General features: G+C 49.6%; 3 protein-coding genes across 5 annotated transcripts; 2 read left to right on the top strand and 1 right to left on the bottom strand.

The window, feature by feature from the left end:
• Positions 1-5232: 5232 nt before the first annotated feature.
• SIK3 (SIK family kinase 3) lies at positions 5233-109197 on the top strand. 3 transcript variants are annotated; one of them, XM_061593423.1, is made up of 25 exons: positions 5233-5565; positions 65884-66000; positions 68682-68745; positions 82271-82432; positions 82709-82833; positions 83033-83156; positions 86696-86814; positions 88185-88295; positions 88389-88532; positions 89491-89568; positions 89667-89776; positions 90067-90220; positions 90546-90701; positions 91966-92036; positions 95187-95324; positions 98082-98232; positions 98833-98958; positions 99810-99895; positions 100586-100695; positions 100966-101290; positions 101762-102645; positions 105548-105711; positions 105864-105996; positions 106506-106670; positions 107360-109197. In XM_061593423.1, the coding sequence occupies exons 1-24, from the start codon at positions 5353-5355 to the stop codon at positions 106661-106663; spliced, it is 4023 nt and encodes a 1340-aa protein (XP_061449407.1). In that variant the 5' UTR covers positions 5233-5352; the 3' UTR covers positions 106664-106670; positions 107360-109197. The 3 variants fall into 3 exon arrangements, with proteins under 3 accessions (XP_061449407.1, XP_061449408.1, XP_061449406.1); XM_061593422.1 differs by having other exon boundaries at positions 5234-5565; positions 106506-106680; XM_061593424.1 differs by lacking the exon at positions 95187-95324 and having other exon boundaries at positions 106506-106680.
• A 4156-nt stretch (positions 109198-113353) lies between these two features.
• Positions 113354-116790, top strand: APOA1 (apolipoprotein A1). Its single transcript, XM_061593425.1, has 4 exons — positions 113354-113461; positions 114265-114325; positions 114648-114804; positions 115860-116790. The coding sequence occupies exons 2-4, from the start codon at positions 114283-114285 to the stop codon at positions 116473-116475; spliced, it is 816 nt and encodes a 271-aa protein (XP_061449409.1). The 5' UTR covers positions 113354-113461; positions 114265-114282; the 3' UTR covers positions 116476-116790.
• A 1324-nt stretch (positions 116791-118114) lies between these two features.
• On the bottom strand, positions 118115-121168 carry APOC3 (apolipoprotein C3). Its single transcript, XM_061592576.1, has 4 exons — positions 121088-121168; positions 119351-119426; positions 118745-118868; positions 118115-118363 (listed from the first exon to the last, which is right to left on the bottom strand). Exons 1-4 carry the CDS (start codon positions 121142-121144, stop codon positions 118264-118266), a joined length of 357 nt encoding a protein of 118 aa, XP_061448560.1. The 5' UTR covers positions 121145-121168; the 3' UTR covers positions 118115-118263.
• Between the last annotated feature and the right edge of the window lie 2819 nt (positions 121169-123987).

Genomic DNA, 123987 nt, shown 5'->3' with positions numbered 1-123987 from the left:
GTCTGGGGGACCTCAACAATATATCCGAGACCACTTCCGCCAGCTCAGTTAGGGAAGCCATTGGGCAGCAAGGTGGGCGGTACACCAAAAGGATTCCCAGCCTGTCCCTCTGGCCCAACACAAGGTGCAAACACTCCAGGCCAGTAACTGAATGAACATGGTGCTTGGTGAGTGAGATGGAACTCTTATAGACGACAGCAACCCCACCTCCCCGACCCTCAGATCTACCATGATGCTGAACCAAGTACCCCGGTGGGCAGAGCTGAGAGAGACCAACTCCTCCCTGCTCACCCACCCAGGTCTCGGTTATACATGCCAGATCGGCTGCCTCATCCACAATCAAATCGTGGACGAGGGAGGTTTTATTATATACCGATCTGGCATTTAATAACAGCAACTGGAGATCTGAGAGTTGGCTGATAGGACTACCAACGACCTTGCGGGTGTGGGAAGGACCGGAACAAGGCACAGCCACAACATGTCTGGACCGCGTTCCCCTTACCTGGCACGTCCTTCTCACAGCGCCATACCTTCCTTTGCCCGTCACTACGGCAATTGGGGCCCCCTCAAGTCTCCCCGCCTGATGGATAAAACTCTCTCCGAAGCACATAATACAACTAAAATATACAACAATTAAACGTATAAAAACAGCTATATATACAGCCATATATACAGCATATAAACATACACACTCACTCAGACATACATTCATATAATCAGGCAGCCATTCATCTCAAATTGCATCAACACACCAACAAAAAAGTAAAAAAAAAATAAAATAAAAAAAAATTAAAAAAATAAAATAAAATCTACCCCTTTTCTTCATGCAATGCCTGATTTTATACAGCTTTGTAACATCCTCAAATATTTACCTGTTTCTAGCTAAAAAACCCAAATTTTCTCATATGGGACTTGCTTCAGCTCCCTAATAATTTAGATTGCTATTTTCCACATCTTTTTAAACTCTATAATATCCTTTTTGAGATGTAGCAACCAGAACTGTAGATCGCCTATTATTATTTATTTATCTTAATAATTTATACAGCACCTAATACCATAGTTTCTAAGCAGTGTACAACAGGGGTACAGCATACATCATATAATCTGTTAAAATTAAGCATAAGAGCAGAGAAACTAATTTAGAATGCCAGGGGAGAAGTAGCTCCACAGAATAATACTAAGTGTGGCTGCATCATAAATGTATACAAAGTCATTGTGATATTGGCAGTGTTGATTCCTTTCCTGACAATCACTGGCATGGAATTTCCCTTTTCATAGTTGCTGTACATTGTGTTAATGTTTTCACTGAGTTATCTATTATCATGTCAAGCTCATCAGCGACCACCAGGTCAAATGCTGTTGGCATATATGTGAAGGCAGGGGTGGGATTTTTTTTGCTCCAGTATGTATCACTTTACACTTATTTACAATGAACTGCATTAATCACTTTTATTACCCATTCACCCAGTTTTGAAACTCTTTGTTATCCATTTTGTTTTTAACAACTTAAATAATTTGGTGTCAACTGCAAACTTGGGCACTTCACTGGTCACTCCTAATGCTAGATCATTTCTGAACAAGTCAGAAAGCATAGACCCCAATACACATGCTTGGGAAATCCCTACTTCTTACATCCCTCTGTTGTGGGAACTATCCCATTTATTCTTATGCTACTTTAAGTCATGGCTTCTCCCAAATAATCCTGGGAACTGTAGTTTACCCCTTCCAGAGCTACAATGCTCAGCACTCTTAACAAACTAGTATATTTTATCCCATGACTGCTACATTTCCCTGAGAGAAATGGGAATCTTCTGTTGTTTAGTGAGGGGGAAAATGTCCTTTGCAATTGCTTACTCTCAGAGGTTCTCCATTCATTTTATTTTCTATATTCCAGAGCTTAGCTTTGGAATAGATTCTGGAAAGACCACAGCTTGCATTTTATTTATTGCTTTTATATTCCACCGTAATGCCTAGTAATGGCATCATAGTATTCAGGAAGTATGCCCAGCTACTCTAAAGTGACTAGATGCAAATAAATCCTGTACCTCTAAGGGCTGTGTAGAAGAAAATCAGTGTGCCCTGCAGTAGGGATGAGAAAAGCTGTTTCTGATGCAATTTCCTCATCTGCACAGACATAAAACTCTGCTGTCCATGTTTGCAGGTGGACACTCCTGTCACCTGCTTTGTCTGAAGCTCCAAGTTGTAGAGTGCCAACTGGCTGGAAAGGTGCGGTCAAGCAGCCTGGGCCTCTCCTGTTCTGCCATCCAGCAGATAGGAAGGATCACACTGAACATAGGAAATTGCCTTATACAGAGTCAGACCATTGCTCCATCTAGCTCAGTATTGCCTACACTGACTGGCAGCAATGGCTCTCCAGGGTTTCAGGCAGGGAATCTCTCCCAGCCCTACCTGGAGATGCCGCTGGGGATTGAATCTGGGACCTTCTGCATGCAAGGCATGTGCTCTGCCACTGAGCAAAGGCCCTTCCCCAATGGCTATAGAGGACCACGTTTGTCCTGCACCTTTAACAGTTCTGCAGAAGAGGGAATTTCAGCAGGTGTACCTTGCAGGCCTACATGGATATTTAAAACACACACACACACACAGAGGAGATGGCTTAGCTTAATCTTTGGGTATGATGAGAACTAGATTGCTTAGTAAGTGAGCTACAAAAGTGAGCAAGATGATGTGTGTGGCAGAAGCTTTGCCTTAACAGCCTTTCAAGGCCAGTTTTTGTCTTTCATTTTTAAGTATTTCCTTGTTTCTGAGAAGGCTGGAGACTGTAGTACTGGTTGGGTTTCCTTTGGATTTAAGAGTACAAGAGACTTGTAGTGTCTTAACATTTGTCTTATTTACACATATATAACTGAAGTTCAGTGGAAATAAGTCAGCTTCTAGAGTGGGGAACAAAACTGCTTGTCCAGCAACAAATCCCAACAGAGCTGCTTTTTAAACAACCCAGTACTGTATCCTAGTCTTGGCTAATAAGTGAAGATAGTATGTATGCATTCATCTGAATCTGAGGAAGGGGAGCCTCTTATTCCCGCATCTGAACTGCATTTCTCCTGTAATATCTTCCTTGTCCCTTTTTTTTTTAATGTTAATTCTGAAGAAGAGTTCTGGAGAACTTGGAAGGCCTGCTACTTTGTGACATGATTTGTTTGTTCTAACAAAAAGTATTAAACTCATGTTGCTATTTTGGATTCTCCTCCCCCTGAGGACAAACATTGGTTGCATCTCTCTTGGTCTGCTCTGGTAAATACCTAATTTAGCTGTGTATGAGAACTGGAGAAAATCCAGAGTAGCAATGTTGCTACTTTGACTATAGAGGGGTATGCCTACTTTAAGTTTTGTTGACTATATCTAATGTGCTACCAGAAATTAATCATCAATGTTGCTAATGTAAGGACTTTATTTCTTATCTTTTCACAAGAAACTCATTTAACTAGAACAATGTTAGAGATCGATCCACATAACTGCTGTTGTATTTTGTAGAGTGTGGCTCCTGCTCCATCCCATCCTGCCTGTTCTTCTGCAACCTGAGAGTTCTCTTGCAAAAGCACGAACTAACCTAATGGAGTCTTCATGATTCTTCTTCTATATTAGTTTCACTGTATTTTCTAAACTATGGGTCTGAGTTTTTCATGGTGTCCTGCGTTACCCTCTTCTTCCCTGCTATGCTTTTTCCTCCTCCCACCTTTGAAGAGTTCTAGTAAACTTGGAAGACATTGTCCACTATTTTAGAGACTTTTTGTTAGTTTTGGTCCTAATGAAGGTATAGCAATAGCGTAATGGTTGCTCTGGTAGAACATCTGCTTTGCATGCAGAAGGTTCTATATTCATTTCCAGGCAGGGCTAGTAGAGATCCCAATCTGAAATCCTGGACAGCAGTGGTTAGTCAGTGTTGGCAATACTGAGTTTGATGGACAATGGTCTGACCTAATGTAAGGTCTTCTGGTGGTTGCAAGGGGCCCTACTGATTAAAAAATGAAGAGTTCTCTGCTTGATTTACTGGTTTCTGAACTGTGTAAGTACTGGTGGTACCAGCAGATAAGAACAGTATTGCCCCCAGACCTCCGGTGTAGGTCCCTTGGCAACTGCATGGTACTCCCCTGCAAAAAGGTGCCTGGGCAAAGGCTATAAAGAAGTGTCAAAACAGTAACTTGCTTTGTACATGGTGAAGGGGGGGAGTACAAGGAACTAGGACCACCCTTAGACTGGGATAGCAAAGTGTTTTGGGGACACAGAACCAGATCTCCAACAGAGCTCTGCTGCAATTCTTCTAGTGCTGGTCTGATGTGTCCCTGAGTTGCGGGGTCAAAAATTTCAAGGCCAGCTGCATGTGGCGGCAGCGCCCTCCTATGCTCCTTTTTAAGAAGGCGATGTTGCCCGCTGCCGGCGCGTGACCAGCTGGCGTCGCTGTTGCTTCTGGACGGGCGACTCTCCAGCAAGGGGGGAGGCTTGTTGTACTCGGGGCAGCTCCATTGGGATGAATGGGCCCAAGTGAGCCATGGCCAATCAGCGGGGCTACGCTGCAGAGCACGCGTGTTGGACGCCACCCAGAAGGCCAAAAGGTGGGCTGCCGCTGTGCAGCAGCAGCCGGTCAAGGGGGCAGAGCCAATGGCCTAGCCGAGAGGGAAGGGTGTGCAGGGCCAGGCCGGCAGGCCCCGAACCCTGTTGGGAACTAGGGGTGCGGGGAGCCGGCGCTTTCCTGCGCGCTGGAACGCGGCCGGCACCTCCGGTCCCACCCCGCGGCAGCGGCAGGAGCAAGAGCCGCGCTAGCCATGGCCAGGCAGAAGGCGCTCGTGCGACGGGCCCCGCGGGACAGCCACCCAGCCGCCGACCGGGCCGAAGGGGCAGCGAGGCCGAACCTGGGCGAAGATGCCCGGCGTTCCCTCTTAGGGGCGAAGGCTGCCGGGCCTGGGGCACCAGTCTGTGCCCCGTGGGGCTCCAGAGTAGGCGCGAGGCGGACAGGGCTGGGATCTCCCCCCTCTCGTTCTCCGTCGGCGCCTCTGGGGCTCCATGACTGGCGGGGGGGACGAGCCGCGGCCCCGATGGCCCGACCCAGCCGCTCTCCGGAGGCACCGCCGGCCACAGTCGGGCGGTTTGTCCCTCCGCGCTCCCCGTACGACGTCCCGCTCTCTCTCCCGCCCCCGGCCAATGGTGGCGCCGCCCGAGCGCGCTGACGTCCTTCTCGCGTCAGAGCCGCCGCTGTTGCGCTCGCGGGCCCCTCCTCCTCCGCCGGTTGCCATGGCGGCGGCGGCGGTCCCGCCCCCGTGCGGATGAGCTCACGCGGTGCCGCAGCCCCGGGAGGGGGAGGAGGGGGAGGGGCGGCTGCTCCCCCACAACAAGATGGCGGCGGCGGCTGCAGCGTCCGGTGGCGGCGGCACGGGGGCTCCGTCCCTCCCGGCGCCCGGCCCCCGCCTGCCTCCCTCGGCCCCGCCGCCCTCCGCGGCCCGGCCTCCGGGCCCCGCGCGCATCGGCTACTACGAGATCGAGCGCACCATCGGCAAGGGCAACTTCGCCGTCGTCAAGCTGGCCACGCACCTCGTCACGCGCGTCAAGGTGAGGGGGGGAAGAGGGGGAGGAGGGGCGCCCCCTCCCGCGCCCGACCGGCCAGCGAGCGAGCGAGAGCGAGCAAGCGGCCGCCTGACAGCTCCGTCCGTTCTCCCAGGCTGGAGCGCGCCGGCGCCTCACCTCCTGCTGCTGCTCCGGGCCCGGCGGCGGCGCAGCGGTAGCAGCAGCAGTAGCGGGCGAGAGGCAAGGTCTCCTCCTGCCCGCCGAGTCCTGCCCGCTCCTGGCAGCCAGTCCTCCCGCCCCGCTCCGTGCCCGCCGTGGGCGGCTGCTGGTCCTTTTTGTCGCGGGGCTCGCCTCCCTCCCGGCCGGCCCGCGGGTTCCTTGGCTGCGCGGCCCCTCGCCGCGCTCCCGGAGCTCCGGCCTTAGCCTGCGGCTCCTTGTTTTCTGTCTCGCTGACATGGCCCATCCGAAAGGGGCACTTCAGGCCTCCATCTGCGCTCAGGGTGCGCTGGGCGAAGGGAAAACTCTGCCTGTGTCTGCGGGGAGGAGAAGAGGGGCCGAAGGACTCCGGAGCCAGCATCGCTCAGAGGACAGTGGGGGGTGGGGGCGTTGCTAGGGGTGCGTGGAGGGGTTTTTTAGACCTTTCCATCTTATCTTTTGGGCAACTGCTTCATGATCTTGACTTCCAAAATAATTAGAATACTGTTCAGAAGCTTTGTTTAGGCTTTCACTTTATTTAAATTTTAGTATAAAGGACACAGCACAAGAGGGATTGGAGTGCTTCTGTGTTGGGAAGACCAAGGGCTGTGAGCATTGCCACTTCTCTGAGTTCTGGCATCTGTTGGCAGATGTTGATTGGCGCCTTTCTCTGCAGGCCATTTGTTTCATAGGCTTTTGGTCCATTAGCTACCATTCTGTACCTGCCGGGTTTGATGATGACTCTGTCGTGGTGTAATCCCCCTTCTACTGGTTTGAGATTTACTTTGGTGTTTCTGTTCTTTGAGGTGTGATATTCTGAAACTGTGTCTACATTATTCTGTTCATCATGTGACAAGAATCCGAGCCAATGGATACATCTGTTTGTGGCAGGAAAGGTCTAGTTTGGTGGCAGCAGCCCTGGAATCTTACACCTTCCCTTGCAGCATGAAGCCAGACTTCTGGCAGGAGTCACCTCAAGCTTTTTGCCCTGTAAGCACCTTCTGAGTAGTCAGTCACCGTTCAACTTGTGGAAAGGTGTGGTCTGGATTGTGTTAGTTCATCTGTGGTGACTGGTGGGAGGTGGGCAGGGACACTAGCTGATCGGGTGGTGCTTTAAAACTCTGGGTCTGAAGGGAGAAAGGAATATAGTTCTGAGGGAAGAAGGCAAATGGATGAGAACACTATTGGGAGACTACATATTTGGCCCACTATCCATGTAATTTTGGTTCTGTATCACTAAGTATTGTTGCTATGAAGGGTTACTGTGCTCATTTTTTGCATGCATGAAACTTCTAACTGAATTGTCACAGATTGTACTTCTTGAGTTTCATTGCCTTTTAATTCTTACATTTCCCCCCTTTACATCCATATTTGTGTATATATACCTGCCGACTGAGGACTACAGTTCATGCATTTGATGAAGTGGACTCTAGCCCATGAAATCCTAGACCACAACAAATTAGTCATTCTTCAAGGTGCCACCTTGAACTAACCCTACAGAGCAGGTCAGTGGATCCATACACAGGAACTACTTCTATCTCTGAACATGTACCTGAATGTTTTTGGGTAGCTTCTTGGCTGCTGGGCCTCTTGGACAGATGATGTGCATTCTGAACAGCCGTTTGGGCAACAAAGAGTATGTGACAGAAGTAGAAGCAGTCTTGTGTTGATCTAATGTTGCTGATCTGTGGATCTGACTCACTAACCAATGTATGTGTCACAAGGAATTCTTTTAGTATTGGAATATGTCAGGTGAGAATGCCGTTTCTGTTCCCTGCTGTTCTTGTTTTTTTCCTGGTCCTCATCCACTGTTAATCTGGTGCCGGGGCAGCGATGCAGCGCTGTGCAGAAGAGCGTCCAGGTTAGCTCCCTTATTTGTGTTGACATTTTGTTTCTGCCTTGTACAGAAGGCAGGCAGAGCAGTAGCTTTGGGATTGTGAGTTTCTGTCGTACTTAGCATGCTGCACCAGAGGTGGCCCACAGCTGCTGGTGCTACAGTTCAGCTCTTGCAGAGGTTAACTGCTGTTTTCTCCCTAATGAGGATGGGGAACATGTGGCTCTCCAGATGTTGCTGGACTGCAACTCCCATCATCTCTGACCGTTGGCCATGCTGGTTGAGGCTGATGGGAGCATCTGGAGGGTCTTGGGTTCCCATCTCTGCTCTAAGAAGCTCGCTGGATCTATCCATTATTAGCAAATCCGTCTTTTAAAAGGCCAACTCAGGCAGAATTACTGAGCTTGATTGATGTTGAAGGCGGTGAAATATCAGGGCAAGGTGGATGACTGAAGGCTGTGTTAATGAATAACGGGAGCTTCAGACAGGAACTATATTTTTTTCTTCCTACAATTTGAGAGCTTTCCCTGTCACTCTTCTTGTATCCCTTATGATCTGGAACCCATTCCTAAATGTGGAAGCTTGACTGAGGAGCCCCTGGGTTGTGTCCAGACTTGCCACTTTGCAAATGCAAGGGCTCCTTCCATTTGCAGAAAGCACCAGGACCCAGCAGAAGCACCCTCCTAGGAAGTGGGGGGAGGCGGCGGCGGCTTCTGTTTTCCCTTGCCCCCAGCCCTACTTCCTGTGCTGTTCTGGAATCCTCTGGAGCAGGTTTACAGGGGCTGCATGAGAAAGAAAGGATTGAAATTGCCACTCCATCCCCTTACTCCAGCACAATCAGGACTCTGCTTATTACAAGTCTGGATACAGCCCACTGCATCTTACACCAGAAACCTCCAATTAAAGTCTCCCCCCCCAGTTTATTTTATTTATTTACATGTATTTATCTTAAAATATTTCTATCCCGCCCTTCTACCCTATAATAGGGCACTCAGGGCGGCTTACAAAAATAAAATCAAACATGTACATAATAAAATTGTAAACAGTAAAATCACAAAAACATTAAAATACAATTAAATACATAAAATACTATACACACACACATATATACATATATATAGGGAGTGGTAGTAAAGGGACTACAAAGGTAAAATTTAACATAGACGGCATAAAATCAGTGTCAGGCTCTACCCTCAGTCCCTCCCAAAGGCTCTCCGGAACAAGATCGTTTTCAGAAGTCTCTGGAAAACCAACAGGGAGGGAGCAGAGCGGACTTCTTAGGGTAGGGTATTCCAAAGCCTGGAGGCCACCGCTGAAAAAGCTCTCTCCCGCGTGCCTGTCAGTCTAACTTCTTTTATTCCAGGCACACAGAGGAGACCAGAGGCAGATGATCTTAAATCCCGGCAGGTACATATGGACATAAGTGGTCCCTCAGGTATATTGATCCAAGGCCCTTTAGGGCTTTAAAGGTCAGAACCAGCACTTTGAATTGGACCCGGAAACAAATTGGGAGCAACAGAAATGGTTGTCTTCAGAGTGAGTCTTAATTGTACAATGACTCTCTCATGGCTTCTTGGATCAAGGAGGATTTGCGTGAATCCAAAATGCTTCTTGAACCTGTTGATTCACTTCTGCCAGTGGGTGGAGAGGAGCTGTTGCTCCTTGGAAGGAGAGTGTTTGAGCAGCTTGCATTCTGAGAATATTCAGCTTGACCTAAGTTTGCAATTCAGTCAAGAGTTCAAAGTGAATTCCTGAAAGCAGAAAGCATGTGGGGGTGAGGGTTGGGCACAGGTAGAGAAGAATGTAGACTTGGTTGAGGGGGCAGAGGATCTTTGTGCCTCTCAAAACCTTTTCCTCTAAAGGTTCTCTAAGCCTCTCTCTCTTTTTTGTCTCTGGCAAGCAGAGTGCATGACCAGTAGAAGTCTGTTTATGCATGGTCTCTCCAGTCCTTGTGCTTTTCTGTGGTCTCTATTGGACGTGGCCACTGCAGTGATTCAGAGATGGCTGGCTGGCTGCAAACAAGCTTAGAAACAAATGTGCAATTGTTTACAAAGTCCACCAGAAAGCCTGAAGTGTTCAGCAAAGGACTAGTACTGAAGCGGTTAAGTGTGGGGAAATCTCCCCCCTTTGGAAAGCTGGCCAGTATTTTTTAGTTAACAGGCATATCCTATCTGGGGCTTGGCTTCACTTTTAACACGTAGAGACAGATGGAGCCGTGGGGAAATCTCAAAATGTTGCACTTATTTTTTGTGATAGGAATTGTGAAGCAGAGGATCAATGGAGGTTGTCTGTCCCTCCTCTGTCTGCTTTTGGTAAAGCTACAGATACCAGAGTTGTGTTTTTTGTAGATGTAACCCAGTGATATTGGCAAAGCGACTGCCCAAAGCATAGAGGAACGTGCTTCTGTTTTCTGACTCCGCAGGATCATTTTAGAGGAGGAAAGTAAGTGAAAGCAGGCATCATATTGGACCAACAACTTTCAAGCTTCACAGAACTTGTCAGCTGTATTTAAACTCCTGGGAATCTCAGGGACTTGATTCATTCAAAACTTAAGTTCTTGCTAGTTACAGAGATGACTTGTAAGTTTCCAAGGAGCCCTGCTTCAGTCTTCTTGTCTGAGGAACTTATTTGGGCCTCAGACTAGCAAGCTTACTTTTGTGGGCAAGGCCACAAGGTGGTGTTTGTTCGTTAGCTCTTTTGAAGTAGGCTTGAACCCTTCCACTAAAATGTGATGATAGTCCATTTACCTACTGGGTTCTTGCTAACCTAGAAAATTTGTTTGCTGAATCTCACAGTGATGGGGCATTGTGGCATGGGATGTTATTGCTCTGAAAAATGCAGGCTGTGTTTTATTGGATACAATGTGCAAAGGCTACTGTTTGTGAAACAAAAGTGAGGGAGGTGTATGTGTGTATGCAAGGCTGAGTTTTGAGGAACTGATTTTCAATCCTGTTAACATGGCAAGGATGCTGCTGTTAGCCAGACAGGAACCCAACTTGCCTCTCTGGCGGTATTAACAGGACACCTGCAGGATATCTTACTGTGTTCCTCCATTTCTGTTTCCTGTGCCCTTTCACCTTGTTCCTCTAACATTCTGATGTTGCACAAGGAGGAGGAAAAATGCTTTATGACCTCTCTACCAGGCTGTTGTGTAGCGGCCTTGTTGAATTACTGACAGCAGAACTCCCTGCGCTCCCAACCTGGTGGTATGTCTGCAGGCAGAGAGGGGTTTATGAAATTGGCCCATTACTGGGCTGCGTAGTGTATGTGTGGTGTCTGTTGTGAAACTGTGGCAACGCTCAAGCTCTTATCTGTTGATTTATTCTGGCAGAGGTTGCTTGTCAGTGATCTTCTGATTCTCTCCCACAAGATTCTGCTGTACATGCCTTTGCGTATGCAATAGTATTCTGTGCAGCAGTAGCTACTGCATTTTACAGATGTGCAAGTGCCCAATAATGCTGCAGTCCTTCCATCCTGTGTTCTTGGGAAGGCCAGGGAGACTTTGGCTGACGTACATACTCAAACTGTCTCTGTAGTTTAATTCTTGGTTTCCATGGTTTCTCCTTCTAGAAGCTCAACTTGCAAGGGCTAACTACCATGCCATATGCTGTGGGCAACCCTGGCAAGACTAAGGTGAAAGTGTTATTGATTGTGCAGTCTTTTCCTCACACACCATCCAAACTTATGCCTTATAAATCTGAGATGTTGACGGTATGTTATCTGAATCTCTGCCCCCATTTTAATTTAAGCTGTTTTGTAATCGAAAGCTGAAAGCGACTTTAACTTGCCAGGAGCTGCCATCCAGGGGCATTTCCACCAGCCCCAATATTGCACTTCCTCTCCCAGGCTGGTTCACAGGTCACCCATAGGTTAACCAGGAAAGTGAAACTGCTTGTTTTTTTTGTTTTTTTGTTTTGGTGATTTTTCACATTTGGTGGCTACTGACAAATATGGTTTCCTGGCTGATCCAATTTATTTATTTATATTTATATCCCGCCTTTCCTCCCAGCAGGAGCCCAGGGTGGCAAACAAAAACACTAAAAACACTTAAAAACATCATAAAAAGATTTTTAAAAAAGCTTTGAAGACATCTTTAAAAAAAGGTTAAAAAATATTAAAAAGCAATTCCAACACAGATGCAGACTGGGATAAAGTCTCAAAAAGCTTGTTGAAAGAGGAAGGTCTTCTGATGCTTAGGCAAAGGCTGTTGAACAGTAACCACTGTTTTGTCTGTCTGCCGAGTGCTCTGTAGTCATCCCAGGGAAATGTACTGCCATATAAAACTGAGGCATGCTATCTGATGAATTGGGGATAAGCTTCTGTTCTTTAGGGAGTGTGCAGGACGCCTTGTATGGCAGTGGGGAAGAAGGAGCAGTGGTTGGGAACAGTTGCTGTCTATGACTTGCCTGGATGCCAAAAATGAGAAGGTGGGCTTCAGGCAGTTTTTCTTCCCTCAACTGTTCTGCTGCTGCTTGTGCATAGACCTCACTCTGCTGTGCAGGGCATGGCTACTAGGAGGTTTATGCCTCCTGATTGTGTCACAGTGCTAGTTTTTGCCTGTGCTCCCTTTTGGGTTCAGACCTTCACTTGCAGCGCAAAGGGACTATGCCTCCCACTTCCCTATTTGCCCCTCCCCTCTATCAATATTGAGTCTTGTGAAATATGTCTGACATCTGTTGGAAAGACACCTTCTCTAGCAGAGCTCCTGGGGCTTGTGGTTTATCAGAGAAGTCTGATATGTTTGCAGTTGAAAGGATGTGGAAAGAAGGCAGAGCTGTTGCCAGCGTATTCACTCTGTGATTCCCTGAACACTCCTTAGAGGCAGAAGAATGCATTAATAGCCAAAATGTATTTAACTATGCTACTGAGGCTCTAAACAACTCTTAACTTCTAAAAGTATTTTTGTGTAGTCAGCAAAAGAAATGTTCAGCACATCCAGCTCTGCTCTCTCGACAGGTGGTGGTTGCGTGTGTCAAAACAGCTCCATTTGTGAGACCTGAAAAGATGAAAAAGTGTGTATGTGGGGGTAAGCTCCAGTGCTGACCAAATCCGCCTCAAAGAAAAGGCCTCCTTATGGTCAATTCTGAGGGTACAAGAGCAGGACTTTGGGCTTTCCTCAGGCTCCTCTCGGATGGTACTGGAGAGCTGTCCGCAAGGTTGAGATTTAAGGTGGATCAAATCTTGCGTTTGAACTGCTTAGGGTTTCTTTATGTTATCCAGTGTCAAAGACACATAGTGAACCATTTGCTTGGCATGCCAGGCAACTCTGCTTCTGTTAACTTCATAGACAAATAACATTTGCCGATGTCTTTTTCTCTCTCCCTTTTCCTGATGGTTGTGCTACAGCTTCTTTTCCCACAGCAGTGTCAGGATATGGGGATTAAGGTTGGCAGACCAGCTTTGTGAATAGTGTGTCCTGTATCGTATTCCTTTAGGAACAGAAAATGATAATTGGGCAAACGGCATGTACATTCTTATGTGCATGTCTTGATCACACAGGAATTCTTATGTTGGGTGGCAGGCATAGATGAAGCCAGAAGCCTGCATGCAGTGTGGGTAAGCCATCACCAGGAAACTAAATGTCCTGATTTTTAAGTCACTGTTGGAAACCACTGGAAACCAGGTCACTCCTGGGAGGAAATGGCTCTAAGAAACAAATAGAATCAGTGGCTTGTGATCGCATTTCTTGTCAGGTGGGGGCAAGAGAAGCGGCTCCATGCCTTTAATGCCCTTCTCTCTCCCTCCCCCCACTGCACTAGCTGATGACTGGCATGAAAATGACGAAGTTCTCAACATTTGTGTTACCTGTGGTGAAACTTTGGTCAGATCTATATTCTGCGAGTCACTTGGTGTTTTTTTAAGGATCAACCCTGAAGATCTCTGCACATGAATCCACAATATTATAATGTCTCCTTTGCAAATTGGAGCCTTGTTCACTATTTATTTCTCTATATTAAAATATTTATAATCCTCTTTTCTGGAAAAAACCTATCCCAAATGGCTTGCAAACAATGAACTAAGTGTATATAAAAAAATTACCAAACCCAATAATAACACAGATTCACAAAGTTAAAAACAAACTCAGAAACTCCAATGACATAATAAAATTCCAGCCTACATTCATCAAATGGGAGAAGAAAAAGTTGGTTAGCAAAGGCCAATCAAAACAAATGAGTCGTCTGAGGCTTTCCAGAAAGCCTGAAGGGATAGTTGCCTGCTGCAACTCTATGGCAAAGGTCCTTGGAGAAGCCCCAAATATTGGTGGTGCCTGTGATGCGTCCTTCCCTGGCTCTCCCTGTCAGGTTCCTACCTGCTCGTGGTTACTGCCTGTCTCTAGGCACCACCAGGGACTCCACCAGTCCGGACCGCTCTCTCTTATGATTTCTCTCCCCGCTCTAGCACAGATCTCAACAGATCCCCCTGCTAGGCAACCACCAGTAACGTCCCAATACTAGTATTCCCAGAGACTCTGAATACTGGTATTGTTATTCTCTTCACCGCTGCCACCATTTGTTACAGTTCCCCTTCAGCCTTGGTCATTACCTTACCCTCCCTTCTGGTCTGTGAAACCCCAGCCAAGGATCAGGCCTTTGGTAAACCAAATTAAGTATTTATTACAGATAACAAAGCTAACAAGATTAACAAGATTTCTTCTTAAGGCACATAAGCATATGGTTTTACTCAATACTAATCCGAACTCCACCTCCCTCCTGGTAAACAACTCTCTAAACCCCACCAAGCCATCCACTCTTTCTCTTCTCCCCCCAGATTCCACAATTCACCACCTCACATTCCCCCAGATTTACCTGTCATCCTTTCATTTATACTGTCAGCCATTTTAAACATTCAGCCAATCATCAAGCATTCTATTGCCCATTCACTCCCCCTCCTCTTTCACTACTTACCATGTATACTCTAAACAACCAGCACTTACCATATATACACTAATATATAGGAACATCACAGTGCCGCCTTTTCAGTATGCGTTGGGGATTTCTACATGGAGGTTAGTCACCACTTCTAAAGATGATTAAGGACTGAGAGTTATTCTGAAACAATTCTTTTGGTGTGTGTCTTGGGTAACAGAGAGTCTGTTGAGCTACAGAATCTCTCTTTGTGCAACCAAGAATTCTTCATTTACTGGCCACTCTTGTGCCACTCTTAACAGACTGTAGCTCAGCCTTTTTTATTAATGCGCCTGATGTGATGTGAATTGCATCACTGGTGTTCTAACCTTCCTGATATTGCTTGGCCTGGGGGCACTGTATGGCGCACTACCTTTTCCGAATCTACAAAAGTTTCTTTGGTGATTGTCTCTTTAATTGTTTATTCAAATGGTTGTATGTCATCTTACTCCCATGAATGGCATTCAGGATGGCCACTGACAAGGCGCTGCAGCAAAACTGAAACAACTGCAAAGTAAAAACAGTGCTAATGTTACAGATAAAACAAATTGCTACAAATTAAGAAAGTTCCTAAATACTTCCTTGCTTTGACTTTCCTCTCTGCCCTGGTGGGGATGTTGGCCAATGGCTCCTGTGGGAGGTGGGTGGCAGTACCATTTTTTGTGTGTTGTGGCAGAGGGAGCTCATTGTTTCTGGATTGATTACATTTTTTGTCAGTTTCGTCACATGGTTTTATCTTATCCCGAAACTGTTTGAAAGCTGTAAATATTAAATGTTAGTCTTTTTGTGCACCCAAAAGTGGAGTGCCGGCTATGGATACTAACTTTCCCCTTAAACAGTAATGGTATTATGTGACTTTTACTTGGTCCCAGTAAAAGAAAATTCTTGAAGACATTTCCAGCTACTTTCTTGAATACCACAGAACTCTTCCTTTGCTCAATGTTAAATCATAGGAGGCAGGGAGAGGTAAATCTAATAAATATTTTTTTTTTAAAGAGTGCAAGCAAAGCCCCATCTGCAGCATGCCAGGTGTAAGAGGGTGATTCAGGATCCTTCTTGTGCTGGTGCTAAATCTTGAAGACTACATTGAAGCATAGAAGGCCTGGTAGTCTCCCTTTGAGTTGAGTAAATAAAGAATAGCTACTAACCAGATTCCTCCAAGAAAGTGTAGCATTTAACTCTGTTTTTGAGTGACTCTGTCAGATCTGGAGTACCTGTTAATTCCCACAAGTGGGACCTGCAACAAAAGGTTGCAGTGTGTCCTTTCTGTGTAACAGAAGGGAACGTGACTGCTCCCTCTTCCGAATCCAACTGTTGCAGTGCTTTCCTGCCCACCATGCATCAGAATCTCCCTCTTAGAATCTGGGGGCAAACAGGGCTTGTGTTTATGGGAATGAGCCTGCAGTAGCACATTGGATGCAAACCTGACCTAGTGACCTTCCTCTGCTTTGGAAGTTCTCATTTGTCAGTTTTGGTGAACGGTGATGTTCCAGTCTGACATCACAGGAGGGAAGGTGGGGTGTTGTTCACATGCTTGAGCTGGCATGGAGTTCATTGCCAGCCAAGGCAGGCCTGGACATTTACATCTGCCTTGTGTTTTGCTTAGCTGTGTGTTGCTATGAGTAAAGTGTGTGGAGGAGGGACTTATAAACTAGCTTGGGGGGGAATCTCTATTGAGGTTACAAATTCCTTAAAACTGGGCCCCATGATGAGAAAGGGTGGTTTTATAAATGTGGATTGTGACTTCCCCAGCTGTGAGACAACATAGGTGTGCTGGAGATAAGATGAAATCTGCATAACATGAATTTTCTCTGAGCCAGTGAGATGAAGTAGTCATCATAATGACAACAGTGTGCACAGAGGACCACTCCAGCTTTCAAAAATCCTGCCCAGAAGATCTCTATGCTTCAGTCATATAAATCTATAGAGCCAACATAATTATGCTGAGTTTGTAAATAGCCTGCCAGCACTTGAAAACTTACATCTCTGACACTGATAGAGGCAAAGGCAGGCAAGTAGCTTGTTTGCTGCTAATACCTTACTTACCTTGGGACAGGTTGACTAACCTCAGCTTTGCAGGTGAATGGAAGATTTTTAAGAGACAGAATGGAGCTATCAATGATAAGACAGATGCAGGATTCCTAACATCATGCTCATGAAGGGGGTGGTACTTAACATTTCTCCATCAGATCTGCTCTGCAAATTGTCTCCTTTTCCTGTTGTTCCAACTCTTCTGCAGCCAGGCTTCAAGATTTGAATAGTTAAGCTGCTTTTTCCTGCTTGGGCTCTCGCTTCCAAATGGAGTCCCTTTCAACACCCATGAGTTTGGTAACAGGTGTTTTTGACAAGATAACATGTAGTTCTTTTCCCAGAATGACTGCTAAAACCAAGGACTGTCTTTTGGCATGGCATGAGGAAGGACAGTAGCTGCCTTCTGGGTACAGTTGGGTTGGCGATTGACCATTCACACTTCCTTCCAGTGCCACTCTTATTTAGGCTTCCCTCTTGGTGAGACCTCTTTCACTGAGGGTCAGTCATGTTGCAGCTGATTCAGCAGCTTGAGCTGACTCTGCTGTGGAAGTTCACCACGATATGGGTAGATCAGGCTGAGCAACAGTGAATCTCCTTCCATAAGAATGCTTACAGCTTGATCACTAAAATGAAAAATAAATGTCAGAATTGGTAGGGTTAACAGAATAGGATGGATGTGGCGCTGCTTTGTAAGCTCTGGGGAAGGGGTATAGCTCAGTGGTTGAGCATCTGCTTTGCGTGCAGGAGGTCCCAGATTCAGTCTCCAAAATCTCCAGGTGGGGGGTGGAAGAGACCCCTACCTGAGAACCTGGAGAGTTATTGCCATTCAGTATAGATAATGCTGAGCTAGATAGGCCAAGGTAAAGTTGACTTGGTAAAGGGAACTTCCTATGTTCCATTTTAAGAGAAGGGAAGCATTTGTGTGCTACTTCTGGACAGTAAATATTTCCCCACTTGACAGACATCTTCTTCATCTTCTAGTACTCTGACAGTGTATGGCCCACAGTTTGTACTTCTAACCAGTCTACTCAGAATTCTTATTGAATTCAGTGGGGCCTACTCTCAAGTAAGTGAGGTTAGGACTGCAGCCTAGGTATCCCAAGAAACTCCATTTAACTGCAGTAATTTATTGTTTAAATCTCAGTTTAAAACTGGCCCTGATTCACTGATGACATGAGTATCAAGCCAGAACTCTGTAGTCCTGAAACATCTGCTGGCATGCAGGCCACAGAGGTCCTGGTATTTTGCTCCGTGCACTAGCATTTATGGATGCCGTTTCAATGGTGGCTTTTCTTTTCAGTTTGTATCCTTTTGCCTGGCATAGATGCTTTCTTTTTGGAATAATAAAAAAAAATGGCTGCTTAAGGTAATGGTGTTTGGTTGTCCGTGGCTGTGATCACTTTGGTTTGCTCAAGGAAGGTGTGGTTGTGCACACAGTGGGATTTTGAATAAGATTCCTTTGGAGGCTCTGTTTTTCAAAGTGGATTTTGCAGTTCTCTGGATTTCTTCTTTTTTATTTTGGCATAGTGCCAGTCTGCAGAATCATTTGGTCCACCTTCAATATGCCTCTTTGAACCTGGATCTGTTACACCAGACATGAGGAACCTGTGGCCCTCCAGATGTTGTTGGACTGCAACTCTCAATCATCCCTGACCATTAGCTATAGGAATGGTGGAAGTTGTAGTCCAACAACATCTGGAGGGCCACAGGTTCCTCATCCCTGTCCTGCATCATCCATACATTTTGACCTTGTTTTCTGATATCAGTTGTATCCAGTGTTAGTCATACTCAGAGCAGACCCATTGAAATTAATGAACATGGCTAACTTAGGCCCACTAATTTCATTCTGAGTAGAATACAGTTGCTTGAATTTCCCACCTCTGGTAGTATAATTTCCCCCCCCTTTCCAAATCTGAAAGTGGAAGTTAAAAAAATGTTAACATTTTAACAGTGAGCAGTTATTTGTCAACATTGAAACAAACTAAATGGGGTGGCAGCAGAACCTGGGGAATGCTAAACCCTTCTACCTGCACATTCTCCCCCAACTATGTTTCTCCTAGTGGGGGTTACTTACAGCTTTGGAGCCCCATCACAAGAAAAATGGCTGGCAAGTGGCTTTGGGTTGGGGAGAGTGCAGGCAAACGCTTTGAGAACCCTCCTTCCCAATGTACTCTGAATTATCCACTGGGAAGAGTCCCTCCAGACTGTCAGTGTTTTGCAGGAGGGGCTCAGGTGCACACTGAGAAATACAGGCTTTTAAAAGTGGTTTAAAGTCCTCTGTTCAAGTGTAACACATCCACTTTAAAAAAAGACAGGCATTTTGTGGTTCAGAAAGTGATGGGAAAGTGCACTGAAAAGTGTGGAATGAACTAATGATCAATGGGAAGATGCAAGCAAATTAGGATGAAACCAAACTGGAACGAATACGCAGTAAAACAAGATATGATCAAGCCTTTGTGTAAGCACATTGGGATGAATGCTCAATAAATCGGTCCATCTAGAGAAGTCCTTGGTGGCCTCCTTTTTCATGTCAGCCTGGTCTGCTGCCCCGCATTTAGCTTGGCCCGAAGTGATTTTGCCGAAGAGAAACTGTCTCCTTCCACGAAACTCTTCAATGCCTATTAACCAAAGTTTTTTCCAATAGGTATATTTGCAACCTTAAAAAAAAAAAACACAGACCAAAACAACAACACAAAACTCTGACTGGTTTGCAATTCTGATAGCGTCTTCTGAATAAGTTGAGAGTATAGAAAAGTGCTGGAGCAGTGGAGAGTGCCAGCAATCCAGAACAAACGCCAGCAAGGCAGGAAATCTGTGGGGAAAGTAAAGTAAATGTGTTGCAGTTTTTGCCATGGCAACGAGCAATACCCTGTTACTCTTTGAGGGAGAAGAGAGGAAAACAAAGCAGGTCAGGCGCATGGAGGCCAAGGAGAAGGACTTGCCGTCACTTTGAAGCCGCACTGGCAAGCAGGGACCTGTGACCCTCCTGCAAGAAGAGAGTTGCCTCTTCTGGCTTAAGAGCAGTGTGGAAAGATGATGCAGGTCAGGAGGTGGGTTACCAAACATCCAGAGCGACATTGGACCTGTAGGGTGTGGAGGGTTAGGAGGCTGTTGTATCCTAATGAATGACACAAATGCTGCATGAACTTTCCATCACCTCCGAGTGGCACTTGTCTGGGATCCAGAGACTGAAGCTGCTGCAGCGTTTCACATCGTTGTTCATGCGACAGAAATCACAGGACCGAAGAGCCATTGCTAAGCGTTAAGCATTTGAAAACTCCCCTTGGCTTCTGCAGTGCTTCAGATACTTTTGTGTTGTGTCTATTCACATATTTGTATGTTTGCATGGAGCTACAGCTGCTGCAAACATTAGTGGGACTTTCGGCTGTCCTGGTGCTGCCTCTGTGCCGACCCCAAGATCCTTTTCTGCATTTGCCTAGCCTGCAGTTGGTGACAAAAGTACAAAGCTGGAGGCCGTGAGGCAGCTTGTAACTCTCAAAGCATGCCCCAAGCCTTTGCAGAGTGTTGTGTGGCCATCTTTCCTGAAGAGATCTCTTCATCTGCCCAGGTTTGATGCCGATCCCTCACCGTGGGGCTTGATGCTGTATAGAGACATCATTCTTGGCATATGAGCACTCTTGAGGTCCAAACAAGGTGCTCCAGTTGGTTGCAGTTCAGAAAGGGGGCAGCTCTGTAAATGCTTAGGCCAAAGGTGGAATCTGATACAGCAGTGGCTGAGCTGCGGCTACTGCCCAGGCTTCATGGAACAAAAGTGGAGCGTGCTGGAACAGATCCACAGGGAGGCTTCCCGGAAGCTTAGATAGGCTTATGTTCTGAAATGGATACTGTTGTAGTTCAGGAATAACAACCACTCCATGGGATTAAGAGGCCCAGGAGAGCTGCTTGGAGCTGAAGAACAAAGCAAAGCGAGTGTTCATCTCGCCCCTCCTTTTTTTCTTAATAAAGACTCTTCGGCTGCATCTAAAGAGAGACGAACTCTACAGTAGGTTGTAGCTGGTCATCTGTACACACGGCCCCTAGGCTGACCTTGAAAACAAAGCTACAGGGTTTACTAGCCGGCTTGCCCTCACATACGTGTGTGGGCAGCCTTCTTGAAACTAGAACGAATGTTTTTAATTCTTCAGTGATGAGAATTGCTTCTAAGCAAGTCACTACAAGCTTGGCTTGCACCTCAAGCATCCCTGAAAGATGGATCCACAGTTGATTGGAAGAAGCTATTCTAAAAGCCCACCAGTGGTTCCTCATCCTGCTGGAGGGAGTTTTTGAGTGGAATGCCGCAGGCCTCTGTCCTGGGCATGGCACTCTTCCAACATTTTTATTAATGGCTTTGATAGAAAAGTTGAGGAACTCATACTAGTTCTTCAGTTTTGTGGAAAACCCAAAACTAGAAGGCTTAGATATAACTCACACCTTGGTATGATAAGAATAAAATTTAGAATTGCCGTGATAAAATAGAAAACTGGGCTGAAACAGAATGAAACTCAGTAGAGAAGACTGCCAAGTTCTGAATTTAGGCAAATACAAAATAAAATGCACAGGTGTAGAATGGGTTACCTGCCACGTGAAAAGGTCCTTGGGATTGTAGTTTGACTGCAAGTTGAACGTGAGTCGTGTGATATGGCTGCAAGAAAAGCTAATGTGACTTTTAGGTGGTGTTAATAAAACCCTAATTTCCAAGTTGCAGGAAGCAATAGTTCTACTTCTGCCTTACTCCAACCTCATCTAGAGTAGTGTGTCCATTTCTGGGCCACCCTTCAAGAAGAATATAGATGAATCTCCCTTTGTTTGCTGACATTTTATGGATCTTGTATTGAGTATGAACTGAATGGTCAGATAATATCATTTGCCTTTTTGCTTTGTCTAAGTAGCCTTGGGCTTCCTTTTTGCAGGAAAAAGTGGGCATAAATATTTGGGGGTGGGGAAAGGTTTATGGCACTGTGTGTTTAGCCTGAAATTGTGGTGGGACAGACATAATAGCTTTCTGTCATATGAAAGGAAGAGGCCAAAGAGCCATTCTCTGATTCTCCTCCCCCCCCCCTCCTGGGCAGAAGTGGATGTAATGGGCTGAAACTGCAGGGGGGTAGATTTCAGTTAAACATTTGGGGAAACTGCTGGATGGTAAGACCAGTTGGACAGTGGCCCTGAGCATGGAGGGGGGGGACTCTGGCTCACGGAAGGTTTCCAAGCAAAGGCTGCCGGGCTGCCATCTGCTGCTTATGCTCTAGCTTTGGATTTCTTGCACTGAACAGGAAATCCTTGCCCCCTCCCTGTCTGTGACCTGTGGAACGAAGATTTGACAGCTTTGCTTAAAACCTCGAGTCTTACCTCTGCTGCCAGGCTCCTGCTTTGGCTGAAAGTGGTGTGTGTGTGTGTGTGAAAGCAGTTCTGTTTATAATTGGGCGTGTTGTGGCATCCTGGCCTAAGCCGGCATTGCTCATGGTGGGGTCTGTTCCATCGACCCGGTGGCAACCTTCCTTGCCTGCAGTGGCAGCATCCCATAGCTCCTCTAGGGCAGGTGGCTGCTTTTGCCCTCGTGGTGGTGGCTGGCTGCTGTCCTTGTGTCTTTGGGGTTGGTTTGAGCTCTCCCCTTCCTGTGTGATCTAGTCCTCCTTTCTTAGCAATGGTAGCCACTGTTCCATTCAGGGGAACTGGAAACCCAATAAATGAAAAACAGAATAGTCTCTTCAGCTGCCCTAATGGCCTTTTGGGTTCTCTTACGGTGGATGGTCACATAGTGCTGAGTCTGTTTCTTCTTCTCTTCCTCCCCTCACCTGCCCCCAGCCCCATTTGAGCAATTTCTTGCTTCTCTGCAGGAGTGGTCGTCTCCTTTCCACTGAGTTTGTGAATAGCTGAGACAAACATCTCCAGTCCACTGACCACCTCCAGAATGGCTGCTAACTTGTGTCTGGGTGACATATTGGTTGTCTAGAGGGAAAAAGGAAAAATATGGTGGAGGCCTGTAGCAATGGGTGCGAGCCAGTGTGGCATAGTGGTTAGAGTGTTGGACTACAACCTGGGAGACCAGGGTTCAAATCCCCACACAGCCCTGAAGCTCACTGGGTGACCTTGGGCCAGTCACTGCCTCTCAGCCTCAGAGGGAGGCAATGGTAAACCCCCTCTGAATACCCCTTACCATGAAAACCCTATTTGTAGGGTCGCCATAAATTGGAACTGACTTGAAGGCAGTACATTTACATTTTATTTTACCTGTAGCAATGGAGCTGTTGATGTCTGTTCCACCAGTTGAGGGTAAACAGTGTGTGTGTGTGGGGGGGAGAGACTGCTGGCTTGCTTCATTTAGGCTGTTCTGCTTTAGGGTTGCTTTATAGATCACTGGGCAAGTTCAGTTGAGTAACGACTCTTGGGCAGCTCACAGAGAGACAAACCTGTACCACTTCTGTACCTGCTTGTCTCCTCTTAACAGCTGAACTGGATGCAAATGTGTTTCCACAGCAACACACCCAGAAGAGTTTGCTCAGACTTTGTGGGTGTGGTTCTCTTCCCACGCTGTGTGGGCAAGGGCTTTGGAATGCCATGCTCTCCTACAGCCCTTTTCAACCACTAAAATGTGCACTTCTATCCCAGCGAGGCCTCACCATTCCTGTATACTTTCCAGCTCGAGGCTGCAGATGTGCGCAGTTGCACAAACAATAAACAAGAGCATATTTGCACCCCCAGCCCAAAGACAGATTATATTTATTTATTTATTTCAAACAGTTGTCTACTTTGAGCTTCCTAGCTAAACAATAATGAACAATAATTAAACTAGGAAAGGCAACAATAGCCATATACAATGTAGAGCCCTCTTGAGTATCCTACTAATTTTCCCCTTGCTACAAAAAAGACACAATTGTGTTGTCACTAATGAAAAAAACTGATTTTTAAACTGGTTTAGCTTCCGGGCTGGTGGGAAACATCACCATAGTTGTGCTTACCTAGGTGAGTTTTTTTGCAGTGGGGGGCAGAGATCTTAAGCAATAGTGGGGGGCAAAGGGGGTATGTGAGGAAGCCGCCCTGGGCTCCTGCTGGGAGGAAGGGCAGGATATAAATAAACAATAAATAAATAAATAAACAAATAAATAAATAGATTTGTTCACCTATAACATCATTTTTATTTTTTTAGGACTCGTCTTACTTTTGTTGTAAGTTGTTGTAAGCTATTTTTGTATTTTAAAACTGCCCTGGGACCTTAGGATGGAGGGTGGATAATGAATTCGAGCTGGAAATCTGTTTTGAAGTTTGTTTTTAGCCTCCTTTTGTGACTCGAGATCCACTTGTTAACCTTCCCTCATCCTTCTACAATAAGGGTTTCACTTTGGCTGTGTTTCTGGGTTCCTCAGTTTCTCTCCCCCTCCCTGATTTTTCACTTAAAAAGGCGGTTAAATAACATTTGGAAAGGTGCAATGGCAGTGGGGTATGTGGGTTTCCCTGATGTAACCCACTTGTGGGTCCTCCTGCCCCAACAGCTGAAGACATAGAAACATGGAATCGTACGTTAGTAAAGTTGGAAAGGGCGTGTAAGGCCATGTTTGTTTGGAATACAGAAAACGGTGGGTATACTTTCTCTACTAAAGAGAACAACATGAATAGCACAAATGCAACCTCTGGTGGCACCTACACAACTTCCTTAGAAGGTTGTACGTCTTGGCGGGGTTGATCATGCCAATTAAAGCATTAACACCTGATTTAAGCAGCTAGTCAGGGAAAGTTACTGGCCCTGTAGAACAGGCTTTTCTTGTGTTCCAAAAAGTATCCTGTCTTGAGCAAAGAAACATAGAGCTCAAAGAAAACCCTTCCACCCTCCGCTGCCATTGGTGAGAGAGACCTGGATCCATGACTTTGCATGTAGGAGATTCCAAGTTCAGCCCTGACATCTTCAGTTGAAAACACTTCTAAGTAACAGCGCTGCAGAGATTGGCGGAGACCTTGGCGAGTTGATGCCAGTCAAAGTAGACAAAACTGGGCCAATGACCTGGCTTGGTAGAAGGCATCTCTATGTGATCATCTGGGATGTTCAAGGCCTTGTGAAAGAGAGTGCTGATGGCAGTGCTGATACTGTGAGCTGTGTTACCAGCGTGGCTGAAGAACACCAGCTTCCTGATAGAATGAAACTTTTAAACCATAATATCACAGAGCAGCCTGGCAATGACGCTCTCCTGCTTTTGGCTGCCACGGAAACTGCTTTGGTCACCGGGAGAAGAATGGGAGAGTGCAACGCTATTCCTAATTCTGGCACGCTCAGTGATTTTCAGTACCAGTGGCCATCATATACCTCAAGAGGCTCAGTGAGTTGGGGAGTCAAGGGCATGGTGTTTCAGTGGTTCTGCTGCTGTCTGGAGGCCCAATTCCAGAAGTGGTGCTGGGGGACTTCTCATGCCAGACTACATTTTATCCCCTGTGCTTGTCAGCATCTACACGAAACTGCAGGAGGAGTTTTGGGTTCCAGTGTCATCAATATGCAGAAAAGCCCTCATGATGGTTTAACTGACTTTCTAATATTGTATCCAAGTAGAATGTGCTCAGAGTAGACCCACTGACATAAACAAACCTAAATTAGTCATATCCATTGTTCAATGGGTCTACTCTGAGTAGGATTAGCATTATCTACAATCCCTAGTCTAGATCTCCTGTGCATCATGTGCAAAAGCCTCAGCTATACATTGGAGACATTTATAGTTCTTATGGGACAAATATGTGCCTGCCCTGCCCTGCGCCTTAAGGATTGGGTAAATCGAATCTCTGACTACAGAGTCTTGGAGAATTTGTATGTGAAACAGGAATCCATGGATCTTACTTCTCATGAGGAAAAAGCTATTCCATTAAACAGAAACAAGGCATTTTGAACAGACTCCTGCAGTGTATGGCGTGTTCCCAAATGTTTGGACTTGGGTTTAGGATATAGCTTTATGCACCAGGTAAAAGATCACCTAACCTGAACTCTGTGGCATCTTTGTGGGGTGAGGCTGCAAGCTTGGTCTGCACTTCCAACACATTTTCATAAATTGTCTCTTTCCGGGTGGGATATTTTATTCTTAAAGCATGGGATTTTTAAAAAGCAATTTATTTCGTCATAGCTACAGCTACCTAAAGCAAGCAGCTGTGGTAGATTTTGAGCAATTCTTACTGTGTTTTAGGAATAAATATTTTTCTCCCAAGGGAAAAGAGCTCTATAAGTTGGAAATACAGACCAGTCTGTATCTGTTACCTATCTACTTGTGCAAACCCCTTCCAGCCTTCCAATTCCAATCCAGTTAATTGAGCAAAGGGATAATGGTCAGAATTCCTCTGTTACCTTCTTTTGGATGATAAAACTTTGTGGGCAGAAACCTGTCTGTTTTGCAGAAGTAGCTTGGTAAGCTGCCATATACGCTGACTGCTCTCTATAAATACTTCTTTTTGGGGGGGGATATTTGTACCCCGATAAAGCTATACACTTTCTAGATTGGCAGCAACAGCCTAAATTCATAGAGAACAAGGTTATCAGTAGCTACTAGCCCTGAAGGCTGTATACCTCCAGGGCTAGAGGGAGTATGCCTATGAATAATGCCAGTTCCTGGGAATTCCAAGTGGGAAGAGTGCTGTTGTGTTCATGTCTCTGCAGGCATCTGGTTTGCCACTGCAAACAGATGGTCTAGATGGACCTTCGGTGTGATCTAGCAGGGCTCTTGTTCCATTACATTTCCAGTTGACTCAAGCAGCTGGTGGCTCAAGGTTTGCCACTGAAGAGGTCAGACCCATGCAATTTAACTTGCCCTTGCTCTATCACCTGACAACAGTGCCGCCCTTTGGGACGTGCCTGGGTGGAGAAGTATCCCTTGGCTGTCATTGTTAGCTCAGTGATGGGAACATTTATCTGGCCTGCTCTCCTAATCAAGATAGGCTGGAGCTTCTCTCTGTTCACCTGTAAGAATGATCTGCCCTCTTACAGCTCTTAGCCACTTTGATTAGGAGTGTGACGGGAGGCCTAAGGTGTTGAGAGCCATTATTCCTTGTGAAGTCATGTTGCTTCTTTTTGCTGGTGATTGCCCACTGCTGACTTTGTTGTCCATTCAGTTCGCACAGTAATTCAGGTCATTTTATGCTCTCCTAAATAAATTTAAATGAAATGCAGCACATGGATGGGCGGATGGATAGATAGAGGTGGTGGCTGTAGCATCTCTTCTACTTGCTTGTAACCTCTTTTTTAGAATTCCTACCACGAGGCATAGATATGTCTGTCCATTCCTCCCTTGGCAGGTGAATCCGTAGAAGGGACTCTTTGCCTTCTTTCCGTGTGTGTGTGTGTGTGTGTGTGGTTGGTGTGTGTGTGTGTGTGTGTGTGTGTGTGTAGCTGCTGAGTGTGCCCTTGCTAGATGTTCTGTCTGAGTTAGCTCTTGCCACATTAGAGCACGCAGTTGTGGGCGAAAGTGAGCAAGCTGTGCGTACATTACATTGGTGCCGTATGTAACATCAAGCAGGAAAAATGAGCTCTTGACTTCATTGCCCAGAATTCTAGTGAGGGTAACAAAGTTACACCTGGCATTTAATTTCACCTCAGAGGAGGCCATGTGGAAAATGTGGCATTCAGAAAATGCACATTCTCGAAGTGATGGGTTCATCTTCTTCTTCCCTTGGCTGTTAACTGTAGCAGAGGCTGTATGTGGAGCATTATGCCTTGAGACCAAGATTACTCTTGCTACTTCCTGAGGTTGTCACAAAGCACTCGCTCTGTAAATATTGGTCCAATCTTTGAATCCAAGCTCAACTCAACTTGTTTAGAAAGCTGCAGAGGTGGTGGGTTTTGCCTTTGTGTGAAGCCAGTGGAAGAAACACATTTCCAGCTGGAAGGGACCTGTGTGGCAAAGTTCTTGGCATCTATAGCTCCACAGGGTTGCAGCAGGCCAGGCTGATGTGGTGAAGCAACTTGGGTCTGATCTGTCATCCCTCTATCCAGTCATTTTGGTACCTCTAATCAATGAGAGTCAGTAATACTACTCGGCTTAATGTTTCCACCTCTTCAGTGGTGTGTAACTGGAGCAATTATGAGTAATCGGGTTTTTTATGTCTGTTTTTAAGAAATGCTGCTCTAACCTTTTAAAGCTTGGATGGGTAGATTGAGCATTTTAATCTCTAGATTTTTCCATTGCATTGAAGTGACGGAGCATTCCTCTCAAGTGAATCACTGTACGCTTGAGTCCTTTGTCCAAACCCTGTAGGAAAGCGACGTCTTAGTTTGAATCTTTGTGGCTGTTTAGGTTTCTTGGGCTGCCTTTTTGGTGTTGTCAGTTGGCTGAGGTCAAACCTGAGTGTGGTATTTGTTGGGGGTCTGCCCTCTTGCTGCCTCAGTGCCCTTTATCTTCCCATACATTCTGGTGCAGAGATGTGATTCTCTCCTCCCCTCCGTCCCTCCCTTGCTTCCTTTCCTGTAGGCCTGAACAATTCTGCTTGCCATTGGGTGCAGGGAGCCAGGCCTCCCTTAGACAGACAAAGCCAAGGGTTCTTAAGTGAGAGAAGGGGGAAAGAGATGGGCATGCAACCCTGGCTGATGGAGGGTAACTATAGAAACCAGCCACTGCCAATTGTGCTCTGCTGCTGATGGGTGGCTTGCTCCAGTGGCACTTGGAAGGTAATGAGGGAAGAAGGCGCACCCCCTCCCCTTTCAACAGAAGAGAATAGTGCAATCTCTTTTTTGTTTAACCTTGGGGCTCTGTTCAGTTCTCCAGGTGCCTCTGTGTTTGGCAGCTTGGCACTGAGTGGCACTGCCAACAGGTCTCTGATATTCTCTGCCAAGCACAGCACAGGAAGTGCTGCTATGCCTGTGTACAGCAGTCCTGCAAATAAGTGTTCAGTAAACATATGGCTGAAAGAGAGCTCATGGAGCAGAAGAGCTCAGAATGCGGGGATATCCAGTGCTGTCCCTGGACTCCCAGTCTCTGCCAGGGCTGGAAGAAGAGTTTGGGGGGCCAAGGACCCTAGTACCCGGGGAAGCAGATGCTTCCAGTTTTGGCCTTGTGTGTATGTTTGCCAGTAATGCAGCCTACAGCTTGATGCAGAAACTTGCCTTCTCCTTGAGGACCTTTGCCCAGATATCCACCCTTCCTTCCCCAGTGCCTCCTTGAGAACCTGATCTAATTGTTTTCTTGTGAAACCCCTTCATGGTTGGGTTATGTTGAGTGTGCTTAGGCTTCCCTTTGCAGGAGGTGCAGGGCAGAGGAAAACTGTTCAAAGTAGAAGGGAAAGAGCTGCTTTAAAAATAAGCCTTTCCCCCTTCTGCTTATTCATAACTGGTATGAAACAGCCATCTGTGAGTTGTCAACGTATAGCAGAGTTTTCAACATATAGTGGCATGACATATGACGTTGGAAGGCTCAACTTCTCAGGCTTCTATTGGCTCTGTTGCTCTTCTGTCACAAAGGGGCATTGGGGATACTGTAGAATTGGAATTCCCAGATCAAGGAGAAGCTTCTGGTCTAATCATAGAAAACAACACCTTGGTGCAAATTGGCTATTCGTTTTTGGAGGCCTTTGACAACAGAGCTATTAGCCATGGATGGATGCTGCTGCTGCTGCTTATGGATTGTGATATCGTTTGTTTTGCTGATTTTTATAAGAAGCAGATTTCGTGTAAATTCACAAAAAATAAAACACAACTTTTATGAAAGCCAGTGTGTGCTTGCCTCATTCTTCTCCCTGTTCTCTCCTTGAGGCTCTAGCTCAGTGGTAGAGACAACCTGCGTTGCACACAGAACGTTCTAAGTGCAGAATCCCTCCATAATAGGTCTTGCTTAACTGAGCTGGAAAGGATCTTTTTCTAGGCAATGGAGAACTGCTCCCTTTCATAGTGGGCAGTATTTGGCCAGAGCAGGGGTAGGGGAGGATCTGGTCCTCCAGATGGTGCTGCACTGCAACTCCTACCATTCCTGTCTGTTGGCCATGCCGACTGGGGCTGATGGAAGTTGGAGGGCCGTGAGTTCCCTGCTGCTGGGATAGATGGGTCAAAGGATATCCTCTCATGGTTATATGCAGAGCCCCAATAACCCCATTCGCTCCCAGAAACATTCTCCTCTAACACTTCAGATGCCGGGTGTTGGCAGTTGCTAACGCACGTCCCATGCTCCTCTTCAAATCCATGGACCAGCTGTCATGAAAATGCCTAAGGGTCTTCTTATTAAGACTCCTTTCTACTCCAGAGAAATATATTGGTGTTGCCATGTTGGGGGCTTACTATATAACTGAACTTCAGCCACAAGTTACTGGTTCTCTTTTTCCTATGCTTTTTTGGGTGGCTTTTAAATTGCTGCCATTGCGTCTATAAATTCTTAATGCTCAGATAAGGAAATGGCTGGGGACTGTCTGTCTTGACCAGTCACAAAGGGTCAGCCATGTATCTTTGGCACAGGTTTGGTGAACCAGCTTACTTAGAAGTTTGTTAAACATGTCGGAACCCCATGATCTCTAAGCAGCTGTGAATTTGGCTCCCATTACCTGCCTGCTTTCATGCCTCTGCACTGAGAATATGTTTAGAATAAGGAATGGTTGTAAAAAACCTCACTTTAAAACCTCTGATATCCAAGAAACCCACTTGGTTTTCTTACAGGGGGAGAAAATGGCTAAATACTGTGAAGCATGAGATCTATACATGAATTAGGGCTGTCCAATAAATAAACTTGGAAAAGTCTCCATCCTATTTGTGGGTGATGAAATGGGGGTGGGTGGTGGGTGGTGGGTGGGGAAGAACTGACCAAAATCTCCAACAGTTGAGGATGACTGGGAAAAAACACACCCTCAAACCCTCTGATAAATTTTGGCTCTGTTAATGCTGACATGAGACTCTATTGTTTTGTTCATACTAGTGTTGGAAGGAACCAGTAGGCTAAGAAGAGTGCTGGAAAGAGGAGGGATCAAGCTGGTTGTTTCCGTCTATATTAAAACAACAGTAAGCAATAACTAAAATGGGTTCCATACAAACACCACTTTATTCCCCAGGGAGATGCTGGGACAGGACATTTTGCCAAGTATTCTCCATGGGCCCGCAGAAATGTTTTTTTGAAAACTATTCAGCTGAGCCCTAAGAAGGGTTGTACTTTCAAAGGTTGGCCTCCACCTTAGCATAAGGGAGGTTTTTAATTTTTAGGGCTCCTCCTTGGAATCTGCTCAGTCTTACAAAAAACCCCACCTCTGCCCTGCCCCCATAGCTAACTCCTATGCAAATGCTCTTTTTCTTCATCCACCCTCCCCGCCCATGTCAGGCAAACTATCCTTGAAGCTCACAGGCTTGTAACATTTATGGCAATGAATAACGGCAGCCAAAGTCCACAGAGGAGGAGGAGGAGGAGAGTTTTCAGTGGCGTTTTTCTACTCATAAGATATATACAGCTGAACTGCCTGTGTTCAATCCCCCTCCTGCATCAGCTGGTTGTGGCGTGGAAGGGACCTTGTTAGAGGATCAGGCTCTGAGCATCCCGTGCTCGCCATGTGCGTGTGAGAATTGGAGAGAGCTCTGGGCCTGGGCCACGGGAAGGTGACTTGCAGTGACGATGGCAGCATGGGACTTTCTGCTGATGGATGGCCAGGCAGCATCTAGCTCCCACAGATGGGTTGGGCTTCTGGCGTACTGTGAAATGGGATCTCTTGTCAAGTGAGCAGCCAAGAAGCTCCTTCACCTGACTCAACATTCCTTGCAGTCGGAGGAGATGGGTGGGCTTGGCTGAGAGACCCTGGGGACCTCACCCACCCACCAAGAGAGGCGGTGGCGGTGGAGCCTGAAGGAACTCTCTTCAGGTACCCCTGCTTATTAACCTGAGGAAGAGTTCCCTGTTGCAAGTGTCAAAGGAGGAAGCACAAAAGTGCCAAAGCCAACAGGTGAAGGCCTCAGCTACGCTTCAGGTCTTTTAAAATAATAACATCCTGAGTGATAATGCTGTGCTTGGCTTTATTGAAGTGGGATTCGTTAAATGGAGTCTTAAGGATGGTTAAAAACAGAATGCCTGCTGGCCATGTTGACTGCTAGCAACCACCTTGCCTGACCCTGTTACACTAATTTTTTTTCTGACTGGGAGGGGCAAATTTCAGGCCCTCTTTGCAAGACAGCCCTGGTGCTGGTGGGGGCTTCTTAATGTGCAGCTTCAGCTCCTAGAAGCTCTGCCTGACACTGTTATCGTCCTAGTAATGGTTCCTTTTGGAGAGCAAAGTCACAGCAAAGGATTCCAGCAAACTGAGTGGGGAAGAAATGTGGTCTTAAATGCCTTCAGGCTTGGCTTATTCTGCACCCTTGATGTGCAGGGGAGGGACACCTGCGTCACTGTGCCATGCGTAACGATGGGGAGTTGCAGCTGAGCCCCAGCAGATGTGGCAGCCTTGGAAAATGGAAATGGACTGCCTGCAAGTCGATCCTGACTCATGGCTACCCTACAAATAGGGTTTTCATGGTAAGTGGTATTCAGAGGGGGTATACCATGGCCTTCCTCTGAGGCTAGTCCTCCCCAGCTGGCCACGGCCTGTTCCAGTTGCCACAACTACACAAGCCAGCCCCTTCCTTGTCCACATCTGCCAGCTGGGGTGCAACTGGGCTCCTTGGGACTCTGCAGCTGGCCCATGGCTGCACAGGAGGCAGGGCACGTAACCCCTGAGCCACTCACTGTGGGGGTGATCTTTAGCTGGCCCTTTAAACCCAGGAGACACGAGTGTGGATTTGAACTCACAGCCTCTGGACTCCCAGCCAGGCTCTCCTCCCCACTGTGCTATACCAGCTGTCTACAGCCTTGGAAGGCACCTGCTAATTGGCTCTGTGTGTGCCCAAAAAAGAGAGGCACTGCAGTGCTTAAGGCTAGTTTTTCAGAGCTATAGAAAGCTTTTGTGTTTCTGAGCCTGTTATTTTCCTCTGAGAGCTGGAGCTTGATCTGCGAATCTGCCCTTTCTATCAGCTCCAGCATTAGATGTGAAATGCGTCTGCATCTCCTATCAGAGTTGCTAAACTTTTGCTGCCCCAATAGAATTGTATGAAAGTAAAATGTTTTTGCCAAAGCAGAACAAATGTGTTTTGCCTCAGATGTTTAATTCTTCAACCAGCGGCCAGATTTTTCCTCTGTCTAGAGGCAAAATGCTGGTTTTCTATTCTTTCCCTTACATTGCAACAGGATGCAGTTATTTCTGAATCATTTGGGCCTACTCTGGCATCCTGGTTGTGTTTCTTAAATCCAACCAAAACCAGAATAGGCCCAACAGTTTCCCCAGTGGTCCCTCATCCTAAGGGATGGTGACCTGCTACCGCTTTACCTTTCTGTTTTCCCCAACCTGGTGCCTTCCAAATGTTTGGGACTACCTTCCAGCCCTAGCCACGATAGGCTGGAGCTGAAGGGGGGGGGGTGTAGTCCAAAACATCTGGAGGGCACCAGTTTGGGAAAGGCTGTGCTAAAGGCAACTGCCTATGAAACCCTACTGCTGTGTCTTGGCACCCCTTGCCATCTTAGAGTACAAGAGCCTTTTCTTGTCTTAACACTTTCTTCTCCAAAGCTTAAAAAAAATCAAAATACAGTAGGTCTACTGGCAAGGCCACCAGTTTTGGAAATAATTGCAGTCCAGCTCAGAATGTTTATGGTTGGAAAGTTTGGGTTTTTTCCCCCTGAATCAAGGAAGAAAAATCTAACAGTTTAGGCAATAAAACACAAACTTAAAAATAAAGTTTGAAATGGTATTTTACCATTTCCCTGTTGCTGTTAGGACAGGCTAGCTTGATGAGACACCACGCCCTTAGGATCCAGCTGCTGTCATTTCCATCTCACTAGAGCTGTCTTGGGGCCTTGAGTCTGAGCCCCCAAAGGCAGTTACGGGGATGAGAGCAGGAAGTAGGACTTTGAGTTCCTCTTCACATGAGAAAACAATCAGGCAAGCCTGCCTGATTAGTTGGAGGTCTAGGGAGGTTGCATGCACCCTGGGTCACAGGATCAGTCCCAGCTTTACAGGCTGGTGCCAGGTAGCTATTATTCTATGTACTATGTCCGAGGGTTACTCTATACTAGCCCTCAGGACATGGTAGGGTCATCGATGGTCCGCTGCAATGAGTTCGCTAGACACTTCCAGAATAAGATCTTACGCATCCGCCGGGACTTAGACTCCCAGTTTATAGCAGATGATTCGAATGAGGTGTCCAGAGCGCAGTCTTGTCATGTTTTATTGGATGAGTTTCAGTTTGTTCAGCTCGAGGACGTGGACAAGGTGCTTGGACAGGTACGTGCAACCACATCGGTACTAGATCCTTGCCCCTCTTGGCTAATAAAAGCTAGCAGGGATGGAACATCTGGCTGGGCCAGGGAAGTGATAAATGCCTCTTTACGAGAGGGAGTGGTCCCGGGCTGTTTGAAGGAGGCAGCAGTAAGACCACTCCTGAAAAAACCTTCCTTGGACCCGGAAAATTTCAACAGCTACAGACCAGTAGCAAATGTTCCGTTCCTGGGCAAGATCTTGGAACGAGTGGTTGCTGGCCAGCTCCAGGCGCTATTGGATGAAAATGATTATCTAGATCCATTTCAATTGGGTTTCAGGCCTGGTTTCGGCACTGAGACAGCCTTGGTCGCCCTGTACGATGACCTTTGTTGGGAGAGGGACGGAGGGAGTGTAACTCTGTTGATCCTCCTTGATCTCTCGGCGGCTTTTGATACCATCGACCATGGTATCCTTCTGGAGAGGCTTGGGGAGCTGGGAGTTGGGGGTACTGTTTGGCAGTGGTTCCGCTCCTACTTAGCGGGTCGTCTCCAGAGGGTTGTGCTTGGGGAACATTGCTCGACACCGTGGGCTCTGCAATGTGGAGTCCCGCAGGGTTCGGTTCTGTCTCCCATGCTTTTCAACATCTATATGAAGCCGTTGAGTGCGGTCATCAGGAGCTATGGAGTGCCTTGCCACCAGTACGCTGATGACACGCAGCTCTATTTCTCCTTTTCATCCTCTTCAGGTGAGGCTGTCGATGTGCTGAACCGTTGCCTGGCTGCGATAATGGACTGGATGAGAGCTAACAAACTGAGGCTCAATCCAGACAAGACTGAGATGCTGCTGGTGAATGGTTTCCCGGATCGGATGGTGGATATACACCCTGTCCTGGATGGGGTTACACTCCCCCTAAAGGACCGGGTTCGTAGTCTGGGAGTTCTTTTAGATCCTTCCCTGTCACTTGAGGCCCAAGTGGCATCGGTGGCACGGAATGCTTTCTACCAGCTTCGGCTGGTAGCCCAGCTACGTCCCTATCTGAGCAGGGAGGACCTAACATCAGTCGTACATGCTCTGGTAACCTCACGACTGGACTACTGCAATGCGCTCTACATAGGGCTGCCTTTGAAGACAGTTCGGAAACTACAGCTTGTCCAAAATGCGGCGGCCAGATTAATAACGGGGACCAGGCGGTCGGAACACATAACACCTGTTCTGGCTCGCTTGCACTGGCTGCCAATATGCTTCCGGGCTAGATTCAAAGTGCTGGTTTTGACCTATAAAGCCCTATACGGCACGGGACCACAATACCTATCTGAACGCCTCTCCCGATATGAACCTGCTCGTACACTACGCTCCACATCGAAGGCCCTCCTCCGAGTTCCGTCTCATAGGGAGGCTCGGAGGACGGTGACAAGATCTAGGGCCTTCTCAGTAGTGGCCCCCGAACTGTGGAACAGTCTCCCCGAAGAGGTGCGTATGGCGCCGACATTGCTCTCCTTTCGGCGCCAGGTTAAGACTTGCCTCTTTGCTATGGCATTTTAATATGTAACTCGTTTTAGTTTTAAATTTTGTTGTAATTGTTTTTGATTTCTTGTTTTATATATGTTTATGCTGTATTTATTATGAGATCTGAGATGTTTTGTATTTTTATATTCTGTTGTTCACCGCCCAGAGAGCTAATGCTAGTCGGGCGGTATATAAATCTAATAAAATAAATAAATAAATAATAAATACTTATACACATAGATGCTTAGAGGGCAGGAATGTATCTTTGGTTAAGAACAGAGCTTACAAAACTTCTGAGAAGGGGTGGAGAGGAATATATAATGGATAACAGTGGCTGGGGGGGAAGCTATCTGCTTCCAGGAAGCACTGGATCAGCTAAGGCAGACCTAATAGTGATTAGAAATTATTTTTCCACTACGGTTGCAATGTTGTTCGCAGTAATATAGGTGAAAAGAACGAGGGCTTGATTGAACCAAAAATTCAACCCAGATGGTTTTTCTATAGCTAACAGAAACACACTGTGAACATTGTCACAAACATTGTTGTACTGTCATTGAAAAATTCCTGGTCAGTTTCCATGTTAAAGAGCAAATTCTCTCATAAATGCTAGAAACTCAAAAGGCAGCAGCCTGTGCTTAGCTCTGGTGAGTCACTGATTAATGGCATTGGTTCAAATGAGCAGAAAACAGGTAGATACACAATTTTAATGGTAAATGAGGGGTAGGGAACCTCAGCCCCAGGGGCCGACTGTGGCCCTCCAGAAGCCCTTGGCATTCTCCCAGGCCATGCTCCGTACAGGTTCTCTTTGCACCCCGAGGCTTCTTGTCTGCCTGTGCTGTGTCCTTAGCCTGTGATCACGCCTCTTGCTTGTCTTGAATGGAGGATAGAAGATTGTGTGAGGGTTTGCAGAAGCTGTGCAAAAGTAAAATTTACCTTTCTTGTTCCACCCGCTTTTGCCTCTGGCTGGCCCTGCCCACTGCTGACATGTGGCTCTCGGAAGGCTGCCCAGAGGAGAATGCGGCCCTCGGACTGAAAAATGTTCCCATCCCGATGTAAACAAAGGGCCATTTTGCTTGCAATTTCACACTGTGATGTCATGTGTCATGTGTAACTACTATGTGGCCAGGGAGTTATTCACAAGTTCCACTCAGAATATAACAAAGGCTGGACTGTTGAGAACAGAATGCCACGAGAGACCCACATTTAGTAGAACTGCAGGCTCAGGTTTTTTCATGATATTTGTAGCACATACAAAGTCTTTGCCTGCCTGACATTGCCTTGGCTGAGCCGCATCCAGGCACACCAAAGGGACTGCAAGCAGTTAGCTACCCACATTAAGCAGCAATCCATATAAGTATTGGCTGCTGCCTGAGGCCAGGATGTTATGTCAGCAGTAGCCTTGCAAGTCTCTTGCCGGGAAGCAGTCTGTCTTTATTGTTTCTCCTAAACCAGTGTGTGATGTTCACTGGGGATTATAACCGCCTTGCCTCTATAGGTTTTTGCTTATGTGCTCCAGTGGCGTCACTAGGGTTGGTGTCACCCGGTGCGGTAACTCATGGTGTCACCCCCATGACCTCCTCCCGTACCAGACCTAGGGTGCCTAGGGGTGGGGCGGCTCTGGGTTAGGGTTGCCATATTCCAGTTCCACAAATCCAGGCAGGCTAATTTGCATAGTATGCAAAATATTTGCATATTATTTGCATATTAATATTTGGATTGTCCAGTTGTTTTGTTTTTGTGCCTAGGAATTAGCACCAAAAACTGGGGAAAGATGTGAGAAATCTTTTTTTTTTAAAAACGTAACATTTCCAGCCTTAAATGCCTAGACTCTAGTTTCCAACACTATGGAATGTTGATTGATTGATTGATTAAGAGGATTTATATCCTGCCCTTCTGCTGTTAAAAACAGAGCTCAGGACAGCTTACAAATATAATAAAAACAATAAAAATGCACAATCACTATAAAAACATAATAGAAACACAAAATAGCAACAAACATAAAGTAAGTCAGGGCAGCAGTATGGTTAACCATTACATATACGATATATTTCACAGATGTGGTGGGTGGAGAAAAACAAGCCAAAATGTTAGGAAAAGGAGTCTTTCACGCCACATGCTCAGTTCTAAATACTGTTGCAGCAAGTTTTACAAGTTCCTCCATTATTCCACTGGTGCAGGCACTCAGACATTCAAAGTACCTGTATGTTTCTTAGGTTTTATAAAAGCAGAGCTTTGCTTAACTCAAAATTTCTTCTCCCTTTGATCAACCACATCAACACAGGTTCCACCTCCATACTCAAAATGAAACTGAGCCTGGAAGTGTACAACAACCCCACACATACCTTGCTAATTAGATTACCAATGCCAGGATGTCTGTCTTATCGACTACTCTCCTGCTCCCCTTCCCCCCCCCCCCGGCATCATGAAAGACCCAGTCCTGGGCTCAGAAAGAAAATAAATATCTGGTTCTCTTCAAAGTACTCATAAGCCTCTTGTTTTAATTAAAATAATAATTATAAGTTCTTGCTCTTATCACTAATGGGAGTTAATTATCTTGCATATGCTGCTGTTGCTTCTATGGCTGTAATGGAGTGAGGTTAAAGATAAGTGAAATGCAAATAGGAAAAAAAAACACAGAAGGCAGTAACACTTTCCTAAATGTAATACCATACCAGCCACAACAAGATTCCTATGAGTAAGGCAGAAAACTAAGCATCTCACAACCAGTCAGGATTCCTAACCAAAAACCAAAAATATGATAAATGAAGAAATATTTATATAAGCATGACTATCAAATATATTTATTATTTACACAAACTGTAAATATATTTATAGTGCAATCCTAGGTTTATTTATTCATAAGCAAGTCCCAGTGTATTCAGTGGAACTTACTCAAACAGGGACAGAACTGCAACCTCAAGTGATAAGCAACTTCATTCACACAACCCAAAATTCTGAATCATGCCACTTTACGCTGTTTTGCAACTGTTTATACTTGTTTTTATGGTTATTGGATTTTAAATGGCTTTATTTCTTGTTGTGAGCTGCCTTGGTTTCCAACCCTACCTCACAGGGTTGTTGGAAAGACTACACACACACACACACACACACACACACACACACACACACACACACACACACACACACTCTGCAGATGTATAAATACATACAGCCCATATAATAGTTTATTGTCAAACCAGTTGGTCATTGCAGAAAAATCAGTATTAGTTTGTAAAAAATCAGTATTAGTTTCCTACAGAATAAAAACTGTAATACCTAAGTAAGCCCTGCCTACTTGCTTTAAAATAGGACTGGAGGGGGGGATAGAAAGAGTTAGAACACAAACACAATTCTTTTTTACATTCACTCCAAAGTCCCATTGATTTTCAGCACATTCATAACCATGTCTACTCAGAAGTAAATCCTATTGAATTTAATGGAATTTACTCTGGACATATGGGATTAGCGATGCTTTTACCCCCACAAAAGCAAGTATTGGGAAGGTTTTCAAAACACTGCCCAGGATCTGACTCCTACACACAAGAGGGGAAAAAACTGAAATGTATATACTTACCCAATTTATGAGATTTTTAGATAAACGGGGGGAAAACACCATTTTCTGGCCTTGCAATGATGTTTACTAGACACTGCCACAGGTCAACCAAACGCTTCACTGATTGGCTGCAATCCTGAACGGGCGGGGTTAAAGGTACGAAGTGCTATACAGTAGTTTTAAAAAAGATTTAACTGGGGGGCTGACTTTTTATGTATATCTCGAGAACCGGACCACCTAGAAACTTAATTTTTTTTAAATTAAAGCTGAGAATCCGGGCCAGCTAAGGGGCTAAACGGGCGCCGGGTGGCATGCAAAGAATCCGGGTAAAACCCGGCTAACCGGGCAATATGGCAACCCTACTCTGGGTGACACCCCCCTCTCATGGTGTCACCCTGGTGTGGTCCGCACTCCCCACACCCGGCTAGTGACGCCGCTGATGTGCTCAGTGTAAAAATTAAGTGGAGTAAAATCCAAAGGCTGGAAAAATGATGTGCAGCCTTGCTAGAGCTGTGGTGTTTTCCTCCGCTACAATGGCCACATGACAGAAAGCCAAGACAAAGTGAGACTCCCAATTTACAAGAAGAAAGGCAACTGTAGAAGCTACTGTTTCCAAAGAAGGCACCTGCGTCTGAAGAGGAGATCTACCACCTTGGAGGTTTCAGTGGTGATGATATAGGCCAGGTGCCCCTGCTTCACTAGACCATGTGGAACTCTTCTCGTTGCAAATAGCTACAAGATACAGAGCCCCTCTTGCTGCCAGTCTTGCATCTGCAGGACTGATCTCCGCTAGCTTAGCTGTTGTTTCCTAATAAGCTTCCACACACGCTGATTCTCCTGCCCCCCTATTTGTCCTTTGTTCAGACTGACCTTTACTTCTATCCTATGGCAAACAAATCTGGGTCTCTTAACATGGGTGCAAATTAAGAATAGTTTTAAGTTTTCGCTCTCTGTCTCTCTCCCCCACCTTGAATTGCCCAGGAGCTGCAATTGTACATGAACTTCCTGCTCTGATCTTGGCCATGCTTGTGATGTGCCATAGAGAGCCAGAGTGGTACAGTGGTTCCACTGTTGCATTTGAACTGGGCAGACTTGGATTCAAATCCTTGCTCCTTCATGAAGGTTGGAGGAGGGGTTTTGGGGTACAACCTGATCCCTTAGCCTAACTTAACTCATTGGGTTGCTCATAAAAGGAAAAAGGATAACCCCACATACATTGCCTGGGTTCCTAGAGAAAAAGCACATAGAATAATCAGGGCCTAAGAGGATGGTTTTAGCTTTTGTAACTCACAAGATTGCTTGTGTATTGGGGGCCTCTTGGGTGTGAGTTCAGTAAGTCTTGCTAGCTGGTGTCTTTCAACAAATACCTGGACATCTTTTGTATCCAGGTTCCAAGCCTACGTTCATATTTACTCAGCATTATATAATGTGGTTTATGCCAAAGGAGGGTTTTTTAAAACTTATTTTCAATATTAAATAGACGGCTTTTCACCATAAATGGTCACAAAGCGGTTTACAAAATAATTAAAATCATCCATCAGTCCATTAAAACAAAAACTACAGGAAAAAATGTATGTTCAACAAATTGGCATAGTACAACTTACTTGAAACGCCTGCTGGGATAGAAAGGTTTCCTCATGTCTGTGGGGAGGACCTTTTTGCTCCTTATGAAGATCTGCTCTGTGGGCCAAATTTAACAGGTGGGTGGGGTTGCCTGCCTGTCAATCACCTAACATTGCTAACAATGTCAGGTAATTTGGTGCTTTGAAGGCCTGAAGCTGGGACTTCAAAGCACCTTGCAGGCAGCAGGGCACTGCTAAAAGTAAGGGTTCCCCCCCCTTTTAGTAGCATCTTTATACCAACCTTCCTTGTAGGTAGTGCCTTGCTGCCTGCAAGATGCATAGCCAAACTGAGCAGTTTGGGCGTGTGAGAGAGTTCCTTGCAAGGAGCACTCTTGCACACCGGACCAAGCAGGATTGACTTCCTTGCATATCAGCTGATGTACAGGAGTACAGTCCTGCTTTGTGCAGTGTTATGAAGTGTGCAGTTTGCACGCAAGGCAGCAGTTCTCACATGCAACCCTGACATTCAGTTCTAGGGATCTTTTGACACTGAGACCTGGATGCACTCCAGAGTTTTGCACCTCAGGAGTTAACACAGAGAACAGAGATAAAGCGAAAATAAATGTATTTATACCAAGAAGGGAATTAGCTTATTGTCCCAAAAGGGAAATTAGCACATTTACTAAAAATATAAAAGAGACTCAATCAACAGCACACTTGCACTGCAGCTACTGGTATTCTGTTTTTCCTTTCAGTCGTCTCATACACAGTAGTCTCTAGGTGCTTACAAGGCTATGTTTTGAGGGGTTTAAAACCAATAAAAGAGTTATTTGTAAAAACATTCCTGGAACACAAAGGAAAACTAGGATGTGGTCAAGGAAGGGGGGGTGAGAATTGGACAGATGAATGAGGGGAAGAGAATTCGGCTGAAGTAGTGCAGGTGGTACCGGGAGGTAAGAACAGGTGCTGGCAGGAGCTGCTGGTGGCAGAAGGAGAAGGAGCAGTTGTCAGAGGAGTTGGGGAGTCTGGGCAGTGTTTTTGTGGCCATTGGATGAAGTGCTGCCTTACTGGTTCTTGTTACCTGAAGTAGTGTAGGTAGATTTTACGAAGCCCCTGAAATGCTTCCTGGCTGGAAGGTTGACATCCGTTTCTTTGCAGCTTGATCAAAGCCATCATCCTAAGCAAGAGAGCTGTTGCAAGGAAAATGTGGGATGTGGGAGCTTGCTGTGTTTCGTAGCCTTTCTCAGGGTGCCCATCATTACCCAAAATACACGTTCCTCACCACCAGTTCACCTCATTGCTGCCTGCTAAACAGACGTCTCCTGCGTGTATCTGTAAACGGGAGACTGCAAGTCTTCCTGCCCCTTTCCAAATCCCGGCCATTCCCTGTGGAAAGTGTGACCTAAGAGCCGTCTGTCTCGTAGGGCAGGTGTCAGCTTTCTGAGTAGGATCCTTTAGGAAACATAAGTGGCTCTAATGCGAGGCTAGCAGCCCTTGTGATTAAGTAGCAATGTCATGCTAGCACAGATAGGGTGACATTCCATGGCTGCTCAGCACTAATCTAGGAATGGGCCTGTGATGCTAGCATTTCAAGAGTGTTCTGGTCCTCCTTAGAAAAACAAAAGGCTGTCTCTCACACAGGGTCCTAATCCATGAGTGGCAAGACCAGGAGTGTGTAAGACTTTGCTTTGTTATTGTATTTATTTACCTTTAAAATTAACTTCTTGCTTTTGCATTGGCAGACTCGAGGCAACTGACAAAATGGTCACTGCTTTCAGTACACAAGACCTTGGACTGTCATAGTTCAATGGAAGTAGCTACCAAGTAAGCTACTTACTTGGCTGTGGGATTGCAGCCTCAATTTCCTCCATGAAGCTTCCAGGACCTTGTTCTGACCACACCAGAATGGTGCCTGCATGAAGGCCATTGTTTAACAAAGAAAGTTTGCTAGATTCTGTAACCAGGTAGAGAGTTGTACCCTAAATTACTGTTCCTCCCCTGTTCTCTCCCCGCCTTGCATTAAAAGGAAGCTTCAGGAAAGTTGTTTGCTTATTTGTTTGTTTGCTTATTTATTAAATTTATATACCGCCCTTCCTCAACAGTAGGAACTCTGGGCGGCAAACAAAAACACTAAAAACATTCTAAAACATAATAAAAAGACCTTAAAATATATTAAAACAAAACATCTTTAAAAACATGTCAAAACAAAACATATTTTTAAAAAAGCTTTAAAAACATCTTAAAAAGCAATTCGATCACAGACATAGACTGGGATAAAATCTCTGCTTAAAAGGCTTGTTGAAAGAGGAAGGTCTTCAACAGGCGCCAAAAAGACAACAGAGATGGCACCTGTCTAATACTGAAGGAGAGGGAACTCCAGAGTGTCGTCTCCACTACACTAAAGGTCCGCTTCCTATGTTGTGTGGAACGGACCACCTGATAAGATGGTATCTGCAGGATGCCCTCACCTGCAGAGTGCAGTGTTCGACTGGGCATATAAGGGATAATACTATCTTTCAGGTATCCTGGTCCAAGCTGTATAGGACTTTGTACACCAGAAACAACACCTTAAACTTATGTGGCTCTAACTTACCCTTCTCTCTCTGGAAGTGTGTTTCAAACCTCCTGAAAATGTCAGGGTGGAGCAGAGCAGCCATGCTAGGGTGGTGGGAGCTGCAGACCACAAACATCTTGGAGGAAGGTACCAATTTAACTACCTCTGCTTGTTGATGGTATTGGAAGAGGACAGGCTCTGTCTGCGTTTAGTTGAGTGACTTTAACCCAGATTTTGGCCATTTGAGGAAAACGTGTTTCTGTGGCATTCTGATCCAAATTTGTATGAAAGAGGGTTGTCGATGGGAAGCCAGCAGTTGCCAACCTGGCTTTTCCCCTTGCCTTGGAAACTGGCACCGTGCCCCATTGCTTGGTGTTGGGAGGCCAAAGCAGCCTGCGGTTCAGTTCTACATGCTAAAATGGGGATCTACCACAGCTCCCTCCAGTGACAAGCCACGGGGGAACTGAGCTTGGCCTCTGACCCTGCATGCTGTTTCAACCTTGGCTGCTTTGGAGACCTTAGAGATGTTTGGGCCTGAGAGAGGCGGTTGGCCAACTATGGGTGAGGGCTTAGGAACAGAACGGGTGGGGTAGGAGTGTTCTTGTGATAAAGTGGCTGAGTGCTTTCTTTGTTCCACTGCAGTGTGTAGGGCTAGCTCTCAGAAATGTCCCCAAAAGTGGGAAATGTGAAGCCAATGTAAGGGGGTGGAGGGGTTACCCCCCTTGATCAGATAAGTTCCTGAGTTTATGTGAGGGTTCTTCTCTGTGTTACTTCTCGAGTAAAGGGGGACTGTTGGAAGTCTTGTCTAGTGCTCTGGGCCACTGATTTGCAGGCATAGAGCTGAAATGATGGATTCTGCATGCCTGGTGGGCTTTCAGTTCAAGTCACCAAAATTTGCAAGAGTCCTAATGGTTCTTCTGTTTCTCTGTGGTTCCCATAGAAACTGCCTGGTGATGACAGTAAGCAGCATAGAAGATGCTTGGCAGAAAATATTTCAGATTCCCCATAACGCCTCAACCAGTGGCCCTTGAGATGTAGATAGGAGTTGGAATCCAACATCCTCATCTCAGCTATGGCCAGTGCTCAAGGTAGTGGGAGCTGCAGACCTAAAACATCTGGAAGGTCACCAGTTTAACTACCCCTGCTCTAATACTTTCCTGGAAGGGTCATTTCTCAGTGGGTAGAGTTCACACTTTGCATGCAAAAGATCCCAGGCCCTGGTGTCTTCAGACAGGACTGAGAAAGAAACTCTGCCTGAAACCCGGGAGAACAGCTGCCGGCCAGTGTAGGCAGCACTGAGCTAGGTGGACCAGCGACCTCACATGGTATAAGGCAGCTTTTCTCTGTCCCTGTAGTTGGTGTTCCTTTCTGTCTATTAGTTCACTCACAGGTGTTTTATAGGCAAATACATTGCTCCTCTGTATTCGCTCCTTCCTACCTGGCAGTAGGGGGAGGGAGATTTAAACTTGAAGGTGATGATTGACAAAGGCGTATGCACAGTAACAGGAACTGAATGAACAGCTCTGATGGGGCCCAATTATAGTCTTCATAAAAATGTAGGAAGGAAGCCAGGCTGTAAATCACATGGTCTTTGTCTGTATACTAATGCCCAGAGTATGGGAAACAAACATGATGAACTTGAACTCTTAATATAGGAGAGTAAATACAACTTGATAGGTATAACTGAAACTTGGTGGGAGGTGGGATGACTCCCATGACTGGAATACAGCAACTGAAGGATAGAACTTGTTGAAAAAGAACAGAAGGAATAGAAAGGGAGGCAGAGTTGCACTGTATGTTAAAAATATATATATCTCTGCACAGGAGGATGAGCTTGGTAGCGCCACTGAGAGTATCTGGATTAAAATTAATGGGGCAAGGAATAAAATGAAGATAGCACCTGAAGTCTACTACTGACCATCCAATCAAGGAGAAGATGAGGATGAAACTTTTGAAAAGCAACTTGCCAATATTTCGAGGAGGCATGATGTAGTAGTAATGGGGGACTTCAGTTACCCTGATGTCTGTTGGGAGACAAATTCTGCCAAACATGGCACCTCCAAGAAATTCCTGACTTACGTTGGAGATAATTTTCTCCTACAGAAAGTGGAGGAAGGAACTACAGGATCAACTATCCTTCACTCGATTCTAACCAACAGAGATGACTTGATAGATGAAGTGGCAGTTACGGCAACTCTGGGAGAAAGTGACCATGTTATACTTGAGTTCTTGATTTTAAAGGAAGCAAAAGCAGAGAGTAGCCATATGTGTATCCTGGACTTCAGGAAAGCCAATTGTAAAAAAACTCAGAACAATGATAAGTAAGGTTCTGTGGCAAGTGACCGCAATGAGAAAAGAAGTCCAAGGTGGGTGGGAGTTTCTAAAAAAGAAAATTCTAAAGGTGCAATTGCAGACAATTATGTCGAGGATAAAAGGGGGAAGACAGGAGAAGAAGCCAATGTGGCTCCACAAAAAGCCTAGAGATTATCTGAAAACAAAAAAAGGACACATATAGGAAGTGAAAGGAAGGCCAGGCCACAAAGGAAGGGTACAGACAGGTAGCACAGAATTGCAGGGATGCTGTCGGGAAGGCTAAAGCTGAGAATGAGCTGAGGTTAGCAAGAGATGCCAAAAGCAACCAAAAAAAGCTTTCTTCAGGTACATCCCTAGTAAAAGACAGAGAAAAGAAATGGTGGTATAGCTACTGAATGAGGATGGCAAAATGATAACAGATGACAAAGAAAAGGCAGAAGTGCTCAATTCCTACTTTGGTTCAGTCTTCTCCCAAAAGAGGGTCAATGACCTTCCTGGGAAACATGAAGTTGAAGGGGCAGGCTTGCAGCTTGAGATTGATAGATAAATGGTCAAGGAATACCTAATCACTCTGAATGAGTTCAAATCTCCAGGGCCCAATGAACTGCATCCCAGAGTATTGAAGGAACTGTCTGAAGAGCTCCAGGAATCACTGTCTATTATCTTTGCAAAATCGTGGAGGACTAGTGAAGTGCCGGATGACTGGAGGAGAGTTAATGTTGTCCCTATCTTCAAAAAGGGCAAAAAGGAGGAACCTGGGAACTTTAGACGAGTCAGCTTGACAACAATCCCTGGGAAAATCCTGGAGCAGGTTATAAAATGGTCAGTCTGTAGCCACCTTGAAAATAATGCAGTGATTATATTAGAAGTCATCATGGATTTATCAAGAACAAATCGTGCCAGGCTATTTTTATTTATTTATTTAATTATTTAATTTCTATCCCACCCTTCCTCCCAGCAGGAGCCTGGGGCGGCATCATATCATTTTTTTAATGGGTAGCCTCCCTGGTAGACTGGGGGAATGCTGTGGACATAATATATCTCAACTTCAGCAAAGCTTTTGGCAAAGTGACCCTTGATATTTTGATTAGCAAGCTTTCTAAATGTGGGCTGATGGAACAACTATCAGGTGGATCCACAGTTGACTGCAGAATCGTACTCAAAGAGTGCTTATCAAGGGTTCCTTCTCAAACTGGGGGGAGGTAAAGAGTGGGGTACCACAGGGCTCAGTCCTGGGCCCAGTCTCTTCAACATTTTTATTAATGACTTGGATAAGGAGATGAAGGGAATGCTTATCAAATTTGCAGATTACAAAATTGGGAGGGATAGCTAACACCCTGGAAGATAGAAACAAAATTCAAAGGGATCTTGATGGGTTAGCTAGAACATTGGGCTAAAAACAATAGAATGAAATTTAACAGGGATGTGCAAAGTTCTGCACCTAGAAAAAAGAAACCAAATGCACAGTTATAAGATGGGGGATACTTGGCTCAGCAGTACTACATGCAAGAAGGATCTTGGGATTGTTGTTGATCACAAGCTGAATATGAGCCAACAGTGTGATGTGGCTGCAAAAAAGGCTAATGCTATTTTGGGCTGCATTAACAGAAGTATAGTTTCCAGATCATGTGAAATATTAGTTCCCCTCTATTTGACACGGGTTAGGCCTCATCTTGAGTACTGTGTCCAGTTTGTGGGCACTGTACTTTAAGAAGGGTACAGACAAAGGTTCAGAGGAGGGCAACAAGGATGATCATGCGACTGGAAACAAAGCCCTGTGAGGAGAGACTGAAAGAAATGGGCATGTTTAGCCTGGAGAAGAGAAGACTAGCACTCTTCAAGTACATGAAAGGTTGTCACACAGAGGAGGGCTGGGATCTCTTCTCAATCATCCCAGAGTGCAGGACATGGAATAATGGACTCAAATTGCAGGAAGCCAGATTTTGACTGGACATCAGGAAAAACTTCCTAACTGTTGGAGCAGTACAGTTGTGGAACCAGTTCTCTAGGGAGGTGGTGGGCTCTCCAACCCTGGAGGCCTTCAAGAGGCAACCGGACAGCCACCTGTTGGGTATACTTTAATTTGGATTTCTGCGTTGAGTAGGGGGCTGGACTCGAAAGCCTTGTAGGCCCCTTCCAATTCTACTATTCTATGATTAACACATTCTCTTCCTCTGTGAATTCTGTAGGATATCATGCCATCCTGCCTGGGAAAAAAACAGCTAGAAACTGTAGGAAGAAATGCATATAAATCCTGGGTCTATAGAGGGGTGAACTCTTTGATTTTAGCCATGTGGAGAAGCAGTCTCTCAGCACCACCTTCTGGGACTGGCCCTCAAGGAACAATTGGAAACGCCAAAGTACAGTGCCCCAACTCCATTCCAGCAATGTGCTACAGAAGGATGCCTGGTAAATAGTATCAGAAGCTACTGAGAGGCCCAAGAGAATCAATAGTGATAAGACTCCTTGTTCATCTCCCAGCTCAGGTCATCCCCCAGAGCAGGGGTAGCCAATGTAGTGCCCTCCAGATGTTAAGTCCACCTTCCATCATCACTGACCATTAACCAACAACATCGGGAAGGCACTCAGTTGGCTACTCTTGTGTTAAGGTGACAGGCAGTTCAGTCCTGAAATTAGGTCAGAAGCTGCACTGAAACAGATAATCAGCCTCATCTATGAAAATTCAGAGTTGGGCTACCACCACATGCTCAAGAACCTTGACTGAGCATATAGCATGTCCAAAACAGATGTAGTGAAGGTTTTCTTGGAAGGGGATGCTCAATGCCGAGACCACACTTTCTTTAAGTGACACATTATTAACTGCCTTGATATCTGCATAGATGAATGATGTGTTATATGATACTTCTCATGAATCAGTAATGTTGGGCTAGATGGACCATTGAGCTGGCTGGGTTCTTCAAGATTCATCAGAAAACTAAATTAGGTCCATCAGCCTGCAAGGGGCAGCCATTCTAAGAGATTTTCCACCCGAGGCAAGCCCTCTTGCGTCCTCTTGGCTTTGGTGGTTGTGTTTTGCTTTGTACATGTGGTTTCTCTGGCCATGCTTTTTGGTACTGGTATGCTTCCATTCTGAGAGTCCACTTTGTTCCTGGAGAGGAGTCTTGCCCTCATGGTTTGGCCACTGATGCTCTGCTCCTAGATGTCATGTGGGAAAGAAGATATGCCTATACACCCATGTGCACATGCCAGTATTGTAAAGAGACTTGTTGAGGCCCATGTGTGTCTTTTTCCATTGCTGTACCAAAATGGCATCCCCACAATCTAAAGTGAGATGGCAATTTGACAGGGATGTCACTTTGGATCTTTTGCTGACTGTTGCATGACGCTACAAAGAGGGCGAGGTCTTTTTGCCCTGAGCTTGGCTGCTCTGGTGTGTTGTAGCGTGTTACAACCTGCACGTGCTGGTGCACCCTGGCTGCCTCTTTGAACATGGGGAGCGTTCAGTGTAACAGCACAGCAAGAAGCTGCTGCTAGCAATTTATCCAGCTTCTCTGGCTGGAGTTGTATAAAAGGAGCTGTTGGTTGTTATGACAGATTCCTCTGGAAGCTGCTGCCAGTTTGTGCGCAAGCCAAGCCGTTCCACGCGTCATCTCCTCCTGGAGGCTATGTGGTATAACCGATGCTGTGCTTTGGGAGGTGCTGAGCAAGCCCCAGGGCCTGTGGCTCTAGAGCACACCTTGGGCTGTGTGCCAGCTTGCTTGCCTCGATGGCATGAGCTGTGGCTAAAATGCTTGGCTTTGGGCTCGCCTCTGGGGGTGAAGAGGTGCTCAAGAGCTAAAGCTGTTTTCTGTCGGCTGCGTTCCTCAAAAGCTGGGGCTTGGAGAGGCACTTGGTAACCTGATGCTCTCTACAGTGCGGTGCTAGTTCTGTGCATCCTCTGGCCCAGGTGGTGGGAGCACAGGCGACTCATTTGTAGACTCATGTGCATGCCACAGTGGAGGTCTTCCTCACCGAGTCACCTCCTGTCAACTCTCTGAGGCCCTTCCAGGGCCAGGCATAGGTGCTGCTGCTTCTGTCACTTCCAGCATCTCTGTCCAGCTGCCGTGGGTGATTTTGGCCCTCCATGTTCCTCCTGCCTTGACTCTGTTTCAACAAAATGATTTCTTGGGGTTTGTCAGTCAGTGGGCATGGTGGCAGTTCCTGGCACGCAGGTTCTCCAGGAAAAAGCTGCTGCTGCTGTGACAACATGTGACTCTCTTGAGCTGCTAAGCAACTCTGCCTGCTGTTCCAGCTCCTCTCATGCTGTGCCAATGTGCAGCGGCCGTGCTGGGCTCCAGTGCCCCTGGCAACAGTGCAAAGCCTGGTAATCTAAGAACACGTTCGTTATGAGACAGGTTATCCCGTGGCTGGCAGAGGGAATGTCTTGGCCATGGGAAGCAGCAGTCTTTGGCGCAGGGGCTGCTCCTGCTGCTGGCTTCTGGTTCTGGGTGAAGTAGCAGGAGCTCCTCTGTGACTTCATGGGCTGCGTGCCTCCCTTTTAGGAGAGCACATCACTTTTAATGTAGCCTTGTATCACGAAAGGTTTGGCAGCCTGACGCAGTTGGCCATAGCCTGCTGTCAGTTGTAGTCTTCACTGCTTGGCAGTTGTGCAACGAACGCACTTGCTGCCGGTGAAGTACTTTTGCTGCAAGTGGTTCAAAGTGTTTATGTTGCCAGATACCAACTTCCTCTCTTTCTTTCTGTCTGGACAATCCGTGCATGTCATCCTTCCAATACCAAGAGGGGAAGGGCAACCTGTGCCACCCCCAGCGTGCTGGTGGCTGCACATCCCCTTTTTATGTCCCAAAGAGGTTCTTCAGAGGCTCTTCTGCAACTTGCTCCAAAGCCTCCCCAGCTGCCTCCTCCTCCTCACCTTTAACTGGCCCCATTTCATTCCTCTGTGCTTCACTTCCAAGGAACTTGGCTGAAACAAGTGTCCTGTGCAGTTGTGGAGCCTAACTGAGGCCTGGCTAAACAAAAATCAAGCAAGGATTTTAAACAATCAGATGTTTATATTCATGTGAAATTTGCAAAGAGGGGTTGCTCTGTTTTTTTACAGGGCTAGCTTCTGAAAATTGATACTAGTTTTTTGGAACTGGGCATATTGTTTCACCCTTCAATTTGGGCACCCCTTAGTTCCACAAATAAACTACCCCACAGGCAGGAAGTCTAGCCAGCAGAATTTCCTTAGCTGCTAGCTGGTAAGAATCAGCATGTTGTAGATTTGTAATCCTATTTTGGCCAATCTTTTAAAGTTGCATCAATTGTTCTTCCAGAGAACGCACATTCCACCCGGTACAGAGCCACTGCTAGGCTGGTAGTATGGATTTAAATGTTACCAACAAGCCCAGTTGGGCTTCCCTAATCGGCATCCTTTGATCCAAACTCTTGCTTATGAAAGCATTTTTTGTTCCTGAAGAAATGGCTTTTGCCTTTCCTCTTTGGTTTCCAAGCAACCTGGCCTTTTGCAGGATCACAGCACCCCAGTGACGTCTGTGCCGCTCCCCCCGCCCCCTTGATTCTTCCTCTTTCCCCTTGTAGGTTCGGGGCTGAACACATGTGAGCTGTTTTTCATCTTCCCTCCCACATGCCATGAAGTGTGCTTTGGTACATGTGTGGGAAAAGGCAGCTTGGAGGACAGAACAGCCCCACTTGGATCATCTGCGTTCTGCCAGACCATTCTGTGTTTGTGCTGACTAAAACGGTTGCTGCTTCATGCAGAATTTTATGCTATTCTTACTGGAGGACTGAGGATGTGCTGGCAATCTTTTCCCAGAGTGGTTGCCTCCAGTACAGTCACGGTGGCTAGCTAGAGTGGTTTGGGCATAGATAGAAGCAGACTCTGTAAAGAGGTGACATGGAGGAGGTCCCTTGCAGGAACTAGTGAGGCTCTGAGCTGCACAGGGGGCTTGTTGGAAGGTCACAGGGAGGTGAGGGCAGGGATGGAGCAGAAATAAACAGGGCACAGCTCTGGGGGTGATGAACCAGGAACTGGCTTATTATACGAGCCTCTTGCAAAATGTGTGTGGGCTTTGCAAGTAATACAGGCTGCAGGGATGCATTGGGACCACCCCTGGTTGACCCATTTATTGTAACCCTGTTCCACTTGGGCAGGCCAAGGTTAAGTCCGGTCCTCCCAGGCAGAATAGCAGGGAGCTCCTGTCAGCATCTTTCACCTCTTCTCTCTCTTCCCCTCCAATGTGCCGCCCGTGACATAAACTATAAGGGTTGCATTCAGCTAAATCCTACTCAGAGTAGACCCATCGACATTAATAAATCCTAAGTTAGTTGTGCCCATTAATTTCAGTTGGACTACTCTGGGTAGGACTAGCATTGAATACCACCCTAAGGTTTTATTCTTTGGCACGCAATTGATTTCCTGGCATTCAAGGCCAAGGCAAACCTCACAGGCATACGTTCTCCACAACTAGCCTCAAACCACTAGGAGAAAAGTACAGAGCCTTGGTCAGGAGCCAGGTTTGTGATTCTCAAATGTATCATTTTTACCTTCCAGTTTAGAGCTTCCTTTCTTGGAGATGAAAGAACAAATCTTGGACCAAGAGACCAGCTAGAGATTCCACTCCACTTTCTCCAATATTTTATTTATTGTATTTGTTTATTTAAAGCATTCTTACTCCACACTTCCCCACCAAAAGGTTTGCAAACAAAAATCAGTGGCAAGACAGTCCCTGCCTTCAAACTTGCAGTCTAGAAGACATGACACACAAAGAAAAAGAGATTTGGGGTGGGGGGAGGAGGAAAAAAGCAAGCCCAGGCACCAGTTCTTATAGCGACCAGCTGGGATGGACCAGTTCAGGCAGTCTGATGGAAAGGCTGGTTCTGATGGACAAGTGGTGGACAGCCAAGGACACTTCCTCTCTCAGCAGAGGTGGATGGCCTGCTTCTAGATGGCGTAGGGTATGACCTGTTTCTGATAAGGTTCCCACAAATGATCAGACCAATCCAAAGGGCAGTAATAAGAACAGGTAATTTATCATTTTGGAGGAGACAAGTCAGTTAAGGGATTTCTGTGGGGGATGCTTGGCTAAACTGCTCTGAGTTGCTGCTGCCCCACTGCTGCCGGTGGTCCTCTGCCACCATTTCCATGCATGCCATTGGTTCCCAAGGAGAACTGGCTTCATCTGCTATGCTGCAGATTGAAACTAAGACACTGAGGGTTGGCGTGCCAGTCAACTGGCAAATCCTGTCAAGTGACTGCCTGGTATTTGCCTACAGCCAAGTATTGTCAGATATTCTATGAAGCCAAGAATGCCACACTGTCAGTAGTAGCTTATTTGTTAATTTCCTGGTGATGTCATTTGCTAGCCAGGGCAAGAGCGAGGGCTGCTTGGCTCTTGACTCTGCAGCGGTCGTGGCCAAGCCTAGCAGCACAACAGAAAGTTGAATGCAAGCAGTCAGCTATGGCAAGAGTTAATTGCTGTTTCCTTAAAAATTATGACTGTGGGGCAGCCTTCCCCAACCTATTGTTTTTGGACGACAGCTCCCCTCATTCCTGACTATTGGCCATTGTGGTTGGGACTAAGAGCACGAGAACCCTCCTGGATCAGGCCAAAGGGGGGCCATTTAGTCCAGCATCCTGTACTCACAGTGGCCAACCAGCTGCCTCCTGTGGGAAACCTGCAAGTAGGACCTGGTGAAAGAGCACTCTCCCCTTTTACAAGCCCTGGACCGGTGTCTGGACTCAGTGGTGGGCTGGTTGAGGGTCAGTAAACTGAGTCTGAATCCTAGCAAGATGGAGGCGCTGTAGGTTGGTGGTTCCCAAGTTCAGATAATTGGCCAGTTGCCTGCTTTGGATGGGGTTGTACTCCCTTTGAAAGAGCAGACTAGGAGTGCTTTTTACCAGCTTTGGCTGGTAAGACAGCTCCAGCTGTTTCTGGACCGGGATAGCCTGACCACTGTTGTCCATGCACTGGTAACCTCCAAGCTGGATTACTGTAATGCGCTCTATGTGGGCTGCCCTTGAGGTTAGTCTAGAAGCTGCAGCTAGTGTAAAATGCGGTGTTGCGACTGCTCACTGGGGCGGGATATTGCCAACATGTCATCCTGCTGCTGAAAGAATTGCTCTGGCTGCCCATTAGCTTCCAGGCCAAGTTCCTGGTTTTGCTGTACAAACCCCTTCACAGCTTAGGACCAGAATACCTAAAAGATCATCTTGCCCCAGTCAATCACTACGCTCTGCAGGTGGGGGCTGTAGACACCATCTTATTAGGAGGTCTACTCCGCACACAACATAGGAAGCACACCTTTAGTGTAGTGGCACCTACCTTGTGGAATTCCCTCTTCTTAAATGTTAGACAGGAGCCATCCCTGTTATATTTTCAGCGCCTACTGAAGACCTTTCTCTTTCAACAAGCCTTTTAAGGAGAGATCTTATCCCAGACTGCATCTGTGCTGGAATTGCCTTTTAAGATGTTTTTGAAATTGTTTTTAAAAGAAGTTTTGTTTTAATATGTTATAAAGTTGTTTGTTTTTAAGATGCTTTGAAGTGATTTTAATATTTTTGTTTGTCACCCCGGGCTCTTTCTGAGAGGAAGGGTGGGATATAAATTTAATAAATAAATAAATAAAAATAAATTTGTGATTCCCAAGAACTGGTGTTCAGAGGCGTATTGTCTCCAACACTGGAGGCAGAACATAGCCATTCTGGCTAGTGGCCATTGATACCTTTGTCCTCCATGGGAGTTGGTGTTTAACAGCCAGGTTGAAAGACTGTTGAAATGTAATGGTTTTTATTGTGAACCAATGAAATTAACTAATTATTCTTGTGATTACATTGGTATCAAGACTGTTGATTATTAAATTATTCTGCTGGTGTTCTGACAAAGATAATGATTTTAAAATATTTGACCTGTTTATTATCTAACCCTCACCTGCAATGATACTAACAGTCCTAGGGTTGCTAACAGTAGAAAGGAGCAAAAAGAAAGAAAATGAGAGGGCAATTTAATGATAAAATAAGCATACAAACAAATATGCTAAATTAAAACAACAAAACAAAGTAGCAACTGCCCATTGAGATAGACTGGGGAATTAAATTATTCTTAAGTTAAAAAATAGAACAGTATCTGTTCTTAAAAGCTTGGGAAAACATAAATGTTTCCCCCTGGTCCCTAAATGATCATAATGATGGCGTCAGGTGGGTCTCCCTGGAGAGGGCATTCCAAAGGTGAGGAGCCGCCACAAGAAAGGTTCTCTCTATCCAGTTGCTCTGTGAAACTCTTCAGATGACTTTCTCAGTGGATGGGTTGATTGATATGCAGAAGGGTGGTCCAGCAAATATCTGGGTCCTAAGCCGCCATATAAGGTTTTAAACATTAAAGACAAGCACTTTGAATTGGCCTCAGATAGTGCAAGCCAGTAGAGTTGTTCCACCACATGATCTCTTTGCCTGATCCCCGTTAGTCTAGAACACTGTGGCTAGGATGCTCACTGCGGCATCTGAACTGTCTTGAAAGGCAGCTCCACATAAAGCACATTGGAGCAATCCAGCCTTGAAGTTAATAATAATAATAATAAATATTATCATCCGCCTCTCACTGTGGGTCCTGAGGCAGATTACACATGTATATTTTGTATTGTGTAATCCACCTCGGGACCGGCACTCCAGGTGAGAAGCTGCTGCTGCTCCTGCTGTTGCTGCTAATTAACTGTGCCTAGGCTATCTCTGTCCAGGATGTGTTGCAGTCAGAGCTCCATTGATAAAAGGCCCCTTGTGCCAGTGAGGTGCTTCAGCCAGAAGAGTGAGATATTAATTTAATAGCACTTCCAGAGAGTTTTTATTTGTTTTATTTATTAGATTTATATCCCGCCCTTTCTCCCAGTAGGAGCCCAGGGTAAATGGAAATGGGCTGCCTTCAAGTTGATTCAAATCAATCCCACCTTATGGCTACCCTATGAATAGGGTTTTCTTGGAAAGCGGTATTCAGAGGGGGTTTCCCATTGCCTCCCTCTGAGGCTAGTCCTCCCCAGCTGGCTAGGGCCTGCTCAGCTTGCCACAGCAGCACAAGCCAGCCCCTTCCTTGTCTGCAAATGACAGCTGGGGGGCAACTGGGCTCCTTGGGACTCTGCCGCTTGCCCACGGCTGCACAGGTGGCAGGGCACGTAACCCCCGAGCCACTCACTATGGGGGTGATCTTTAGCTGGTCCTTGATGCCCAGGAGACACAAGCGGGGATTTGAACTCACCCACTCTGGACTTCCAGCCAGGCTCTCCTCCTCACTGTGCTATGCCAGCAGCAAAGGGCTGGGTGGGGAGAGCCAAATTGGTTCGTAGCCTCTGTAAAGGCTCCTTGTGGCTGGAGTTGTGAGTGCTTAATGCTCATTTGTGCTTGATGGGAATGCTAGCATCAAAACCTTTTCAGTGGTGGATCCCTGTCTGGAATGTGCTCTCCAGTGTGGTGTGCCTAGTGCCATCATGAGCACCTTTTTGGCACAAGGTAAAAACTTACCTCTTCTAGGAATTTGATGCATTATTATTATTTTGTTGGATGATAAATTTTGCAGCTGTTTTACAGAGACTGTTCTATGGGTTTTTGGATGGTTTTTGTTGTACTGTATTGATCTTTTTTCTGATTTTGTTATGCTTTTAAAAGTTTTATAAGTCACTTAGATTCTTTACGTGGCAAGCAACTAATACATTAAATAAATGATAACTGGCAGAATATCCCTCATTTAGCAAGTGTGTCATGTGGCTGTCTGCTGCTTAGCAAGAGGTGAAAGGCTTTCCCCTGAATTCAGTTACTTCACAACTAGAATAAGCAGAAGTTTGAGGGAAGGGGAGAAGGCTTGTGTTGCCTGGAGGGTCCACCTGCTGTCCTTTTGACCAGAGAAAGGCGAGAAGATGAAACAACTATAATGCCTGATGAACCTCTTTATACTTTAGCTGTAGTGGACTGAGAGGTGACCCCTAAGGACAGCTCTGGGGCTCTTCTCTGGCAATTGATTGCATTGTCACTATTGCCCATCTCTACCACTGATTGCTGTGTATGTGCAGGAAACGGAGCTGATAAAAGATAGAGGCTTTTCTCCACTCCAGTTCTGGCAGTTTTACTAGGCAGCTTTTGCTCTTTGCTAAAGGCAGGCAACGAAACCGGCAGCTTGGGGGTGGCTGGTACAAGATGACAAGTCCACATATGTCCAACCGTTGTCCTTGTTTTGAAATGTATTGTCATTTAAAAGAGTTATTTGGTAGTAAACTCCATGGGATAAAGATGAGGATGTGCAAGGGTCAAATGTAAGCCAAGGGCTTCTACTGAGACTGCCTTGATGCTCTGGACTGCGTTTTCCCCATGCCTGGAAATTGCAGGCTTGCAGGAAATCTGACAGTGTGGGCAGGCACAGGAAATAACAGCTTTGCAGTTGGTACCTTTTTATCCAGAAAGACTATGAGACTGCAGCTTCCACACTGTTTGTCACTGAATGGACCCACCCCCTCAGGGGAGATCACTGCACTTTAGTTAGGACCTTTCAGAAGGGCTCTCTTCTTGGGAAGTCTCTGTTTGCCACTACTGAAATTCAGCCTTGACTGATGCAGACTCATTCCTCTGAAGGACTGAAGGGGACTCCAGTGCTTGTAGAGGCAATGTGCACAGCTGCCACTTCAGGTTGCGAATAGCCCACTGAAGCAGACGCCAAGGTCCTGAGCCATGGCAGGGAGGAGGCCTGGTGGTCAAGAGATCAAGGGCATGGTTGTGATGCCACCTTGCTCAATTTGAATGTGCTCAGGGGCTTTGGCGCTCGGCCTAAGGCAAAGTGCAGTGACAGCATTCTTGGAAACCATGTACACCTGTGGGATCCTGAGGCCGGAGGTGGCAAGAGTTGGCCAGTGCTGGCCCAGAATTTGTTATATAAGGTCACCAACAAAAGCATCTAAGTTCAGAGCCTTGTCTCCAGCTGAGATTTATGTGCATGTGCCAATAAAAATGGGATCCAGATGTGAGTAAATGACACAGGGCTCTTTGAATGGCTGCATTTGGCTTGCTTTCTCTGGATTTAATTTGAGGCGGCTGAGCATGAAAAGTGAAACTTCCAGTAGTAGCTTGATACTATGGCAGAGAGGCAAAAAGCAGCAGCGAGAGGCCAGGGCAGCGGTGGTGGGGGTGAGAAATAAAATAAGCCACAAGGCTCTCCCTTCCCAGTAAGGCTGCTGAAATTATTTGCCCTAAAACTTGCCTCAGCTTCATTAATTCATTCCCTCTCCCCCCCCCACCCCCTGCTGGTATTGCCACCTTCCATCCCAAATGCATGGTAGTTTCATAATAGGAATTTCCACGTTGATGTCCTGATGTGCTTGGCCTGGAGTGAGACTGTTGGCTGTTCTTCAGAGATGACAGTCCTGCTGGCTTTTCAGGCCCGCTCTTCCTCTGTGACAGAAACGACTGAGGCAGGCAAGCCATGGTGATGGGGACACTGTTGTAGGGCACTTTGGGCTTGGGGAGGGGTGCCCTGGGGCCAGAGGACAGGCTTCCCAGGGCAGTCCAGCCTTCCTCAACAATGGGCGATTACTGCAGCGTGGATGTCAGCTAGTGCCACCTATCAGCTGCTTGCACAAATGATGGGATGGATTGCTCTTGCTCAGAACTCTGGAAGGCCATCCTGCCACAGGCTTTCACTGAAGAGGACCAGCTATACCATCCTTCAATTCAAATTCCCAGGGTCGTTTACAATAATGAATAAAATCAGAAATGCAAAATAAAATAACGAAAGGCAACACAAAGGCAGTCACAGCAAAAGGGGGGGATACAGAGGTTCAACACCTGGGAAACAAAAAGGTCTTTGCCTGTTGCCTAAGAGATATTAGAGAAGATATTAGGTGAGGCTGGGAGAGGGGGGAAGAGGAGGCATCCAAAAGCAAGGTGCAACATCCAAAAAGGCCCCTTCCCCATAGCCATGCACCTCATTTCAGGTGAGGGAGGTATCCGGGGGGGGGGCCTCTGAGAAAGGTCTTTGTGGGAGAAGATGTTCCCTCAGGTCCCAAGCCATTCAGGGCTTTAAGGCCAGCAGCAGCACTTTGACTTGTGCTTGGAAACAGACCAGAAGCCAGTGGAACTCTTTAAGCACTGGTGAGAGGCACTCCTTAATTTATTTATTTATTTTATTTATTTATTTATTAAATTTATTAAATTAAATTTAATGTCTCTCCCCTGCTGACAGCCTTTCAGCTGTGTTTGGAACTAACTGCAGTTTCAGGTGTCTTCAAAGGCAGCCCCACGTGCAACACACCGCAGGAGTCTAATGTGGGGGTTACCAGAGCATGCATAATTGGCCATTCTCTCTGGGAAGAGCCACAGCTGGCCCTCTCTGTTCTCCATGTACCTGGGCAGTTAGAAGCCCTGCTGATAGGGGGAGAAAAACCTGGGTCTGGGAGAGTTGCTCTGGGAATAGTCTGTGGTGGGAGATCTGGCAACTTTCTGGGGAGAGAAGGCGGGGGCTTCTGTGGGAAAGACAGACCAAAGAACAAATGGGGCAAGCAGGTGCTTTGCCCCTGCGTAATTCGCCCAAGGATCATCTCCTTGGGAGCTGCCCTTTCAACCTGGGGCCCTTTGTGGAGCTGGCCTGTTTCTGTTTGGACGGTTGTGATGGTGTCTGTGGCAGCAGCAGCAGCAGCAGCTGTTGCTGTCTCTGCTCGTCTGAGGCAGTTGAACCATTGTGTGCAATGTCTCTTCCAGTCCTGCTTGGGTTTCTTGTTGCTTGAGCAGGAAAGGTCACTTTCCACAAGATGTGAAACTGCCTCTGAGCATCATGGATTCATCTGCTGCCCCTCGCTGCCTCCTGGGATGATGGCTTCAGTTTCCCTATTAGGGGGCGCACCGTTATAGAGGCCGTTTGCTTTCTCATTCAGAAACATCTTGAGGGGGAGGGGGAAGACTCTAAATCCTGCTCCCCCCCCCCGGCCTTTGGTATTGGCATGGATTTAGTTTATTTTATGGCCAGCAGGTAAATACCAGTCTTAGGGAATCCTGTCTGGATATTACTCCTACTTAAAATTGATAAACAGGATGTTTGCGTTGATTCCTCCTTGTGCCAAGTGGGCGTTGACTTCCTTGAAAGGAGATGGATGCTGCCTGTGGTGTGCTTTCTGCCCCACTGAGCACTCTCTCCCCTCCCCCACCCTCGCCCCCCACTTAACTCACCTCTGTTCTCTAATCCAGCCTACGGTGAAGTTGATCTATGGTCTTGGCCTGCACTTCTGACACTTCAGCTTGCTAAATAGCAGGAAATCGAGAAGCCAAGCCAGCCAGGTTTTTCCTTCAGCAGTGAAGGCTGTTAATCTAACAAAGATGTTTCTGGGTATAGTTTCTTCCTGGTGTCTATCCGGGAGTGCAGAGCAGTTCCATGGCCTGTGTTGCCCCACAGCATCAAAACACAAGCCTACAAGGATAGCAGGAAGATGTTTGTGGCCATATCTTGTGGCTCAATATAATATGTGCTAGGGCCAGAAGGCTAAGACTCTGGGGGCCAAAGATGGCTTTGGGAAGTGGGGAATGGATGAGCACTGATAATGTTGTGCTGCCTGATCCTCACAGCCACTACATTTACCCTCATGTTCAGAATGAACCAGACAAGAGGCTCCAACTATAAGTGGGTTGCAGAGCTGTCAACAGTACAGTCTCCCCATTTTCTTCCTTAGAGGGACAGTGATATTCAGTTACAGAACCCTGAGCAATTTGAGAGCAAGTAGCACTTTCCACAAATCAGTGAGCCTGTGTCTCTTGCAACGTTTGGTTAGGCTGGAGTTCGTTCTCCCTTTAGTGAGCCCAAATGGCACATGATTGCAGCTGTCTTCTGACTTTTGGATTCTATATGTAATGAACGTGGGGGAGAGAGCTGTGGGGTGAGCTCTGTTCCTGTTGCCATTCTGGTTGCCCTCCATGCATTGGGTACTCTTCTGAAGTGAAGAGGCTGCTGTACCCTTGTAGGTGCCCCACACATTTGAGAACCCTGATTTTTCAGGGTTCTAAAATGCTCAGGGAACCTCCTTAAGCAGGAGTTGGAAGATGAGTGGAATAGTGGTGGGAGGCAGACCTTGCATGCTCAGCCCCACAACTCTCTGTGCATGTTTATTGCATACACTGTCTGCATGCCTGAAGAGTGCTTGAGTTGCGCTTTTGTTGGTGACATGGGACAGCTCTTGTGTATCACTCCGGCAGTCACATTCCTTTCCCAGCACAGTGGGGGAAGGTTTAGTGTGCATGTTTAGCTCCATGGAAGCTACAAGCCCTCCATGGAGGAGCTGTTTCCAGGAATTTGGCACATGTATGTCTCGTTTGGAAGTGAATGTGCTTCCAAGGAGAGAGGATTATTTTCATTAAAACTGTGTGGTGTCAGCTTTGGAGGGAGTGTGTATTCTACCCAGAGCTCTTTGTCCAAGTTGTGCTAGAATGGGGATGGTTGAGGTTTTCTCATTAGGGGGCCTTTCCTAGCAAAGTTTCCAGTGGCTCTAACATGAGGTCTGCAGAGTGCTGGCTGCTGGCCTGAGCTGACGGCATTTGCACCCTGTGGCATAAGCTGGCAGTACTGGGATTAGGCTCCAGTGAGCAATTTTCTATGATGAAGCAACCTAGGGGATCCCTGGCTTGTTTATTTATTTATTTTATTTATTATTTGATTTATATCCCACCCTTCCTCCCAGCAGGAGCCCAGGGTGGCAAATAGAAATGTTAAAAACACTTTAAAACATCATAAAAAGACCTTAAAATACATTAAAACAAAACATTAAAAACATTTTTTTAAAAAGCTTTAAAAACATCTTAGGGAAAAAAAGCAGATGCTTCAGAGTCCCTCTTCGAGCCCTCTGGATGAAATGGCAGAGTGGAAGGCTGTAGCTCCCCCTCCAGGGTGTCTATACTCTGGTGCTCTTGAAGGCCAGCATGCCTAACAGTGACCCACCATCCTGTCCTACTTTGGGAAACTGTTGGTCAAAAGCTGAGGCATTCTAGCTTCTCTGGCTTTTTGCTCCATAACGATAGAGGATCTTCGAAAGATCAGCCAGAGCCAGTAGTCATGCTCTCCACATTCTTGGGTACATTGGAGTGATTGCTTCTGGCTCAGATTAAATCTTGGAAGAGAACAATGCTCTTAAGCACCCTGAATCTCTTTCTAGCACAAGTTTGAGTCGCAATAATTCAAAACCGGAGTGGTATCAGGCACAGGAGACGAAACGGATGGGGCGCCTGGGCAAGTGTGCGAGAAGTTCCACCAGAGCTCCTCCTCACAGCTCTCTGGCTGTTACTCATGCACCATCTTTGGAAGGTGAGCGGTAGAGTTCTTTCTTCCCTATTTGGCGAACTGCAAGGTGAGGAGAGGAACTTGAAAGGTGGTATGCTGGGCAGTTGGTGGGGGGTTAGCCCCTGCTGTAGACCCTGCAGGGTTGGGCTTAGGCCCCTTCTGCCTCTCATCCCTGCAAAGGGAAAAGCAGCACCAGTTAGCGTTGCTGTTCCCTGGAAAGGCCATCAGGGCCATCCAGGCTCCCATAAACTCGTTGCTGAGCGATGCTGAAAGCAGCATAGCTAAGTTCAGCTGCAAGGCAGCATAACCTGTGAGTTTGCATTTCTTGCAGCTCATCCAGCTGGGGGCTTTGGACTCTGTTTCAGAATCATGCCCACAGTTCTTCCCCAGCAGAGTGTTGGGTCGCTCTTCCAGTCTTACTCCTCAAGGAATTTGTTTCTTGGATCCCCAGGCAGAACTTGGGCAGATGCAGGGCAAAAGGCTGCTTGTGTTTTGAAGTGCTTCTAATTGGTGGTAGTGTATGTGCTGGGAGCTGGCTCAGTTCCTGCAGACTCTATGCTTTGTTAGCATCCCATAATGGGATTGCTAATTTCCCCGGGCTTTTGTTCTGGAGTTTCACTACTGAAAGAATTCAGTTTATCTATTAGTTGAGGTCTTAATTGCGGCCTGATTTGTGCTCCAGTGGGTTGAGCAGAATCTGGGGCAACCTGTGCATGAACTTGAGGCATTTTTGGAGTATGTGGGGCTGGCCACCCTGTGCTTCCTGAGCTGCAGTTGCGGGAGACTGTCTTCACTGCTGCTTTCATCAGCAGCCAAAGTCTTGAATTGAGAAGATGACAACTTTGAGGCCTAAGTTGCTAGCTCCTATACCTTCCAATGAAAAGAAATGGGTAATGCCTACTGAGGAGCCTCAGAGGGAGGGTTGCCAATGGGAAGGATAAAATAGTCAGTATACCCAACAACCCAGAGAGACTCACTTGCTTAATGTGCAGATGAGCTCTGGGTTACTTTGAGGCAGATGTTAATTCATCCTCCCATCTCCGAAGGATCTTCCTGTTGAGCCAGCAGCATTCAGCTGATGGGCTCCACTGAATTGATAATGGGAACAGTCAGTTGGGTTGTAGAGTGTCTGAATCCTGCATTTGTCACCTGAAGCCAGCTTCATTTGCTCTCAGAGCGGGGTGGCCGATGCTGAGCAATAAGACCCTTTCCAGAAGCCCCCAATATTGGCCGGTCTGATAGCTGACCTCTGACGTGGTCTCCTTGAAGCATTACCAGTGTCAATTGTATATAGAGAGAGACGAGGACTTTTCAGCCTGTCTGTGATTCTTCTTGCCTTTCTCCCAGTGCTTTTCCATGCCGCATGTTGGAGCACACCAATGACTAACATGTGCTTAGGTCAGGAGCAGACCAGCTGGTTGGGATGTAAGGGACCTTGCTCACCTGAAGAGGGCAGTGAAGGGAGGGATGGGGAAGCGAGGAGAGGGATGCCACCGTGACGTATGAGTCTGCGTTCCAGTGATGGGTGGTGAGGTGGAGGGAAGATTTGAGTGGAAAAACGTCTTGATGGCTGAGCAGCAGCACAGAGGGCTGATGTGCTCAGTCTGCTTCCCTGCCCATGAAAAGGCTTTGCTCTGACATTTGTGCCAGGAAGGCAGCACTGACTTGGGTTTCATGTGGAATTGAACATTTCCATGGGGACGGGTAAACAGGCGGGTAAACAGGTGGCTTCAAACACTGGAAAGCATGCCTCAGTGAGGACACTTGTCAGGGTGGAATGGGACACTTGCTCTCCCAGGAAAAGCACTAGAGAAAGCAGCAATGAATGAGCAGGCAGATGTTGTCACTGCCTGGTACTTTCCACCTGAGAGCAAGCAGCAGCCTCTTGGCTTACCTGCCATGCAGCTCCACATGGAGGAGTGCCACATGTGCTGGCAAAACTGGGGGCTGTACTTAAGAAATTCCACACTTAGGATAAATGTAAGTGCATGTAGCATGAATAGATGGATCCATATCTACATTTATCAAGGGTTAGGCAGGATTCCCTTTGATTATACATGTTGCAGCAATAAAATAAATGGATGCTTACCTTCATTATGTCAAAGGCCAGGGTAAAGAGCTGCGTCTTCAGCATTTGCCTAAAGCTGCACAGTGAGGTTGCCAGATACACTTTGGTGGGGAGGGAGTTCCACAACTTAGGGGGTGCCACCGAGAATGCCCTCACCCAGGCTGCCACCCCGAGAGATTCTGAGGGTGGCGGGACTACCAAAAGGGCCCCCTCTGCTGATCTCAACACCCAAGAGGGGCTGTAGGGAAGGAGGCGGTCTTTCAGATATTTGGGACCTAAGTTGTTTTGGGCTTTAATCACTAGTGTGAGCACCTTGAATTGGGCCCCAAAATGAGCTGGCAGCCAGTGCAGCTATTTTACAACAGGAGTTATACGAGATCTAAAAGCAACCCCAGCCGGAAGTCAGGCTGCTGCATTTTGGACTAGTTGAAGTTTCTGACTCATCTTCAAGGGCAGCCCCAAGTGGAGCACATTGCAATAATCCATTCTGGAAGTTACCAGAGCATGGAGTACTGTGACCAAGTCATCTCTGTCCAAAAAGGGCTGAAGCGAACCAGCCGGAACTGGACAAAAGCACTCCTGACCACGGAGGCCTCTTGAGCCTCCAGTGACAATGCTGGATCCAGGACTGCCTCCAAGCTATGGACCTACTCCTTCCAGGGGAGTGCAGCCCTGTCCAGAACAGGGTGTCTCTCCACCACCTGGGCATGAGAACTCTGGACACAAAACACCTCTGGCTTTTCAGGATTCGGCCTCAATTTATTGGCCCACCTCCAGCCCATCACTGCACCGGTCCAGCACCTCAGCTGCCTCTCCTGATTCAGATGGAACAGAGAGATGTGAGTTGGTGTCATTGCGTAATAACGACACCTCACTCCAAATCTCTTGCTGACAGCTCTCAGTGGCTTCTTATAGATGTTAAAAAGCATGGGGAACAAGATGGAACCCTGTGGTACACCACAGGACAGCTCCCACGGTGCTGAACAGTAGCCCTCATGATTCCTTTTTGGAAGCAGCTCTGGAGGCATGAGTGGAATCACTGGAGCACAGTGCCCCCAGACCCTATCTCCTTGAGACACTCGAAAAGGATACTGTGGTCAACAGTATCAAACACTGCTGAGGCTGTGAGCACACTAGTCACCTACAACAAAACGTTTCCATTGGCCATACCTGCAGGGGCAATGGGTTGATCTGCTGATCAGCTGTGAAATCTGTCTGAAGTGGAATTTTTAAAAGCACTTGAGCTGATCTCACCAGATTTTACAGTTAAAAGGGGTGGGGTTTGACTAGCCTTGTGTGTCCCTGTTTTCAGAAAAGAGAGGTGGAGATGCACTGGAACTGACTGAACAGGGAGTGCCTCTCTGCCCTGAGAGATCGAGGAGAATGTGCAGGGTCGCATTTCCCCCCATCCCTCTCCCAACAGATGTCATCAACCAGAGCAACCAAGGCAGTTTCAGTTCCACGGCCAGGCCTCAAGCCAGACTCGAATGGATCCAAGTAATCAATACTCATTTAGGGCTGCCAGCAATCTTAACTGGATTCTCTAGCTGTTCCATACAGTGATGATCGGTCATGCTTTAATCTTTAACTGGCACACAGTTAAAACAGGGTTTGCATTAAAAAAAACCCGCTTTCAAGAGCTTCTGATGCTTTAGGCTTGCTTGTCAGGATTAAAACAAAAGACTTGCGACTAGGAGACTAGTACATGGTTTGGCTAGGCAAGGATAGCTGGATAATTCCAAGACGCTGCAGCATGGGTGCCAAGTGGCCTATGTTCCTACAGCTGGAGAGTGGCTCCACAAAATGGAACTAGTGGTTTCTAGGACACATCTCTAGTAACTGGAACATTTTTGACTTTTATGGTTGAAAATGATCTTCTCCTCTGGGTGGAGAAAAGCTGTATTGCGATTGCTTGCATTTGTCTGCATGTGTTTTAGTCTGTAAAGCCTGTTCCTCTTCACCTGTTCAGCACGTAAGCAGGGTTGCTTGACGTGGGATGCCATGGTCATCCTAGGAGACGTGTTCCTTGCTCCAATAAATAGGACACCTGTGGGAGAGCCATAGTACAGACTAGAGCATGCGGAAGGTCACAGGTTTAGTTCTTGACATCTGCCTCTTGGGTGTCAAGGCTGGGAAAGACCTTTGCCTGTGACCCTGTACAGCTGGAAATGCTGCCAGTTGGGAATGGAGGGTGATGGGCTGGAATCGACTGACTGCCTGACTTGGTACAAGGCAACTTTGTGTCAATCAATGCCCAGTAATGGCCATGACTTGCCTGGGATGGCACCTTCCTTGTGAATAGTTTGGAAATGGACACTTTTGCTTGAAGGTCTTCTCCTGGCCATACTGAGGTTATTTTTTCCTGATAGCCTTGTCTTGCTGGCCCCTTTCAGGTTGCTATAAAGATAATTGATAAGACTCAACTGGACGAAGAGAACCTCAAGAAGATCTTCAGAGAAGTTCAGATTATGAAGATGCTTTGCCACCCTCATATCATCAGATTGTATCAGGTATGAATGCTATGTGGTGGTGGTGGTGTCCTCCACCAGGCTTCTCACTTTTTATCGTCCTAGAGGTTTAGACAATCATAATTATTTTTGGGACCAGGGAAGCCTTCAAACAGCTGCTCTACAGGTATTAACAGTATTGCAATGTGTGCTGCTGAAGACCTCCTAGCCTCTTGAGAGGAGAAGGTTTTTGCCAACTGCGAGTGCACATTATAATGCCAACGGCAAACCGTTCCAGAATCCACACAGCCCTGTCCCTCCTCCGCCAAGGCCTGTCAACAGGCTATCCATATTCATCGGGTGCTTTTCAAGGAGCAGCACTTTTGCATGCGAACCTCCCATATGGTGGTTAATGGAAAACAGTCTGAAATCAAAGACCTCATGGGCTGCCTGGCATGGGGCGGCTGGTTTCTGGAATGGTAAGAGCAGGGCTCAGGGCTCTCTCCCCCCACCCCCACTGTTCTGAGAAGCTGTGAACAAGCACTGCGTGCATAAGCAACGACCCTTAAGCCTGTGGAAGTGGGGTGAGCTGGAGCACCTGCTGGGCTGGATCCAGAGGCACTTTCCTGTCCTTCAGCAGTTCCTCCAACCCACTCAAAAGCAAAAGGACTGTTCTTAGTCACAATTCAGTGCCCAAATGTTGTTCTCTGCTGGAAATGGCTTTCTTAGTTTATGAATTTCTACACCACCCTCCAACGTCTGCTGGTCTGCAAATAAAAGGCTGAAAGGTAACAGATGCTAGGCTGAAGACTTTCTTTGCCCTGCTAATCAGAGAGAGGGTGGTGAGGAGAGGGATCTCCAGGCTGGCTAATCCTAAGGACATAAGATGAGGCTGCTGGATCAGGCTAATGCATCTCAGCCAGCATCCTGTTCTCACAGTGGCTAACCAGATGCCCATGAAAGCCTGCAAAGACCTGAGCACAAGAGCACTCTCCTCTCTTGCGGTTTCCAGCAACTAGTATTCAGAACCATACTGTTACTGGAGGCAGAGCACAGCCATGATGACTAGTTGCCATGATAGCGTTTCTTCCAGAAATGTATCTAATCTCCTTGTAAAGCCATCCAAGTTGGTGGCCGGCACTGCCTCTTGTGGGAGCCAACTCAGAGTTTAACTGTGCTCTGTGTGAAGGAGGACTTCCTTTTGTCTGTCCCGAACCTTCCAACATGCAGCTCCACTGGATGTCCATGAGTTCTAGTGTTATGAGAGAGGGAGAAAAGCGTTTCTCTCCCCACTTTCTCCACACCATGCATACTTCTATACATGTCTGTCATGTCACCTCTTACGCACCTTTTCTCTAAACTAAAAAGCCGAAATGCTATAACCTTTCCTTTCCTCATAGTGTGACATTTAAAGGGCACATCAGAGAAATAGTCCCTTCTCTTCACACAGCCCCCAAGCCCTGTTCCCTGTTTCCTATTGAATAATGAGAGCATTAACATTTTGCTTGGGGAAGCCTACCTGCTGTCTGGTACTGTAGTGCTCTGTGCTGCCATTGCCACTTGTAGGAGGAATCTCTTTAGCTCCAACTCTGCATCTCTACCCCAGCTACTTTTTTAGGGTTCCCGTACAGATATCATATTTGGGGAACTGCAAGAAAAATCAAGACAGAGAACCGTTCTGTTCTCTTGTCTTGGTGTTTTGGCTTCAGGTCTTCCCCGGTTACTTTCCAGCCCAGTTCTCCCCACATCTCATCTCTTCTCCAGAAATTTCCCTGCTACATCTCTAGCAATCTGATGGTAGATGGTGGCTCTGTCAACCCGGCTACATCGTTTGCCCAAAGAGCCAATGTTGTTTGCTTCAGCAAGAAGCTGTTGGGTGCATTGTTGCCTGGGAACTGCCAAATATCGGGTCTGGTTTAAACAGAATTAGAGGGGCCTCCAGAGCAAACAGCCAAGCTTGTCTGCTTTTGAGTTGCTTGACTTGCTTGAAGTATGTTCCTTGCCTTTGCAAAGAGACACTACTCTCTTGTTGGCAAGTTTGTAGTTACTTGAGTGATTTGAGTTATGTGAAGTCAGTGGTGGAGCTTAACTTCACCTTTTAAAAATGCTTTAGAGCAGGTGAGGGGAACCTTTGGCCCTCTAGATGTTACTGAATTACAACTCCTATCAGTCCCACCAAGCAAGGTCAATGGTCAGGGATGATGAAAGTTGTAGTTCAGCAACATCTGGAGGGCCAAAGATTCCCCACACCTTCTTTAGAGCATCCTATCTGGAAGCCTTTCTGCCAGCTGGTCATTCAGATTAAATGTCCCCATTTAATTTGAATTAAAATGACTGGTCCATTCTTATACGATTTATGTTCCATATTCACAAGTTGTTGTGGTTAAAATGCTTTAGTGACCAAAAGGCATTCTTCGCATGGCTTGTGCAAGCACTTTAACTGTCATGTTGGGGCCGCAGGATGGGAAATGTAGGCCTTCTTAGCTTGGAAAAAAATACCTTTGAAAACTCACCTTCCAACATTTCAGACTGAAGATCAGTGTCTCTTGCTTGTTACATGTTTGGGTCTCAGAAGCTGTCCTCAGCTGATCTTGTGTACTTGAGTGCAGCCACTGGGCGCTTCTGATTTGTTGAAAGTGGCTTTGGGCATTAGAAATGCAAGTCACAAAAGAGAAGTCCAATTAGCGCAACTTCCTTTTGCCCTGGACAGTCTCCTTATCTGTCACTTTTCTGTCCTTGCACAGGTTATGGAGACAGAGCGGATGATTTATCTGGTGACAGAATATGCAAGCGGAGGAGAAATATTTGGTAAGTACGTTTATTGCATTCTTGAATCAGATAATGTACTTGGTCAACTACAGTAAACTTAAAATAGCTGTCCCTCCTCTCTGCTTTCAGTTGGGTGATGCCCTTCAGGTCTTGGAATTTTCCATTGATCAGAGTATTTGGTGGGAAGGACTTGCAAGCTGCCATGAACTTGGCTTATTGCCTTGCAAGGAGGAATCACATTAAGAATTCAAGGGTGCCTGCCAGAACGAAAGATCTGAAATGTGAAGTCCTGGGAATAATTTTGCCGTCTTAAAATTCCTTTTCAAAACTGGTGTCTGCAGGTGCATTTGTGCAGCGCAAAGGCATAAGTTGGCTATGCCATGGGAAACATGGAGCTGATAATCTACAGTAGCTTCCGTGAAAAACCAAAAAGTGGCTTACTTTGGCAAACTGTCACAAGTTTGAAAAGGGCATTTTCCAGTGGATATAATTCAGTAACCTCTTGGGGGTAGGCTGTAACTCCCACCTTGCTAAATCTAAGTCTCTTGTTAATCTCAAGTGCACCTTCTGTGGCTTTCCCCTGTAGATTTGGGCTTGGAACGAGATTTTATCTCATGTGCCAGCATAGGCACATGTATAACACACCCACGTTCTTGTGGCTTTCAATTAAAAAAGCGCAGCTTAGGACTGTTGAGGACCAGAACTGGTCAAAGTGCTCTAGACAATGGATGAGTTTCAGTTGGTGCAGCTTGAGGACGTTGACAAGGTGCTTGGACAGGTTCGTGCAAACACTTCTGTGCTGGATCCTTGCCCTTCTTGGCTAATAAAAGCTAGCAGGGATGGAACAGCCAGCTGGGCCAGGGAAGTGATTAATGCCTCTCTGCGAGAGGGGGTGGTTTTTGGCTGCCTGAAGAGGCGGTAGCGAGACCACTCCTGAAGAGACCCTCCTGTCACGTTCAGAGTGGGATCCACAAGGCTGAGACGCAGGTGTAATTAATTCTTGTTTTATTAGAGTAATGGATACATCAAAAGCAGTACGTTTCATAGACAGCACTAAACTAACTCACTAGAATTCCCTAACTGCACTCTAGACATGCTCTGCAACGTATAAAGAAAGTTGACTCAGCAGCTCCGCCCCTGGAGCCGCAGGTTTAAGTAGGGAAAGTCCTCGATCTTAATCTCTGACTCCTTCTCAAGTCCTGCCTCTGACAGGTCCGTTTCTCGTGACAACGAGTGCGGGGTGATGGGAGGCGGGCGTCCAATGGCTCGTCCGAAAGGGCCTCGGCAACAGGCTCAATGTCAGGGGGAGGTTGCTCTCCTGGCGCTAGGCAGAGGGGGAGGGAGCACGCCCTCCGGAGCAACTTCCAACGGCTCCTCGTCTTGGTCTGGGGGTGGGGCACACCCTTCTTCAGAGAGCGCGCCATCTGTGGGAACTGACCCTGGCTCCAACTCACTCCCACATCCCCTATCCTGCGGAGACTCAACAACTCCTGGATCTACCGCTCCTGCTGACAGCTGGGGACCCTGAAAGTCATGCCTTCCCCCTTCCTGGCCCCCGCGGAGGAGCTGAGGCCCAACATCATCCCCCCCCTCCATGCATTAACCCTTCCCACCCCCGAGGTCGGGGCTTCTCTGGATACACTTCATGGAAGTCTCTCACCAAATCCTAGGCGTGCACGTTTTCTGCTGTTCCCCACGAACGCTCCGATGGATCATAGCCCTTCCAATGGATCAGATACTGGAGGCGGCCATGGCGCTTTCTGGAATCCAAAACCTGTTCTACTTCGTATTCCTCCTCTCCATCCACTAGCAGCAGAGGCACGGGCTCAACCTGTGGCCGATGTGGGTCGGGAGGAGAGTCCTTCATCAGCAGCGACCAGTGGAACAGTGCATCTTGAAAGTGGGGGGCAGGGGGAGTCTGTACGCCACTGGGTTAATCTGCACTTCCACCTCAAAAGGCCCTACTCGTCTGTCCTGTAGCTTGCGACGCTGGCCCGGCATAGGTAAATAGCCTGTGGACACCCACACCTTGTCTCCCACTTGTATGAGGGCCCCTCTTGTCTGTGCTGATCTGCCTCTCACTTGTAATCTGCCTTAGCTCATTCCAGCTGTTCCTGGAGCAGCTGCTGCATAGCGTGAAGTTCTTGCACAAAGTCCTCGGCCGCTGGGACGGAGAGGTTGTTCTGAGGAACAGGGAAAGCACAGGGATGGTAGCCAAGAAAGGGGTCTGTTGCGTGTGCGAGTGCACAGCATTGTTGTAAGCAAATTCTACCAAGGGCAGGTAGGACACCCAATTGTCTTGCTGGTACCCAATGTAACACCGTAAGTACTGTTCCAAAACAGCGTTCACCCTCTCCGTCTGCCCATCTGCCTTCCCCCTTCCTGGCCCCCACGGAGGAGCTGAGGCCCAACACCTCCCTGGACCGAGAAAATCTTAATAACTATAGGCCGGTAGCAAATGTTCCATTCCTGGGCAAGGTCCTGGAACGAGTGGTGGCAGGCCAGCTCCAGACACTCTTGGATGAGACCGATTATCTGGATCCATTTCAGTCAGGTTTCAGGCCTGGTTTTGGCACAGAAACAGTCTTGGTCGCCCTGTATGATGACCTTTGTCGGCAGAGAGACAGGGGGAGTGTGACTCTGCTGATTCTCCTTGATCTCTCAGTGGCTTTTGATACCATTGACCATGGTATCCTTCTGGAGAGGCTCGCGGAGTTGGGAGTTGGAGGCACTGCATTGCAGTGGTTCCGCTCCTACTTGGCAGGTCGCCTCCAGAAGGTGGTGCTTGGGGAACATTGCTCGGCACCCTGGACTCTCCAGTAAGGGGTTCCGCAGGGGTCAGTTCTGTCCCCCATGCTGTTCAACATCTACATGAAACCATTGGGTGCGGTCATCCGGAGCTTTGGAGTGTGTTGCCATCAGTATGCTGATGACACGCAGCTCTATTTCTCCTTTTCAGCCTCTTCAGGTGAGGCTGTCAATGTGCTGAACCGGTGCCTGGCTGCGACAATGGACTGGATGAGGGCTAATAAACTGAGGCTCAATCCAGACAAGACTGAGATGCTGCTAGTGGGTGGTTCTTCTGACCGGATGGTGGATGTCCAACCTGTCCTGGTTGGGGTTGCACTCCCCCTGAAGGAGCAGGTTCGTAGCTTGGGGGTTCTCCTAAAACCATCTCTGTCACTTGAGGCTCAGGTAGCCTCGGTGGCACGGAGTGCCTTCTACCAACTTCGGTTGGTGGCCCAGCTATGCCCCTATCTGGACAGGGATAACCTGGCTTCAGTTGTCCATGCTCTGGTAACCTCCAATCTAGATTACTGCAATGTGCTGTATGTGGGGCTGCCTTTGAAGACGGTTTGGAAACTGCAGCTTGTGCAAAATGCAGTGGCCAGATTGGTAACAGGGACCAGACGGTTCGAACACATAAAACCAATTCTGGCCCGCTTGCATTGGCTGCCTGTATGTTTCCGAGCTCGATTCAAGGTGCTGGTTTTAACCTATAAAGCCTTACACAGCTTAGCACCACAATACCTGATGGACCGCCTCTCCCGACATGAACCCACCCGTACACTACGGTCAACATCTAAGGCCCTCCTCCGGGTGCCTATTCCGAGGAAAGCTGGGAGTCTGGCAACAAGGAAGAGGGCCTTCTCAGTGGTGGCCCCTAAATTACGGAATGATTTCTCTGATGAGGTGTGCCTGGCACCAACACTGTTATCTTTTCAAGACTTTCCTCTTCTCCCAGGCATTTTAGCATGTGTTCTTAAATTTTTTAATTTTTTTTGCATTTTCTTTGAATTTTTTGTGTGTTTTAAAATTTGTATATTTGTTTTTATTGTTTTTAATTGTTGTAAACTGCCCACAGAGCTTCGGCTGTGGGGTGGTATAAATGAATGAATGAATGAATGAATGAATGAATGAATGAATGACAAGCATGCTTGGGCATGAAACTGTCAAACTGAAAGATGCAGGCAGGCCACCTGTCCCAGTGTGCCACTGCAAAATAGGCCGATTCCCTGCCACTCAGACCTTCTCTGCCCCCCCTTTCTACACACACACACACACACACACACACACAGAGAGAGAATTGTAGAGTTGGAAGGGGCCTACAGTATTATTATTCCGTGTCCTGCACTCTGGGATGATTGAGAAGAGATCCCGGCCCTCCTCTTTGTGACAGCCTTTCAGGAACTTGAAGAGAGCTATCATATCTCCCCTCAGTCTTCTCTTCTCAAGGCTAAACATGCCCAGTTCTGACAGACGCACACAGACATGCGCTTCTGAGGAAGACTTTAGTTTTCATTTTTGTTACTTGGTGATATTTTGTTATTTTATGTAAACTGCTTTGGGGGCCCTTGGTAGAGCTGGAAAGTGATAGAAAATGTTTTTATAATAAAATGATGGATGAAACGCTGCTGCATGGGGAGCATTTGCTTTTAGCACTTGCAAAGAGCGAGCAATTTAAAAAGTCACACGGGAAGCTGCCCTATATCTGGCCAGACCGTTGGTCCATCTCGCATAGTTTTGTCAATGAGAACTGGCAGCAGCTCTCCAGGAGGGGATCTGACAAGGAGGAAGTCAGGCAGAGCTCTTCCAATCAATTAATCAGATCATTTTAAAGAGATTCTGCCTTTTGGACTCTCTGAGGAATGCTGCGTGGCCAGTAGTTGCTGTGTGCTTCCTGTTAGTTAGGAGATGAGCTGTCCAGCGGAAGGTGCAGAAGTCCGCATTCTCTGCCAGGGCTCTATGGGGGTGGGAGAGGCCCTGCTGGTCAGAAGCCAAATGCCTTCTGTTATTCTCCTTTCCAGGGAGCCCCAGCCTCTGTCCCTTGTATCCTGCAGCTTTCCAGCAAGCTGCCCTGTGTGAGCTTGATCAGGCTTCTTTCTGATGGTTACCAAAATAACCTTGTTACGTGCAGAGCGGATGGAAATCTTCCCCATGCTTTTGGAAGGCCTTCGTGCTGCAGTAAATTCAGCTTGTTTGGAGCGGCTGATCTGCTGCACGCCATCCAACCCCTGTGGCCTCGCTTGCTAGCTGGAAGCCGGCAAGCCTCGTTGTTCATCCTGTTTCTGTCACCTGGCCTCTGCATCTTGTCCGCTTCCATCACCCCCCAGCTGTCTTCAGCCGCCACTCGAGATCTGCTGTAGTCCTAAACCCCTTGTCTGCTGGGAAGAGTGAAGCCAGAACTTCCCCCACATTTTCTAGTGAAAAGTTTCTCAGGAGCTCCAGAGTGGAGGGGGAGGAGAGATTTGCTGAAGGAAAGAGAAGCCCAACGTTTCTCTCCCTTCCTTGACAACTTCCGCCCAAGAGGAGTCTCCTGTGGCTGTTGGCTTGTTTCTGTGCGGAAATAAGAGAAGCCTGAGCAGCTCCCTGGCTGGTCACGTGGCGTCCATTCCAGGCCTCATCCCTCCCCCGTCTGCATGACTTGTTCCATTGGTCATTGGCTGTACTGTGAGCGGCTCCCAGAGAGGCTTCCCTCACGGCAGCAGCTCTGTGTTAATAACGCCTTGTCCCTTGTTCACACGGCAGCTACTGTCAAAAGGAGCCTGACATCTGGGGGGGGGAGGAGAAAGAGGAGGTTTGATTTATCCTGTGTTTGAAGTGGCTTTTTAATTTCTGTGGGCAGTCTGGCCAACGCTTGGGGGTAAGCAGCCCTGGAAGGAGTCGGCGCACTTGTGGCCCTGATGGGATCTGGAGCGCTGAGCGACCTTTTCTGCCGCCATTCCAGGCAGCTCATTGCCAGTGTTGGCTTTGGAGTGGCGTGCCTTGCCTGGGAAAACAGCCACCACCGCTGCAGCAGCAGTGGCCTGCGCTCTGCTGATAGAGCTGCTTCCAAGCAGTTGAATGGTTCTGAGCTTTTGTGGTGTGACTGCACAGGGGTTTACAGCCCTACCTTCCTTCTCGGTGGGGTCACACATACGGCTTTATAGCAGGCCTTGCAAACATGTATGTCCCTTAGATATCAATCGTAGATGTGAATGCAAGGCTTGTTCTTGAAGGACTGCTTGGGTGGTGATGGATGGTGTTGCTGTGCAGTTTGCTCTGACAATCTGAAGTAATTTCAGAGGCTTTTAATAGGCCTTCAGAAGGAGGGGGTGGGTGGGGATTGAGCATACCTTGCAGCTGTAAATCCCGCATAAAAAGTGTGTGTAGGATGGAGTTATTTTCATTAAATGGGAACAATAGCAGCTGGGGATGGGGGATGGTGTTTAGGGTTCTCGAAGGTACAGCTCCAAAGTGGAGCTTCTTACCAGGCAGACGTGATCCACATCACGCTTCTGTCAATTCTAGCAATATAAGCACATTTCTGGCCCATCAAAGCTTCCTAGATGGAGTTAGGCCAGGGTGGGGAACCTCAGGCCCCGGTGCCCAAATGCAGCCCCCCATGTGTCCCTCCAGACTCTCCCCACACCAAACTCCCTCACCAGCACTTCTCTGTGCCTGGCCCGAATGTGTCTTTGGACTGGAGTAGTGGCTGTTGCTTGCCTGGGTGTGGGATGCAGAGATGTGGGCTGGGGGATGAGATCCCTGGCTGTTGCACAGCTGGAATGCAGCCTCCAGCAGCAGTGGAAGAGTCGCACTCATTGTCCTGCTCACTTTGTGCCTCTGGACCCACCAACCACGGGCATGTTGGCCCCGGGACAGTTGTGGGAATAAGGTTCTTTGAAAAAATTTCCTCATCTCTGAGTCAGGCTGGTGTGCTGCCTGGGGAAAATCCAACTCTGGGATGGTATGAAGTCGGCAGAGGAGATGGCCTAGGTAACCAGAGTGACCCTGTGTGCCTCCAGGCAAGAGGTGAGCCGAGAACCGCTCTGGGTTTCACTTTTGTAGCTGACGCAGGGAGCTTTCCCTCCTGAGAAATATTGTCTCCAAAGGACCTAATACCAAGGGTCAGGACTCACTGGCTGGCAAGGCCCTTTAGCAGTAACTTGGTTATTTGTCATTAACAATGAAAAGCTTTATTTTAGAAAAACCCAACAGAGCACAGGTTCAGGCACAAGAAAATAAAAGCAAAATTTCTCTGCCTTTGTAGGCAAGGTAGAACCCTGGCCATTCTTAGAAAGTTATCACCCATTTGCAAGAAGGCTTTGTTGTAAAATATATGGTTTTGCCCTGGAGCAGGCAAGCTGCTCTTTGTGAAATCATCCATTGTCATCAAAATACTCTGTTCCTCTTGTAAATGAAACAAAACATGTAGCCTTTATCCCAGCTGGTAACCACAAGCATGGCACATGATGGCTGGGATTGAGGGAGAGCCCAGCTCTGCACCCTGATTTCCTCAAGGGATCAGACATCTTGGGTGGGCAGTCAGTGTAGGGGAGTTGGGATGGCAAGAGGGCAGTGGGCTGATCTTACTAGAGAGGAGAAGCCAAGTTGGAGGGTGAGGAATGGTTTGGGATGGGATCTGAGCTGTTTCTGGCTGCATCAAACAAAAACCTTCTGGTTTTACCAAATGTTGGGCAGTATGGGAAGGGGGGGCTTGCTCTCGTGGAAAACCACTTCTACTGTTCACGGCATGGACACCCTTCAGCTGAGAACGGCAAGATATGCCTACTCCATCATTGCTTGGGTGCCTGCCAAGGGCTGAGATCCATCCAGGGACAGTGACCTAGTTCAGTCTCGTGCTTTAGGAATTGTTAAATCACCAAGGAAATGCTGATGTGCAGTATTGGGAACAACAAGGCAGCTGTGGCCAAGGAATGATTTCTGTAGCAAGAGCCTGCTGGTTTGGCCTCAGACAGAAAGGTTGGGCAGTTTCAACCTGCTTCCCTTCATGAACTATTAATTATAGAGCGAAAGATAAAAGTCTTTTTTTAGAGAATCAAAATAAAGCTAACGTTTTCCCATCAGGTGGTTGTCTTGGCCAAAGTGCCTGCTAATTAAAATACCCAGACACAAATCAATTCACGGTAAATACTAATTACACAAAACACATCAAAATCCTCCTGTCTCTCCAGATAAAGGGCAATTTCTTTCTTTTATTTTGCATTTCTAATATATTTTGATAGGGTTTTGAGCAATCAGGCTCAAGATATTTGGTGCAGGCAGTCGTGGTGTGAGGTAAGGTTGCAGAAGGGGCGTGTGCACACCTACCAGGAAATAAGCCCAGTGTGGCTGGTCCATTAGGGCAAGTGGGGCACTGCCCACCAACCCCAGTCTGCCCTCAGTCAGCCCCCACCTGCCTGCCTTCTTACTTGAGTCCAGTCCAGGGCATGGCCCTGCTTGTCACTGTCCTCCTTAGTCTCAGCATTGCCAAGGTAGAACTCAACAGGGAGGTGGATGGGCACCCAGCCATTAGCTGGCTCTGCCTGGCCTGGGCTCTGGCTCCACCTGCTGTGGGGCTCACTGCTTTCTGCCCCACCTGGCCCCCAGTGGGGACCAGCTGCCCTGAGTAAGCCCAGCTCAGTGGGACTTAACTTCTCAGTAGACATGCGTCGGATTGCACTGCCATTCTCCTTAAGGGTCATATGAGTGGGCAGGATCTTGCATTTGGATGCAGGATTGGTTTTTTAAAAAAAATGTTATTTAACAAAATTTATTTATTGCTTGATTGTAATAAAACCTGTAAGCAGCTTATGCACAAAAGTTTAAAGTTATAAATAAAAACTCATTAAAAACAAGTATTTAAAAGATAATTAAATCAACAGTAAGCTAACAAGAGATTTTGACAGTAAGCTGAAAAGAAATTGAAACACATATCAACACCTACATGTCTGGATGGGCTTGCCTCAACAAAAATGTTTTCAGCAGACACCAAAAAGAGTACAGTGAAGGTGCCTGCTTGGTGTCAATAGGCAGGAAGTCCCAATGTGTAGGTGCTGCCACACTAAAAGATCTGTTTCTTACAAGTGCGGAATGAGTATTGTGTGGCACCTGTAGCAGTGGCCGTTCCACAGACCAAAGCAGTCAAGTGGGCATATATGGGGTAAGGTGATCCCACAAGTAAACCAGTCCCAATCTGTTACGGGCTTTATATACTAATAGTAATGCCTTGAACTTGGTCCAGTAACAAATTGGCAACTAGTGCAGATCTCTGAGCAAAGGTGATATATGCTGACAGGGTCTTGCTCCTATCAGCAACCATGCTGCAGCATTCTGCACTAATTGCAGTTTCTGGATCAAGTGCAAGGGAAGCCCCACATAGAGTGCACTGTAGTAATCCAGTCCTGAAGTCAAGTCAAAAAGATGCAAGTTAAAATTCCAGCTTAGCCAGAAGCCTCCCTAGATGTCTCAAGCAAGCCACAGAATCTCTTTCAGCCTCCTTTTGAAAGAACCATAAAGCGTTTTGTTTGTGTATGTGAAGTTATGCTACAGGAATGGTGACATCCAGTGTGGTTGCTCTCTGGTATGGCCCCTCCTTTCCATCGTGCAGACATCATCTTACTTTTAGCAAGGCTCCTTCCTTAAGAGCTGGAGAGGGGAAATTCTGAAGTGGTCTAAAGCAGCAGCTTACAGCCTAGTCTTGGATGCATTTCCTTAGAACCACCTCCCCTCTTCCATTTGGTAAGATAATAAAACTTGAATCTTGCCTTACACATCCTGGTGGGATTTTGTGAAAGTTACTTCTGGTGTGGAGAAAGTGTGTTTTTCTTTCCATTCTCGTAATACTAAGACATGGAGTCATCCGGTGACAATGCCTGATGGGAGATCTAGGACAGACAAAAGGGAAGGCTTCTTCACATGAAGTGCAATCAGTTCATGGAGTTCACTGCCACATGGTGGTGGTCTTAAGAGGAGAACAGATTTTTTTTTGAAAGAGGAGAGGTCTGTCATGGGCTATCACTCTGCTCATGATGGGTGCATGGAACCTCCCATGTTGAGTGGCATTCTGCCTCTCGTTGGTAAGGGCAACAGTAGAGGAGGGCCACTACATACATGCCCTGCTTGTGGACTCCCCAGCAGCGTCTGGTTGGCCAGTGTGGGAAGGAAATAGGGTGCCAGCATAGATGGATCGTTGATCTGATCCAGCTATATTCTTCCGATGTGCTTATGAGTCTGTAATGACTCCATAAGGGGCAGTGGGTTGAAAACGTGTCGGAAGTCCCTGGGCTAGCTCTAACCATATACAGTTGGCCAAGAATGTAGGCAGAAGCAGTAGGCAAGCCAGTTCAGGCCTTCTGTAAGTTGGTGTTTGGTTTCTGAATTTTGGTTACAGCTGGACTGTAAGCTGTGCCGTAATATAAAACCTAGTGTTTTACAAAATAAACATGTGCTCTTCTGCTAGACCACTTCCAAAGTACCTCTTCCCAGTAAATGGCTTTTTGGCCCTGGGCTTTTGCCTCTTCCTACTGACGTTTTTGGACTGTGTGAAACATTGGGATATTTGGGGGCTCTGCATTCTAAAGCATAAACCCTCCCAGTCCCTCTGAATGCTTGTGCACATGCACGCATATGGATCTTTTTCCTTTTAGCACATACTGTGCAAATATTTCTTTAAACTGAGATGTGAAATTTTACTACCCAGGTAGAAATGGAGGAGAGAGAGAGAGAGAGGACCTTCTTTGATGGGCTCAAAAATGGGGTAGAAATCTTTAAAATGGCTTGTAGGCCCATCAGTTGCAGAAAAAGTGGCAATTCTGTACAAGATTTAGAGGAAACCAGTGATTCCCACATGGGGCCTGGGGATGTGACCAAAAGAAGAAGAGCCTTGTGGTCTTGACTGTCAGCCCCCTAGGCTGGGAGTGGAGAACATCTGAAGCCCCTCAGATGTGCCTTGAGCCGATTCGCATCAGCCACAGCATAGCCAATGTGCAGGGATGATGGAGCTGCAGTCCAGCAACATTTGGGGGGCCACAGGTTCCCCACCCTTGTCCTAGGCAGAAGTTGTCTCACTGCTTTTATGTTTTAGTACTAGGCTCACTGTTAGCAAAGCATGGCACGAGGGAGGAAGAAGGTCTTGCTATTCTTCCCAGTTTATAGATTGGATACTGTGGGGCATCAGCTGTGAAAAGTCCAGGTTCAATTCGACAATGGAGCTCTGCGGTGGCAGAGAGAGAGAGCCTGATCTACATCAAATGGTGCTTTTGCAGCCAAGTCTTTGGAGGAAGAATGACATATATCAAATTAAAGAAAATACTTCTCATGGCAAAACACAAGAATTGTTCCAAAGTGCTTTATTTATTTATTACTTGATTTATATCCCTCCCTTCCTCCAAGCAGGAGCTTTATAAGTGAACACTCCTGTTCCTCTTTCCCAGACGTAACAGGGCTAACTGAGGGCTCCGGGATGTACATTTATGTATCTGTATTCTATATTTATTGATCTTTGTTGACTTATTGTATTATAATGTATGTTGTACACCGCCCAGGGAGCCATTGGCTATGGGCGGTTTATAAATGAAATTAAATAAATAAATAAATAAATCTCCTCTGGCCCTGACCTCACATGCAGCCGGTCGTGCTGCAGAGATGGAACCCAGGAGCATAGGAAGCTGTCTCCCACCTGGCATGCCTGGCTCAGTATTGTCTGCACTGACTGGCAGCGCTCTTGAGGTGGCAGTCTCTTCCTGCTCTACCTGGAGATGCTGAAGACTAAACATAGATTTTTTTCTGCATGCAGTGCAGACGCTCTGCCACTGAGCTGTGGCCCTCCCCTTGAATCACCAAAGGACCCATTATGCAAATGGATTGCCAAAAACTCTCTCTCTCTCTCTCTCTCTCTCCAACCATCCCCCCACCCCCTAAATTAATGTGTAGGACTTCATTATCCCCACCCTGATGTTGATTTGCCAGCAGCTTCTTCTTGTTCAAGCTGGGCAGGCAGCATGTGAACTATAAGTCCCACAGAAGGGCTGCAGACTATCCGTGGCCTTCTGCGGGAGCTTCTTTGGGATGTTTTCTAAATAACCCACTGGAAGGTTGCATAGTGTTCACCATGTTCAGAAGCAGTAAACAGCTATAAACAACCTTTGGGCCAGTTTCCTGCTAGCCTCTTTATTAAAAGAGTTATTGTCAGTGTGGGAATCTGGAGCCAACAGCAACTGTCACAGGAAGCTGCCTTGCTCTGGCGGCTGATGTTGTCCCAGAGGCTTCTCCCGCGCTGGCACTGGGGTTTTGTCTGAATCAAAAAAGGGGCTCCATATACCAGCACCCCACTCTGGCAACTAAATCAACATCTCATCATCTAACAGGAGTCTCAGCAGAGCTTTGCCTTCTCGTCAGGGCCTCTCTCTTTTTCAATATCCATCATATAATATAATAATCACATGCACACAGTTTTCTGCTTTCTTCACCCCTCGAGAGGTGGACACGGGCCTCTTCTTTTGCTGGGGTCTCCTTGGTGCTGCCCTGATGGTCTCTCGTATATGGAATGTGAATCTCATGGGCCTCTGTTGTTTTTTCGTTCTCTTTATCACTCTGGAGCAAATTTGCCCCAATCAGCCTAATTATTTCTGGGAGGGTGACCCAGGGGTATCCCTTGTTAATCAGCCCTCTCCATCTCCTGTGTGAGGCGCTTAACAGCTAAGTAGAAGAAGTGCATTGCGATGACAGTTTTCACATACAGCAGGTATGGGGAGCCTTGCTGCAGATGCTGCTGAGCTTCAACTCCCATCATCACTGGCCATTGGCCATGTTTGCTAGAGCTCATGGGAGTTGTAGTTCAGCAGCATGTGGAAGGCCAAAGGTCCTCCACACCTGATCTGTATGTCTAACATCATGGGTGGGGAGTTCTCAGATGCCCCACCCCACCCCTGCCTTGGGAAGCAGCTGCTGCAGGAGTGGGGCTGTGAGGAACATATTGGGAGGGGGGCTTCTAGGGGCAAAGTTTATTTATTTATTTATTTGATGTATATCCTGCCCTTCCTCCCAGCAGGAGCCCAGGCCAGCGGAAAGTTGAAACTGTTAAATTCCCTTTTTTATTTTTGCTATATTGTCAGGAAGTGTAATGTCTGCTAACAGATGTAATGTTGTTATAGTTGTCGCATGGAATAGTTTTGTTGTTTGCAGTGATATTTGCTGTTACGTTCCTGTTTTATTATTTTTATTATGAAATTGGTCTTGTAATTGCCGTTTACTTTGCTGTCAGCTGCTTTGTGAACCCAGTGCTTTGATGTGAAGAGCTGACATCTTGGATCAGTTTTGGCTGCTAGAAATGTAAGGGTGTGCCACATTGTGCTTGCATAGAGAGGCATTTTTGGTGCTTGTCGCCTGGCTCCTGCACTCTTTTCCATGGAAACTCACTGAAGGCCAAGTCTGGGCATCTTTCAGAAGTGTTCTAAGTCCTGTAGTTTCGGCTGCTGGCTGGGCATGGGACAGGTCATGACTCTGACTGAAATGGGCAGAGAACATGTCTTCAGATATGAGGTGGGCTCTCCTGCTGCAGTTCTAGATCTTTTTACTGACCTAGAGTAGTTAGTAGCTGTGCCCAGGGGGCGCTTCTTGCCACTTTAGCTGACAGTTGTGCCACCACCACTTCCTTGTGCTGTTTTCCTTTCGATATAAGGGTCAGACCAGTTCTGGGCAGTGCAGGTCTTGCAAGTTCCACAGAGAACCAAAATAAGCCACTACTGCCCCAATAACCACATTTACGTTTTCTCCTCCCCCTGCCCTGCACCTCCTTCAGATCACCTGGTGGCCCATGGACGAATGGCTGAAAAAGAAGCCCGGAAGAAGTTTCAGCAGATTGTGGCAGCTGTCCATTTCTGTCACTGTCGTAACATTGTCCACAGAGACCTGAAGGCAGAGAATTTGCTCCTAGATGCAAATCTGAACATCAAAATAGCAGGTCAGCCATTTTAAAAGTTGGACATGTAGGCCTCTCAGGCAAAGCAGCCCAGGTTAGATGCTGGCAACTTGGGTCTTCCGACAAGTGACTGACCTTGCGGTTTCTGCCACTGGGCGAGCACGGATGGTCTTCCACTGCCTTGTCTTCTGTTTCTGCTTCTGCACTTTCACCTGGTGTCAGCCTTCCCTGCTGCAGTTATGCTGCTAAGCTGATCCAAAAGAAATGATTAGAAGCCTTGATGGCCTCTGAATCAGTTCCCTCCTTCTTCCCTTTCAGATTTTGGATTCAGTAATATCTTCACCCCTGGTCAGCTGCTGAAGACCTGGTGTGGAAGTCCCCCCTACGCTGCCCCTGAACTCTTTGAAGGGAAGGAGTACGACGGACCGAAGGTGGACATATGGGTAAGCCATGAAGAACTGCTCTGTGCTGTCAGTATTCCTCTCCCTGCTGGAGCGTGTCGTGTCAGCCTTGTGAAAAGGCCCTTCTGTGGTGAGACTTTGGCCCTTTGAGAAAAGGGCTCCTCTAAGCAGGGTTCTTAGATGGGTTAGCCTCACTGGGGGCCCAAATGACGCCTGACCTGTGTGACCTCCTCTCTTGCAGAGCCTTGGCGTGGTGCTCTACGTGCTGGTCTGCGGGGCCCTGCCTTTTGATGGGAGTACGCTGCAGAACCTGCGGGCGCGGGTGCTGAGTGGGAAGTTTCGCATTCCATTTTTCATGTCCACAGGTAAAGGTTCTGTGGGGAAATGTCCCCTCCCTCCCTCCTCCTCCTCCTGCTGCTCTTCCTCCTCAGCCAAGTCTTCAGCTGCTACAACTACAGGCCGACATCAGGGGCACCATTTCCTGGTGAACGACATTTGACTGCTTTGCTCATCTGGCAGCATTTGTCACAAAAGCTGGGCATGTGCAAACAATGGAGAGGCAAGAGTTGTCTGCCTTGGGCGGGTGTGCAGCTGCCACTGAGGAGCTAAGAATCTCGAAACACCAGTGATAATGATGATGAAGCACTGAAGCCTTGGAAAACGTGTGCGAAAGAGATGGTTGCCCATTTGCGCTCTCCTGTCCTCCCCCACCCCCAGCAGATCTGAGGCTGCTCTTTTGTTGCTTGCCAGGAGGAGAGTTGCTTTCTCTCCCTTCCAGGAGAAGCACGTAGCTGGAGGGTTCATCGGCCTGCTTTCCATGCAGAATCACTGGGAATCTGAGGGGGCTGCATTTGGGACAGCAGTCCTGGGGTCCAGTCTTTCTGAAATAAAGAGCTGCAAGAAAATCCCCTTTAGACAGAGTAACTGCATTGCGCTGTACAGCTGTTGAGGGCCTGGGGGGCTTTGATAGGAGGATCTCCCATGATTGCAAAACTAGGGGCTGCAGGGACTGTCAGCATATTTCCCTGCTGGGTGGACTGGGTTAACATGCTAGATGAGAATGTCAGAAGAGCCTGATCAGGCCAATGGCCCATTTAGTCCAGCATCCTCTTCTCACAGTGGCCAAGGGTTGTAGATTGTGTGTGTTGCGCTCCCTTTTCCTTCTGTGTGCCTTGAGTACTAATAGCGGGGCTAAGGGGACCTGCCTCCTCACACAAGGGGTAAACCGTAGGAAGCTCCATTCATCGCTGTGTTAGGACTGGATTTCTGCTCCATGTCTCTCTTTTCCTGTGGGTCAGAGAGAAGCTGCTTCAGCTGGAAAGCTGGAGTTCCCTCTCCCCTAGTAATCTGCCGCGGTTGCAGGCAAAGATGAGTCACTTGAGAAACGCCTCAGCAGTTGCCCTGTTCTGGAGCTGTTGGCAAAGAGAAAGATGGCGAAGAATGGGGCCCACTTTCTCACGCGCTGACTGATTCAAGCAGGAAAATCCAGAGCAGTTTTGGCACCTTAGGAGGAGAAGGACAAGGGGTATCGAGAGTAGAGGCACAGGCAGTGTGTGCGTGCGCTTTGAGTCAGTCATAGAGGCCTTTGTTGGACTCCCCTGTTCACACTGGAACAAATCCACCCAGCGAGCCTGTGTCCTCCACCTTCCTATGAGCAAAGGACTGCCTTCTGACTGACTGCATTTAACTGGAAGAAAATTAATTTCCATCCCATCGCAGCACTGTCTAGAAATGACTGCTGACTTCCTGTGGGCATTATTAATTAGACCTCATTGTGTCTCAGGGCCTGGGGATGCAGTGTGAGGGTTTTATTAGTTGGGTGGTAAGCAGCAGCTTACTTATTTGGTAGTTGAGGTGAGAAACAAACTTGGTGGCCCTAAGAAGCAAAGGATACCAGGGGGTGGGAGGTGGTCATAATGAGTGTGCCCATGGCTAAAGTAGCCAGTGTGTGTGTGTGTGTGTGGGGATCTGGTTGAGACTGTCCATCTGTGTTGTGCAAAGGACTAGCATGCAGATATCCCTCCTTCCTAGCTCGTTTTGCGAAGTCTCTGGTTTCACATGTAAACAGCCACTAGCAAAGTCCCGGAGCTGGCACACGTCTCAGGCCATAATACTGAGAGCAGCATCAACACACAAGACAGGATGGGCATAAGTGCATTTGTCTCCCTTCTTTGTGGCTGGTGAGTTCTTGGCTGTCTTGCCGTCTAGTCCTGAGGACACATGGTTTTGCCTGGCAGAACCACCCAAAGCCTCCAGGCACATCAGGGCCAACAGCTTCTGCAACAGTAGCCCAGCCAGCTGACGCCTCAGAGCCATCTCAGTTTGATGGTGGCAAAAGTCCTCTTTCTGGCGAGCAGATGTTTCAGAGACTGAACGGTGTCTTCTTTCAGCCTTCTTCATTCCCCCTCTCAGCACTGAAGCCCTGGTTGAAGTCATCTTTGTTTGTATGTTTGTGTGCGAGGGGATGGGAATGTTTTGCTGCATGGAGGAACTGGGCTGGAAATGCACTTGGTGATTCTGCCGGAGGCAGCGTGGCTCAGGCGGAGTCTGCGGCAGGGTCAGGAGGCTCGCTTGGGCACTTTGCTGCTGCCATCTGGGGATCCTGCTGTCTGGACTTCTCTTGTATGAGGCATTTGGGGCCTCTCCAAGTCCCATCTGAAAGGATATTGTGGCTGTCCACGAAGAATTCCACACGTGAACTCTGATGATTTCCTCTCTTCCTTTCTGTCCCTCTGCCTCCGACAGGGGGCTTGGCAGATCTGGTCTGTGGCCTTGCCAAGGGAGGAGCACCCTGGTGAAGGGCCTTCTGTTTCACCAACCTTCCCATTCCTCTTGTAACTTTGCACCTTTTGGGGGGAGGTGTTCCTTTCTAATTCGATCAGGTTTAACCTCTGTGGAGTACATTGATCCATCAGAACCCTCTTTCAGCACTGCAGCTCTTCCTATCCGAGATGGGGGCATGGCTGCCTCCTGGCCTGCGGGAGAGAATGGTTGGCAGCAGTTGGGGGGGAGTGCAGTGAGGGGCAAATGCAGAAGAGAGAGAACATTGGAACGTAGCTGTGTGGTGGAAGGGAAAGCCTGCCTTTCAAAACTGAGCATCTGCAGGGTGAATGGGCTGCACAGGTGCGGCTGCCTGTCTAATAGATTACTTTGCAAATAGCAGCCAATGCACAGGCCGCAGGCGCAAAGCCTTTGACTGCTGAGGCGCTCTTGCTCTGTGTACATGCAACCCAGTTTGGAAAGTCTCTGTCTCCTGTGTTCTCAGCTTCTCGTTACTGCCCCCCTGGCCATGATGAACCGTTTCTGTAGGCTAACTCTGCTTTGTTCCTCAAGCCTTTCCTTGCATAATGCTGGGCTTCTTGCCCTTGACCATTCTTCTGGCTTTCCTCTGTATATCCGTTTATCAAAACCCAACATTTTCCTTGGGTTTTTTTGAGGGAAGCCTAGTAGCCAATAAGCAAAAAATAAATGTGGGACCAGTGCCAGGTTTCTGGTGATGGGACACTTGAAAAAGGAACTTTGCTGTCTGGAGTCTTGTGGCAGTGGGCTGTATCTGTGAAGGGGTCAGCACTATTTTAGCCTGAACCGGCTAGTAGTTTCTCCAGCTGTCAGCTCCTAATGCGCTTTGGTGGCTTGTGTTCTCCAGCTATTGCAGTAAGGAAGTAAGGTTTGGGCCCAGTGTCCTTTGTGGCAGCATGAAGTCTGTAGAGACCGTGTGCGTGCGTGCGTGTGTGCGCACTGTGCTGCCAAGTCCTGCAGAAGCTTAGCAGGGTTTTCCTGAGATTTGCATGCGCCCTGGTGGTGTCTAGAATGGGCTGGCTTCCCTCCTGGCCCTGGGGGGGGGGTTGCCTGGCAGTGGCTTCCTGGCTGCCCAGTTCCTCACCCCCCTGCTGTTGTCTTGCAGAATGTGAGCACTTGATCCGCCACATGCTGGTGCTGGAACCGAGCAGGCGGCTCTCCATGGAGCAGATCTGCAAGCACAAGTGGATGAAGCTCGGGGAGGTGGATGCGGAGTTTGACACGGTGAGGGAGCCGACAACCGTGAGGACCATGGGGCTGGCATAATAGAATCCCACCCTGCTTAGCTTCAGTAAGGTTGCTGGGACATGGACCTTCAGGTCCTGATCTCCCCTGCCCATCGTGGGCAGACTTTGACAGGCGGACAGTGTTGCCCACTTGTCATGATGACATCTGGTGATTGGTACCTGCCAAATATAAAAGCTGATTGACAGTTACAGGCAGCCCCTTTGAAGTCTCTGCACGGGGGAAATTCTCTGAAAAATGGAGCAAAGAAAGCCGTTTGGATTCAAAGGGCTTCCTACAGCACTTTGAATCAAACCCTCCACACACACCCAGCTCCACTAGGAGGTCCCGATGGAGAACTCTCTAGTGCCGCTGATCCCACCTGATAGTTAGCTGGGCAGGGCTCTTGTCGGGCACTGGCAACCAGCTGGCCATCGGTGCTTGCAGAGAGCCCTGCACTGTGCTTTGAAGCCTCGGCATTCAGCCAATAGCAGAGACAGTTGGAGGTGCCTTTTTGGTCCAGCCTCAACTTTACTTGCCCCACACCTGATACCATCTATAATATCAGGTGTAAGGCAGGTGGGGGTGGCTTGCCATAATGGCCTGGTGGGTCAGATGGAGAGGCCTGAGGGGCCTCATCAGGTCTGCCAGTTGGAGGCTCCCCGCCCCTCTTCAGACCATGTCCATGGAAGGTAAAGAATAAATGGTGTAAGCTACCAAATTTATATGAAATGTGATGCTTCGTTAGAAATCAGTGTTTAGCTTGTTGGAAGTGGTTGGGGTAGTAGCAGGGTCAGAGATGTGACTATAGTTGGGGGGAGGGAGCAAGGGCTCACAGGGCCAGAAGCACTCTCAGCTCTTGCCTGTGTTTTCAAAATGTTGCTGACCATGAGAGCTAGAAACTTGGTTCTCTGTGTGCATGCATTTTTTTAAATTAAAGCTGATATTCTTGTCTGTAACCAGATTTCACAAATGCAGAATTGCGGCAAGGAAACAGCTTTAGTTAGAAGTGTGCGTGATGGGACGAGGAAGAAGCCTTGTGTGTGCTGGGAGACTCGGAGTTGCCTGCCACCAGGAAGGTCACTGTTAAGGGGAGGGGCTTCTCGTGGCTCCTGTTAGATGCCACAATTCTCCTTCCTTGGTGACTCACCGGCCACCTGGCCGGCCAGTTTCCTTGCCTCCTTATAGCTTAGTGCTTTCTTGAGGAGTTCAGCGTGTCTCAGCTCTCTTCTTGGCTAGGAGGTTCCCTGGGAGGTGAGATGATGTCCTGCCCAGCCAGTCCATGGCCTGCAAGCCCCAACGCTTTCATAGTTTTTGTGCTTTTTCTTGTTATGGAAGCCACAGTGACTGAATGGCTCTGTGCTTTCCAGTTAATAGCTGAATGTCAGCACTTGAAGGTTGAGAGGCAGATGGAACCGCTGAACGAAGATGTTCTGCTCGCCATGGCTGAAATGGGGCTGGACAAGGAGCGCACCCTCCAGGTAGAACTGCCTCTGGCCATTCTGGGATGGAAACGGGGACTGCCTTTGGCATGAGGGAAAGCTGACCATTTTGTTGTTTCCTTGCCTTCCCAGTCATTGAGGACAGATGCTTATGATCACTACAGTGCAATCTATAGTCTGCTCTGTGACCGCCTAAAGAGGCATAAGAACTTGCGCATTGCTGCCCTGCCCAGCCTTCCACGGACCGTGGCCTTCCCAGCACCAGCCAGCATCCAGGTTAGTCTTGTGTGAGGTGCAGCTCTGCTGCTTTGAGGTTAATTAGTGTAATGCAAGAGGGCGCTGTTTATAGAGGTCCTCCCCCCCCCCCGATGCACCCTGGTTACTTGCGCTGTGGAAGAATGCCCTTTAGATCGGGACGCTCTTCCTTTTGAAGCTGGGAATGATTGACATATGTCTGTGGGTAGTTGACTTCATATGATACTTTGGGGCTAGTTGCTTTGAGAAAGTGACTAGCAAGGCTGCCTTCAGCATCCCTGCAGGTGCCTATTCAGGCTTTCTCTGGAAATCTCTCTGCCACTCTGAGCAGCTGTTTTCTCTGTCTGTGAGTGAGGACAGTCCCATCGTTGTCCTCAGCGGATGAAGTGAACAATCGCCCGCCCCTTTCTTTCTGACCGTTTTCTAAGTAGAGACAAACTGTTTGCATCTGCAGTTGTGCAATGCCGTGTGACAGGGCTGGAGACAGTTTGTCCCTCCAGAAGTTGTTGGACTCCAGGTCCCATCAGCCCTGGCCAGCATGGCCAATGGATAGGGATGATGGGAGTTGTAGTCCAGCAGCTTCTGGAGGATCAAAGGTTCCTCACCCCTGCCTTACTAGAACTAACCAAAGAGTTACAAAACAGCGAGCAAGCTCTTGAGTTCACAGAACTCTTCATCAGATCGGATTGTGTGTGTGTGTGTGTGTGATGGGGCAGCTTCCGTTTGTCCTTGCTGAATTTGACAATGTTACTGTCGCCCTCCAGCTTGAAAAATGATCTCCGCCTGCCCTCTGAAGCCTGGCCAAAGGGTGTATCCCTGTTGCAAAGAGGGAACAGGGGCAGCAGAGAGCCTGGGGCTGCTGTGGCTGAAGTATTGGGGCAATGCCTGCCACTGGTGGCTGAGCAAGGGGAACTGGGCTGGATGTTGCCAGGGCTTTCTGTATGTAGCCTCCACAGTTTGGTTTATGTCTGCTTTGTAGGCAGAGCAGGCAGGCAACCCGGTGAGCATCAGCGTCCCACAAGTGCAGCTCATCAACCCAGAGAACCAGATAGTGGAGGTCAGTGGTTTTTACCTTCTGGGATCATCCCTTGCTACTCCAAATGCTTCTGCATTTCTTCCATATCCCACAAACCACATTATGTGTTCATGCCCTAGACTGATGGAGCAATGAACCTGGATAGCGATGAAGGGGAAGAGCCGTCCCCCGAAGCTCTAGTCCGCTACCTCTCCATGAGAAGGCACACGGTTGGAGTGGCTGATCCTCGGTGAGTTTTGCTGCCTCTTGCAAACAATCCCAGAGCCATCGAAGGGCATGCAAATTCCTCCCTCCCTCCCCCACTTTTGCAATCCTCTGGCACTAGAACCAGACTCCTGTCTCACCCCGGTGGGGGTGGTCAGCTCCGTGGCGACGCAGTTTGGCCCGCGAAGTGCCAGCCTCCCCTCTGCCGCTCCCAAGTGGCAGAAGCTGCCCTAGTAGCCCAGCATGTGAGCAGAGAAGCAGCATTGCCTGAACTGTCTCCTGATGTGGTGGTGGTGGTTGTGTATATACTTGCAGCACGGAGGTGATGGAGGATCTGCAGAAGCTGCTGCCAGGTTTCCCACGCATTGCACCACAGGCCCCGTTCCTGCAGGTGGCTCCAAATATGAACGCAGCAGCCAACTTTCTTCCCATGCAGCACCTGCAACCAACTGGCCAGTTAGAGTACAAGGTATAGTGTATAGTAACGGAGAAGGGTTGGGAGCCCAGAGCCTCAGTCCCTGTTGCTGTGAGATTACCACCTACGATGGCTCCATGGGCCTGTTAGATGGGCCCGTCTGCAAACCAAATTAAGAATACACATGTACAACTGTATGGCCCAGAGACCCAAAGTCTCTCCTGGCTTTGTTGCCATCCAAGGGATTGTAGTCCCTCTTGCTGTTTCAGGGCATGTTTTTGTATGGTTGTGGCTAACCCATGCCCGTTGGACCATCTCCTTGCTCCTGACTTTGAGGTGTGCAGCCAGGAGCTGGTAGAGATGAAGAGTTTTCTTGCAGGAGCAATCCCTGCTGCAGCCCCCGACTCTGCAGTTGCTGAATGGAATGGGACCCCTTGGGCGGAGGGCATCGGATGGAGGAGCCAATATCCAGTTGCACGCACAACAGCTCTTGAAGCGCCCTCGGGGCCCGTCTCCACTGGTTACAATGACACCAGTAAGTAATGAGAAGCCAAAAAGGCTCCCCCCTCCACAGTTTTGCAGTTTTTATCAACTCCGTGAATGTGTACAAGGGTTGTGTTAAGTAAGTCCTACTCATGGTAGATCCATTGAAATAAATGAACCTAAGTTAGTAGTGCCTGTTAATGTCAGTGGATTTAGTCTCAGTAGGACTGGTGTTGAATAACACCCCAAGTGAACACAAGAACATAAGAAGACCCTGCTGGATCAGGCCAGTGGCCCATCTAGTCCAGCATCCTGTTCTCACAGTGGCCAACCAGATGCGCATGGAGGCCCACACGCTGGAAACTGGTTTTCAGAAGCATGCTGCCTCTGACTAGGGTGGCAGAGCACAGCCATCATGGCTAGCAGCCATTGATAGCCTTTTCCTCCATGAATTCATCTAATCTTCTTTTAAAGCCATCCAAGCTGGTGCCATCACTGCCTCTTGTGGGAGGGAATTCCATAGTTTAATTACGTGCTCCACTTCTGCGCGTGCTCATGGCAGATAAGAGAGGTGGCCCTGCCACATGCACGGTGCCTATCTCAGTTGGCTCCTTATAGGAGGAAAGGAGGGATATAAATGTAAGAAATAAAGCAATAGATCCTTGCTATTATAGGATGCTTCTTCTTTCCAGCTCCCATACTGACCTTTCCCCCAGCTGAGAGTGCCTGGCTTGCCCTATGGCCCTGGGGTCTTGGGGCAGGTTCGAGTGCATGGGATGAGGTGATACTGCCCAGATCCAGGGCCCAATCCCCAGAGCTTGGAAAAGTTACTTTTTTGAACTACAACTCCCATCAGCCGAATCCAGTGGCCATGATGGCTGGGGCTGATGGGAGTTGTAGTTCAAAAAAGTAACTTTTCCAAGCTCTGCAATCCCCCATTCGTCTACCTTTTTCAAGTTACTCATCCTCTTCCCCCTTCTCAGTTCCTCCTAAAGGATCCCTCTTCTTCAAAGCAAAACTATACAGCTTTTCTAGGAGATGAGGCCAGGCCAGACTTCTTGTTGAGGCCTTCATGAGCACAAACTGGGCGGTCCTGCCAAGCAAGTCTCCCACATGTCCTTTGGATTGAAGCGGCATGGAGATGGTTCTCGGGGGGGGGGTTGTTCTATTTTTCTCTAGTTCAGGATCCTTCTGGGGGGGTGTTAACCTTCTGCAGAGGCAGCGAGCTTCAGCTGCTGCTGGCTCTGGAGTGGAGCATCTGGGAGTGGGGAAGCCTTTCTGCAGGGCCTAGCCTTTTCCCTTTGTTTTTCCTCCAGGCAGTGCCCGCTGTGACCCCAGTGGATGAGGAAGGTTCGGATGGAGAGCCAGATCAGGAAGCCGTGCAGAGGTAACACTCCTCCTCCTCCTCCTGCTGTAGTTGCCATCGGCGGCACCCTCTGCTGTCTGGCAGCTGCTTTAGCCATAACCAGGCGGCAGGCTTGCTTGTGGTTTCTGCTTTGCCTCTGCTTCTCTGGGAGCTGGTTTTCTGTGTGGACTCTGCTGCAACTGTGACCTGCCCCTGCCCCCTCCCTGGCCTTCCCACTAACCTCCTTGTACTGATGGGACAGGTGGGTAGGTAGGTCTTCTAGCCTTCAGGCCTCAGTGAAATAAGATGCTCACTGTTGGCGCCCTGGCTGTATCGGTTCTCGCTGGTAGGGCCCAAAACCATCCACCGCAGTGCTGCTGCTGAAGTCGTTGCCTTCGGTGCCCTTCCTTGAGAGCTCCTTGTGGCCTGTGTCCCAAGGAGAGACTTGCAGACTGCCTTGGGAGCAGCTGTGGCAAGCACCACCTTCCAAGCAGCCAGTGCACGGCTTGCAGTTTGGAGGCCAGCCAGCCTGATTTCCAGGCAACCGGCCTTGCTTGCAAAGGCTCAGGATTTGCCTCCTTGAGGAAGAAAGGAGGAGGCAGAGACTGCGTGAGGGCCGGGATGTCATGTGGCAAGACAGTTGGAACTTTTCCAGGAATGAAACACCCAGGAGGGATTCCCTTATTCCTTGCATCTGGGGGCAAACACTGCAGCCCTCCTGTGGTTCCGTGGGAGTGAGGAAGCCTCTCCACCCCAGTGATCCATTGTTCAGCACCCGCACTGTTTGGTGAACAGGAGGAGTTGTGTGATGGGGCAAAGCTGTGGCAGGTGGATTGGAGGCATCCTTCAGATGAGGCTGCCTTTTGGCATTAAATTTGACAGGGCATGCCCCTCATAAGGGCATGGGATGTCTTTACGCTGAGCTGAGCGAGTAGACCAGCTGGCAATGAGTCTAGAGCGCAGCTTCTTGGCTCTGGGGGGGTCTTTCCTTACCTCTGTCCCCTTAACTGGAGATTCTGATCACTGAAGTGAAAGGTTGTCATACAGAGGAGGGCTGGGGTCTCTTCTCGATCGTCCCAGAGTGCAGGACACGGAATAATGGGCTCAAGTTGCAGGAAGCCAGATTTCGACTGGACATCAGGAAAAACTTCCTAACTGTTAGAGCCATACGACAATGGAACCAATTACCTAGAGAGGTAGTGGGCTCTCCGACACTGGAGGCATTCAAGAGGCAGCTGGACAGCCATCTGTCGGGAATGCTTTGATTTGGATTCCTGCATTGTGCAGGGGGTTGGACTGGATGGCCTTATAGGCCCCTTCCAACTCTACTATTCTATGATTCTGTGAAGTAGACTCTTTTACACATCTGTTTTTAAACTGAGTTAGACCACAGGTTGTTGCATTGAGCCTGATATTGTCTACTCTGACCAATAATGGCTTCCAGGATCTCCAGCCCTTTTGAACGGGATATACTGGGAATTGAACTTGGGACCTCCTGTATGCCAGGCAGGTGCTCTGCCACTGAACTATGCCCCCCCCTTTTGCCTTGGGCTAGGACACCTCGTCACATTTTATTTAGTCAGGCTGGACGTCTGTCTTGCTGAGCAGGGTGGAACCAACATACTCAAATCAAATTCCCTTACTTGCTGGGACGATGCTCTGTGGTTAGATGTACATACATCCCCCCCCCCGGAATATGATGTTGCCTGCCTTCCCACTTAGCATTGGCTGTCACACCACGCCACTGGTTGCCAAGCTGGAAGAGTCAGTCTCGTGGGTGCAAATATTGACCTTCCTAGAACACCATGTTAGTTGCTTGGCTTCACAGAACCCTGGAGCAACCTCCTGGCTTGGACTTGTTTGAAGCGGCAGACCTTGAAATGCAGCTCATGATTCTCTCTCTGCCTCTCAACCAGCAGTTCTGCGGGTGTAGTTAATGGCAAGATTGGTCTCTGGGGCATTAAAATGAAACACCCTTAACAAGCTGCAGATTCGGAGCTCTTCTCCACTCGAGATGTTGCCTTGTTCCCATGGCACTAACTCCTCTCCACCCTCTTAACTCTGCTTTGTCCTTGTGTGGCGGCGGCTGCGGAGGCAAATAGCTTCTTTTGTTGCTGCTTGTGGCCATTCACAATGCATTCAAAGCCCTGAAGCCCCTGATGAGTTTACCACTGCCAAAGCTTGCCCCCTCCCCTGAATCGGACCCCCATCTGTCTTTTTTGAACCAGACTGATAAATGGACTGAACGTGACCAGCAGTGAAATAGGGAGAAAAGAAGGGAATCCATGTTGTAAGGTGCTCATCTGAGAGCCCTGTAAGATCTGGTTCCCCCGCACAGATCCAGGAATTTGGGGCAGGGTAGGGGGGAATTCCCCAGCCTTCCTTTTTCTGATGCCCAGGCTGCCCTTCTTGCTCTCTCCCTGGCAGCGTTCAGAGCCACGACCTGAGCTGCTCCCTTCCCTTGTCCTCTTCTCTTGGTGCCCAGGTGCAGCTGGGCGTGCCCAGGGACAGAGTCTAGGTGGTGCTCTTGATGCTCCCTTCTAGCATAGCTCAGACCAGGTGCAGTGGTGGGGTAGCCAGAGGGCCCCTCCTCCTTTAATCAGGCAAAAGCCTTGTGGCAACCCTAATTCCTCCCAGCACTGTGTTTGGGATGGCTGCACCAGTGGAAGGTCTCCCCTCTGGCAACTCTGAAAGGCCGAGGGAACTTGTCTCGTATGCGATTCTGCCGGCATGTCGGCCCTTGACTGCTTCTTGTGCTGCTGTGTCAGAAGGGGCTTCTGACACAGTGATGCGTCACGGCCAAGACTGTCCCCTGAGGAGGCCCAGTAGCGTTACTGGCCCAGTGCCGGCATCCAGATAGCTCCCCTCGCTTTCCCTCCTTTTTCCTGGCCAGGAGAGAGAGCTCTCTGCCTCACACCTGCTGTAACCTTTGGGGCCTGCTGTTAACCTGCCCTCTCCCCCATGCTTTGCTTGGCTCCTCTGCAGGCCGGCATCTCTGCTTTCTCCGGAGTTTCCCTCTGCCCTAGAAGGGCAGCCTTTCTTCCACCCCCACTCCCATTAAGAAGCTCCGTCGAGAAGGCTGGGCAGTGGGTGCCCCCCACTGTCTCGCCGTCCCCTGCTCTTGCTCCCTCTTTGGAGCATTCCAGATGCTGCCCCCCTCCCTCTCACCAAATGTGCTCCTGCTTGTTGCAGATACTTGGCCAATAGGTCAAAAAGGCACACACTGGCAATGACCAACCCCACTGCGGAAATCCCGCCTGACTTGCAGAGGCAGCTAGGACAGCAGCCCTTCCGCTCCCGGGCATCACACCTGGCACCCGACCAGCACCGGTGAGTAGTGGCACCGGCCGCTTGGGCAGTTCTGCACCAGGGAACCTGTCCTGGACAGAATGCACCCCCTGACATGCAGACAGACAGAGGCTTTTGGATCAGGCACTTGGCCTAGATACCTGTGGCATTTGAAGGGGCCGCCCTGCCTTCGGCCCCCCACAGGCTTCCTGGCTGCCCTTGGTTGGAGAGGACTGGACAGGAGGCAGCTGTCGCTCAGGGCTGGGCTTGACCTGGCCAGCTAGCAAGGGTAGGGTGCTTTGTCAGTCCGTTGGGAAGCAGGAAACTGCCACCCCACCCCACCCCAACTGACTGGCTAACTTGGAAGAACAACCCAAAACTCCCTATTACCCCATTTATTGGAGGGGTGAATCAGCGGTGGAAGTGAATTGACAGAGTCAGTAGACCCTGGCAAAGGTCAGGGGCTCTTCTTGGCTCCTTCACATCCTATGGACAGCGATCAGGTACATCACAGCAGGATTTTTACCCCTGGTGGATGGCATTCACACAGCATTGTTTGAGTGACCCAAGGCAGCTAGCAAGAGGTGCAGCTGGAACCATCTGGTGTTCCGTGTTTGCAGAGACACGGGTGGCTACCTCACCATAACAAGACTGAGAGGAGAACCTCTGAACCTTGTTTGTGTCAAGAGCTCTGTCATGGGATCTGCACCAGAACTGTATGTGTTTGTCTGCAATGTTTTCTTGCTGAAATTCCAGCGGAGGGGGTGAGCACTGTGCAACCTTTGACTGTTGTGCAACGGGCCCTCTGTGATCTGGGACACAGAGCCCTGTGCTCCTGCGGCCAGTCTCTCCCCAGGTGAGTCGTAGCCCTTCTCCTCCCACCCCAGAGAGGCAGGCCTTGTCCCCCACCCCATCCCATTAGTCTGAGGTGTGAGGTGCTGCTGAGCCCCCCCTTTCCTGACCGAGCTTTCTGTGGGTGACAGGCCTGTTTTGTAATTGCCATCAGAGAGCTGCTGAGCTGGGCCGTGACATCACCAGCTTGAGCAGTTGAACTCTGAGCTGGCTGAGGCTGTACTGGTGCCACGCTGGAACCTGAGGAGAGCAAAGATAAGCTGTGCTGTCCCTGGGTAACTCCTGGTTCAGATCTGCTGGAGAGCAGGAGCAAAATCCTGCATGACTGGCCAGGGGCATTGTGGGGCTGAGTAAGCAGAATGCTGCTGTCCTGGCTTGCTCTTAGTTCACTTCCCAGGTGCAAAGTGGCTCAGGGAAGACCACTGCAGGCCTCTCTGCTGGCACGTCTGGCTTTCACAGGGTTTGTTCTGGGGGAGGTGGAGACTGATAAGAGCTGGTTCTCCTTGCTCCTTGCAGGTCACTTGGAGCCAGCTTGGATCTTGCCTCCAGGGGGGCCTGAGTGGCTAAGCTAACCACTCTATACTTGGGTGCTGGCACATAAACTGCCTCTTCCTGAATCCACCAGCAAATGAATGCCAGCCCTTTCCCAGCCACCCGAGGAGGGCACACATGCCGCAGTTAAGCTCTGAGCTGGTTGGTGGTGGCACCAGAAGTGGGCTTCCTGGGCAGGGCACATGTGTGAGAATGAAGGCCACTGACTCTGGAGATGGTGAGAGGAGCAACGTGGCCGGTGGGAAATCCTTTGTGTTTCAAGTGAGGTTTCAGCAGAGCCGCACCTTGTCTGATGGCCCACTAGAACCTTTGTGTGTTTCGGCTGTGCTGATCTGAGCAGCAGCAGCAGGAGACTTTTTGTTCCTCGGAGACCAGCTCCTCTGCTAGGAGACGGCTGGGAATGGCACTCCAGAGCATGCCTCTGCTATTATCTTGGGGTGGAAGGCAGGGTGGGAGGGTGGCCAGTTTGCTGAGATCCAGCATTGGGGTGGCTGGGATGGGGCTGGTTTGGTGCTGCGTCAGCCCCAGCAAGGTATGTGCCTTGAGCTCCCTGGAGGAGAAGTGGGATGCCAATGAATAAGGTCAGGAAGGGGATCATACACTCTGCAGACGCACAGGGGCACCCTGCAGTTTATACATGCTGCAGTGGGCCAGTTGCGGCCATCCCTTGCTCACATATAAAGAAGGGCGCGCCTAGCTGAGCAGCAGCGGAAGCCCATTTCCCTCTTGCAAGAGTTGTCAGCAGGCGGTGGCTGTGGCCACTGCAGCTAGAACGAACCTGGCCCAGGTGTGCTTGGTGGAGAGGAGAGGCGTCTGTCAAAGCCAGGCTCACAGCGTTGCCTCCCTTGAGGCACCTCATTGCATGTTCTCGACTGGGCATTAGTCTTCAGTCCAACGGAGGAAGGCTCATAGCCCATTCCCTGCCGCATTACCCAGCAGTGCTGAGAGGGATGGCCATGCTTCTGGACGTGAAACCAAGCTACTAGGGTGTATAAAGATCTGTCGCTGGTGGGGAGGGATCTGAAATACTTCTGTCTACTTGGATTGGGTACCTTGAATCTGCCAGAGAGTGCTCCAGAGTCATACTGGCTCCCTCTTCTTCACGCCGGATGCTGCAGGGGCCTCTGGCGGTTAATGCTGAGGGGAGAAAGGCTGCCGCAGCTGAGGGAGCCCTGGAGCCAGAGGGCCTGCTAGGTGTCCCACCTGGCCTAAGAGCAGGCGGGTGCTGAAGAAGACCCGCCCATTCCTGCTCCCAGGGTTGCAGGTGCCTCGGGAGGCCACACTTCCAAAAGAGGCCGGCTGGCAAATTCCGCATGGGGGGCAAAGGGGTCAGGCTGCTGGGAATGGAGCTTTGCTTGGCTAAGTGGGCGCTTTTCTGTCCCTGCGTATACACAGCTACATCTATAAGGATTCCAACACTCTGCACCTGCCCACGGAGCGCTTCTCTCCAGTCCGCCGTTTCTCAGATGGGGCGGCCAGCATCCAGGCGTTCAAAGCCCAGCTTGAGAAGATGGGCAACCACAGCAGCATCAAGCAGCTCCAGCAGGTACTGAGCAGGAGGGGGGAGAGAAGGAGGGGGGGAGCCAAGCCAGGCCTTCCCTATGTGGGGAAAGGAGCAGGCAGCAAGGGCCAGCGCTCCCAGGCTCTGCAGTCCCCACGAGAAGCAGCCTCCCTCGGCCACTGCCTGTCTTCTCTCTTGCTCAGTAACAACAGCTTGGTAGCCTGTGCCACCAGGGTCAGCCGGTGCCCTTGGGGTGTAACTGCCAGTCCTCCCAGCCGCAGAACGTTTGTGCCCTGAAGGGAGCCTTGGCACCCTCACAATGCTGCTGCAGTAGCTCCCAGAGCTTCTTGTAGGGAAAGACATGACCCCCATTTACATGAGATGTGCCCCAGGACTCGCCCTTCAGGTGCCTGCTGAGGTGGGGAAGGGAACGCCAAGGGCGCCCTTCTGTCCTCCTGGCTCTGCCCGGTGGATTCTGGGACTTGAGCTCCCTCTGGGCTCTGGCAGTCTGAAGGCTGCAGGCAGTCTGAAGGCTGCAGGCAGTCTGAAGGCTGCAGGCAGTCTGAAGGCTGCAGGCAGTCACGATGGCTGTGGCCCCTCCTCTTGCTCTTAGCAGAGCTAAGTTCACTTGGCGGGTTGTTTCAGGAGTGTGAGCAGCTCCAGAAGATGTACGGGGCCCACGTGGACGAGAGAACCCTGGAGAAGACGCAGCAGCAGCACATCTTGTACCAGCAGGAGCAGCATCAGCAGATCCTTCAGCAGCAGATCCAGGTACGGGCACATCCAGAGTGTACTAGGTTGGCATCAGGCGGCTAGGATTCCTGTGCCCTGTGCTGTGCCGCCTCAGCCCGCCCCTTTTTGGGGAATGGCCCAATGGCAGAGCGCTGCTTTGCATGCAGAAAGCCCACCCTTCAGTTCCCAGCATCTCCGGGTGGGCCTGAGAGACTCCTGCCTGAAAGAGCCGCTGTCAGGGCAGAGACGATGCTAAGCTAGATGGCTCAGAGGCCTGACTCAGCAGAAGGCAGTTCCCTAAGCCTCCCCCGCCTTTGATGTGTGCCTGCTCCAAGTGAGGACTCTGCCTTGTCAGCTGAAGCACGTTCATCATGGTTCATCCGCGTGTGTGAAAGGGAGGGTCAGCCAGTGTCGAAGTGGCCATTTGTGCTGGGCAGCTCCACAGGGGCAAGGAAACGGCCTGGAACAGAGTCAGACAATCAGCCCAACTAGCCCAGTAGCGTCTGCACTGACGGGGATAGGGGGCCTTCTCGGCCCCACTTCAGGGATGGAACCTGGGACCGTCCGCATGCGAAGCGGGTGCTCTCCTACCTACCCCAGAGCTGTGCCCCCCACCTTTGGACTGGAGAGCCATGATCCCTTCCCAGGTGCCCACTCCGCCCATCCTTCTCTCCACCAGCCCGCTCTCATCAAGCTTCAGCACACGGCCCTTTCGGCTGGCTTCTGACAGGTTGCTGCCTCGGGGGCAGCCCGGGAGGAAGGGGCTTGACCAGCCCTCTAAATGTTGCTCAGCTCCCGTGGGGCTGCTTCGTCTCATTTTGCATCCTGTTGTGGGTGGGCTGCTGCTCCTCACCAGTGTCCCTCTTTGTTTCCTGCCCTGCCGTGCCCAGGATTGTGTCTGCCCCCCTCAGCCCTCTCCACCCTTGCAAGCTCCAGGAGAAAGCCAGCCTGCTCTGCTCACTCACCAGCTCCAGAGGTAAGCAACGGCCCCTGCACTGCAGCACAGGAGGCCTCCAGCCTTCTCCTGGCTGCTTGGCTGCTTCTTCTCTGCTTGCCCAAGGTGGTCCAGGCTGAGAGTGATCTGATGAGGGCCTTTGGCCTGCTCCTCCTGGGCAGCTGCAGCTTGCCTTGTGTAGCTGAGAGTGTGCGCAGATTTCAAGGAAAACCCCTGAGAAGCCTTTTTCAGAGAGGCAGAATTCAGCCGTGGAAGACTTTCAGGTGGGAGGTTGTGCTATTTCTAGGAAAGGCTGTGCAGCCCATGCAGCCTCTGTCACGGCTGCCTTACAGAGAAGACGGGGGCTGGACTGCCGGGGTGTTTCCTGAGTGCCTCCCATGTGGCGACTTGGCCAGCCGTGAAGGGCCTCTTTTCCTGCTCAGGGAAGGAGCCCCCTTCCCAGTTGCTTTCCGTGCCAAGGGCCGTCCAGGGAGGCCTTGGCCAGAGCAGTTGTGGTGTCTCTTGCCTGGGCCTGCTCTCCCCTCCGTGCTTGCCTGCATCATCGTCTGCCGTGTTGTGCAGCAGAGCCTGCAAGCTGCTGCGGCACAAAATCTCACGGATCGTTTGCCTCACGCAGGCTGTCAAGGCAGACCATTCTGCATTCTCCGTGAGGCCTTCCTCAAGGGGCAACGATTCCAAAAACCTGTCTGGCGTTTGTCTCTCTGTGTGTAGGCTAAGGATTCAGCCATCTAGCCCACCTCCAAACCATCCCAGCAACCATCTCTTCAGGCAGACGGAGAGCAGCCCCCCTCCTGTCAGCAGCAGTATGCTCCAGAGCCACAGTAAGTGCCAGCAAGTGAGCAGAAGGGCCAGTGGGCCTGTAGCTCCCCCCCCCGCCCAACTGCGCTTTGGTTCATTCCCAAGCCCTGCTGGGGACTGCTTGCGCCGTGCGGGAGCCCCAAGTGAGGAACGTGGTCACTTTCGCCTTGAGAGCCCAAAGCAGGGACAATGGAGGAGTCGCCATTGTTTTCAGAAATGGCAGAAAAATGAGGTGCACAAGGGGATCCTGCCAAACAAGCCAAGTCAGGTAATGGCAGGGCTTCATTTTGCAGGTGCAGCCTCACAGTCGCAGTTCCAAGGGATGCCCTCTCATGGCACCATCTTCCAGCAGTCTGGCAGTTGCTCCCCTCCGCCAGGCGTGGCCCTCTCCTGCATTGGCATGCAGCAGCAAGTGCAGGGGCAACCTGTGGCCATTCAGGTGCTGGAGCCGGGAGAGGGGATGGACAGCAGCCTCTTGAAGGCTGGGCGGGGCATGCCTGCCACCCCCAGTGCCAACCAGCTGCAGATGCACCATCGTGCCAGTTTGATGGCCTCCCTGAATTACGGGCACAGGCCCCTCTCCAAGCAACTCAGTGCGGATAAAGCAGAGCCCCACAGGTATGGCCATGGCAGCAAGGGGGTACAGGGAGGGGCAAATGCATGGTTGGCCATGCGGAGTGGGAGATGTCCCACAGAACCCCACCTGAGCCCCAGCGTCTTCCTTGCTTCTCTCCCAAACTGTGCCCACTTAGCTTGTGGGGTCTGCAGGGGTGGTGATGGCCTCTTGGTTAAGTAGTTTTAAAGAAAGGATGGGCAGGTTCACAGGGGAGATGAGCAATGGTTGTTGGCCAGCATCGCTTTGAATGGAACCTTTTCTCTGTTCTAAGGCCAGATGCTGCAGGAAGGGTGGGGGGAGCTGTCCTTTCTCCCTCACGCATCCTGGGCCATGTGGCTGGCCGCTGCGGAAGGTCAGCGAAAACCCTCTTTGCAGGCAAGGAAGCGTTCCGTGCAGCCTCTCAGTCGCTCCCCGTGTGTATGTGGGTCCTGTGCTTCTAAAGTGCCTCCCTCCTTCTCTCTCGCTCCGCACAGGTATCCGTCCACTGGCTATGACCAGGTGCACTTGCATCCTCACCTGTTCCCGGAGCAGGCACGGGTCTCTCCAGGCAGCTACAGCCCAGCCACAGCTGTGGGGTTCCCCCCCACGCAGGCCCTGAAAGTCCCCCAGCTGGAGCAATTCCCCAGCTTCTCTCAGAGCGCTCCACAGCAGCACTATGCCACGTCAGCCCTCCAGCAGGCACTGCTGTCGCCAACGCCACCAGACTATAGCCGGCACCAGCAAGTCCCACACATCCTGCAGGGCCTGCTTTCACCCCGGCACTCGCTCACGGGCCACACGGACCTGCGGTTGCCCCAGGCGGAGCTTGTGCAGTTGCTCAAGCGGCGGCAGCAGCAGCAGCAGCAGCAGCAGCAGCAAGAGTTTCAAGAGCTGATCCGGCACATGAGCCAAGGGGAAGCTGGACACGTGGACACCAGCGTGGCCCAGAAACTGTCAGAGCGCCACTCTCTGTCTTTGCCTTATCGAAACACTGACACGTACCACCACCCTCATCATCACCCTCACCCCCATCACCCCCACCACACTAGCCCCCAGCACCTCTTAAAAGTGAGGGCCCATGAATGTAGCCAGCAGGTGCCGGCTTCAATGCCGGCCCACGGGCACACCCACCAGCCCCCCCTGGTCCACTCAGAGAGCATGGAGGAGGAAGCGGACTGCATGTGTGATGGGGAGCAGGACAGCTTTCCAGGCAGTAAGACCAAGGCCTGCCACGAGGCTCCGCTGCTTTTAAGCATAGGTGGGCCTGGGGACCCGGACGCTTTGTTTGGGACTGCTAAGCATGAGCAGGAATTGGAGACGCACCATTACAGGCACCAGCCAGCTGCCACCTTCTGTCGGAATAAGGTGCCCGGCAGAGGTAAGGCCAGGCCCTACCTGAGACACGGGAGATCACCCTTGTGGCCAGTTGGGCGGGCCTGGGTTGGGTTGGGTGGGGGCAGGGCAGTGTGTTTAAACGGTGGGGAAGTTGATCCCGGTTGGCAAGCAGGGTGCCTTCCCAGGCATCTCTGCAGGTGGCATCTGTCCTGATGGAGGTGGGGATATGGACCGAGAGATTGCGCCGCACCTGGGCTGGTGGAGGAGGGAGGGCAGACTGGATTTCCATCGCTTACGTGCGTGGCTGGAGTAGGGGCGGTGAGAAGATGGCTAAGGGCTGCTTCACACAGCACATCGCTACTCTGAGAAATTGGCTTCCACCCAATGTGCGAATTGCCCCTAGTGCAGGTGGCTTTAAAAGGGGGTTACACAAATTCATCAAGGTGGAGGAGAAGGCTATGTGGGGAGCCCCCAGATTCAGAATCTCTCTGTCTCCAAAGATCAGCTGTTGCCTTCATGCCCTCCTTGTGAGCTTCTCAAGAGGCATCTGGATTAGAAGAATTGTTCCCTTGGCCCAGCAGGGCTCTTCTGGTGATCTGGGCCCCTCTGGCTGCTTGCTTGGGGTCATGATGGTTCAGTGGATTGGCCCTGGGGGACACGGGTTCAAGGCACAGCTGAGCTGGGATTCTTGCAAGGGTCCTCTATTGGTCTTGCTGTGAATTTGGTTCACAGCTGGTTGCTGTGATAGATTGCTCCTATCTGAAATGGGAATGATTACAGTGACCTATCTCACAGGGGTGTTGTGAGGACAAGCAAGGAAAAGACCGCAGAGCCTTTTTCCCCAAGTTGCTATAGAAGAGCTCAGCAGATGTAAGAAGTGCCAGAGACAGTCTCTTGCCTGCCACTTCCAAGGAGTAATAGCCAGAGCAATTTGACATCCAGAGAGTGAGCAAACTCGCATGGAAGGACCTGGGCCACTGGGAAGGGGGTGAATTTGCTCAGGAGGCTGTGCTTCTAGGTGCTGTCTCCCCATGAGAAAGCAGTGCACAGGGTGAGCCAGCCAGGTGGAGGCACGCAAGGCTTCCCCAATATTTGCCTCCTCAGTCAAGCCAAAAGCTGCCATTTGATATCTTCCACCATGTTCCCAAAAGCTGCCTGGCTCTGCTGGGTGCAAACTGCCTGCTCTTCAGACCGCTGGAGCTCTCTGACCACATGGTCCTGGCCTCCTGGGGCTTGATGGGAGCACCCTCTGCCACAGTGAGTCCTCCTTGCCTCGGCCTGCTCTGCCCCCCCCCCCGCTCATCATGGTGGCAGTGGTGCTGCTGTGGGATGCAGCAGACTTTGGGGGTAGCTGGCAGCTGTGGGGCCTGCCCAGCTGGAGGAGGAGGAGGGAGGTCTCTTTGCAGCTGCCATGTCTTCTCCTGCTTGAAGCATCTTCTGTTTGTTTTTCCAGGAAAGTTAAACTGACTCTGGCCTGATAGCTACGTATAGGGAGAGAGGGAGAGAGAGAGAGAGAGCGCCTGCATGCTCTTTGGGCTTGGGAAAAGCCTTCAGCCCCACTGCTCAGCCTGGTTAATTATTTATTTAAAGCCTTTTTATCCCACTTTCAAGCTTGAAAAGACTCCCAGAGCAGCTTACCGATAATTTTTAAAAAAAGATCCCCTGCCCTTGGTCTTACATTCTCAAGACACAACACTGAGGAAGGAGGGAGAAAGTACACTCCAGCCCCAGTTCTGGAAGTTGGCAAGTGGTTCAAAACAAAACAAACCAGCTGGACTGAGCCGTCCAGGGTGAGGAGGTGCCCAAGCGATTACCTTTCCTCCAGTCTGTTCTCCACATGGAAACATAGTCCTGGGCCAAAGGCCATCACCTTACCTACCCACTGGCCGGAGCCAGGGCAGCCAGACTCAGGCAAGGAAACTGAGCTGCACAGGGAGATGGGGAGAAAGGCCTGCTGGGAGCATGACAGCCCCTTCCATACTCGACAGCTCCTGAGACCAGAAGTGGTAGCTTTTACCCTGCAAGGGAGGCAGTTTTGCCAGCAGTTGACCTCTTTGGAACGAGGAACGGCAACCTTTGGATTCTTCCGCTGCATGATGCTGGCTTCTGTGTGTGGGGGTGAACAGGCCTGTGGCAGGAAGGATGAAGCCCTGGGTGTGGCACTTTCTCCCCAGTTGGGGGGCAGGGGAGGAATCATCTGTGCAGGCTCCATTGCAGTAGACAGGAGCTGCTCAGGGGTGTGATTTGGGTCTATGCCCAAGAGCGCACGTGTGCCCATGCAGCAGAACAGCCTTTTTTTGGCACAGAACGGATGGGGCTGGGGGGCAGTTTGCTCTGGCAGTCTTGGCCGGCTTAAAGGCCGTGTGTTTCCTTCGTTTCAACCCTTGTCAGCCTGCATTGCCTTTTTTTTGGCTGCACATTTCCAGGCCTCTGTGCATGTTAAATGTGCAGGTGTACTACATGTGCCTTTTTGTTCTGGGGGGGGCATGTGTCCACCCCATGGGGATCTGCAGTTGGCCCTCAGTCCCTCCCGTGTTCAAGGGGCACCAAAAGGCGAGTCTTCCCCTTGCACCTTAGTCTTTGTCCTACAGCCATAGATATTCTTTGCTGGGCATGGTTTTCTCCCACAGAGCAGCCCAGCTGATGAGAGTGAATGTGGGGTTGTGATTTGAGGGGTGGCCCTGGGCCAGTCGCATGCCATCAGCCTGGCCTTCCTCACAGGGCAGTTGTGAGGATAAAATGGGGTCACTCCCACAAACCTCTTGGCAGAAGAGTGAGTGGACTCTGAATCAGAAAAAGTGGCTGGCTGGTTTCCCCTCTCCTTTTTCCTCCAGCCTGGGCCAGGAAGATTTGTGTGTGTGTGGGGGGGGGGAATGGCTGCCTGCGAGGGATGTAACCTTCTTTCTTCTCCCTCATTTTTTCTCTCTTGCCCACCCCCTGAAAAGACTCCGTGGTCACAGGTTGCATGGAAAGAATCTCTCCTGGGCATGTGGAAATGCTGGATGCGGATGGGCCAGGGGCTTATTCCGCAAGACCAACTTCTGGCGTGCATCACAGATCCCGGGCTTTGCAGAGGCACCACACCATTCAAAACAGCGATGACGCCTATGTATGTTGGGGGTGGGGTCCGGCCCTCTCCCTCCCTCGGTTGGCATTTTCCTTTTTGTCCTTTAGCGATGCCCCTCGGTGGGAAGGGGGTGAGGTGGGCGAGACTCCGCTGTGTGCGCACTCCCTGCCACTCCCTTCTCCTCCCTTCCGTAGGTGCAGCTGGACACCCTGCCAGGCATGAGCCTCATGGCAGGGAAGGCGCTCAGCTCTGCCCGCATGTCCGATGCCGTGCTCAGCCAGTCCTCCCTCATGGGCAGCCAGCTCCTGCATGCCGGGGAGAGCGGAGGTGAGTGCAAAGCAGGCAGCCGCTCACGCCACTTCCATCTCGGCCCCGGGTTTGCGGCCTGCTGGTTCAGCCTTGTCCAGGGGAGCCCGGTGGGGGTGGTTCCAGATGTGGGGGGGGGCTGGACATGCCCGGCTCCAGGGGCCGTGTGCCTGCCCCGCCGTAGAGCGCCGGGTGGTCAAGCTGGTGCTTTGAGACCCTTCCAATAAAGGGGGAGCTGGTATCAGACCCTCCCCTCCTCTTGCGTCGTGAGCCAGATTGGTCCTCTCAGTGGGAGAGCCAGACGCTTCCTTGCACAGCTGCAGCAGCACATTTCATCTTTCCAGGCTGGGCTGTGACCCAGAGCAGCCAGCCAAAGGAGCAGCCGGGGCTTGCGTGCCACTTGGCATGCGCTGCGGCTCTTCCGTGCCCGAGGAAGAGTCCCGTGGAGCCCAGTGCCCACATCCAGGCCTTGCCCGAGTGCTCCTTTCCCACGCCCCCTCCCCCATTTCCCTTGTCTTTTGGCTTTGTAGATTGTGGGGAGAACTTGGAAGGCCAAGAGCACCCAAACCTGGCAGACGGCAACCAGCATCTGAACACCTCTTGTTACTCTTCTACATGTATTACTGACGTCCTGCTGGGTTACAAGCACCCGGAGGTGCCCTTTGGGATGGAGCAGGCTGGGGTCTAGAGAGCAGGTGGGCTACAGTAAGTAGCACTGGAGAGCTGTGTGGGCCAGTTCCAGGAGAGAGCCAGGGAGCCCCCTCCATTTCAAAGTCTGCCCATCCCTCCACAGTGCTCAGTGGGGAGGGAACAGCAGGTTGCAAGCTGGGCCTCTAAACCTGGGAGATGGAAGGAGCTTCTGCAGGGACAGGCCCATCCCGCAGCTACTGGGGTGAGCCAAGGGCTTTCTGGACCAGCCTACACCTTTCAGGGCCCTGCATGCAGGAGAGCCAAGCGTGAGGACATTGGAGGGAGAAGTGGGCATCAAACAGTGCCTGTGGCATCCGAAGTCAGATGGCAGATTTCTGACTCAGAGGTCGAGTGTGACGTGGTGAGAGGTGCACTGCTCACTCCACCCTTGGGACTAACTGGGGTGTGCTCTAGGCCCCCTCTGGCTCTCTTTGATGAGGTGGTGCCAGCAGCCAGCGATGCCTGCCACAGACGGCCTTGTTGGGCCAGCTGGTTGCATGCCTGGGCTTGGGCTTGGCTAGGCTTCGCTCCGGGATGGCGAAGCAGCTGGAGGTAGAAGGATCTGGCGAGGTTCCTCAGGAAATAACCAGTTGGAGGGTATAGATGAGTATCGGGTGGCGCGAGATGTGGTGGTGGGTGGGAGGGGTGGAATTCCTGTCATTCACTCCCTGCTCTCTTGGTTTTGCTTTGGCAGGGGTATGTACAGCTTTGAAGCAAAAAGGTCCATTTCAAACCAACAGTATCTCGCAGCATTGCGCCAAATGGCCGTCCCGTGTCTCCTTGACGGAAATCTTACGGCGGCTCCTCCTCCTCCTCCTCGTTGGTTCAGCAGTGTGCTTGTTCCTTTCGGATGTTCATTATTGCCATATCTGCCTGTGATGCCAGCCATTCCGGAAGGACCAGAGTGCCCCCCTACCCCACGGGCAGCTGCCGGCTTGGAGGGCCCCCTTCAGTCCGTGGCATGTGTTTGGGGTTGCGGGGGGGCAGCCGTGGCTGGGAAACCTGACGGCGGGAGGGGAGAGCGGCTCTGCCCACCCGTGAGCAATAAGCAGATGTTTTGGATGGTGCCTCTTCAGGACCTGTCCGTGCGGTGACCCTCAGACCAGGGGCAGGTGGGGTGGCAGGTGCTGTGCTTGCGGAGGGGCCGAGAGCCAAGCCGCCATGCCTGCCTTCTGTGCATCGCTTGCCTCCCCCGTGGCGATTCAGCCCCCTCCTCCCCTCCCCCCCCCGTAGCGGTGCAATATTGCTTTTGTGTGTGTCTGCTCTGTTAGCTTTTCTGTTTTAAATTTTGTTGTTGTGCTTTAATATTCTTTCCTTTCTTCTTTTCTCTTTTTGTACATCTTTTCTATTTAATTCCACATGCTACTTTTTTTTAGTTTAGTTTTGAGAAGTCCTGGTTCTCGTTTTCAACTTGCTTCCCCCCAGATCATGTAGGAATTTGTTTTCATAAATGTTTTATTATTATTATTAATATTAATATTATTATTAATAAATTAATTGCTAATAAAAGGCAACATGTATTTCTCCTCTCCCCTCGCCCACCACCTGGCCTTGCTGCTTGCCCCGCCCCTCCTTCCCAGTAGTGGCTTTCCTCTGGTGTGCCAGCAATGGTGCCGCTGGCATTGCCTGCCCTGCCACACAGAGACTGCCCTGCCCGCCCTCCAGCAGCAGCAGCTGGGCCTTTGGGGAGGCTCTCGTGTCATCTTTTCTGCCTTTGGAACTTTTGACAAAGCTACAACAGAGAATTCCTATTACTGACTCTTTTTGGAAGAATTTTTTAAAGGAAAAAAAATCAGTGCAGCCCTCCTGAATTTGCACAGAAGTGTGAGGCCAGCATGGCTGAGGTTCTTTTGCTATCACATCTTCTTCCTCCTCCTTCGCAGCATCTGGATACCAAGGTGTGCCAGCGATGGTGAGGGTGCCTCTTCCACCTGCAGGTTGGATCGTGGCTGGGACTCCGACTCACTTGCCGTGGAAGAGTGGGCAAGTGAGGGGCAGAGGGCGAGTTTGAGGGCTCTTCACTGTTCCTTCCCTCCCTCCCCTGGGAAGAGGGGCCCAAAAGGCAGCAACACAAGCCCCCTTCAGCAGCCTGGCTTTGGACTCTTCCTCTGGTTTTTCCTGTTTACATGACCCTGAGATGACAGCGAGAGCTGCCCTCCAGCGCCACCCAAGCAAGCCGCGCAGGGACTGTCCCGGCTACGCTGTTTTGCAGTATCACACTTTTTATTTTTATTGGAGGGGGGTTGTGGTTTTTTTAATCATTGCTTTGTATTGTAGTAATCGATACTCGCAGTATATGTTGAATGTATAATATACTTTGCTATTATTTCTGTTTTTGGGAAATGTCCAAAGTATTTTTCTCATTTATGTTGGACTAAAAACAAGAACCCCCACAAACAAACTCCCCAGATTTTCAGCAAATTCTTAGTTCAGGGCTTGGTTTTTTTTTGGGGGGGGGTGTCATTTTGCAACTAGTAACATAGTTGGACGTGGGATCATGACAAATAAACCCATGATGATGATTGGCTCTCAGCTCTGGTCTGGCTTATCTCTTGCTGTCCTGTCCCGTGGTGGGGTATATTCAGCTTTCTTGCAAAGCAGTTCTAGGCCCCCTCCCCCAATTTGTTGTCCCTCCCTCAGCTGGCTTAACCAAACTCCGTGGGGATTTGTGGGCTGCAGAGGGTGTCTTTGGGAATGAGATGTGGTGCCTCAGAGGGGATTGTCCTTGTAGAGGTGGCAAAGATGACTCTGGAGATCCCCCCTAGGAGCATCCTCCTGCTCTGCTTGTTTGGCAGGTCATGGTGGTATTGGAAGCTCTGTGGCTTCTGTTGTTTGGGTTTTTGCATACTTCAGGATCTGTCGGCTTGAGCTCAGAAGGGAGGGGCCGTAGCTCAGTAGCAGAGCATCTACCTTGCATATGAAAGCTCCCAGGGTCAGCCCCTTGGCTTCTGCCAGTATCTAAAACTCTGCCTGGCAGAGCCCTGGGGAGCCACTTGCTGCTAGATGGCATAGATGATTCTGGGCTAGTTGGGCTAATTGGGCAGAAAGCAAGTCTCCTAAGTGTTTTCAGTCTCTCTCCTCTATCCCTCCCTCCCTTCCCTCTCTCCATTGTTTTGCCCCTTGCACCGCTTGCCTTCAGTGGCCCCAGCGCCCAGACTCCCTGGGCTCCTGCACAGGGCATCTCCTTGGGCCTAGCAGTTGCAAGCAGGTGAGGCGTTTGGTCTTGGCAGCCCCCTTAGCTGCAGCAGCAGTTGCATGTGGCCACTGGCTGCTCCAGTGCAGCAGGGTTGTGGCTGGGGCCACCTGGCTGTTGAATCACACGGTACTGCCTCCTCCTTTGTGACCCATCGCCAGGGTTAGGATCAAGTGCCCTCCTGCTGCTCTTGACCTAGACGAGGAGGAGGGGCATTCTTGGGGGCTAGAATGGCCCCTTTGTGTGTTCGTGTGTGTAGCTGCCTAGAATCTCACTTCTCTTTGAGGTGTGCCAAAACCTGAGCATGTGCTTCTGAAGACATGGCAAGGGGTGATTAGTTGGGGTTGGTTCCTGTTGGGATTTTTAATTTTGGTGGCATTCTGTGGCAGCTTTTACCCCTCAGAAAAATTCATAATCCTTAAAAGCAGTGCCTGGTGAAGCCACCATTTCCACTGGTGGCAGCAGAATTTGAGTAAGCTTGGCATAGCATTCCGGGCAGAGTTTCCACAACATTGGCTGTGTTTCTGTGGCCTGATGGGCCACCACTTTGTCATTCTTCCATCCCAGTCAGTCCGGATGGTTCATTCACTGAGTGGGATGCTAACAGTGGAGCCCGATGCCTGAGCTGGTTTATGTGGATTTCTCTCCCCCCCATCCCCAAATCTGGGGAGTTCCTTGTAAAGGGCTGATTCTAACACGCTCTCCCCAGAAGCAGCTGGACTGAGGAGTGTTGTAGATCTGTGTGCTGAAGGCCCCAGGACCAGCCCAAGAAGGGCAGGAGAGTCTCCTATCTGAGATGCTGGAGAATTGCTGCCAGCCAGTGCGGACAGTGCTGAGCCGAATGGACCAGTGGGCTGACTCAGGTGAGGGCAGTAGATGATGGCGCTATGAGTGCAAGTCCTCTGCAAGGAACCGAGGCAGCTGCCTGCCTTCTGCGGAGTCAAACCCTTGCTTCATCTGGCTTGGAACTGTCCACACTGGCTGGCAGTGGCTCTCCGGTTTCAGACAGGAAGTCCCTCCCAGCTTTACCTGGAGATGAGGCTGCCCTGGCACATGCGGGCATTAGCTGCAAGGCCAGCAGAGCTCCCTTGAGGGCCGTTATTGTGCCCCAGCCTCAAAAGAGCAGTCTTCAAATATCGAGACTCTTTCCTGGGGGGAGCAGGGCAATAAAAGGAAGCTGACAGGTGGTATTAGTCTTGAAGATGCCGGAAGATTTGGGGTTTACTGCAAGAGACCAACATGGTTACGTCGCTGGAAACAGAGTAAGGATTCAAGCAGCCAGGAAGCACATCTGTCTTCTGAGGGAGGAGGAGGAGGAGGAGGGATTCTGTAGCCCTCAGAAGACAGAAGTGCTTCCTGGCTGCTTGAATTTTAAGGTGAGTGGCAACCCCCCTTTTCTGGAGGTCTACAGACATGCATCCTGTGGCAGATAAAGGTCATGTCTAAGGCTGCCTGAATTCCATTCATTCAGTTGCTCTACACAGGCACCAACCTTAGTGTCTGGTTCAAAATTCAGCATTCAGATTCTCAGTCTCTGAGCACAGGGAGAGGATTTAATAGACTGAGATTTATTACATTTATATATCACTTCCCACTAAAAAAAAGAAAAAGAAAACTAAAATCACACAAACATTAAAAACACCGTATTGTTGGTGCTGCCCAAATGCCGAAGAAAATAAAAATGTCTTTGCCTGGTGCCAAAAAGATGACAATGTTGGCATTAGGTGGGCCTCCATAGGGAGAATACTCCATAAACTGGCGTGGGGTGGGGTTGCTACTTCAGAGAATGCAAGTTTCTGGCCTTTCCAGCTGTGGAGATAAGCTTGTAACCCTAGACAACAGGATGGGTCCCTAACAGGTAGATCACCTGCTTTGCTTGCAAGGCATCCCATCCCATCCCTGGCTCACCCAAGTTTAAAAGATGATCAGGTAGTACCAGGTGCTGGGATATACACTTGCCTCTCTGAGATCCTAGAGAGCTGCCTCAGCCAGTCAGGGGAGACTAGCTTTCCTTTATCTGGGGCCACAATTCCCATCATCCTTTGCCATACTGGCTGGGGCTGATGGGAACTGTAGTCTGACAACTTCCAGAGGGCATCAGGACAAGGAAAGCTAGGCTGGAGCAGACAAATAGTCTGCTCTGGTATAAGGAAGTCTCTGTTAAGCAGACTTTGCAGAAATTGGGGTGAGGCATAGGGGCTGTTTCCTCATGGCTAGCCATCCTAGAAGGACCTAAGTGGGATAGGCAAGTGCATCCAAGCACGGTCGCGTCTACATAATGCATTCAGCTTCCAGTCACTGCCTTTCCTTGGTGGAAGCGGGGTTTCTTATCAGGATGTATAAAGAGAGCTCCAGACATCATCTTTGCAAGAACCCTCTTTGACCATGGGGACTCATCACATAGTGCTACTTCCCTAACCTGGTGCCCCCCAAATGTTTTGGAGTACAACTCCCATCAGTCCCAGCCAGCGCAGCCATGCGGGTTGAGGCTGATGGGAGCTGGCATAAGGAGGTTTCCTCTTTTGGGCAGACTTTGCAGGATGGCACCAGGTTAGGGGCAGCTGAAGTGTCCTTCACCCTGAGCCCCTTGCCCACCTGGAGCTTAGTCATGCAGTGTGTGGACCAGAGACCGCTTCTTTTAGTTGAAGTGCTGGAACGTCTTCCTTCCCCGGAATGACTGGAGAAGGGAATTGCAGTACTGAAACCTGGGCCTCATTCTCGTAAACAGAAGAGGTGGTCAACCTGTGTCTGGGCTGGACTGCCACTTCAGAAGGCAAGTGGGGGCCAACATGATGGAATGCTCCTCCATACAGAATATTTCCTTCACGGCGAAAACCCCTTATCCTTTCCCTTGTGTGTGTCGGAGGAGCATTCCATCATGTTGGCCCCCCATATGTCACTTGCCGTCTGAAATGGTGCAACCAGACCCAGCATGGCCACGTTCTCTGGGGGCTGTGAGAACAAAAAGGCCTTGGTTTCTGTGGACAGAGGTGAGGCTTGGCCTGGGGTGTGGGGGCTAAGGTGGGTCATGGTTTAGAGTAGGCATGGCAAAGGCTGTGCCAAAGCTTGCCAACTTTCCCAACATGCTGGTCCCTCTACCGAGTAGAGCAACTTGCTGGAATCAGCTGGCATCCTTGGCCTTTTGTTAAGGGTTCACCTGATTGGTGTTGGGAGGCTTCAGGTCAGAGAGGTGTACCACAGATATTGCTGACAGCACTGAGGACAGAGTCCTTGAGTCACTTGAGAACAACAGCAGCCTTGCAAATCTCCCTCCTTGGCTGCTGTCCAGCCAACTGGAGGGGTCCGTGCTGTGCCCACGAGGGCAAATCTGGGTCAGAGAGTTGGCCCTGGGCCCAGCTCTGCCTCCATGTTTGTTCCAGACTCACCTGCCAGGCCCCTGTTGTGCCGTGGTCAACCCCGTTCCCCTGGGGATGTGTGTTTGATCCTTGAACTCTCAGCGCCACATAGTCACGGCTTGGGAGTGAATTCCCCATTTACAGCTTTGACTTATCTCCGGCAATAAACAACCACCTCTAGTATAAATAGCCACCACTGAGGATCAAGCAGCACAAGCAGCAACAGCAGCAGACGCCGAAGGAGCTGGTAAGAAGCTGGGCCCTCCGGGTACCCTCTGAGGTTCTTCTCTCTCTCTCTCTCTCTCTCTCTCTCCCCTTCCTTCTGAATTTTCCAGCACTGCAAAAGGACTCTGCTTCTCCTTTTGAGAAGCCCCCGCTCCCATCTCTTTCTTTAGGCTTGGACAGCCTTCACCAACCTGGTGCCCGCCAGCTGTTTTGGACCACCCAAGACCTGGAGGGCCCAGGTTGGCAGAGACTGGTCTTGGTGGTCCTGTCTGGAACATCCTCTTGGGTTTATCATCAGAGGGAATTAAGGTGGGGGGTATCTTTGGGACAGAAGTTCCGGCTGGGGTCTCCCAGTTAGCAAGTGCTGCCGCCTGGAGACAAGCCGCTCCTGATTGTGAAGCATCTCTGGACATCTTCTTGCTGCTGCCCTGGCAAGACCAGGCTGCTGGGCCAGGCGGACCTAGAGTGGCCATTTGGCAGGTCTTGTGCCTGAGGGCAGAAAGAGCTGCCCTGCTGGATTGGGCCAAGGCGAGTCTGCCGCCTCCAGCATGCTGCTGTTTCTCACGGGTGCCCCTCGGAAAGCCCGCCGGCAACCAGTCCTCCCCTCTTGTTTGCCCACCAGCAGCTCTGCAGCCTCTGGGTGTGAGCTGTCTTGGCTAAGAGCCCAGTTTTAGGGGGCCCATTATTTCTCCCACCTACACATTCTCACTCCCTTGGCCTGGGTGGCATTGAGAGAGAAGAGCTCAAGGAATCCCTTTCCAGGGTTGGTTTTTACATTTGTGTGGGTTTTCCTGACCTTACTGGAGCCCCTTCTGCAATCTCCAGGTTGGAACGTGCTGCAAGATGAGAGCCGTCACAGTGACCTTGGTCCTGCTGTTCCTCACAGGTGAGTATGGTGCTCATAGGCTGGGACATGGCTGCAGCAGGAGGGGGCGGGGGGCAGGAGAGAGATGGCACTGAGCAGCCCCACTCCTGCCCAGTGCCTGGGTAGGAGAGCTGTGAGGGGTCATGGGGGTGACATGTTCCGATCTCAGCTAGGAAAGTGTAGCTAATCCCTGCTTGGGGTGAGGGAGAAGCAGCAGTGGAGGAATCTGCACGCAAAGGGTCAGAGGGAAGCTCTGCCTTTGCAGGACCAGACTGGGGAGGCCTGGCTCCCTTCTACCTCCCCCTCTGGCCTGCTCTTAACTTGGCCTGCCTCGCCTCTGCAGGAACTCAGGCCCGCCACTTCTGGCAGCACGAGGAACCCGCACAGAGCCACGTGGAGCGCCTCAGAGACTACGCCCAAGTTTACCTGGAAACCATCAAGACTGGTGCCCGTGATGCTGTCAGCCAGATTGATACCTCCACCCTGGGCCAGCAGCTTGAGTGAGTGACAGATTATGGGAGACCAGGGAATGGGCTGGCAGCCTCTGGTGGGGGTGGCCAATGCCCCCCCGATGCTGTGCCCTCTTCTGGAGATGATGCTTCTGTCAAAGGAGGTCTTCCTGTCTGCTGGGGGGACGGGGTGGCTCTGTGGTCTGCAGTGGCCTCCCTCAGCCCAGGGCCACAGGTTGCCCTGATTCCAGCCGCCCTCATGCAGTTCTGGAGCAGGGGTGTTATGGCTGCCACTCTCTCTGCCAGCTAAAAAACAAATATCAAGGGCTTCCAGCTGTTCTGATTTCAGGGGCGTTCTCTGGAAGGCAGAGCTCAGGAGGGGGTCCACAAAATCCAGAGGGGCTGGTTGGGCATGACCCCCACCGCCTGGTTGCACTCCTGAACAGTATCAGCAAATTCAGAGCTGGAAAAGGAGGCTTGAAAATACATTTTTCACCACCTGCTAAGTAGGTGAATATTTTCCAGATGGGAACAAAACAAAATCTGATTATGAAGCCAAAATACGACGTGTTTGAAAAACATGAGGTGGGGGGCTCCTTTGATAAAGATGGGGGAGGAGTGGGACAATGGGTGTGGCAGAAGGAGACATGAGATTTCTGTCCAAGCAGTTTTTGCTTGCATTGAGGGATGTCGGCCTGAGCATGAACAGTCCCTGTGTTGGGCTGGGACTGTAGGAGACTCCCATTTTGCTGTGATGAGCTTCTGCAAGAGAAAAGACAGGTGCCCCCCCCTCCAGATGTACGGCCCAGCTTGCCAATTGTGCTCTGGCGCTCAAGCCCAACGTGCTACAAAGAGCTTGAGCAAAATGTGCTGAAAGGCATTGGGGCTTCCCAGCACCAAGGGTGGCTTTCTCACTTCTGTTCCATATCCTGGGAAGGGGAGAATGGACACCCTGACCCTGTTTAGCAGAGCAGGAGGCAGCAGCTGGCCAGTGCTGTGGGCCTGCTCTGGGAGAAGGAGCACTTCCTTCTTGGCTGCCGCAGAAGGAGGAAGAGGGCTTCTCCTTGGACCGTAACTCTGTTTCTTCTGCTTCCTCCTCCCTGCAGCCTGAAGCTAGCTGACCATTTGGACAGTCTGAGTGCTGCAGCAGCTAAGGTCCACGAAGAGCTGGGCCCCGAACTGGAAGCACTCAAGGCCCAAGTACGGGCAGAGTTTGAGAAGGTGCGCCAGGAGCTGAACAAGGACCTGGAGAGTGTGAAGGCCAAGGTCCAGCCCTCTATTGATGACTTCAACAAAAAGGTCCAGCAGGAGATGGAGGTCTACAGAGCCAAGTTGGAGCCCATCATCCAAGAGCTGCGGGAACTTGGCCGCCAGAACCTGGAGACGGTGCAGCAGAAGCTGACGCCATTGGCTGAGGACACACGGGACAAGCTGCGGGCGCACATGGATGAGCTCCGCAAGAACCTGGCCCCCAACATTGATGAATTGCGTCAGAAGATGAGCGAGAGGCTGCAAGCCTGGCGCGAGAAGGCCGTCCCTGAGTTGACCCAGATCCACGCTCAGGTCCAGCAGCACCTCACCGCTTTGCAGGGGAAAATTACACCCATGGTAGAAAAACTGAAAGAAGAAGTGGTTCCCTTTCTGGAAAAAGTCAAGACCCGCTTCGTGACCCTGCTGGAGTCTGCAGAAAAGGCCTTGGAGCAGGAGCAGCAGCAGGCCTAGAGGGAAGCCCCCTGCCCCTCCTTCCAGGATCACAGGGACCCCTGCCTGGACCTTCGGCCTCCCTCTCCACTGAATAAGCACTGTCTCTCCACCTGAATATTTATCGTTGACCTTTCCCAGCCCGCCTCTTTGGACATGTGAACCCTGGGTGGGTTAGGGGGGTGGAGAGGGAAAGGGGTGGTTGTACCTCCTCCCCCCGTAAGGGTTAGAAACTGGAGTGGAAGGCCTAGCTCCCCCTCCCCCTCCCCAAAACTGCTCAGGCCAGTGCCTGTCTCTTTCTCTTTTTTTGTCAAATAAATAAAAGGCACCTTCAGATATGGTTGTTGTGTGATGGATGTCCGCTGCCTTGAATAGGGGCACACTGGGGGTGGAGAGGAGTGACTGGCTCCTTTTTGCAAGGGCAAAGGCCCTGCTTCTCCGTGCCCAGTTCTGAGGGTGAGGAGAGTGCCTCTCGGCTCCTTAAGAGGATGATGTAGAAGGCACAGGCTGAGGGATGGCAGGCCGCTTCAGGTCCTGGGTGGGTTGAGTCCGGCCATGCAAGCCTCTGGGTGAACTTGGCAAGGCCACAGCAGCGGCCCTTCTGCTTGGAGGCCAGGCATGCCCTGCCCACTTGCCAAGCGTCTTGTGCTGGACAAGGGCCCAGTTGCCCAAAGGTCCACTCCCTTTGCCCATGGAGGCCCCTGAACCCTGGCAAGCTCCAGGCCAAGCCAGGTGATGGAAGGACACCACTGCCACCTGAGCAGACGTGAGGGTCTGCAGAGGTGCTGCTGCTGCTGATCCCCACCTCTTGGAATCGAATGTTCTAGGGGGGCAGACCCGGGGAAGGAATCCCCTGGCGTTTTAAGGCCAAACCTTCTGGGGCAGAAGAGCCCATCAGTACTCGGGGGGGGGGTGACCCAGCACACAACTGCCCGCTCCTCAGATAAAAGGCGGAGGGTGGGAGGAATCTGAAAGCAGCCAGTCCCCAGCCAGCCAGGCGACGATTTCCTTGGCCATTTGGCCCCCTGGTGGCAGTGGCTGTTATGGCGGCTGACCTTGATTCTTGGGTGGTGCAGGCACAAGTCTGGAGCCGGCAGGGGCTGCAGAAGCCCCCCTGCCTAGACGGAGATGCCCCTGCCTGCTTCCAACACCCCCACCCACCCACCCGTGCAAAGCTACACACACCCCCAGTCTGAGCCACCACCACCAGATTTGGGTTCTCTTCCCCCCCCCTGCCCACAGCACACACAGAGGCCAACCTCATCCCAACTGACTGGGGCAGGGATGAGCTTCAGCAGGCACAAGGACTGTGGCCAGTGAGTTGAACTGGAAGAGGCCAGGACAGTGTGATGGAGGCCTCGTCCTCGCAGCCCCTTCCAGTGGTTCGAGAAGGCAGGGGAGCCCTTTGGCCCTCCAGACATTGCTGAACTACACCTCCCCTCAGCCCCAACAAGCATGGCCAACAGGAGTTGGGGTTCAGCAGCATCTGGAGGGCTGAGGGTTCCCCACCCCTGGGTCGCAGGAAGGGGCTGCTGCCCTCACCGGGGAGCTGGCTGATTTCTTCTTGGGTGGCCCTCGTCCTGGCGAAGGTGCTGCTCTTGCTCCCGTTGGCTCCGTCCAAGTGGCTTTCTTGGTTCACAGCAAGAAATTCAACCAGGCAAAGTGTTTGCAAGTTTTAATGGGGGAAGCGCCACACTTAAGAACAATGAGGTGCTCCAGGGAGGGAGTTACTAGACAGGGAAAGGGCAAGGAGGGCCACTGAGGGCCGCTGAGGGTCTGCCTGGAACTGCAGGTGGAGCCAGAGTTTCATCATGCTGCGGGTGCTGATTTCTCCAACAGGGAGGTAAGCTTCTCCCTTAGAGTGCTGAGGTAATCCTTGGCGTTTTCCACATTACTGGTGAACCATTCCCTAAAGAAAGGGGGTGATAGAAAGGAGATATGTTTAGGTGGAGGAGACCCCTCTGTCCATTCACATTTTCCACATTGTCTAATGAAGGGACCTGTGTGATGCAGACCCAGAAGAAGCTCCCTCTGCCCCACGTGCCGTGACAGATGCTCAGTCCACCTTGTGGATACCACGGAGATGCGCCCTCCCCAGCAGAAGGAGTCAGGTGGCCTACCTTGTGCACAGCTGGCCCTTTTTGTGGGGAGGGGCCTTGCAAGGTTCTGGGAGAGGGCATGTTGAGGGCCAGCCCTGCCTGCCAGTATAAGCTGCCCCCCAAGGGCCATGCATGCCCCCTTCTCCTCTGCCTGCCTTTCCCCGGCTTGGCGCTTAGTGGATCTCCCTCACCTGGCCTGCTGGGCCACCCCAGACTGCTGGAGGGTGGTCAAGTGCTCCTGGGCCTTCTCGGCTGCTTGTTGGGCGATGGTTTGCACCTTGGCCAGCAGGCTCTCTTCCTGGGGTTCTTGAGCCCCTGCAAGGCCAAAAAGAAAAAAAAAGAGGGAAAGGAACTAGAGAGCAATCCGGCACTCTCATCCCTCCACACATGAGTACACACAAACACGGTTTCGTTTTTTGGGGTGGGGGAGGAAAGAGTCTCAACTGTCTTGCTGGTTGATTCCCCCAGCTGAAGGGGGGGGAGGCATGAGCATGTGAATTCAGAGTGAGGGCAGTGTGCAGGTCTCATGGCCGGGGTGTGTGTGTGGGAGCTCCCAGGTGGTTCTCATCCTAAGGAGCCAATGTGTGGGGCTCATGCATGCTGGGGAGCCCGTGGCAATCGCCCACCCAGTTGGTGGCCCCAAGGAAGGGAGAAATCCCTCTTTTCCCAGTGGCTGGCCCAGTCACTCGCTGGGCTCTTGAGAGTGCCCCTTGCACCCTCCACGCAGGCAGGGATGCATGTGAGCAGGCCCAATTCAGTACAGGCATATGACCGGGGGGGGGAGGGGGAGTTCTTACGTGCAAAGGCAGCGAGCAGAGCCAGAAGAGCAAAGAGCACCAGGAGGGGGGCCTTCATTGTGTTGCTTGGCTGAATCTGTGATGGAAGAAAAGAGGCACGTCACTGGAGGCCCTGAGGGTGGCAGAGCAAGGGGCCCCAGTCCCAGAGAACATTTCCCTCTGGATGTGACGGAATGCTGCCATCCTCACCAAGAGGCGATTGCCCTCTTTCCTCTATTCCTCCCCACCACCACCACCACTGGCAGCCAAGGTTAGGATCATAGAATAGTGGAAGGGAATATAAGGCCAACCCCCTGCTCATTGCAGAAATCCAAATTAAAGCATCCCCGACAGGTGGCTGTCCAGCTGCCTCTTGAATGCCTCCAGGGTTGGAGAGGCCACCACCTCCCTCGGTCATTGGTTCCATTGTCGTACAGCTCTGACAGTTAGGACCTGATGTTCAGCTGAAATCTGTCTTCCTGCAACTTGAGCCCATCGTTCCGTGTCCTGTGCTCTGGGAAGGCCATTGCCCCTTGGGCCTCTTGCCTCCAAGGCGCAACTCCAGGGCTCACCTGGACCCTGAACTCAGAGCCTCAAGGATAGGAGTTCCAGGAAGCTGGACTGAGTCTCCCTAACCTGTACCTGCAGGGTTAGGCCCCAAGAGAAGCGAGGCACCCTCCCTAGGACTAGACTGGTTCGTTGTTCCTCACCTGGCCCTGCCAGCTTTTGCTCTGACAGCCTGAGGGTCTGCTGGGCAAGGCACTCGCCACAAAGCAGGTTGTGAACCCCCCCCCTCCGGAAAGGGACCGATCCACATCTGTATGGCTGCTTTGAGAAGCAGTTGTTCTGTTGTGCAGGGCAGAGTGTGCCAGAGGAAGAGCCATCAGAGCTCGGCGGCAGAGCATTTGCTTTGAATGCACAAAGCCCCCAGTCCAATCCCCAGCAGCATCTCCAGGTGGGCTGGGAAAGAACCCCCTTTGAGACCCTGCAGAGCCACTGCCGGCCAGTGCAAGCAGTACTGAGGCAGATGGGCCAAGGGTCTGACTCAGTAGAAGATGCCTGAGCTGCGAGATTTCATAAAGCCCACCCTAGCTCTGCTGCCGGGAGGGTGGGCATCCTAGTTCAGTGGAGGGCCTTCCTGCTCTGTGTTCTATCCCCGATGGCATCCGGAGGGTCTTGGCTTGCCAGGCTCAGGAAAGGACTGCTCTCTGCCTGACCCAGGATGGTGCCTGCCAGTCGGAGGAGACAAGCATCTGGCTCAGGATAAGATGGCTTCATAGGTCCGTGAGGTTGCCCAAGCTGGACTCTGGGCTAGACGTGTGGTCAACTCTGCTGATGTGGCCTCTTCCAGGTCCTCTTCTCCATGGACTGCACCAGTTGCTCCTTGCAACTCACACTGCCTCTCTTTAGAAAAAGGGGGTCCAAAGCTCTATCCCTGCCGGCTGCCACTCTTCCCAGATGTGATGTGGGTGCTATGGGAGGGGAAAGCCCACTACACATCCCCGAGAAGCACACCGTTTGTTGGTTGGGTTTTGGTCCTGGGATTGTGATCAGGCACTGAAAGCAGAATCTGAAGCCCCAGCTGCCCTGTTGGCAAAATGCGGTACATGGCTTTCTTTTCTTTTCTTAAATGCACAAATTGGCCTGGAAGCAGCTCACAGATCCAAAGCACTTTGTGACTGGACAGGCTCTCCCACAGTTGGGCCCTGGGGGAGAGCCCCTCCCTTTGCACCATCCAGCAAGTCCCCCCCCCCTTACCTGCTCCTTCTTCTTCCCAGGAGTTGCTGTCTGGAGCCTTCCTGGGCAGCTTCTCATTTATACCCCCTCCCCCCGAGGCAGTTGAGGCTATTTGGCCAAAGTTCGACCAGGGGACCTGGCGGGAGGGGGAGCATCTGTTGCTGACATCCCCCCTGGCTGTCGCCATGTTTGCTCAACTGAGCCTGTGCTGGAGGTTGAGAAATTCCCCCCTCGCTGCCAGCCGGGGTCAAGGTTGCTGGTGTGGGCTGCCCTGTAGTCCAGCCAGCAGTTTTTCTTGTAGGCCTGCAGGCAGCTCCTCTTCCTAGGGATGTATGTATGGCATAAAGCTCACGGATGGCAGGCACTCTGCCCCCTTGCTGAAGAAGGTGCGCTTTGGAGGTCACCTCCTCTCTTGGTAACCAAAGGCTACTAACCAGTGATAGGGAGATGCTGGCTGCCTGCCTCCCTGTAGTCCAGAAGAGTCAGGCACTCTGGGTTTCTTTTTGTTGTCTTCAATATTATTCTCGAGGAAGAGTTCTGTGCAATTTAAAAGCTTGCATATTGCGTTATGACTCTCCATTGGCCCTGCATAAAGTGTATCCTGCCACCCTCCACTTTGCTAGTTGTTCTGATGGACCAGCACCGGTGTCTGTCTGGCTCAGCAAAGTGTGCACATATCCTTGCTGATTTGGGGCATGTGCAAAGTGCATTTCCCCCTGCCTGTCAGCACTGCCAATGTTTGCGAATCGAATAGCACATTGTAACAGAACTGGCAATTGTGGCACTTTGTAGAAGGCAAGAACTTCCTGGCTACAGCTTGTGCTGCAAAATGTTTCAACACTTTTCAGCTGTTGTGAGACATTTTTTGAAGAGATAAAGGGCAGTTGGAGCTTTGGGCCCTGTCCAGAACAATGTGCCCTCCACAGTGGGGTACATGAGCCATTGCTTTGCCACCCACCCACTTGAGTCTGGCCTGTCACCCTCGGATCCAAGATATTGGCCCACTGACTATGTTGGCCCAGTGGTTGCTGATGTTCATGCTGGCCCAGGAGGGTGAGGCACCTGAGAGGAGATGCCCCTCATGAATCCCTTGCCATGTCTGATGATGCCAAGCGATGGGTACGCTCTCAGATACGTGCAGAGCTACATCTGGTCAGAAGCTGCAGTCCATGATCTTCTGGAGTCTTCCTGGCAAAGGGGTAGAGCTATTGTTACATACAGAAGGCCTCTGGGTTCAGTCCTCCGCAGCGCCAGGTAAAAGATGCAGGAAGCAGCAAGGGCCCCCACCAGGGAGAAGACAAGAGTGGGGGAGGGGGGCCAACACACCTGACCTGCACAAAGCTACCCTTCTCCTATTTATAATGTTTGTGGTGATGTTACTATTTCTGTTCTGTTTGCTGACTTGGGAGGATTTTTATTCTGAAAGGGTTAGGCTGTAAATAAAAATTTGAAAGAGACCTGAACCTGTCCAAGTAGTGGGATCTCAACTGGAGGCTTTGCTCTGTGTGCTTTCACCTGCTGTGGTGTCCAGGGACAGGGCCTTGTCTGTGGTGATGCCTTGATCATGGAGCCCCCCCCCCCAGACATTAATGAGAGCCTGGCATTTTTCTTTTCTTGTGGGTTGCAAGTGAAGTCTCTCTTGCCCTCAGCTGCCTTTGGCAAGTGACACACACTGGTTTGCTTGGTGGCTTCTTTTATAGCTGTTTGTGGTTGGGGTGCAAAATGCTGCGGGTGTTATATTGTGTTGTTCTTATTAATATGGAAACAACCTGAAGACCTCAGGGTGGGATGCAGATAAATGTTTTGAAAAACTTAGGGGCCCTCCAGGCAGTTATTTTTGTGGGTGGGAAAATGTATTTTGCAGCATGTCCCTGAAACAATAACAGTGTGTAAGTGGTGGGTTTATGCTGGTCCATCCTGCTTTCTTAGTTGTTGCATTATTACCATCTGGATGGGCGCTCTTGTGCTGTAATGTAACAAAGGGAAGGGAAAAAAAACCCAAAGCCTGGAACATTTGTGGGATGAAAAGTTTTAGGATTTCAGGAGGAAGTTACAGGACATACTCTGACTGGAAATTAAACAGAATGTCACCCCGGCTGAATCATGTGTATATCAAGAGCATAAATCATCATGAATGAACCCTAAGAAGGATGTCTGACTCTGGAGGGGCCCTTAATCCTTGGAGGGGGGAATGCAGTGCAGTTATTTGGGGTGGCAAATGCCTTGCGCCAGTCCCCTTGTTATTTTGATTCTCTTTGATTTGAAAAATGGAAATGGACTGCCTTCAAGTCGATTCCGACTTATGGTGACTCTACAAAGAGGGTTTTCATGGTAAGCGGTATTCAGAGGGGGTTTACCATTGCCTTCCTCTGAGGCGGAGAGGCAGTGACTGGCCCAAGGTCACCCAGTGAGCTTCATGGCTGTGTGGGGATTCGAACCCTGGTCTCCCAGGTCGTAGTCCAACACCCTAACCACTATGCCACACTGTGTCTCCTTTTTGATTTAGATGAGAAATAATATAGACAGGATGTGGGGTGCTTATTTGCAAGCAGATAATCCCACCTGAGAAAGGACTGGCTTGACCCACTTTGCCAGCTGTATGTAGTCAGGGATGGTTGAGGACCACTGTGTGGCTGTTCACTGGAGTCTCCCAAGTTCACCAAATCAGGATCTCAGGGACACCAAATTCTTGTTGTAGCCACGATGACTGTAAGACAGCTAGCACTAGAAATAGGGTTGGGGGTAAAACTGACCCACTAGCAGCCTCCTTGTGCAAACTACACAGATAAGCGTTTTCTGCTCATCGTGGATGCTGACCCAGATCCATAACTGGGGTTAGGAAAGAACAAGAGGTGCTCTGCAACAAAACGTTGCAGTGTGGAGTGCTTCTGTTCAGGGTGCCAGCCTCTCTATTCCACACA

This window comes from Rhineura floridana, chromosome 12 (assembly GCF_030035675.1).
Source record: "Rhineura floridana isolate rRhiFlo1 chromosome 12, rRhiFlo1.hap2, whole genome shotgun sequence".
Taxonomy (NCBI): domain Eukaryota; kingdom Metazoa; phylum Chordata; class Lepidosauria; order Squamata; family Rhineuridae; genus Rhineura; species Rhineura floridana.
This window is presented reverse-complemented; position numbering and strand designations above follow the sequence as displayed.

Coding starts and splice junctions, on each gene's coding strand:
- APOC3 (XM_061592576.1), bottom strand. CDS start 121,144: ATGAGAAGCTGCCCAGGAAGGCTCCAGACAGCAACTCCTGGGAAGAAG. Junction 118,869..119,350: donor TCTGCTCGCTGCCTTTGCAC/GTAAGAACTCCC, acceptor TTGGCCTTGCAG/GGGCTCAAGAACCCCAGGAA. Junction 118,364..118,744: donor GGGGTGGCCCAGCAGGCCAG/GTGAGGGAGATC, acceptor CCCTTTCTTTAG/GGAATGGTTCACCAGTAATG.
- APOA1 (XM_061593425.1), top strand. CDS start 114,283: ATGAGAGCCGTCACAGTGACCTTGGTCCTGCTGTTCCTCACAG. Junction 114,326..114,647: donor GGTCCTGCTGTTCCTCACAG/GTGAGTATGGTG, acceptor TCGCCTCTGCAG/GAACTCAGGCCCGCCACTTC. Junction 114,805..115,859: donor ACCCTGGGCCAGCAGCTTGA/GTGAGTGACAGA, acceptor TCCTCCCTGCAG/CCTGAAGCTAGCTGACCATT.
- SIK3 (XM_061593423.1), top strand. CDS start 5,353: ATGGCGGCGGCGGCTGCAGCGTCCGGTGGCGGCGGCACGGGGGCTCCG. Junction 92,037..95,186: donor GATCAGGAAGCCGTGCAGAG/GTAACACTCCTC, acceptor TGCTTGTTGCAG/ATACTTGGCCAATAGGTCAA. Junction 98,233..98,832: donor GCATCAAGCAGCTCCAGCAG/GTACTGAGCAGG, acceptor GGGTTGTTTCAG/GAGTGTGAGCAGCTCCAGAA.